General features: G+C 43.4%; 2 protein-coding genes across 2 annotated transcripts; both read right to left on the bottom strand.

The window, feature by feature from the left end:
- Positions 1-7303: 7303 nt before the first annotated feature.
- On the bottom strand, positions 7304-65676 carry LOC146031378 (uncharacterized). The gene is made up of 13 exons (XM_083158443.1): positions 65519-65676; positions 60440-60525; positions 56929-59271; positions 54992-55183; positions 50815-50982; positions 47867-47968; positions 45575-45685; positions 32824-33002; positions 26360-26517; positions 23926-23968; positions 16032-16218; positions 8957-9092; positions 7304-7679 (listed from the first exon to the last, which is right to left on the bottom strand). Exons 2-13 carry the CDS (start codon positions 60492-60494, stop codon positions 7580-7582), a joined length of 3774 nt encoding a protein of 1257 aa, XP_083014569.1. The 5' UTR covers positions 60495-60525; positions 65519-65676; the 3' UTR covers positions 7304-7579.
- Positions 65677-89018: 23342 nt separating this feature from the next.
- On the bottom strand, positions 89019-113758 carry NUDT12 (nudix hydrolase 12). Its single transcript, XM_083151706.1, has 7 exons — positions 113659-113758; positions 109198-109393; positions 105171-105760; positions 100777-100944; positions 97029-97142; positions 94977-95176; positions 89019-93143 (listed from the first exon to the last, which is right to left on the bottom strand). Exons 2-7 carry the CDS (start codon positions 109389-109391, stop codon positions 93033-93035), a joined length of 1377 nt encoding a protein of 458 aa, XP_083007832.1. The 5' UTR covers positions 109392-109393; positions 113659-113758; the 3' UTR covers positions 89019-93032.
- Positions 113759-128981: the final 15223 nt, after the last annotated feature.

The following is a 128981-nucleotide window of genomic DNA, read 5'->3' as shown; positions in this document are numbered from 1 at the left end:
CGCGCCGGCATGGATAGTGGGGGTATGAAAAGGTCATAGGACACCTTCCACCGCCGCTCGCCACGCTTTGGGGTGGTGGTGTTTTAGGAACACATTCACACATTCACTGCAATATCATACAGCTAACACAGTAATGACGACATGTGTTAACGAACAACTGTCATTTACTTAAATAATTTAATTGAAGAAGCATAAATAATTAACAACATTGATTACAATAATTAATGAGAATAATAAGAATATATGAACTTTAAAAACAACAACATTAAAAATCAAGAAATAAAATCACACTTAAAATCAAGAAATAAAATCACACTTAATCATCCTTGGGGAGGAGCTTCAGTGCTTGCAGTATACGGTGGAATGGGTCATCAGCTCCCAATGTCTTTCTCCACATGAATTCCTGTAGATATGATTGGAGCTCATGTCGCGCTGTGCCCCTTTGGCGCTTATTGCGCCATTTACATGCGCCCCACAATCTCTCCACATTCTAGGTATGAACCGCTGTGGCCGGGTTAATGAAATTGTAGCGATGATTGACTTGGAAATGTTGGTATCCTGCCAGTTCAAGCTGTTGAGTGCTGTATGCCCTCCAGCAGTCCGTATAGATAGTGGTGCCAGGCGCTATATTGTCAATTATACAGTCCATCAATGTGGTGGCATCATGCCTGGGCACTATTTTCAGGAAACAATGTCCGGTTTCCCTACATATTCCCCCAAAAATCCACTGCTGTGGTAAAATCCGGCCAATGTTACTTTTGCGCTTAACAAATAATGTCTCATCTACCTCCACAATGTGGCCAGGTCCACCGACCCCCGCTGTGGCTGCACCATAATGTCCAGGGCGCAAGACTCCCGCATCCAGCAGTTGTACAGGACCACAGTTTTCTAAGAAATGAGAAGCTGCTGACCACAGTACTCAATGGATGTCAGCTCCTGTGCCCAGGAGTAAATGAATTGCACCAAGGTCACAAACGATAAGCGGCACTCTGGAAACCAGTGGGCCGCTCTGAGGCTCACCTTCAGCCAGCATACTTTCACAAGCTAAAGATATTCATCGATGCAGCCATTTGCAAAACTTTATATAGATCAGCAAAAGTTAACCAGCAGCTCTGAGGGATACTTCCAGTACTGTCAGAAAATCACCTCAGAATGATGTCTGAGAGAATCTGACAGGGAGCGGGAACGGGAGCGGTACTGAAATCGTATCGCATGCCACTATAACGTCATGCGATGCGATTTCACTACGGTACCATATGTACTGAAATTGGGCACCCTGCTAGGAAACAAGTACCGAAAAATATAAATGGTCCCAATGAACCATATCGAAGGCCTTTTCTTTGTTTCGAGCCAGAAGGCCACGGGGAGGTATTGGTGAGGAAGGGTGGAATGTTGTACAGATGGAGCCCCTCTCATTCAGGCAGGGGCTGGCAGTAGATTCCCCCACCAGCAGCCGCAAGGGGATGCGCGTGCATGAGACACTCCACATCTACCACATAAGAGGGACTTGTGGATTAATCCATTTGGGTTTATCATTAGAGCACCCTTTATTCAAATTTTAGGTCTCCACTTGATGTCAACACCAGGCTGTGGTACAATTCTATGGGCATAACTGTACTGTTGTCAGCAGACAGGATATGTTAATGAGTGGGGCTAGTGTGCATGTGACATGTGCTAAGGCGCCGTCAGCTCTGCTAGGCTCCGGAAAAATGAGGAAACTTGGCTAACGGAAAAAAACACCAAGAAAAATGTGTGTTGCGCAATTAGCAGCAGCTGGCACGGGGCAGTCACTCCCCAGAATAAGTTCAAAAGGAAAAAAGAAGCATGTGCCAGCGCTGTCTGAAAGACTTGCAAGACAGTTAATTAAAAATTGAACATTTTAATTAATAAAAATAAGAACATTCATAAAAAATATGCCACAGTGTGCATTTCAAATTTTGTTATAGATACTAAAACATCTGAAATATGATCAACTTTGATTCAATTTAAATAGCTGTAAGTGTATGAGAACGTCACATTAATCCAACTGGATAAATATTGGAAATATTACTAATCCACGTTTTAGGTGTGTGCTGCTGGCTTTAATCCATGATGGTAAAATGATGATTAGTAGAGGAGATGGGAGATGTGAAATCTTTTAATAAATGTTTAATAAACGTTTCCCTTGTGTCCTCATAAACGTCTTGATAATTACCAGAAGATTCTGGAATCTTTGTAAAACAGAAACTCTGTATAGTGGATAATTAGGAGCAAAGCAATTGTCCCACATGCAGTGTCCAATAGGAGTTGAAAATTCTCAGCAACAGCAGTAGGTGGATGATGAAATGCCAGTTGGGGGTAATTTAGAGTAGAAGCTCAATGCGTTTACCCGGATAATACTCCAGCTTCCTCAGGAGCAAATGTACATTTTTGTAAAAAAAAAAAAACACCGTAGCATGGGTTTCTAAGTCAGGGTGCAGGTGTGATCGCACACATGTGCAGGGAAAGAGAGGAAGGCCTGGGACCCAGGGCACCCTACCACATTCCCCATTGCAGGCAGCCGGGCAGTGTAAGAGAGAGAGGACAGGCTGCCATTGCAGCTGCCTCTCTCCCCAGCTGGGTACACAGCACTAAGCAGCGTGTGCTCTGCTCGACTGGCTGTGCTGCAGTGGAGAGTGATAAAGGACCAGCCAATCAGCTCCTAAATGCCATGTGACAGGCTGTGTTTGAAAAATTACAGTTATGAGCTGATTTGTTGGTCGTTTATGTGGCTCCACTTTATCACTCTGCAAGGCTTAGTATGTGTGCCCCTTAAAAACCAGTCTGTTCCCCCTTTCATTTCATAAAAAATAAATGTATCTGTTGTTTCTCTTAATACCGTACCCTTATGTTTTATCAATGAAGTATACATGCCACTTAGCCTTAATTAATAAAATATACAGTACTGTATATGCATGTTATTTTTAGTTTTTTTTAGTACCACATCCATAGGCAAACGCAAGGGGGGTTTCTGGTTGCCCAGAAATACCCCTCCTCTTGGCAAGTGCCTTAAATTATGAAAACAATAGCACTGATATATATAATATGATCAATAGAACCACCACCACATCATGCAGTGTAAGGGACAGAGCGGAGCTGCTGCACATGCCCAGTGTACCAGCTACTTCTACAGCATTTACTGTATGTGCAGATCTGAGCCCTAAAACATCACAATGGACCAGAGAGCATCTGCCAGGAGGGAGAGACAGGAGCCTTACCATCAAGTGGGAGATTGTGAACTAAGTGCAGTACAGGTTCTATTACGTGGCACACTATTATATTCCCCCTCCACTCCCACTGGGATGGTACAGTATGAACAAGTCTGGGTACTTGTTTCCTAGCACGGCGATGCGATGTTAGCTGATGTTATACAATTTTAAATTGTATACCATCGAATTGTATGCCATTGTATGGCATATACAATGGTATACGATTTTAAATTGTATAAGCACCCTAATGGGTGTTTTCAATGTTAAATGTGCCCCCTATAAGATAAATAATTGTATAAGCACCGTAATAGGTGCTTACAATGTTAAAAGCACCCCCACGCCACCCGTACTATCAATGCCAACCCGAAGCGCGGCAAGCGCAGCGAGCCCGCGAGGGTTGGCGGTACGCGTCCTCCGACCTTTTCATACCCCCACTATCTACGTCGGCGTGGAGTTGATTTAATATAGTGTGGCGAGCCACCGAGCCCGAAGCGGTGCGACCGCAGCGAGCCCTGCGATGGGACGCGGAATACATGTGAAGTAATGCGCGTGCGCTCGCCACGCTTCGGGCTCGGTGGCTCGCTGCGCTCGCCACACTATATAAAATCAACGCCACGCTGACGTGGATAGTGGGGGTATGAATAGGTCGGAGGACGCATACCGCCGCCCCTCGCGGGCTCACTGCGCTCGCCTCGCTTCGGGTTGGTGTTGATAGTGGCGGTGGTGTGGGGGTGCATTTAACATTGTAAACGTATAGGGGGACCATTTAACATTGAAAAAACCCATTAGGGTGCTTATACAATTTAAAATCGCATCGCACTGCATTATATGCCATATACAATGGTATACAATTTTAAATTGAATACAATGCCATACGACTGAATATAATGGGCGCCGTGCTAGGAAACAAGTACCCAAGTCTGTTTTAAAAAAAAACACACACAAAAAATGAATTTTGATTTTATTTTCTACTTGTCGACATTTTAAATGTCGGTATTTTGACCGTGTGTCTGTATTTTGTATTTTGTCAGTCAAAGGTGGTCAGACTTTTGACCGTCCAGATTTTGACTTAAAGGTAAATTAACTGCATTGATAATGCAGGATATGAAAGGATTTCCTTTTTTGATTAGGTGAGTATGATTTTTTTTTTACATTTTTTAACTGTGATTAATCCATCGGACACACATAACTGATCACACTGGCCCAGTTCCTGCACAGCTTTACCTGCTTAGGGGCAGGATCTGGTTACTTAAAAAGTGTGCATTAAAGGATTTGGAGCAGATTTTAAGGACAACTGCTCTAAAAGTCCTTTAATGCTTTTAGTCTATAATAAAATAACATGTGCCCTATGTATGGTGCTGTGAACCACTTATAAGTAAAAAATAATAATAATAATAATAGCCACAGGCATAAATCTAGGAGGCAGTGGAGTCATCTGCCGCCGGGCTCCTGCTCCCAAGGAGGCACCTCTTCTCTTCTGCGAGTTTGAATCGGTTCATTGAATGCTGTCAATATCGCTTCTGTGGCTGACTCCCCCTCCTAGCAAGACCATAGATGTCACATTCTCTATATTCTAAATGTAATTTTTGTCAAGTGTCACACCCTGTATTAGAACCCATGACCGGTTCCACTAGAAGCAAATACCTTACATACACACATACACAGTGGCGGGCTGGGCCGGAGGGCAGGGAGCCACATGCCACGCGGGCCGGTGCGATTTCACAGTCCTGGGGCTGACATGTGCATCTTGCAGCTGGGAGACAGAGAAAGCTATGCAGCCGGGCTTATTGCTGTGCTTTTTGGACCCCCATGCAATGTTCCCTTTAATTTTACGAGGGCTGTGTGCGGCAAAAGATTTTGGCTGTGCGACTTTGGAAGGAAATTTAAATTTTTGTGCGTCACTTATATATAACTGGAAAATGACGTTCAGCATTTGTGTTACTTTACTTCAAAATGATATTATTTAAACATTCAAAACACAGCACACAATGTAGTTAATGGGTGAAACACACATTAATTGAGTCCACAACTGCAAAAAGGGACCACTGCTGCTTTGTGCGCTCAGTTGTAATGTCTGTGCGCACGCTCGTCGAGTTGTGTGCGCGCGCACGTGCGCACAGCTTAGAGGGAACACTGCCCCCATGGCTATAACAGGGTAGAAGGGGTGAGCCAAAGACCGAACTACCGGCAGTGCAATGAAAGGGCGCACAGTCGTGGACATTACTTGTACAAATAACTTAGTAATACTAGCAATGTCCATGGCTGTGTGCCCTTTCATTGCTGTGGGCCCCAGCGCTGTGTACCTTCTCCGTAACCAGGGCTGCCAAAACCTGTCTATGGTCTCCAGAAGTTCTTCTCCCAGAGGAGCACTGCAAGTGCAGCTGACGTCATGAGGCCGACCGGCCTGCGCTCCCTGAGTCTCACAACATGCCAACACAGAGAAGGAAGCAGGGATCCACCGGAACAGGATCCACTGGCGCGTTAAGCCCCAGCAGGCTCAAAGAAGCCCCAGCCGGCACCCACCTGACTGCCATTACTACAGAACCAGGAGGCAGGAGCTTGCAGCCTTACAGACCCACCAGGGATACCGTGACCCAGCACAGGAGACAGTGAGGGCCTTTCCTAACAGGTGAATCGTGCTTGCGGTATATTTATATATAGATTATAGATATATATAGATCTGTTTTAATCCTTGCTGCAGGTGGTGTGTGTTTGTGTGTGTGTGTGTGGGGGGGGGGGAGGGCACCAATATTTATCTTGCCTCTGGGCAACTGGGACAAACTTACACCACTGATAATAGCAAAAACAGGTACCTAGCAAGGCACCAAACAAGCACACCCTTTGGGGTTGATGGTAGATTTAGTGAACTTAAGGTCCATACACACTGGGCAACTATGCCCGGCGTGTATGGACAGCGATGATGCAAATCATCGCTGCTGGGAAAGCCGCTCAGTGCATACACACTGCCCGGCGCCGATGGAGGGGGGAGGCCGGCTTTGCATATCGCAGAGCTATGCAAAGCCATCCTGAAAGCCGCTCATCTGCTGGTATAACGGCTTTCCCGGCGATGATGTGGGAGCGCGCAGCAGCGCTCATCACTGGGCATACACACTGGGCGGCTTTGAGCTGAAAGCCAATCAAACTGGGTGTTTTGAGCGACTTTCAACTCAAAGTCGCACAGTGTGTATGGGCCTTAGGAGAAAAAAGCTTTTCTGCAGCATTGTAGCTGGCAAAGGGCTAAAGTTTAAACTCCCCATATTTAATATAATGAAAAATATGAGGAAATCCCAGCTTTCTCCACCTTTTCTTTTGTCCTTTCAGATTCCTCAGCCTGAAATATATTGTAACAATATGATCTGTGTAAGAACACTATTTAAGTAGAGATATTAGAAGGTTTTGATCTTGCTGGAAACATAGGAGGTAATTCAGGTTCATTTTCACCATTGCGAATTTGCAGTGGTGAGCGATGTTTCGTGACTGCACATGCGCATAAACATTTATGTGCATTTGCAGCTGCTTGGTGCGAGCGGCCATGGCGAATTAACTATTCGCTGTCCGCTCGCACACAGCACTAAGGGTTGGGGGGCGTTGGGGGGTGGGCATTCCCATAAAAATGCTGGGCATTCCCATGGTGATTTGCCGCTGACACGGGGGCGGGGGGGTTGGGGGTCAGTGAATGTCAGCAGCCCACCCACATCCTGCACAGGGTGCTCTTAGAGAGGTGTCTTCCATCTGCAAGAACTGTATAAATCTTTCGATGGTTGGCGACCATCGAATGATTTCCTCTATGCAAAACATCCATTCGCATGCGTGCGGGTAAACTCGGTGTGGGATGGGGGGGTTGACGGTCATGCGGACGGTGTTTGGTTGACTCGCAACCTGAATGACCTCCATAATTCGGTCACAGGTTTTGTACTGGGTAAGTTCTCACACGCACGTTATATTACACTTTATGTGAACTTTGTTTTAAAGAATTATAAAAAAAAGGAAGAAAACTTATACAAATGTCTATACAGCATTTATGGCAGGTTTCATAGCCAGTAATATTTTGTGCACATAAAAAACCTCACTATTTATTTCAGCTAAAGGTCACTTCACAAAACAAAAAGTTTATTTTTAGACTTTTACATGTTGGCTCTCTGCAGCCTATCAGACTAAACCCGTGAAGTCCTTGATTCATAGCAGCTCTGCTTCATCACGCCGTTACACGTTCTAGGCCTGCGCTGCACACAACACCTCTGCGCCAACAGAAGGTGCCCGGCCCATAGATGCAATGGGTGGCACACAAGATACATTTGATGTATCATTGCAGTATGTTGCCCATTTTAGTCAAGTCTCTCAGCTTAGTTTCATCACATTCTGGTCTCCTCCAACGGCCGGCTCATAAAATCTTGGATAGCTTGATGCAAGGGTAACCACTTGTTTATGGACATCTTCAGTGCTGTGATCCAACTGGTGAAATAAGAATGATCATTACTGATACTGTATAATGTTACTGGATGGTATTTTATGTATGTAACAAGTGTGCTGTCACTAATAGTGATGGTGACTGTAACATCCCATGCATACTGGTCAATTTGACTCCACAAAATTTGACACCCCACCCCCTGCACACTGTTAAAACTACACATTGGAAAAGGCATGGACGTGGACGCAAGGATTGTGGTCTTGTAGGAAAAGACAAATTCTGGATTCATGCCCCTTACATTTTTCCTCATTATAGTAATGTCCCTTACACATTATACACCACACTGCAGCGATCCACGTCCCCCCCTTTTTGGGATTTGGGCAGTCGGGATTTTGACTGCCGGGATTCCGACCAACGGGATTTCGTACCAATCCCGGCCGTGGCTCCCAGTGCGATAACCCAAAGGTGAGAGGCTTGGAAAACCCTCACCAGAAACCCTATGCTACTAACTCTCCCCTTATTGAACATTATGTACAACATTCACTCACACTACAACTCCATAGATGCAAATAAAAGGAGACCACACTCTGCCATTGATGACATCCCTGGCTATATGCACATCCACCTGACAACGGGCCTTATTCTAGTTCACTCTTAGAAGCAAATTCCTTCTTAGCTGGACAAAACCATGTGCACTGCAGGTGGGGCAGATGTAACATGTGCAGAGAGAATTAGATTTTTACTTCAAACCCCTATCTATATCTATATTGCAGTGTAAAAATAAAGCAGTCAGTATTTTCCCTGCACAGAAACAAAATAACTCACCCCATTCTAATTCTCTCTGCACATGTTACATCTGCCCCCCCCCCCCCCCCCTGCAGTGCACATGGTTTTGTCCATCTAAGAAGGAAATAGCCAGAAGAAGTTAACCAGAATAAGGCCCACTGTTAGGAGACGTGAAAACCTCTAATATTATACAGTATATTGTACATATTAAATGTACATTCATTTATAGGTATTAATCAGCTGCCAGCTTGAATCACAAATGGAAATGAAAAAAATAAAGTTTTTTTTTTCCCATTGCAGCACATTGGGGGGTTGATGTACCAAGCAGAAAAAGCAGTGGACAGTGAAGAAGTTGCCCAGTTTGCTTCTACGTACCATTTTATAGAATGCACTAGATAAATGCTACCTAAAAGCTGATTGGTTGCTTTCGTCAACTACTCCTCTTTCCCACTCTTTCCACAGCTTAATGCTATTTGCGTGCATTTACTTACTAAGCCTGAATATACAGTAAGTTTATAATAAATGAGAAGTATACCGTTTGTTTTCGGCCGTATTTCCTGCACTGAGATAGAATGCTTTAAATTCCTCAGATGGAGGTCTAAGTTCAATGACGCAGTGTCTAGTGTTCAGTGATTGTTCACTGACAGTGTACCCTTGCAAGTAGATTCCACCTGCAAAAAAGATAGAGAGCACTGGTAATGGAACATTAAACAAAAATATCTTTGCAATGTAACAAAGTAGCAGTGGTGTAACTAAAAATTTTGCACACACACACATGCACCCCCCCCCCCCCCAAATAATTTCTGGCACCCCCTATACATTTATAATATTCTTTTAATTAAATGCTCCTTGCCAGATGTTTCATGCTCATTGACAAGAGTAACATGCTCTTTGCCAGGGGTTACATATATGTGTGTGTGGGGGGGTTCTTATTCATTGCCAGTGGTTTTCTGCTTGTTACCAGTGGGTTATATATATTATGGCAGTAGGGATTGGTGTAATGGTTATTATTTCTGCCTCACAGCGCTGAGGTCATGGGTTTGATTCCCACCATGGCTCTAACTGTGCAGAGTTTGTATATTCTCCCCGTGCTTGCGTGGGTTTACTCAGGGTACTGCGGTTTCCTCCCACAATCCAAAAATATACTGGTAGGCTAATTGGCTCCCAATAAAATTAACCCTAGAATGTGTGTGTGTGTATACATGTGGTAGGGAATATAGATTGTAAGCTCCACTGGGGCAGGGACTGGTGTGAATGTTCAAATAAAGCGCTGCGGAATATGTGTGCGCTATACAAGAAACTGTTAATAAATAAATTATATATACAGGTTGAGTATCCCGTATCCAAAATGCTCGGGACCAGGAGAATTTTGGATAACGGATTATTCCGTATTTTGGAATATTTCATTATTTCAATGATGTATTTTGAAGTATCTTGCATGTATGCTGTATAAACACATAAAATACACACATATATATTTTATTACCACATAAAATACACACAAATATATTTTATTTGTTCAAAAAACAAGGTTTCAAAACATGAAACAAAATTTGTGTACTATCTCAGATATTGAATTTGAATGCCAAGCAATCATTTTCTTGTACATATATAGTGCCAGTTACATATCATGTCCCCAGTAATTTATTTATTTATTTATTAACAGTTTCTTATATAGCGCATACATATTCCGTAGCGCTTTACAGAGTATAGTTGAACATTCACATCAGTCCCTGCCTCAGTGGAGCTTACAATCTATATTCCCTACCACATGTACACGCACACACAGACATTATAGGGTTAATTTTGTTGGGAGCAAATTAGCCTACCAGTATATTTTTGTATTGTGGGAGGAAACCAGAGTACCCGGAGTAAACCCATGCAAGTACGGGGAGAATATACAAACTCCGCACAGTTAGGGTCATGGTGGGAATCGAACCCATGACCTCAGCGCTGTGAGGCAGTAATGCTAACCATTACTCCATCCGTACTGCCCAAATGTGAAGATACAGGGTTCTTTAATCACTCAGACACCGAGCAGATGAAACCAAAATATGGTTTATTTTTATCACAGCACACACATGTAGATAAAGACAGGAACAAGAGGCAAATGTAGCATATAAATGTTATCGGGTAGCAGTCCAATGGCAGTCCTTGTAGCAGCAGTTCCAAAGCAAGCCCACTGATGGTATGGAGACGCGTGGGAAATTAGAAGTTTTTAAAATGACTTGCACACAAGCCAGGAGGGAGATTTTGATGGACTGTCCTGGACTAAGAGGTTATGCTCTGTCTAGGTATCGTGTGGACTTATATGCTATCACTGCTGTGTGGAGGAGTGATAGTTTTGTGCTTTGGAACTGCTGCTACAAGGACTGCCATTGGACTGCTACCCGATAACATTTATATGCTACATTTGCCTCTTGATCCTGTCTTTATCTACATGTGTGTGCTGTGATAAAAAATAAACCATATTTTGGTTTCATCTGCTCGGTGTCTGAGTGATTGAAGAACCCTGTATCTTCACATTTGTGAAGTAATGCTGTTACATATATCCCCAGTGAGTTTTTAGCAAAAAATAATTTTTTTTTTCACTTTCTGGAATGTATGGTTTTCGGAATAATTCGGATAACGGATATTCGGATACGGGATACTCAACCTGTATATATATATACACACACACACATATATATAACAAGCTGGTATATCAAGCGTCACTCGAAGGGCAGTATTCAATGAGGCCAATTCGCCATGTTTCACGGCGAATTTGTGCTATTTTCGCATTGGAAGGTGATATTTTGTGTCAGAAAGACGGCGAAAAGTGCACGTTGAATAGGGTGATTCACTTTCTAAGTGAATTTTTGCCCTGTGTCACCGTGTAGCAAATCGCCATCTTTTCATGGTGAAGTGGAATGTGAGCTTTTAAAATAAAGTTTTTTTTTTTTTTTACATTTGGTGTAAAAAAATCAGGAATTTTATTCTGTGAAGGGGCATGCTATTTTTATTCATGTGCTTATAGCACATCAACATATATTCTTTACACATAACAGCCAGCAGGGGGCCGGGAGCTGCTCATTAGATATTCATATATTCACTGCTCCCGATCATTACATATGCACGATCAGGAGCAGTGAATACCCGGTCCCCTGCTGGCCCTCCCGGGGGGGCAGCTTGTGCTGCCTGGGTCCTGGGGAGCCCTCCTCCCCTCCACATACATTCTGGGGCAGGCAGGGAGACTTCCATCTCCCTACCTGCCGCCGTCCCCCGGCACCTTGCAGGATGCCGCTGGGGTTAAGATTCATCGTCAGGGGCAGCGAGCCCCTGCAACATTGAATACGGGGATAGTAGGGGGACAGCGATGCTCCAGAACACGGCAGAAAATGATCATTAATTTACCATGTTTTTCATTTATTTATTTTTTTAATATTGATTCATGATGTCATAGTCACATGTACTGACTGTCACAAATTATAGTATATTAATGTCAGTAAATGTTAACTGAGCTCATCACTTTTTGGCCTTCTAGTTAAGATCAAGTGCAGTTGTGCCTGGGGCTGATTCAGACCTATCCGATAAGCTGTGAGTACTCTCAGCCTACGGACAGGTAAGCATCATCCGCCATACCCCCCCCCCCCCCCCCACGAATCCCCTTTCTAACATGCAAGGGGATGTGTACGCAAGCAAATACCCTCGCATGCAGCCGAAAGGGAGAGAATTCAGTCAATCAAATGATTTCTCTCCCCTTCGGTAATACAAGTCATTCTGAACTGACGTTTATTACCATCGGAGATGGCTGAAAAGGGGCAGGCACTGACGTCAACTGATGTGAGCCAGTCGCCCTGAGCAGGCATTGACTTGCCTACGTCCACTTGGGAACGCTCAATGTTTTTATGAGGATGCCCATAAAATGCTGGCTGTTCCCTCTGTCCCAGTCCCCTGTCTGCCCCTACCCGCCCCCTCTGGAGCGATTGGCCTGGTGAGTGTGAAACTCGCCAAAGCCGTTCGTTACCCGGGGTTTGCACATGGGCAGACACGCGCATGCATAAACCCCAAACATCGGGAAGGGGCCAAATTCATACCCGAATGAATGGGTCTAAATAGGCCCCATGTGCGCTGCTTAGGGAAAGATCATCCACTTGATCCTTTGGCAAAGAAGCTGGAAGCCTGAAGACCAAGGTGCCTGAAAATGTTCTGCTGACAGAGGGCCTAATTCAGAGTTGCAAGCTAAGCTAAAAAAACGCACATAACTGGACAAAATCATGCTGCACTGCAGGTGGGGCCGATATAACATGTGCAAAGAGATTAATATTTCAGCGGGTTCTATTTTTTCCGTGAAGGGTAAAATACAGCTGCTTTTGTATGTAGCACACAAATGTTATACAGTTGTATTCCTGCACATATCAGCCGCACCTGCAGTGAATCATGATTTTGCCCAGTTGTGTCCTTTTTGCTTTGCCCAAAGTCAGGACCACGCTCTGCACTTTATTTTTCCTTTGTCTTGGCCTTCTAAATAGGGCAAGGATACTTTTTATTATTTCCCCCAGCAGTTTGTGTGGGGCTTATTAAATTATTCATTACAGTTTTTCCCATTTGCACTTTTTTGCAAATTCCTTCTTATTGAGTTTCTTGTGAGTGTGTCATGTTTTAATGAGGTTTTGGGGACACTCTTATGGGCCTAGTCTCCTGGGGCTCTTTCCTTTTGGGTACAGCTTCAGCCAACCCTGAGGAGAAAGGGGTGAAAGGGGCAGGAAAGCCTGGAAACTCTTGCCATCCCAGGGGGCCTTGTGGCTCTGGGGGTTGGGGATCCCAGGGGTTCCCAGGGGTTCCACAAAGCTTTGGCAAGGGGGAACCTGAAGATCCTATTTTCTAATCAGTGGGCCTTTTGGCTATGAGGGGATGGGGAGTAACGTGGCTATTCTCCTTTTGGAGAGGGTCCAACGTCCCAAGGCCCCCAACAGTTTTGCACTGCACTGGATGTTTGATGCCACATACCTCAGGCTTTAGCCAATGCTGACCTGTAAACACTTGCTCTCTGCTCTAGTGAAAATACAGATGGCAGATGGAGCATCCCTCTTCCTTGCAGGGACTGGCACCCTCCACCTGCCGGAAGGGGATGCGCGCGCACAAGACGCACGTGCGTCCCCTTACAACGGAGCTCCAGCTGGGTCCTCGCTACCTCGCTGCTGGTCCCCAACGTGGTCCCCCCCCCCTCAACCCTGCTCATCTGCCTGAAGCGGAGACGGGCAGGGTTCCTGCCCCCCGCTGACAGGAAACCGGGACACGCGTGCATGTGGGACGCTCACACGTCTCAGTCAGATGTAGCGTCCGCTCGCCAGTGGGGGTGGTCTGGCGAGCCCCAGCATTGAATAAGCAGTACTACATTTGTAGGGCACATATTCTTTGAAGGAGGGTGCAAATTTATAGTTTGCACGGGGCATAAAACATCCAAGCACTAGTTCTGACCCCTGGAGCCCAGGTGTCAGTGTACCATTGTCCTTGCTGGGACTTGTGGTTCACCAAGTCCCAGCACGTGGGGGAGGCCTGCTGGCACTTGTCGTTCACCTGTATAAAACAATGTGATGTATTATTGTTTTAACCCTATCAGGCCGGCGTCCAATGGCCAGGGATGCCAGTGACAGCCCCGGGCTTCAGCCCTTTACGGGTGAAGCCTGGGGGGGGGGACCCCTTTATTGAGGGGGTCCCCACTCCCCCAGGTACCCCGTCCAAGACTGACCAGCCACGGTGCTCATGGTACGGCCGGGGGGCCTTATGTAAAAAGTGTCCCCCGGCTGTGGCATGACACCACGGGCTGTTGGAGCCTGGTGCTGGTTTCAAAATACGGGGGACCCACAGATTTTTTTGTCCCCCCATATTTTTGGAACCAGGATCGGTCCAAGAGTCCGGGGCTGGTTTCAGAATTATGGGGGACCCCTACGCTTTTTGTCCTCTGTATTTTTGGAACCAGGTCTGGCTCAATGAGCCCGGGGCTGGTTATGCTCAGGAGGGGGGACGTCACGCAATTTTTTGTGGGTGGCAACCAGTCATTTTTCTGGGAGTGTCAGAAAAAAATTTAGGATTGCCCAGGTGTTTTAAGGGAGGATGTGTGACGTCAGCGCCGGCCTTGATCAGCCTGTATCTGTTGCACAGTTGTGGAAGGGTCAAGTCTCGGCTGCACAGGTTATATGAGTTCGGCTAAACAGAAAACATGTTCGATCTCCATTTGATGTCTATGGGATACTGATTTGATTAATGAATTTGTAGTCAAAATCAAAGCTGTAATCTCACAGTCTGTACATTTTTTGCAATTCACCCGCAGACTTGTACAGGGCAGGTTTTTTTCTGTCTGGGCGGTGACTACTCGCAGTCATCTGCAACTTTGCAGATGAGCGATCGGGTCTGAATCAGGCCCCAAGTGCATTGTCACTTTGCAATCTGTGTGATAATGAAATAAGAACGTCTCATCCACATGTTTCCCCATAAATATATGTGGTATCCTCTACATATAGCTTAGAGGCAGAAGTGGGGCATTAGATAATTTCGTGTCTGTGTATTTATCTGTCAATGTTAGGGGATTGTGTGCGTGATGGAGGGTCCCAATCTGTATCCTGTCTGTGGACCTAGGCCAGGGATTCCCTCATAGGCCTGCATAAAATCCTCAGATAAGTGCTGTTATGGTTTATTACAGCTGTATCCAGTGGTGTAACTACTATGGGTGCAAAGGGTGCGGCTGTACTAGGTCAAAATTTGATTTGAAGCATAACACTGGGGGGCAACATATAGCAATTTATGGGCACCAAACTGAGATTATATCTTGCCCCCCCCCCCCAACCTAAAAATGTTCTGGTGTCCCTGCGTATGGGATTAAGAGACGGAAGGAAGGCGAAGGTGCATGGGTAAGAAAGAGATAGAAGGATGAAGTGGGGGTGAGAGAAGGAAGGTGTATGGTGCAGGGGTAAGAGAGAGCGATAGAAGGAGGGAGTCTATATAACATGTATACGGGGCTCTACCATTGTGTTGTGTGTATAAGCAGCTCTACTGTAGCATAACATGTATATGTGGCTCTACTGTGTAGCGTAACGTGTATTAACAGCTCTCCTGTGTGATGTAATGTGTATAAATTTCTCTACTGTGTGGGATAATGTGTATAAGCATCTCTACCTGGCATAATGTGTGCAATGAGCTCTACCTAGCAAAATGTGGATAAGCGGTTCTACCTGGCATAATGTGCACAAGGGGCCACTCATTTCAAGCTGCTGTATAGACCTGTCTAAGTTGGCCAGAACTATCGACACCAAACAAAAATATGACCTTGTCCCTCAACCAAAAAATGTTCAGACACCTCTGCATACAGAAGTTGGAGAATAATTTGCCACACTTCATTTATCCTATTGGAGATGTAGTAATCCCGCCTTCTGTTATGTTTGCTTCGCCCATGTTTTTATTTGGTGCAGCCCACATGAGGCCACTTCCAGAAATTTTCCAGGGCCACTTTTAGTCCCCAATCCGCTGCTGTACACATGTCAGTGCATAACTGAAAATAAGGACACCTAAGAAGAAAATTTTGAATATTAAAATACAAATTGTTAATATTTTAGATTTAAAAAGTACAATACCTAAAGCACTAGTTGAGCGAATACTGGAGTAAAAATACAAGCAGCCATCTTTCAGGATGCAGTAATGTTGAATCCAAAAATCTTTGTTTCTGTCTAGTTGATGTAAAAGACCCAGACACTCAGGGTTCTTAATAGCCAGTGGAGGAAGGCTGATATTGTGTATGGTCACATCAACCCAAACATGGTTCTACAAAACAAACAAAGTAGGATTGTCAGAATTAAAAGAACAATAAAGCTAAAAAGTGAAAACATTTGTACGACAGTCAGGAAATATTTAATTATTATATTTTTTCTCACCCATCTTCTATCAATAGTGAAACTATTCCAAACTACAAGAGCAAAAACAAAAAAAACTCAAACTGCTCAGGACTCAGTAGTTTTGTTTATTGAACTCAAGGATAGATGTAAGAAGCAGGAATAAGAGAGGAGAGGAAAGCCAATCTGCTTTTACGTAACATGTATCTATAAAATTATATGTAGCTGCTCATTGGTTGCCTTCTCTTCTCCACTCTTATCACTGCTTCATACATCTGTCCCTCAGTTGGCTCAAGTGACATATTAGTGATAACCATTGCTCCAATCAGCAAGGAAAAAGTAAAAGCTTATAGCACAGGATATTGAAGAATCAAATCATGCAAGTGAAGTCATCTAAAAGACTATTAGCGAGATGCATCAAACCATGGGTAGAGATAAAAAAGAAAAGTGTTCCCTAGCAAACAATAAGCTTCATTTATATAGAACAGCCTGTAAAATGACAGTAAATTTGCATACACACTATGTGACATACTGGACAATATATAGTAGTCTGATGGAGATTGGAAAAATATATCGTAGACATTGCATAGTGTGTACCTGTGATGCCCATTGTCCATAAAGTTGTCCCATCTGATGGTCTACATGTTAGATAGACTGACCCCACAGACAACGTGCAGTTTAAATTGGGCTCTACCCAAAAGAGCTTTAAGAGATTAGGCCCCTCCTCTCTGGTGGGAAAAGTAGACTCTAGCATGCACAGGTCTCTGGGAACATGGCACCTGTGATGCATTCCTGAGGGACTTCTCTATTGCACATGCGCAAATCACCAGAAAATGGCCATGGCGACTATATATCAGTGTTATATGCAGCTTTGCAGCTGCTGATGGAGAGGTAAGTACAATGAAATGGGTGCAGAGTGTGCGATGTGTGTGCCCCCCAGACCCAGGTGCCCATGTGCACCACACACCTTGTACCCATTATACTGAAGGTATGCCAATGGCTGTTCATATATATTGTGTTGATATACAATATATTGTTTATTGTACACAGCAGCATGATATATCATGGGGCAAATTTACTAAGATGGGAATTCTATTGAAGGTGGGATGTTGCCCATAACAACCAATCAGATTCTACGTATTATTAATTTAGCACCTTCTAGAAGATGATAGGATCTGATTGGTTGCTATGGCCAACATCCCATCTTCAATGGGTGCAGGGAATGAGAGCTCTGAAAATATCCTGCACAAATATCCGGTCCCGGGACCCGCAGACGCTATATACAAACCTCCATTGTCCCCTGAGACGCTCCTGTACCGCCTGTTCTGCCCGAGGCTGTCCTGGATGGCTCGTGGAGTCCTGGATGACCGGCTGTGCCTGCTGTGCCTCATGCATCTCCTCTTGACACGGACACAATTTTGGACCCTCCGGCGGCTCTGACTGAATGCGGAGGTCTCTGGTGTGCAGCCCCGGTGCACGACTGTGCTGATGCCTCTTGCTGGGCGACTCGGAGGGTGGTGGCGTCTACTGGCTCTCCGGAGGATTGGCAGAAGAGAGTGGGAGCTGTCTCCTTTGAGGCACGCCGCTCGGGCCGCACGGAGAAGCTGGCGCCATATTGCCTGCCCGTCTCCTGGGCTGCGGTACCTGAATAGAACAGATCCTGCGCTGGGCTTAGCAGGTACCTCTCATATACATTTTCAGGAACCTGCACGGTGGGTGTAAACTCCGGCGCAGTGGTGACCCTTGCCACACGCTGGACTATACTTGTGACACAACTTGGAGTGAATGAGTGGGGAATACTGTCACCAAATCCTCTGCACAGATATTTCGCTTTTTATCCTTGAATCCTCTGAATACTACCCTATTGGACCCTCTTCATACCGCTCACAGTCTTTATATACCTGGCAACGTGCTAGCTGTCGCCCTTCCACTTGCGTGAGGCTATTCTACAGCTGAGGATTTATTGAATTAGAGACGATAATACTTATATATACTGAAAGTTATACAAGATTATGGAACTTTCCACTCAAAAAATAAATTTTTGTGATTCAAGCCTCTACTGTCAGGATTTTAAGCAAGTTTGAGGATGTCTGTTATGGTGGTCCGTCTCCTGTCTATACTCCTGATGGTGTGGTGGAGGCTGCAGAGGTCGCGGAGGGCATCCTGACTATATGCATTACATACAGTATATGAACTCTGCTGATCCTGTACCAGCGCCAGATACATATACTGTACCTCCATGGCCCTGTCTGCTGTAAAACTTGCCTCGGTTGCTTTGAGTCTCTGGGAAGCTATGGTCGCCTGTCCTGAACGCTGTCTGGATTACCCCCGAGATGCTGGGGACAAACATCTTACTGTTTTTTTTCCTATAATGTATGGATTTAAGGACTGGCCAGATTAATAATTTACGCTGTATTGCTTTTTGTGATGTCTCTTCCACCGCTTCTACTCATTTTTCTTTAGCAGTACTATTACTGTTTCCTCAGTAATACTGTATTATGTCTATATATACATCCTGATTTTACTTCTCTCATACTGTAGGTACTTTTACTGTATACTATGTGTTCTGCATTACACATTCTGTATGGCGAACGCTATGGCATTGACTATGCTGGTGGGGGAGTTTTCATCTTATTCCGTCTACACATAAAGGCCAAGTCAGGGCCGGCGCTACCCACTCAGCAGCTCCTGCAAAGCAGGGAGGCGCCATGCTGAAAAGGCGCTGTTTCCCTCCCTGTTCTGCTAAAGCTGCCTCAGCCCTCACTGTCACTGCTTCCTGCACGCCGCCTGCAGCGCCTGTCTGACAGCGGGTGGCAGTATGGAGAGGCTGAGCAGCTTCCTGCACCGCGCACACGCTGTCCTCCTCTTGCGACCTGCTCCCTCTTCCTCATGGACACTTGCGCTGAGGCATGTAGCACTGTCTGTGAATGCCTGGATGACATGTTATGTCCGGATCCGCCCCCCACCCATTGCTCCCTGCGCAGCTGTCAATCAAATGACGAACAGGCAGCAGCGCCGCCTCCCCTTCCTTCCCTCTTCTCAGTGTGCTGTCCCAGTGCCACAGCCAGTCCTCAACACTCCGCCCCCTCTATCTCCTCCCCTCTTCTTCCATCTACTCCTTCTCTCCCCTCCTTTCCCCCTCAGTCACGAGTGCTGCACATTCTTTTTGTACTGCTTTCGAATCGCAATGCACACACATTGCATGCATGCCGTGCGATGTGATGCGATCTAGCCCATAACGTATGCGATTCTCGCAGCGTGTATGGGCACCTTTAGTGCCTGCAACATTTTGCGGACACAGCACTGAGATGGTGTATGCATACATGTACATGCACCCGAGATCCTCCATAGGATCGCATGTTGCATTCACTCCCACAATCAGCCCGATTGTTGCAATGGCAATGTGAAAAAGCGCAAAATGTATGGTTTGCAGGAGGGCGCTGGACACCCTAGCACCGGCCCTTGGCCAAGTCCACTACCCCTGATATATCTTGTTATAATATCCTGTATATAGAGAAGGGGGGGGGGGAGAGTTAGCATAGACTAGTAGGAATTAGAATAGAGGCATTACGGTTAAGGGATCCAAGTACTCCTTAGGTGGGTTGTACAGGGTGGGGGTTATAGTGGTGGTTTGTTTTGGGCTTTGTGGGTGGGTTTAGTTAATTTTTATTTCTTCATTTCCCTGTTTGACCGGACACCTGACTTTGCAACGATTTTTCTTTCCAGTAAAATATCCTCTTTCCTTATTTGCTCTTAATGGGTATTATGCTGATAGATTATACTTCTCTATACGATGAAGCTTTGCCATATTCTAGTGTGACATACTACATTAAATGTATGTGCGATACATATCCGCTACTGTCTATGACCCATAACCCATATGGCGCCTTTGGGTAATGGTAGTCTGCATATCCTGCAATGTAAAGCCTCTACTTGGAATGTTCACACTTATTACTTTTTTGTTAACAATATTCCGAATACTTTTTTGCTATATAAGTGCCCTACATCTGTCATATGTATAGGGTCTGGTGTCTGTGTCTGTTATACTCCTTGCTTATAGCAGGTGTTTTGTTTATTGTATTCTAAAAATGTAAATAAAAAATCACTGAATTTAAAAACAAAAAATTTACCCCATAGTGTCTGGCCATCACTGGGACAAATTAATTGGTTCAGATGAGTGACTTCTCTTCAAGGTTTAATAGACCTCCCCCAATATAATAAAATGAAAAAACTTGTTGGCTACATTTAAGAGTAAAGATAGTTACTGTACATGCAAATTAATATATCAGAAGATGTTGCAACCTGCTATGGATTGTAACTATTATACCGCTTTCACACTGCCAAAACGTTAAAGAACCGGTATTTTTAAACGGTATTTAAAATGGGTCTGAGCCTTCACATTGCAGTAGATTACCGTTTTAAATACCGTTTAAGTACCATTCACATCAGTCAACCCGTTTAATCCCCTGAACACGTTTCAAGGCATAATGCAGGGGACAGCCTATCACAGGTCTGTAATCTGTTGTTTTTACTAATAATACCGTTTCAGAGCCATTCTCCATAAAAAACGGCTCTGAAACGTGAAGAACTCTGCTTTTTAAACGTGTTGAATTACCGGCAGGGCCGGCTCTACCACTAGGCAGCTTTAGGCAGCTGCCTAGGGCGCCGGCATCTTGGGGGGCGCCACCAAGTCTGCAAATCAAATAATCAAGGATGTCTATGAGGATCGTTGTTGTACTTAATGCAGGTGGCAGCTGTGGAACTTCTAAGACCTCTATACTTTCCCTTGAGTCATACTTCCTACATTGCTGCCCCCTCCTCCTTGTACTCTGTTGTGGGTGGCAAAGGGGAGGGTGCAGAGAACCTCCGGGGAAAGCAGGGGAGGGGGGGGGGGAGTAGGCTGAAATTTTGCCTAGGGTGCTGAGAAGCCTTACTCCGGCCCTGATTACCGGTTATCTTTAACCGGTAAATCAACTCTGGCACTTTCCCACTGCAGCCTTAAACGTTTAGAAATGGGAAAAAAATTGCAATATACCGTTTAACAAGTGCAGTGTGAAAGTGGTATTACTGTGTGTACCTTCAACTTAATTCAAATTGATTGTTTGTTAAATTGAGTGATAGCATTCTCCCATTGGATGTGCTGCATGTCTAATGTGACCTCCGCTTCACTCCACAAAAATTACATTTAAGTTTTCTATTTATAAACAAAAACAGAAAGTCTGAGAAAAAGAATAATTTGAAAAGCTGCACCGTGGGACGCCCCGTTGGAATCAGAACATGTTGTACAGAGAAGGTAGGTGGTATGTTCGCTCTTTGCTACAGGAAATTAGCCCTTCACTGAAATACTGTGTATGCTACTGTGTCACCTGGATAAGCCCCAATGCATTAAATCTCTGTCTGGATTGTAGGCAAGTGTTTTGTATCATAAAATAGATATGTTGATTACTATTTCTTTAGCCTTGACAAGCACATTTACATTTTGCTAAACAGAACGTTATGCCAAATGCGATGTTTGCATGCAGTAGGTGGCAAAAACAAATTGGAAATATGATCCTTTTTGTCATTCAGTAAACAGAACACTTAGCTAGACAATAAAACAACATTGTAAGTATGCAAACATAAAACATCTCTTATTACAACTCTCACATATAGTGATATACACCTTTCAGGAGTCTATCACAAAGAAAAACAAAGCACATAGCAGATCTTCTATTTGTACTGTCACTTTAGCTAGGTATACATATATAATAATGTGTACTGTACCCAGTGGTCTGGTTTGTGACTGGACCTGGAGGGATGTCAGCATTGGCAACAGCATACACACTTGCCAATGCTGGTTGTTATTAGGGGATGCAGTTGAAATCCCGGCAGTCGAAATCCCGACGCCGGAATCCCGACCACCGAAATCCCGACCACTGAAATCCCGGCACTTTGTCCCTCTGTGGGTGTTCACGACGCCCATAGAAGGAGAATAAATTAGTGTGCCGAGCGTAGCAAGCCACATCCCCCCCTTGTCGGGATTTCGGCGGTCGGGATTCCGGCATCGGGATTCTGACCGCCAGGATTTCGAACCAATCCCTTATTAGCTACGTTGGGGGAGGGATGCTGTATTCCATAGCATGGCTCTGACTAGTGATATCCTCCATCATCCTGCATGTACAGACCATGGTGGACAATGGTAATGACTCATGGGAATGTGCATCGTAAAATATAGTTCGTACACATTAAACAATATCTACGAAACATATGGAAACACAGAAGGGGATCTGGCTAGTGATATGTTGGTGATACATATTGGGGGCTGCTTAGAGAGACTGGCTGGAGAGACAGAAGGTGTGGACTGGTTGGAGAGACAGAAAGTGGGAACTGGTGGGAGACAGGAGGGACCTTTACTTTCTCAGTCTTAGTCTCCACAATTTCTGATGGAAGCCCTGTATATGGGTGGAGTTTTTTTTTGTTTTTGTTTTATTATGAGGGTTATTGACTTAATATTGGGACTCAGATTTAGGAAGCAGATTACTCTGTCCTCCAGGACATCAACAATGGGAGGAGCAGCAGATGGAAGAACTGCTTTGAAGACTAGAGCCCTCTTCTAAATGATACTGCAGTTCTTAGAACTTTGGGTGAGCTTGGGCACATCACTACCTCTATAGGCCCACACATGTGCCCAAGCTCACCAAGATGTGGCTACACCTGCTATGAAGGAGACCTGTGCCTTTGCACTTGAACCTAATATACCTGCATATTCTTCTGACCATCACGCCCCATTGTTTTTGAAAGTCTTGGATAATTCGTTGCATCCTAGTTGAGGTTCTTGGCTCTGGTAATTCACCATCTACAACTTCAGGACTTAACCTCCAGTGGCACCCAGGAGTTACAATTCCATTTGGACTCCATCACTTTGGACGACTGATTTGGTTCGTTGCAGGTTATTTACTCACCCAACGGGTTGTATACACTAATGCACATGGTCTTTATTTTTTCTAAAATGTGCTGTTTTATTATTATTTGTTATTAAATATACTTTTTTAATTGATTTACTCGTTTAGACACATTTTTCCAGCGCTGCTATTGTATTTCTGTTTTTGTACTATTATACCTGCTATGAAGGCAGTGGATTTACAGGGGAAGATAGAGGATGGCAGGAAGCCTGCCTGATGACTCTAAGTTAGTGATACAAGGAGTGGACGTAACAGACAATTCATCTGATATTTTAGACTTCTTGGATCACCGACTGAGAGATCAGAAAAGTCAATCAGCAACGTGCAGTTGTGACTCGATGCTGAGATGGTCACGACCCATTTCGAGGCCAAGACCAAGGGTTTCAGAACTGCTGGTTTATTTATAATACAAGAAACGACTGTTTAAAAAACTATGCAGAACAAAAACAGCATCAGTGTGTATGGACCTTTGTTGTTCCTCCCATTCACACTGGTCAACTCAATATAACACGCAGACTTATTTCTATTTAATGTTAGTTAACAGAATTAATTAGCAAAATCTATATTACTGAACTGACAGAGCCCTGGGAACAACCACAGATTTGAGGCGGCCTCATTAGGTGGTAATGCAGTGATATTAAGAAACAACAATATTAAGAGATTAAAGCATATTGTATAGTTCTGTTTCAGTTCATTACCTGGTTAAGTGGATGCACTGCTTTATCCATTGCCTCCAGCCACCTAGCACACAATAGAAGGGTAAGACTAATCATTGGGTATAGTCAAGTCAGCTCTTTAAAATAGATATATAATACAGTATGTTTGTCAGAACTATGGCTTGGAATAAAATTAAAACATTACCAAAAAGTCCAAAACATTTTCACCGTTTTAACACAAAAATACCACTAATGTTACCACTTAAGGCCCATACACACTGGGCGATTCTGAGCTGAAAGCCGCTCAAAACACCAAGTTTGAGCGGCTTTCAGCTCAAAGCCGCCCAGTGGGTATTGCCCGGCGGTGAGCGGTGATGTGTGCTCCCGCATTATTGCCGTGAATGCCGCTCATCTGCTTGTATTACCAACAGATGAGCGGCTTTGTGGACGGCTTTGCATAGCACTGCACTACGCAAAGCTCTCCACCCCCTGCTGACAGTGCCTGGCAGGGGGAATGCCGCTCAGTGTGTATGCACTGAGCGGCTTTCCTCCCATCGATGACATTGATCATCGTTGTCCATACACACTGGGCGATTATGCCCCTTTAGGATACTAGGCTTAGGGGTCGAGCAAAATTTTCATGTTCTATACAGACAGTGATGTAACTAGATACATCCAAGCCCTATTGTCATATGATGAACACCATCATATCCGCATACTCACCATAATGTACCCTCCATCCCTAATCAATATCCAACACAGCATTATGGAGGGTTGATGAATCAAGCAGTGGAAAAAGTAGCGTAGTGAACCAGTGGAGAAATTGACCATATCAGTTTCCACCTATCATTTTATAGAAAGTACTTGATAAATGCTATCTCAAAGCTGATTTCTTTTCTTTTCATTGCTTATTAAATCATCCTTTAATTACCTTACCAGCAGTCTGGCACATTAGTCTGAGTCATACTTGTCCATTTCTGAACCTCTTTTAAGGGAGATCACAGTTATGAGGTTATGAGGTCTTCAGCCCCATACACACATTTTTTAAAAGATATCTCTCATTTTGGCCCTTTTGAGCAATAACTTAAAAAAAATCGTTAAGTGTGTATGTTCAATATTATTAAATATGTGCATTGTTAATGACTAGTGGCGGCTCCAGAGGAGAAGCAGCAGCACAGTCCAAAATTCAAACAGGGGAACAACACCAGCTGTAAGTGAGTACATTTGGAATGGCAGTTGGTGGCAGTTGCTGTGCGTCCCCTTTTTGAATTTTGAACTGTGCTGCATGCAGCCCCATCTCTGGAACACACAACCCTGGGGTAACCAGCCTTTAAGTAACATGCCTTTAAGTAACATGACACTATGCGTCGTCTCACATGCAGGCCCCGTCCCCTGATCTCTCGCATGTGTAGGACGGATTTTTATGGGCGGACACTAAAAACCAAGAGGAATAGCAAGGCATGTGGATCAGCAGGAGACCCAGTTAAAAAACAGTAGACTCCTGTTTAGGGTGGCCAATCCCAGGATTGGGATCGGTGGGATCGGTGGGATTTGGCTCCAACAAGTCTGGGATTTCAATCCTCGGATTGGAGTATCCAATCACGGGATTAGACTGTGCATGCGCAGTCTAATGCCAGGCAGTGTCTGAGCACACGCTCAGACGCTGCCCGGCTGTTCCCTACCCCGGCGTGCGGCCTGCGCAGTGTGACAGTAAGAGGTCACACTGCGCAGGCCACACCGGCCACCGATTTTCCTGCGCCGGCCGCCCCTTCTTCAGCACCCGCCCACCAGTTCTCCTGCCCCTGCCCACCTCTTCTCCTGCTGCTGAGGAGGTGCACCTCCGAACCCTCTGATGTTTGCTCCACTCCCGGCCACCCACCCCCCAGCCAATGTAAGTAAATATGTAGGTCGGACAGTGTGGGGGTGGGTACGGGGACACGCCTGCTAACTAGGGATGCCAATCCCAGGATCCTGGGAATACCGTGATTGAGCATTTTTCAATCCCAGATCCCAGGATTGAAAAAATTCCCCGGGATTACTCCCGTTGAATGCAGGAGGGTGGCAAAGCATTGTTTAAAGAACCCTAATATGAAGTACTAGATCATAAATCAAAATTGTTTCCCTCTATTAGAAAATATTTTTTTGCAGCGGATTACTAATGCTAACATCTAGGGTGAGATTTAATGGGATGAGAGATTCAGAAAGTGAGATATTTAGTAAGAAATCTCCAGTTTTTTTAAAGCGGCAATCATTTACACTGCAATACCAGTTTGATTTTGCAGTGTAAATGATTGCTGATTTAAAAAAACTGGAGATTTCTCACCAAATCTCTTACTTTCTGCATCTCTCATCCCATTAAATCTCACCCCTAGTATCTGTGCTGATTTTTATATTTAAGGTTCTATGTCCATATTTTCATGGAGTTGTCCATATCTGAACAATCATGTCACATTAGACTCCCAATATATTAACCTACCTTTTCATCTCCTGATTAGATGTTGCACAAAAGTAGTATATGCGACTCCCAGATTGTGGGACACATTTAAAAACAAATGGTTTCCCCAGGGTGGTATCAACACCAATTTCAGAGCCTTCTAACTTTGTAACTTCAAGAGGCTGACACTTTCCTTCATCCTGTGCAGAGGAGACATGGAGAGCGGAGTTAAATCTAAGCCTTTTTGGTGGATTGTTTAGAACTAGGAACACGTAAAGCATAATTTCCACGGACAGAATGCTGTGTGAGGAACACATTCAGTTATATATACAGTAGATAAATCAAACCTTACAGATACAGTGACGTATCAATTACAGACTGTGCTATATAATTGAAATTGACTGGTATACTAATCGGCTAGTGCAGAGGTTCCCAAACGCAACCCAAAAGGCACCCCAACCGTTCAGGATTTAAGTATATCCATGGTTAAATAAAATTGAATGAGGTAATAATTAAGTCACCTGTGGCTAAGCATGGAAATACTTAATACCTGGACCGTTGGGGTGCCTTAAGGACTGCGTTTGGGAACCTCAGGGCTGGTGGGTTGCACAGGAGTATACTGCAGAGTAGGCACTAAAAGATTAAGAACACTTTACAAGACCCCCCCCCTCCCCCCTATAATTACATCCAGCCCATATAACCCCTTCTAACCGGGATACAGTCATTAGATCTACACCAACTAGGTCGACAATCATTGGGTCGACACCACTAGGTCGACAGGCAGCAAGGTCGACATGGGTCTAGGTCGACATGGGTCTAGGTCGACATGACATTGTGTCGACACAAGCATTAGGTCGACATGGGCTAGGCCGACAGTCAAAAGGTCGACATGGGGTTTTTCACAGTTTTTTTGACCCGACATGTGCCGACAGGCGGTATTTCATGCCCTACCATCCACTAGGACGTGGTGGGAGAATAAAATAGTGTGCTGAGCGTAGCGAGGCACCGTGCCCGAAGCATCGCAAGCACTTTTGTAAATAACATTTTGTGTTTTAGTTTGCTATAGATTTTTAAATGATACATGTGTGTGTGTGCGTGTGTGCGTGTGTGTGCGCGTGTGTGTTGGTACCTAAAGGAAGCAGATGAAACAAGAATGATCTGACCATTTACTTCTGCTGTTATAGATTAGGATTCCTCTCAGTAATGGTAGTTGCTTGATCATAGAGGCATGTGACATGTATACAAGCAGAGGTTTAAACATAAGCCTATTGCTGGACTAAGCTGTTTACATAAAATGCTCAGGCTTACACCCTAGAAGTTGGAGTCAGAAGCAGGACAAAGCAGTGTATATTTTGTTTTGTTCTGTCAACTTCTTTTTCTTTGCTTGTTTTACAGAAATAATTACATTTTAACTGATGATTATGCATCTCATCATAGAGATCTGATCTATAAACAAATCATCCTTTATTGTAACATTTATGGCAAATTTCTAATTTCTAGAAGCGAAAATGAAAGCCACTCATATGAAGCCTGTCTAATTGGAACTCTCTTGCTAGATGCACACGTCACTGACACACTAATGCTGCTTTCAGACCGCAAAACTGGCTTTGACCAGGTATTTTAAAACGTTTCTAAAAACGGGTCTGCCAGCTAATACCCCTTTCACACCGCGGGTGACATTCTATGGAGTGAGATTTTTTTTTTTGCGATTTTTTTCGCAAAAACGGCCAAAATCGCATGTTTTTCCATTTTCGCATATTTAATGAGCTGCGAAAATGTGAAAAAAGTGCGATTTTGGCCAACAAATTGGACATTCTGGAAATGCGATGGCTGTTTCTCGCAGCACATCGCATCCAGATGTTTTCACATTGAAAAGTATACAAATCGCATATTTAATGGTATGCGATTTGTATAAATGTGTCTAAAATTCGCCCAAAAATCAGACCAGGTTCTGATGGACGAATTAGCCAGAACCCTGCACAGATCATTGAGATCTGTGCATGGTTCTGGTGGAAAAAAAGGGTTAAACAGTTTAAAAATTAAAAAAACTGCGCGGGGTCCCCCACCAGAGCATAACCAGCCCCGGGCTCATTGAGCCGGAGCTGGTGACATAAAATCACGGTCCCCGACAAATAGGGGTCCCCTTGATTTAATGAAACCAGCACCAGGCTCAAGGTCCGGCGCTGGTTCCCAAAATACGGGGGACAAAATGACTAGGGGTCCCCCGCATTTCAAGAACCAGCACCAGACCCAACCAGCCAGCAGGGTAATGCCACAGCCGGGGGACACTTATTATATAAGGTCCCGCGGCCAAAGCATTATCCCCCTGGCTGGTCAGCATGGGCAGGGGTCCTGGGGAAGTGGAGATCCCCCCAAAGAAGGGGTCCCCCCCTCCAGGACTTACAGTACCAGCCCATGCTGAAAGTCCGGGGCTGTCCCCGATGCCCCTGGGCGGTGGGCATCGGGCTGATGAAAAGTGTAAAAAAAAAAAGAATAAAAACTATTGTCTCATACTTTAGAACTATAAGTCCCAGCAAGCCTACCCTGCATGCTGGGACTTGGAGAACCACAAGTCCCAGCATGCGGGGCATTAAAGAGCCTGCTGGCACTTGTAGTTCCACAGTACAAGAAATAGTTAAATAAAACACACACTGACACCCAGAAAAATAAACGTTTAATACATCCACAGCCCACACATACAGGGTCGGATTTCTCACTAGGCCCGTGAGGCACGGGCCTAGGGGCGGCACCTGTTGTGGGCGGCAGGGGCCATGTCTCCTCCTCCGATAACAGTTTGACATAAAGCAGGGACACTGCTGCTTAATACTACGGAGCCTGCACGCACGGGCAGTGGAACGCGGTGGAGGAGGAGTAAGGCTGCCGCTGGAGGAACACGCTGCTTGCACAAAGGGGAGGAGGACTGCTAGACTGCTGTCTATTTGATAGCTCTGCCCAGGAAAGGGTTTGCTACCTGCTGCTCACAAATCAGCACCCGGGGTTTGGCAGAGGATGGAGGACAGCAGGTAGTCTGTGTTCGGGCAGCAAGGAATGTCTGCGCTGGGCGGTGCTTTCAGAATACACAGTGCCAGGAGCCTCCTCCTCCTCAGCCTGATGCCCCGCTCTGACCCGCCATCCTTTCCCGCCCAGAGCCCGCTCCTGCCGGCACTATCATTACTGCTGCTGCTGTTGGGGTGGCAGGTGCTGAGCTGGCCCCTGGTCACCCTCCGCAGGCGTAGGAAAAAGGGCAGCCTGCCCCCAGTCTACCCCAACAACTGGTACCATGTGCTGGACTCCCGGCCGCTGCTACATGGGACCGTGCACAACATGACCATCTGCGGTGAGTACTAGGTGTGGGGGGGGGGGGGGGGGGGCGGGTGGTGGTAGAGGGGAAGCTGGGGAGACGGCTGCAGGACATGGTAGGGTGGTTGGGGAAGTAGTAGTACAGGTGCCTAGGGTCCAGTGGTAGCGGATGACAGAGCACTAACCCACTATAATTAGCTCCACTATAAGTCCCAGGAATAAAATAAAATGGGGTGGGGGACACAAAAATGTTGTGCCTAGGGGCGGCCTGACCCCTAAATCCGCCCCTGCACACATACTGATACTTACCTACCTTGAGCCCTTGGGTCGGTCCCTGGATCCGGGGTCCGGGCTCCAGGGCTGAAGAGTCCAGTTCCGGGGCCTTGGTTCTGGTTCCGGGGCTGGTCCGGGGTCCGCGGGGGACCCCGCGCAGTTGTTTTTTTTTTTTTAAATTGCGATTTCCTGCAAATGTGCGATTTTCAGACTTGAAAATCGCACATTTTCAGTACTAAAGAAATCGCATCAAATCGCACCTAGTCGCACTATTTGGGCTGTTTTTCGCATCTCATTAAATATGTGAAAAACGGCCCAATCTTGCGATTTTCAAAAGTGCGATTAGGTCAGGGTTGCCGACTTTAATTTTCCCCTCTCCGGGAGAAGCCCGGAGAGGAGAGTTCCAGCAGCCGATCAGGGGGCGGGGCTTAAGGGTACCGTCACTAAGCCCCACCCCCATGATGGGAAACTGCCGAATTCACGGATCTCCGTGGAGGGGCGGGGCTAAAATGACGCGATTGTGTCATTTTAGCACCGCCCCCTCCTCTGAGACCCAAGGATTGCGCGATCCCCCTGAATCCGGGAGGGTTGCCCACCCTTCCGGAGGGCCATTCCGGGAGAGTCGGCAACCCTGGATTAGGTGCGGTAAAAATCATGCGGTTTTTACCGCTACACATAGAATGTCACCCCGCATGTCTTTAAACGGTATTTCAGTGCAGTTTTTGTCCTTAAACGGTATTTCAATGCAGTTTTTGTTCCTTCACAACACTGAACCCGTTTTAACCCATAGAAAACAGTGGATGAAAAAAAAACGGGTATGAAACCTGCTTTATTACCGTTTAGAAATACCAGTTCAATAGAACCGGTAAATTCACTCTGCACCTTTCAGACTGCACAAATTACTGTTTTACAACGGTAAAAAAACGGCAAAATAGCGGGTAAAAAGGGGGGTCGGAAAGGGGCTACACACAGACATATATACTGTATAATAGCAATACGGATCGGCACTCCTCTGTCCAAACATCAACTGCTCTGGTGCCCTCCATCAATGTATGGCAGATAGTCGTTTACATCCATTCATGTTGGCGTGTTTTCAGTTGCCCAGGTAATGCTGCACGATCGTAGATTTGGGTTTTTATGGCAACTGGATAATGTCATCATCGGGGTCAGACTGGAAGTGAAAATAACTAGATCTGGGTATCTGCCACCCGCTCCATGCAGCAACGTGATTACTTGTATTATAAGGTAATCTTTTTGTTTCTACACCTTGACAAAAGGGTGTGTGGGCCCCAAAATGTTGGAGTAATTGGGTCTTTCTCAATACATTTTTTTGATTGATCAGACTGAGTGCTGCCTATCGTCATGACTTTTTATAAATATGAAAGCAAGCGTTACTTTATCCCTAAAGCTGAAATAGTGGTTTCTCTGTCCAGAGTGGAATGCTGGCGCCGCTCAACTTCAAAAGAGGCTTGCTCGAGCCTCAAAGGGTGAAAGGTATGCAAAAGAAACAGAAGGAGCGCACCAAATAGGTAAAAGTATCAAAATTACTAAAAACCAAGTAAGCAGCTCACATACATGTTAGTAAATGGCTTTCGGCATATCACAATATAACTCGTGTCCACATCAGCAGTTTGTGGAGGGGAAACAGCACAGATGAACGGTGTCAGCGAGCTTCTCAGCGGTACACAGACCACAGCTGCTGGATCCACGAGGATGACGGACGGAAACGTGTATGGAGATCAGCAAGTCGGGAGGCCACACCCCAACGCGTTTCGTCACGGAGGACTTCGTCAGGAGGCGTGTTTGATGGTGAGTATGGTATGGTATATATATAATAAACAGAACCCCTTTAGTTGCCCTGAAAATTGAACTTAGTGGTCACTGTTAACACTTGATCCCTTACTAGTAGGACCTCTTATCCTTACACTGCCTCAATAATGTTAAATAGCGCCCCAGTTCACGTTATTTTATGATACATTCAGTCTTTCCATATACAGATATAAACACAAATAAAAAAATATTAAAATATATAGAATACAATTTGCATTTCACAGTCATAGGAGTGGCTTTCTTGATTCTTTAAATGGAAACCGTATACCCAACGCATTTCGTCTCACTGCGAGACTTCATCAGGGGTAAAGTTTTTAAGTATCTCTTAATTTCTCTATTGATTCTCTATTAGTCAAACTGTGGTCACACCTTCAGACAACATTCAAAATATACTTCCTGTCCTCGTTGAAGGATCTCATTATTATGCTTAGTACAAATTTGTTCTCAAAATGGGCGTGCAAACCATGTGCACTGCAGGTGGGGCAGATGTAACATGTGCAGAGAGAGTTAAATTTGGGTGGGGTGTGTTGAAACTGAAATCTAAATTGCAGCCAGCATTTACCCTGCACATAAGCAAAATAACTCCCCCAAATCTAACTCTCTCTGTACATGTTACATCTGCCCCACCTGCAGTGAACATGGTTTTGCCCATTTTGAGAACACATTTGTACTGCGATCAGATCTGAATAATGGCCAATGTTCATATGTTCATTATAATCTACCCATCATAACAATATATTTAGAACATACCAGTGGCGTAAGTTTGTCCCAGTTCCCCGGAGGCAAGATGAATATTGGTGCCCCCCCCCCCACACACACACAATGTTAATCAAAATATATATAGTCTGTTATGAAATATATATTATATACTGTATATATACAGAGAGAGAGAGAGAGAGAGAGAACACATATTTCAGAAGTCAGCCACAGAAGCAATTTTGATGGCTTTCAATTAATGGTTTTAAACTGGCAGTGGTGGAGAGGTGCCCCCTTGAGAGCAGGAGCCCGCCGGCAGATGACTCCATTGCCTCCCAGAGTTCTGCCTCTGGAACATACATATCCTTACTTTCTAGTAGTATGGAATTGGGTATTTACTACTTTACCTTTTTCTGCTTGTAATAGTGTAGACTCCCATCATGTTTGAGAACAAACCACCTCTTCCTCCATCCTTTCAGAAATCCCGAATGGGTGCGCTTATGTAGGTAGCCGCGGCACGTTGGTCGGGGGGTATTGGGAAATCGGCTAATGTCTGATCCAATTACCAGAGTCAAAACATCTGGACCTAAAGTATAATTATTAGCATGCACATATGTTATATTTCATATAATAAAGCCTACATTGTGACAAACCTATAATAAATGTGCATAAATACATTCATTACAAAGAGCCTATTGCCTAGAAATTACTAAGATTACTGTAAAAGCACCTATATACAGTAACAGATATATCATGACATACGGTTTTACAGCCTTGCCTTTTATCAAGCTACACCTGTTACATTGCTTTATACCAGGCATGTCCAACGTTGGCCCTCCAGATGTTATGAAACTACACATCCCAGCATGCTTTGCCACAGTTTTGCTATTAGAGAATGCTAAAACTATTGCAAAGCATGCTGGGATGTGTAGTTTCAAAACATCTGGAGGGCCAACGTTGGACATGCCTGCTTTATACCAAATAGTTTCTTAAAAATATTACATAAAGGGCCACATTCAAATACATGCCTTGTGTTAAATTACTCAATTTTTCTGCACTTTCACCACACAATATACCTATGGTAACTAACCCATATATTCTGTGTTAAATTCCAGAATCCGTGGGTTGTCCCATGCGTTAAGCCTGAGAGGGTACATTTACTTTGCGGCATCTGAATGAATTGCTCCTCCGGTGTAGGTACACCCTCTGTGGATTAACATGTGGCATTGCAGTGTCTAATTGAATTGCTAAGGGAAGAGCAGTTAGTTGCTGGAAGACCACTTGGCTAATTAAATCTGTCCCTATATTGTATGTTCATATTTTTTCCCTTGCAATTATGACCATTTGCCCTGTGTTTTAGGCTGGCAAAATGACAAGGAAAGGCTAATAATGGTGTATCTGAAGATGTGTCCCATCTAATTTCTTTGATTTATTTTTGCAAATATCACACTGAGAATTTCATTAAACTCAAACTTTAAATAACATATTCCAAAAAGTGCAACGTCAGGGACAGGTGCATTAAACTAATAGAGTCTAGCATTTAATTTCCCTGTTCATTGTTACATCATTTATATGTACAGCATTATATATTGTTTTCATGGCAAAAATAGTGGAAGAAAATAACACACATGTTCTAGTTTGAATGTCACAAGCAAAGTGGGCGTACAGTGGGCGTACAGTAACATAGGGCAAGAATTCAGTCTATTTTTATGCTGATCTATAAAATGTTATAGAAACTAATAAAATCAGTTCCACTGCAAAAAAACCCCCCATTAAATTAGTAGTCAAGCTTATAATTCTTTATTTGTTTGTAGTAATCTTATTGTGTTTAAAAATAGTATGTAATAATAAGATTATGTAACGAAGCTGTATTTATAATTGTTTAACCCTAGTAAAAATGTATGTTTCATTTTTTTCTTAGACAATGTCGCAGAATACATGAAGTAGATCATCTTTCGGTACATTTATGCAAATTTGCTCATTTATGTGGGAACCTGTTTGTGCTTATCATTTATTATTGGCACTCAAAGGTTTATACTTAATTAATAAAACTGTAATGTGCACAATTTTGGGCACTACTCTGGCAGCTTTATTAGTACTTATCTGTTTTAGTTGTTGATAGACCTCAAGAGGCCTATTCATCATACTAATAAGGTCCGGGTGGCCCCCCCGAATAAACCGCATTTGTATCCAACCTCTGCTACCCACAGGTGTCATGCATGTGTGACTTCTGGTGGAAGGATCCATATAGAGGTGGATGGATATTCTCACACTCGCAGCCTAATTGAGAGTCAGGAGACTTTCTGGTGTGGACCACCAACGTTTCATGGGCATGCGTCCAAAAGCGGTGAGCGTGCACATAGAAACTCTGGGCGGGCCCATCAGAACGCAGGCATTCCGCTGCCTACTTGGTACGGGCGCAAGACGTCGGTGACCACTCGATTTTGCTAAAATACAAGCAGATACCTAGTGATTCCTGGGTCATGCGGTGGCTGTGAGCACCGGGCAAAGGAGGAGAAATCCTTTGATGGTAAGTAACCATCAAAGGATTCTCCTCTGTGTGGGTGCTTGTGAACGGATATTTACTCATACACATCTGTTTGCAGCCCTGCACATGGGCTCGGACGGCGGGGGCATGCATTCTACGGGGCAGCGTTAACCTGCTCACCGGGCTCCAAACACAGGCAGCCCAGCGAGCATGTCTGAATTGGGACGTGCAGTCAGGGGAGGCAGGGGAGGCAGTGCTTCCCCTGTCAATTTGTTTTAAAATAATACAAAGAATATACCTATGACACATATTCTGTGTCATAAGTATTTTCTTTATATTATTTTACTGGTTTAAATGTATTAACCTAGTTTGGGAGGCATCGATAAGCGTGCCTCCCAAACAGAACGGCAAGGGGACGAAGCGGGGGGCGGGGCTTAGGGCGTGGCTAAGCTGTTGGCTAAAAAGCCCATTAAAAATAACACTAAAAGCGGCACTTCTAGAAGTGCCTAATTGACAGGGGCTGCTGTGATTGGACAGCAGATCCAGCTGCTGGCCAATCACAGCAGCCCCTGTCATGTAAGCTTCCGAAAGTGCCACGTTTGCTCCCTTCTCCCCTGCTCCCCATGCTGTGACCTGTGCTGGCTCCCGGTTCCCTGCCTGTGTGGCTGCTGCTCCCCTCTCCCCTGCCCAGTGAGTATCATTTTGTTTTCAGGGGGGGGGGGGAGGAGAGTCAAACGGGCGGGGATGGAGGTGGCAGCAGAGGACGGCTGCGAGGTGCGCCGGTGTCAGGTGCGTGGGGGGGGGGTGTTACAGCGGGCGGGGACGGAGGTTTGCGGCAGGGGATGGATGCTGCCTGCTGCTGGAGGAGGGGGGCAGCGGGTGTCGGCGGCAGCCAGGGGGGGGGGTTTGCGGTGCGGTGGTGGCTGTGACAGTGCCTCTCCGTTCACAGCCACCACCGCACGTCACTGGAATTGAGCCTTGAGTCTTATCTGGGTCCTTCCCTGAATAAACCTGCTCACTAGTAGGGTTGGACCATTTTCACTGACAGAGATCCAGGGTCCACTTGCTATAACCCCAGATTAACTGGTTAATCTCTCTCTCAGAAAGACCAAAAAAATCTAAAGTACACTACTGTATATGGTAGAGTTTTCTGAAGAAAACTTTTTCTACCAACTCATCACAATAATTATATTAAAATAATAACAAAAAAGTTTCTAAAATGTTGCAATTTTTTTACAGTTAAAAATATAACTTAATGTCATTTAAAAAAATAAAAAATGATGGAAAGAGGTTCAGCAAGCCTGCCATCAATCACAGGATAGAAATATGATGGCTTTGGAAAGACTTGCATGGCCATGTAAGTATTATAAGACATTTTTGGGAAAGAGGTGTTACAGAGCAGTAATGTGTAGTAAGAATTATTCCTCATAAAATGTAAAGTATATGAGGAGATGTTTAGCTTTTTACCCTGTATGGTTATGCCAACTTCATGTCCTTAGAAAACTTATTAAAACATACAATTTTACAGTTATGGATCAATCCATCAACCCCAATTAGATTGACAGTAAACAGGTCAACCCCATATGGACCTGGAGAAGGTTGAACAGGTTAAAAGATTGACAGGGTCATTAGGTCGACAGATAAAGGTTAGGCACTGGAAAAGGACAACAGGTACAAAAGGACACACAAGAAAAAAAGTAAAATGCTTGACGCAAAAAAAAAAAACATTTGAAAGCTTTTTTTTATGTCATTTCTGAATGACCTAATACCATGTAGTCTTATTGCTAATGTCCCTTGGTGTGCTGGGGAAAATCTGTTATGTGGTAGACGTATTGAATTAGAATTGACCTATTATCTGTAAACACCAGCAGTGCTCTCCGTGTACACACAAGACATGTGCACGGCTAACACAGTACACTGTACATATTTTGGGGTCATTTACTACAACCAATTAACAGCCATACAGCTCCAATAACATATAATTGTACAGGAATAGTTGGGCTGTTTGAGATCCATATTATACTCTGGGGCAGATGTATTAAGCTTTAACAAGAGATAAGTCCAAGTGTGAAAAAGAGAGATAAACGTCCAGCCAATCACCTGCTAACTGCCATGTCACAGCCTGTGTTTGAAAAAAGTCAGTAAGGAGCTGATTGGCTGGATATTTATCTCTCCTTATCACCCTTGCATTTATCTCTTGTTAAGGCTTAATACATCTGCCCCACTATCCCATATTATTATAAACTGAATTTGCAGGTGGCAGTGACTGTAGATTAATAAACACACAAAAAAAAAAACCCTAGATCTTATCATCACAAAGGTTTAGCCTAAAATCTTTCTTCCAACAAATATGAACTCATTCATTTTTTTACTTTTATGAAAAATCACTAAATTTGCAGATTTTTCCTCACACTCAGGAGCTGGAAGGAAAAATCACTTAACCTGGGAGCTATGTCCAGGAGCCACAGCCACGCTGTAAATGCCGTGGATAAATGAATCTGCCTCCTGGAGAACCACAGGTTAGAGCTTTTAGACATTTATTAAAATATAAGTTTATACAGATAGTATCACCCCTGAGGCTGGTTATATTAACATTCTGACCATTAAAACAATTGAAATTGGAAGGGAGGAGGGGAAAAACCTCATGTCAATATTCTCTCAAAATCTCCCTCCTCCAAGTGTGGACACAGGAGAGACACTGGCTCACTCTCTGTTTCTTTCCTAATGTGGCTGCAAAGCTGAGGGCTAATCTTATAAGCCTAATACTCAGCTTACAGTGAATGATCATGTCTTTCATAGAAGCAGAATATTAAAAGCATTGCAATTCATTCACAATAACACAGCATATTAATTCACTACTTCACTAGGTTACATTACTGCTCGGTTACTAGATGATTCAAAGGAGCATTACCATGGATATTGGTTAAGCCTGACATTTGTGGCCTACAAAATGGCTACCTACGGTGTGAAGGCAGCAAGTGCCCTTTTATGATTTATGGAATAGTGGTGTCGGGCCTGGGTACTGTAGTGGGTATGACTTATTTGTACAAGCATTATGCCCACTATACATGTAAAAAATGAGTGTACCCCTCAGCAAGGGCAGATCTAGGTGTGTGTGTGTGTGTGTGTGTGTGTTAGGGGGGCATGACCAGTGCCATTGCTTTCACACTTCCCCCAGGCAGATGGGACTGCTGTGCACCAGTGGCAGCAGCCTCAGTGGATTCACCTCAGCCAAGCATACAACAGTCACTGCTGCCACTGACAGGAAAATGGGGAAGGCATCAGACCATGGCCCTCTCCAGGCCCATCCAACCAATTAGGGCCTAGTTAAGTTTTCTCCACCTCCTCTCTCTGCAACACTGTTGACTGCAGTCCATCAGATGAATACGCAATTTATTAAACATCACCTGAAAGCACGCCCTACTGAAGCTGATCCAAGGAATCAGATGAATGGATATGTTTAATAATTCAGCCATTTTCATGCTCTGAACCATTATTGTTTATGTCCATTTACAAAATGCTAATATGTTTCCCATTGAAACTAATGCCACAAAGCAAACGCTTTGATGTCCATACACATATCCTGCATCTGGCCAGTTGCAGCCATCTGGTAAACCACACGCTCACCGGAACTTTGGCACATTCATGTAAAGCTGATCACATAAAATGAACAAACTGCATAAACAGGGTAATTCAGACCTTATTACAGAGCCGCAAATTTCTCTGTGGCCAGCGTTCAGGTGGACACCGCCCCGCCAGAGTGAAATTCCGCCCTGCGAATTAATGGGGTATATTCAATGCAGCGGGTGAGGTTTTTTTTTGTGGCAATGATGGCTTGTTTTCGGTGAAAACAAGAGGGCGGTGAGGATTCCACTGAATGGCATGGTTTGCTGCTAATGCAGCGAGCCCACTGGATACAGCCACGAGCCTCGCCGCTTTGACAGCCACTTTTTTTGAAACCGCGAGGTGGAAATGGGAGTGCAGGGGGGGTGGTTTGAATACTGTGTACGGACTATGACGGTGAGCAATAGGCACTGCTTGCCTTCATAGCTCGTCTGTTTGGCACTGAATATTCCCCGTGGTGTTCGCTGAGTGAACAGATGTGTACGGCTTCAAATCTATTTGCAGTGGTGTGAATATGTTCAAAACCATTTGTAAGCCGCTCATCGTAGAATGATTTTTACACTGGGCGCCAGTCGTCACAGGCACAGAAGCCAGAGACTTATGCAGTGGCTGCAATGAAAACTGGCATATCACACACCAACCCTTGAAATGCTTAGGCACACCTCTGCTAGCCATGACACTCCCATAGTTTTTTCTGTCACGCCTATTGTTTATTTTGGCACTCCAATGAAACGGGTAGTTACAACCACCAGATGCACACTTCCTGTTAATCAGCTTGCATATAGCCAGCGATAAAAAGTAGTAGGCTTTCATTGCAGGATAGTCTCGCGCGTGTGTACTAGGGCCATACACATGCGCTGTCTATCAATATTCATCCTCTGTGTGATCTGAATTACCCCCAATGTCTCGTTCCTAGATGACCCCGTTACATTTGTGAAATAAATGTAACTCATAAATATATATTTATAATTATATATTTATTTTAATTAAAAGGAACAAAGGGAAGCACAGTGTATATTGCTATATGCAACTACACTAAATATCTACAGCATATACTCACTGATCACTGTGTTTTGCTGTGGTACATTAGATAAACTAAGCTACAGTGTAGATCAGGGGAATGTCACTGTATAACGCAGTGTTTTTCAACCACTGTGCTGTGGCACACCAGTGTGCCTTGAGCTGCTCTCAAGTGTGCCCCCATATCTAGAGATGCCCAAACCAGTTTACAGCCACCACCAGTCCAACTGTTATTTACTGGTCTTTTCATTCATGTAAAGGGCCAATGTATTTTTGTTACCTGTGGGGACCAGTGTGATTGCTTGTTTTTTATATGGGGACCAATAGGTTTGTTTTTCCCTGTGGGGATCTCATGGTGTGCCTTGGCAATTGTAAAAAATTTTTTAGTGTGCCGCAAGGTAAAAAAGGTTGAAAATCACTGGTATAGAGGATGCAAACTAGCTAGGCTTCAGCTGCCAACACTTGGAGGATAGGATTTTGGAAGGCAAGAATATAAACCAAGGAAATTCTCCAGTCTTACCATGATTAATGTCGAAAGTAAAGAATTGTTGTATATTTCCTATTTTTGGGCCATACATTGGGGAAACACGTTTTGTAAGCACAGCCAACACACTTCTGTAGCTGCAACCTTTCTCTGATGGAAAAAATTAATGTATTATTAACATGACTAGCCTACCGATATTAACATTCTGCGTTCTGCTGTCAAAATTAAAGGGGTATTCCACCTTCAGATTTGATTAAGCTATTTTAATCTGTGTTATTCATTTTATTAATTATTACTATTATTATTATTATTGTTTTTGTAGTATATAATATTTGTTTTATTATCAAGACTAATTATATAAGTATAGGATTGAAGGCACTAGCGAAAGTAAGCAATGTATTTAATTATTAGAGGTCACATTAGGCCGGAAATGTACAGGCCATTACATTAATGTTACATGAAGACAGACAACCCCTTTAATCCAGATATGGGTCATGGGATCGACACTATGAAGGTCGACATACATTAGGACCTAGAACTTAATGTTGACAGGGCTTAGGACGATACATATAATAGGTCTACAGGGTCGGAAGGCCGACACAAGCATTAGGTCGGCAGTCGGCAGTCGAAATGTCGATATGAGTTTTTTGCGTAAGTCGTCGTGGACACTATATCAGTGTACCGGGTGCGCTCGACATGCTTTGGGCACGGTGCCTTGCTGCGCTCGGTGCACTATTATATTCTCTCTCCACACGCTAGTGCAGGGCTGGGCAACACCGGCCCTCCAGATGTTGATGAACTACACATCCCAGCATGCCTTGCATCAGTTTCAGCATGGCCACATAGCAAAACTAATGCAAAGCATCCTGGGATGTGTAGTTCACTAACATCTGAAGGGCCGGTGTCGCCCAGCCCTGCGCTAGTGGATGGAAGGGTATGAAATACATCTGTTTTGGAAAAAAATATGAAAAACTCCGACCCTGTCATGTCGGCCTATTTTGTGTGACAACATAAGCTCTGTCGACCTTTAGTAGTTGACCTAATATATGTAAAATATACCTCATTGTGTCAACCTAGCGACCATATCCCTTTATTGCAGTTTAACAATATACTGTACTGTATTTCTGACAATGAAATATATATATACTGTACTGTACATATAAAAAATGGAACACATGGCAGTGACTAGTGTACTGTATATGTAAATCCCAAAGGAGCTGTTTAGCTCTACATATTTGGTGTGTGATCTGCCCTCCAAATGTGTTATTCTCAATAAATGCATATCAATTATCTGTCCTTAAGCTAATTAATTGGTAAGTTAATTAAGTAAGTAAATAACTCAATCAATATTGTAGATTGTCTGGCTAGGTGTACAGATATTATTCATTCAATTTTAATATTGCCATTGTAATATGCTGTCATTTTGTTCCAGTTATGCTAAATGACTGTTTGTGGTCTAACCCTATCTCATATAATAGGAATTATTTTGATGTTATACTTTGGGGGGGTATTCAATCCCGGGTTACGGGGTGCATTCAATCCTGGATCAACAGTCGTGACTCACGAGTGTTGTTCCGTCCCGACAGCCGTGACCCTGACCTGTTTTGCTCAACCACATTGAATCCCACCTGGTGATCGGCAAAAAGGGGGCGTTCCGCGTAAACGGCAACGTATTCTCAAGATTCGTCCGTGATCGCGACAATTCACGGCCGTTATCAACAAAACAGGCCTGACAGCTTTTAAAGTTGTTCTGTTGATCTGCCTCTTCGATGCTGGACAGCATTGAATAGGCACCCGCGCCGCTATTTTCTCCATTGTAAATAGCAGCAGGGATTGAATAACCCCCTTTGACTACTATTGCATTTTAATATTGATAGTAATACTTAATGATCTGTATATACGTAGATACTTTATAAAAACCTGTCTAAAATAGTTTATGCACTTTTTGCTGATTTTTGCTCACAGTATTAAGATGGTCATACAGCAGAATGACCTGCATATGACCTGATCGTATGCAGGTCTTAAGATGGATGGAACGAGCGATCGTATCTTCATACGACCACAAGCAAAGCAAGCAAGTACATGCAGCACGAGTTAATTGAGGATCGACCTCTTGACCCGCGGGACCTTGCATCGTACCGATATACCTATCGATGTGCATATAATGTGCACACCGTCACCATCGATCACACGACCTGTTGCAAATGTGCATTCAGGCCTGATATCGTTCTGATATATAGGCACCTTTAGAGGGCTTTGAGAAGAATCATGCTAATGCACCCATTGGCAGAACCAATATAAAGTCTTCCTCCGGGCACGCAAACACAATTGAATCTCACCATCTTTATCACATAACAAGGAACACTATGCAATTGTACCACATAAAAGATTTGAGGAAATCTATAAGGGCAGCTTTAATTACAGCGGAAACCTTTGGAACAGCACCATGGGTAAACTCACAGTAAGCTGATTTTGTTGACAGCCTAGTTTGTATTAGCAGAACCTGTCTCCTATAGCAGCTCCTGTGTAATAAAATCTTTGTACTGTACACTACACTTTACTATATTTACTAAAGTGCAGATTTACAGAAGTAGGCATGTTGCCCATGGCAACCATTTGGATTGTAGCTAGTATCCTCTGGAACTGGGGTAGCCAACCCTTGTCCTCGAGTGCTAACAACAGTGCATGTTTTGCAGGTCTCCTCACAGAATCACAAGTGAGCTAATTAGCTCCATCTGTGGATCTTTTAAAATGTATCAGTGATTAATGAGTGCAGCAGCTAGGTTGTCTGTAAAATGTGAACTGTTGGTAGCTCTCGAGGGCTAGGGTTGGCTACCACTGCTCTAGAAGGTTCTAGATGAATTCTAAATATAATCTGATGCTACGGGCATCAATTCGTGTAAACACTTTAGCACATATACCCCTTAGTATTTTTAATATACAATAAATATTAAAATGACATATTAGATTTGAGCAGGATTAGGCCCAGCCTAATTATTTATTAGAAACACAATGTAAGGTTCCCATTGGTTTGGGAATCAGCAGAATCATTCTGCAGACAGATTTGGATGAACCCTACGGCAGGGATTTCAGCATTGACCACATTTTTTAGTCAAACTTCAGCCACATAACAAAGGCTGCTACATATTTTTTTCCTCCATTACATGACCCAGGATTCTGCTACAAAATGGATAATTACATGATGGACCACAGAGCTTTCTCATACCTCCCAACATGACCCATTCCAGTAGGGACAAAATGCTCTGCTCCTTGACTTCCTTGCCAGTGGCAGTTGCAGAGCGACACTTGTCAGTGAGTCCTGGACTGTGGTGTTTGGGGTGGCAGTTGGTGGGGTTCCCCTATCTGAATTTTGGACAGTGCTGCAGCCCTGCAACTCTGCAACTGCCACTAGCATGGAAGTCCAGAAACAGAGCATCTTGTCCCTCCTGAAATGGGTCATGCTGGGAGGTATGATTTCTTATGGTGCCCAACAGTACAATAATTCAGAAAGCAGCCGCTTCCTTGCCATGATGGTAGTTCCGCAAGCAGTGTTGGACTGCGGTGTGAAGGACGCACCTGGGGAATGCACCCAGAAGAGGTGTGACCATCCTCCACAGGGGCTTGGCTAACCACTAAAGAGTGCATGGTATGGCCTAGAAAATACATTATACTGCACAGGGCAGTAGTGTAACATATGCATAATATATCATTCAAGTGCACAGTCTGGAACCTGATCCTTATTGGAGGCGGTAGGCCCTTGTGCAATGGGCTAGTCCACCCCTGTCTGCAAGTAGTACTGCACAAATTCTATAACACTGAATAGATGGGGGCAGCGTACAGTATAGCCAAAAATGTTTCCTCCAGTCAGTAACTGAGTTGTTCAAACAAGGAAAGATTTGCCTCCCAACATTTTAATCTTCTTGATCGGGACGCTTCAGTGGTGGAGCTGCACGCATGCCAAAAAAAGGAGGAATTGCCTCTTCAACAAGAGCTGCGGCCTCACAGGGATGCCACAGCCGCAAACCACACCTGTTATCATCACTATTGGGGCATAGCCAGCGCTGCGTAAGCTGCTGGCCATGCCCCCAGTTCCTCTGTGTCACTGTAGATGCTGCATGTCTATTTCCCATTGCTCTGCTGAGAAGAGTGGCGGCACGTAGGTGAGACTCCCAACTGCCCCTACCGTGGGACACTACCGGCCCCGGGTGGGACGCGAGCCAGTCACTAAAAACATGAAAATCGCAACAGTTGAAAGGTATGTGACAGTTAATTTAGTCAATAGCTCATATTACCTATGGGTCTTCTAAACTGACTATAATACAGTATTAACACCTTCCTGAGTTCTCTGTACCTTCCTAATCCTGGTTTATAAAAGTCACTAACTAAGAGTCCTGTTTATTTCCTAGTTTCTCTATATATAATGTAATTCCCCTTCCCTTCCACTGTTTGTGTGAACTGATTCCACCTCCATTTGCTTCCTGTGGCCCTCTCAGTGCACATGGTAATTAGCAATTAGCAGTGAAAATGTCAGTGATAGGAACTTGCTTGGCAGCTGCTTTTCAGGGGGGTGCGGATCAAAGAATCAACAGTGTCATAGGATGACCCCAGAAGGTTGACAGGCACAAGGTCAACATGAAAAAGGGTCGACATGGAAAAGGTTGACATTGACAAAAGCTCAACACAAGCCAAAGGAAAAAGGTAGACAAATAAATAGGTTTACATAAGTTTTTTGTGTGTCAATGTTGAGGTCTGTCAACATGGACCCCCAAATAGTTTAGTGCGTACCCTCACTCTTTGCGCTCAGCACACTGTACTGTTCCCAACTGTGGTCCACGTGGATCGTAAAGCATGAAAAAATGGCTCAAAAGAAAAAAATCTGGAAAATACCATGCTGACTTCTTAACGTGTCGACCATTGGCACATTGACCTTTTGCTTGCATCGACCACTTTAACCTTTTTCTTGCATTAATGTCGACGTAGTACATGCTGACATTTTGTCAATGTCGACATAGTGCATGTCGACCATATGGTGTCGACCTAGACACTGTCAAGCTAACATCCGGATACCTTCTCAGTGCAGCTGATAACTGGAACAATGCTGAACTGATAACTGGAACAATGCTGAACTGCTCCGGTACTTTTGCACCCAACACCGTATCTTGTGGGGATCCGGATACCTAATTATCAGAGACAATCAGCAGCTGATAATGATCAGACCCTTTGAAATAATGATAAAAACACGTATAGACAATAAAGCTGTAATGATTGTGTAACCTCTGTGCCTTATAAAAAAATCGTAGAAATACCAAATATCCGTATATACATTGTACTATGTGTATTTTGCTCACTTTAAATCTAAATGTACATTTTGCTGTAGGAAAAATAACAAAACAAAGAAATATATACAGTATATTGTCTTTTACTTAAATCCCAAACTAATCTTTAAGTCTGTAATATTAAGTTCACGATATGTCTATGGGATGCAATAAAAGGAGTTATTAAATGCCCCAAGGTGGCAATCGGAATAACTGTGCATGCTTACCTTGCCTTGCCAAACACGCAGCTTCAGAATGGGGAATACTAGTGACATCAGTTCCATTCACAGCCATTACTATATCTCCCACCTGAAGTCCTGCTTCTTCCGCTGCACCGTCTGTTAGATTGTACATTAATGACAAAAAAAGGGCCACGTGATATAAGAAAAACCAGAACAAAAACAACATCCCTACAACATGTAAATACAGCAATGTGTTATGTAGATGATTGCCTGTAGATCAAATGATAAGGCTTCATGACCCTGTTCTGAGGCATATTACGAAGTGCATTCATGAACAGTAGTTCTTTCTTACAGTAGTAGATGTACACCGGTACAATAAGGTTCTGCTCTAACCCTTAAACTTGTGCTAGTGCATGCCTTTTATATATCGTTTGTTGTCAGTGCGCTCTCCCCCCCCACCCAACGCCCCCCCCCAGGAGCTGTCAGTGTGCACCCATCTCCCCCCCTCCCTCAACTCACCCCCCCTCCCATAACTTACCTCTAGACTTGGTCCTCACTCAGCAGGTCCCAAAGCACGTGCATCTTCAATGCAGGACGCCGGCGGCCAATCAAAATGCAGCACCGGCTGGGGAGCAAACCAGAGCACATGTACTGGCAGCCGCTCTGATTGGCCCATGGTACACACACTCTGATTGGCTCAAAAGCCAGTGCAGCATTTTAATTGGCTGCCGGCATCCTGCATTGAAGAAGCCTGTGCTTCGGGACCAGCTGAGTGAGGACCAATTGCAGAGCAGGAAGCTTACAGCAGAGGGTTGCTGTGGCCAAAATTAGGCCACCAGGGGCCGGGGCCCGAGACAGCTGTACCCACAGCACCCCCCTGTCGCTGGCCCTGGCTGTGTGTATGGCCAACCACCTGACTGATCGCTAAGTTGGCTACAGTAGCCATTGAATATGACATCACAGGTGGGTGGGCATATTCAAATTAATCTGCTGCCATACATATTGGGCAGCATAATGGTAAGTGGGCATGCATGAGATCTTTTGCACTCTATACAGTATATCGATCAGCGCGATTGGCTGGGTAGCCAATCTTTCAGCTTAGTGTGTACCCAGCCTTAAAATTGATGAGTTTGTTTAGGATAAATACACTAACGGATCATTTTTCTACATTCTTAAATTATATTCCACATATATTTCAAAACATATATATGAACTGTATGGCTTCTAAAAAGCACTGGAAAGGAATTTTCTATGATAAAAAGTGCACAATTATTTCTAGTTGTAAGCTACCTGTGTTTTGCAGTGAAGTACCAAGTCTTGTATTATTTGTGGGGTTGGGGGCAGGTGATTACCAGTCACTATGTATAATGTTAGAGGGTGACATACTGGTAGCTGATCTGTCCCATCTCTATATTATGCAATGTAAATGATCGGTACTGGCTGTGGGGTACAGAATGAGTTGGCAGTGGAGACCAGGAGCTGAATATCGTCTCATAGATAGTGCAGCCAGGGTAAAGTATGTGTGTATAAGTGGGGGAGGATACCCTCAGTCCAAAGAATGACGCTCCAACATTCTACTCATTTATTTAAAAAATGTCCCATAGCCTCTTACTAGTGTCAGGCAGTGTTAACTTTTGTCACTATTATCAATGGCGAAAGAGGTGGTGTTAAGTTGTACACATGGTGCAATTCTGGCTCACGGCTAATTTTGACTATTCAACTCCGTGCAGTGTTGACTAACTTACTGAGAGCTTTAGACTTCAGCCGGACAGATGCGTGTCTAAGCAGCTGCCTGGGCACTGGAACATTGCATTGGTGTGGTAGATTTGGGTCAGTTGCTGTGGTGAATGAGGCTGGTGTGGGACTACATTTATTGATGAATAGGCTATGCTAGTTCTGAGTGGGACAGCAAAGTCACTGCATGCAAATGAGACAAATTGTATATATTCATAAGTATTATACAGTACGTATAGGTGCCAGTACATTAAATATAGCTGTGTCCACTCATATTTTTATAGTAGAGCATCATTTTTGCTTTTACAATTTGAGTATTATTTATGTTTAATCCCCATAGAGCTCTGCCATGTCCCTGACTTTGATTGCATTTTCTAAGATACCTAGAACCCTTCCCTAATCTGGATTTAGTTTCATCCTTTAATTCCTGAATACGGTATATTGAGTTCTTAGGAGAACTCAGCACTTGCCAGATCTCTGTTCCTGCATGCTGACAGAAGAACATTTTGAAATATAGAATCATAGTTAAATGCAAAAATGTTTCTAATTACATCAGAAACTGATCACAAAGTGGTGTATGCTGACGATACATAATGTGCTTACTTGTATCAACTTCCGTAACCAGAATAGGCTTTGAAAATTGAATCCGGAATCCCCAGGGGTAGTCTCCTGTACCTTTTGCAATTCTCACAGTACGTTCACGAACTATTCAAAAAAATAATACATATTCAGAGTTAATTTCATCTGCTGCTACAATGGAGAACAGAAGCCAACTTGAAGTGTATTTTTCTGATTTAAACAAGTCAAATGTTTCTGGATTTTAATTGTATATGAATACCACACAAATATTGTCATTCTACATTTTTTGAATTGAGAAAATTATGCAATATAAAGAATATTAGGACAAGGAAGTTACTCATTTCATTGTTAGCTTATTTGATTTTAATTAAGAGTTACAGCATTAGGATTTTTTAAATATCCTATTTGAAGAGAACCCCTGATTTTAATCATTGTAGAGTTCCCATCATTCACAGGGGGTACAGTCTCAAACATATATACTGGAAAGGCAAGGAAAAAAAGGGAGTCTGTTTATGGCATAGGTCATTTTTTATTTTAAAATATAACCCATGCAAAATAACATTTTATAGGTAATTTTTTATTTTAAAATATAACCCATGCAAAATAACATTTTATAGGTAATTTTTTATTTTAAAATATAACCCATGCAAAATAACATTTTATAGGTAATTTTTTTATTTTAAAATATAACCCATGTAAAATAACATTTTATCACATCAGTGAAATATGTTAAAAACAAAGAATGCGCATAAGAAAAAAAAGGCATATTTTAAAATAGAGGCTGTGTGTCCATGCCGCTGTGTGTCACTACAATGGCTTGGACACACAAAATACGGTAGGCATTGGCATATTCCTATTCAGTTGCATTAATATTTGGGTACGTATTCATATTTTTGTAATTTACTAATGTGAAATAACGTTAGCATTGTTTATTTTACAACAACAACCTGTCATATTAGTATCTTTACAAAAATACAAATGAATATGCCATAGAAAGAATACGCCTTGATTTTTACATTCATACAATGTCATTTTGAAATTTACTATCAAGTCGTATTTCAAAATACGAACGTATACTAGGCGTATACTAGTACAAGTTGTAAAAAAATACTCCAAAATAATACGACTCCATATGACATCAAAATCCAAATCTCAAAAATACGGCACCTTTGTAAATTATGCTTCAGAATACGAATGTGTAAATGAAATACTCCATGGATAACAGTCTTATTTAGTCGTATACAAAATACGAATACGACATAGTCATATTCTCGTAAACATTTTGCCCACAGCCTTTTATTTAAAAATACACCGTTTTCTTTCTTATGCACATTCTTTATTTTTTATACATTTCGTATATGTAATACTGTATACAATTTTCTAACAAAAGTCATGATTGGTGGGTCTGTATGCGCCTGTTGGCAATCCAGAACTACTCCATCTACTATGTTGCTTAGGTAACAGCTGAGCAATCAGTGCAGTGCGATGAAATGATTGTCATGATTGTCATACAGCTAATACCATTAGAGATGGGGTTAGCTCTGCACAAATTGTGTGACTGTCTCCCTGCTCCACACAAAGCGGTGAGAGCCCTGTCTCAGATGCTGGTGACAGCTGCAGATATACAGTACTGTGTGTTACTAAAGCATGTGTTCTTATTCTGATTAACTCCTGACACTGTAAATCTGCCTGCTGACTGCACTGACCTCTGCCTGAATATTGACCTGGCCGGTGAGCTGCTACTAGCACATATAAGGTCTTGGGATTACTAGCAATTATCAGTTAACGTTTGCACTCTATAGGAAAGTGGGCTGCTGAAGGTTATTGCAACATGTGTTCAGTTATAGATAGCTCATTCTAATTTCCCAATTTAACCATACCCAGAGGCGTAGCGAGGGCGTAGCCAGCGGAGCACAAGCTCCGGGCGCCGGAAGATAGAAGGGCGCCAGCTCACCCGCTCCCCCGCTCCTTGCTGTGTCTGGGCGACAGAGGGGGGTGCCGACCGAACGCTGCATCTGTCAGCACAGACAGGGGGTGCACGGACGCACACTGCCCCTGATGGCTCAGGCGTTGGGGGGGGGGGGGGAGGAGGTGAGCGGCTCCCCGACTGGCTGGCTGGCTAAGTAAGGTGTACTCCCTTCCTGCTGCACACTACTGCTCCTACCCTGTTATATAGTAGTATTTCATGGGCATTGCGGTGTGTTATATAGTATGTCATGGGCATTACGGTGTGTTATATAGTGTGTCATGGTCATTGCGGTGTGTTATATAGTATGTCATGGGCATTGCGGTGTGTTATATAGTATGCGATGGGCATTATGGTGTCTTATATAGTATGCGACGGGCATTATGGAACATTGAAACAAAATTTCCAATAAGATGGCACAACCCAGATTTTGGATCCAAGGGGGCCAATTACCCGCGACCACCGATCATTGAATACTGCCCGTTTTCTCTTGCAGTCTCTCCTACCACAATCCTATCAGCACCAAAAGGTGTCCAGTTTACGTAGCAAAAGGTTTTTCACTTTTTGTTTGAGCTGACGTGCCGACAGGCGGTATTTCATGCCCTACCATCCACTAGGGTGTGGTGGGAGAATAAAATAGTGTGCCCGAAGCATGGCGAGCACAGCGAGCCATGTGAGAATAGGCGGTTGTACGTTTCAGTGTCCATGTTGACTTTGTCGAAATTCGGGGAAAATAAAAAGTGAAAAACCCCATGTCAACATTTTTTCTGTCGACCTTCCCCATGTCGACCTAATGCTTGTGTCAACCTAATGACCTGTCGACCTAACCCGTGTCGATCTTCAGTGATGTCAACCTTCCTGCATGTCGACCTTCAGTCATGTCGACCTAGTGATGTCAACCTTTTTGCTGTCTAACCAATAATCCATACCCCCTAATATGGTAATACATTAAGGATTTTATGGGAATTGGTTAAATAATAGTGTATTGTACATTGCAGGTACTTACTTGCTACTGATCTAGGCCTTTTACTGAGACATCTTGGACTGTTGTCCGGGCTGCAGTCATCTCCTCTAAATATCCACGATGCGGAGTGAAAGCTCTCTGTATATAATCCTTTATCCTTATTGTCAGTACGTGATACTAAATCCACTGAACGAGTTTCTTCTGAGTTCCCTGGAAAACATGTAGCTAAACCTCAGGGATTGCATAAAATTTGAGATTAGCGTGTCAGATTTGCTCAGTCCTTATCGCCAAAATGAGCGCAACTTCAGATTTCTCCAATTATCTATCGGCTGTCAAATATTTTGGATAAATATGGATCCCAAAATTCCTGGGATTGAAAAAATGGCCGGGATTGGCTTCCCTACCCCATGCTTTAAGAGTGCCCTTAACATAGATCTCTCCTCAGAGCCTTCAGAGCTCTGAGGAGTGCCATCCTGTGCCATGTCCTGTGTCAGGTGCCATCCTGTGCCATGTTTTATTTACGTCAGGGTTCTGGAAATGCAGACTGCCTGTGGAGACCAGTCAGTATGCAGTGCACTGTGACAGGAGCATAGGGGGTTATTTTGGTTCACTCTTTCTGACAAATTCCTTCTTAGATGGACAAAACCATGTGCACTGCAGGTGGGGCAGATGTTACATGCGCAAAGAGCGTTAGATTTGGTGGGGTTTTACTTCAAAGTGAGATCTATATTGCAGTGTAGAAATAAAACCGACAGTATTTACCCTGTACAGAAACAAAATAACCCACCCAAATCTAGTTCTCTCTGCACAAGTTACATCTGCCCCCCCCCCCCCCCCTGCAGTGCACATGGCTTTGTCCATCTAGGAATTAATTTTTCAGAAAGAGTGAACCAAAATAACCCCCATAATGTTACAGTGCAGCAGCCGGTTCCTGTCACTAAGCAGTCACCACTTTGATGCCTGGGAGGGGCAAGCACCTTCCACACTCCCAAGTGACCCCACTGACCTCTTGGCGTCACTACAGGATATCCCATTTATTTTGGCACTTAAACTGGAAGCTATGGGTTGGTATATGGCCCTGCGAAATTGACTTGTATAACTGTATGGTTGAGTGCATTGAACCTGGAACTTTACCAGCCTTGTAAATACCACAGCTAATTGAATCTGCCCCAGTGTCTGCATTCTATTTACGTGTAGTAATATCAAAATTAATAGTTTAAAAAAAAAATGCAAATGCTGTTTTATTATGAAGAGTGAGTAAATATTTAGTCATGGACTAACCGTTATATGCAAATGCAGTAGCAACAGAAACAGCAGCAAGGTACAGTATATAAATGCAAAACATAAGAGGCAAATAATAAAGTAATATACTGATCTATCCATATGTACTTTATGACAAGGCTGGAATAATGAAATATGAAATATCAGTTTTCCAAACCCACCAATTTACAAAGAACCATGACCTCTAATTTAATGTTTCAATCCATTAAACTACCTAGAACAAAAACATGAATATTGCACTTGTGGCCATTCTGGAATGTGCAAATTTCCAATGACAATAATAATAACAACAACAGATTTATGCCTATGATTTGTGTAGTGTAGTTACACATTGTACATGGGGAGTAATTTACCTCAACTCCATGGATATTCAATTGTCCCCATACACGGCAGTTATCAGGGCTTTTTTTTCCACATGGCTGAGGCAGGTGAAAAAAATCCCTGATAATCAGCCCTATTAGCTCCGGATCCCAGATCTTTTGTGTTTTTGCAAGAAAATGGGTATAATTTTGTGCATAATAAGGGTATAATTATATAGCAAATCATAATACCACTAGAGATGTGTGGGCCTGGATTTACTCAGGTTCATTTCACCAAATTAGCACAAGTTCAAATTTATCCAAATTGATTTTATTGGCTATCCAAATTGGGTGAGAGTCGATAGCCAATAATAATTTAACATTTTAGCAATCCGAATAAAACCAATAAATCTGAACCGGTACATGTTTAGATAATATTTTTTGATCCAAAAAATTTCCGTTGATAATTTAATAAGCCCCTATTTGCTTTCCCACTGTGCTTACTTCCTCTGAACATAGCTCTATCTGGCTGTGAGTCATCAACAGCTTTTGGTAACTGCACAAGCCACAGATAAATAGATGGTTACATAAGCTGCAAAGTCATATGAAAAAGCTTAGACAGTAGTTATAATAAGTGTTACATATACTCCTGTGAAGCTGTAAATTAGTTTATGGCTAAATGAGAGGTTCCTGCAATTCATTGAACTGGTTCCATAAAAACATGCTTTACAGTATGGTCTTCAGTTTCCTTCCTGTTACTTTGACAAATGCCTTTGTGCTATATATAACACCACATGGCAAGGCCAGTTTCAGGAAACAAAGGCCTTTATTCAGATCTGATCGAAGTACACATTTGTTCTCAAAATGGGCAAAACCATGTGCACTGCAGGTGGGGCAGATGTAACATGAGCATAGAGAGTTCAATTTAGGTGGGGTGTGTTGAAACTGAAATCTAAATTGCAGTGTAAAAATAATGCAGCCAGTATTTACCCTGCACAGAAACAAAATAGCTCACACAAATCTAACTCTCTCTGCACATGTTACATCTGCCCCACCTGCAGTGCACATGGTTTTGCCCATTTTGAGAACCAATTTGTACTATGATCAGATCAGAATAAGGGCCAATATTGCCTGAGCATAATGTGTAATCATACCACAAGTAACAAATTATTTCCAATTATGTATACGTAGAGACTTGAGGGAATCTAATGGAGCATACACACGGGGAGACTGTGCTGAGCAATCTGAGCAATGCTAAATCACCCAGATCACTCATCAAGATCGCTCAGCACAATGCAGATCATGCGCCGATATATCTTTAGCTATATCGGGCATCAGCTGTGTTGCACAGCCGACATAATATATCTGTAAACTACGCCATTAACAGATATACAGTATCGATGGTACACACTGTCCGATGGTACATCGATATATCAGCCTTTCAATCAACTATTGTGTACGCACCTCAAGCCAGTGGTTTTCCATCCACAGTTTTATGAATATTCATGCTTGAGCACAGATGGCTAAATCATATCCTTAACCCCTTTGCAGTTCAAACTGTCTGGTTTAAATATTTAAATTAATTGTAATTTTTTTTCCATTCAAAAAATGTCTACAGTGAATGTTGAATGATGTTAATGTTCTTATTTTAAAGTGGCTCACCATTAGTTCTGCTACTAGCGCTAGGGCTGTTGAGCCTGACTAGACGTTGGACCTTAAAGGGTTAAAACCTGGACTATCAGGGGTTTATTTAATAAGATGGTAGTTCTATTGAATCTGGGATGTTGCTAAGGGCAGCCAATCAGGATCTACTTCTTATTTATTTAGCACCTTCTAGGTGATTAGAAGTCATCTATGGTTTATGGCCGATGTCAAATAGATTTGTCATCGATGGGGGGGGGGGGACCAGATGGTTTCCCACCATCGATGTCAAGCTTAAATGAATAGTTTTGTTTTTGCTTTTTCCTCAAGGTGCCGGGACACAGAGAATAGCTCCCCCCAACAACGCAAAGCCCTGCCCCCATATTCTGATTGGCCCACAGACCAATCAATCAAAGAAAATATTGATGGTCATCCATTGAATAGTACTACACTATCGATGGCCAGTTGCACTTTTGCCATTGATTTCAACCATCGACAAAGGCAATGAAGGCCATCCCTACTTCCAGGAGATAATAGATAGAATCTAATGGTTGCCCATAACGATATCCCATCTGCAATAGAACTCCCAACTTAGTAAATAAAACCCTTAGGGTGTTTTGAGGACGGAATTTTGGAACTTCTACAGTAAGGTAATGGAATAGTGCGCAAAGAGGTTGGTGTATACACAAATCTATCTCAGAGGGATTATTTGTAGCGTAATGTGAGGCAGAAGTACTGTAAATTATATTGTTCTTGAGCTTGATGTACATTAAGATATGTAGAACTCAACCTACATATATGTGCATAAATAGACTTTTATTACTGTATGTGCATCTTGCGTCCTGTTTGCATTCAGAGCACTTTTGCGTCCACCTGAGAATCTTGATTTCTGAAATGTTATAAAATTCTGTGAATGCTCTGTTCTGATTTTGCCTGCTTATATAATTGTGCATAAAAGTTGTAATGTGATTTAAATACAGATATAAAACAACTCTAACCCGACTCCTCGTTGATAGTGGCAATCGAGCTTCCTCCTGTTGAATTAAAGTTCTTGGTTTCTTTAAACTGTTTCCTTTTCTTAGCCCATTGGTCTGACCCTTCTTCCTGTAGATTTTCACAGCTTCCTGGTTCCTTTAGTACCAAATCTTTAGGCAGTTTCAGGTGTTTGGGGAATGTGTCTGATTTTGTATCTATGTTAGAAAAAAAACACAAAATCATTTCCTTACATTAAGTTACATTACAAATCTAGAATGACATTTTCTAGGCTGTGTACTGAATACAACATAACTCACAGTACTGTAGGAAGGCAAGTCGGTTTTCTGAGAAATTTCCTAGACAGATCTGTATATAGCCATAACCCTTAAATACAGATCTGTTCTCATCAGTTTCACTTTCTACCCAGCAGCAATTATCGATTTTAATCAAAATTGTTCATTTGTACTTTCTGAGATTTAGAATGTAATTTCATTGTTTTACATTTTTTATGTTGTGTCACAATGACAATAAACTATTATTATTATTATATTATTATTTAACTATCATTCTAACTGGACCATAGTTGCCTATCCCCCTGGATCCTGCAGGAGAGTCCCATTTCAAGCTCTTATGTCCTGTTGCCCTGCATTGTGAATCAAATCTCCCAATTCTTTGGATTCTTCAACCAGAGGTTATGAGCAAGTACAGTAATTTGCTGCACTCACTAGCATGATTTCTGCATACTGTACCTCAAAACATTAGAGGTCAGTTAGGCATGGCCTCATGGTATGGGGGCATGGCCTCGAGGCATTCCCTGTTTTGTCACTCTGGAGGTGTTCACAGCATTCCTGGAGATGCTAGGATGACCATCAGATACTTTCCCTCACATAGGCCCTTCTTCTGATTGAGTCGGATGGCTCCGAGTGCGGACAGCGGATGGTTGGTGTTTGTGCATGTGCAGAGGCGTATCTGCACATGTGCGAACGCCTCACATGTATGAACACGGCGTGAGGTCCATGCAGAAAATGATCGTACGGAACCATCTGAGCAGGGGGTGGAGAGGGAGAGTTTGGGCTCATTACTACATGCGTACGCCCCGCGTTTCATGGGCGTTCCCATGAAAACGCTGGGCGTATATTTGGTAATGCGGCCGTGACGCACGTGCGGGGGGCGGACAGCTGACATAGCCGGATGTCAGCTGCCCGCCCATATCCCTGCTTTCATACGGAAAAATGTCTGAGTGGTCTGGAGCACTCGGTGCTGCCTGACTACTCGGTCCATCATTCGATGGTCGGCTACCATCGGAGGATGGGGGAGGTTCCCGCAGATGGAGGAGGTGTTCACATGAAACATCCACTCGCAGTCCGTTTGGTCGGCGTCTTACTGCATTCGGACGGCGTGAGCGATCCGTACGGTAGGTGGTGCTAAGAACACTCCACTCGGTTCCTGTCCGAAATTCGCATCCGTCCGATTCAACTAGAAAAAGGGCCTTTGTGTCGATACCTACTAGCAAACACAGTTGCTCTCATAGCAGTGTGTAACCACCCCAACTGCCCCCCTCCCCAACACAGAACACTGTGGTATAAATCATGCAATCTCCCCTCCCGTATATCCAGCAATTATTTTTTCATTGGATGAGCCTTCAAATTCAGTAAACACTTGGCCCAGTGACAAGTTTCTACTAAATTGATAGGTTTCAAACTGGATCAGCTCCCTAATGGCTAACATACTCATAATATACAGTACCTGTTGTTGTAGGAAAATATATTGGGGATTCAAAAACAAATTTATTCTAATTATTGATTTTCAAGTTTGTTAAAATATTCAGTTGAGCTCACTAAATATTACTATAATTAAACTTTTTAAACAACTCAATTATACAAATACATTGACAACTCACAGTTGTGGTCTGAAATGTATTAATACTATACACTAAAAATAAATCATCAATATCATTTACCTTTGTTATTCACTGTCTCTTTTGGTATTTCTGTTTTCTCCAAATATTCATCGAGTCTTTCAGCATTTTTGGGAGAACTGTCTTGAGAATCAGACTTTGGGATGCTGGGAATCTGACAGGGTATTGATTCAAAAGAATTCTCGGGAACTGCGCTATCTGAGCTATTTCTTGGTGATGTGTTGTGGCTTTCCTCCTGCTCAGGACACTCCTGATTTATTTCTTTCAGCCCTGTATCCTCAGGCATGTTGCCGTGGTCTTCCGTTGATAAAAAAGGGTCAAACGTCTCAGATGTCTGTGAAGAGATCTCCTTGTACACATGTGGACTATGGTCTTCAAATGAACTAAGTATTTTGTTTTCTACATCTGTCTCTTCAACATCAAATACAGGTGTCAATACTGAGTCTCTGTGGGTCATTGCAGATGTAAACTCTTTTAGAGGTTCTCGGTGCAACCTAGAGGCTATTGAATCACTTTCACCTTGGATTAGTACTCTTTGGTCTAGATCTCCTGTTATAACAGTAACGACTGATCCTCTTCTCTTTTCAAAAGCATTTGGCTGATTAATTCCTTTTGCATGTGAATCCAAATGGAACGTCTGTTGGAGACATTCCAAAGAGACTCTGCTATTGCTGTTATTTCCTAGGATATCATCTTTTGAGGTTCTACGGGATGGGGGAGTTCCATGCATTGAAAAGTTTTTGCTCTGTAATTCTGAGACATCAAAAACTTCATTAAGATTATCACTGTCTAACATGTCTTCATCAAAGCCACTTTCAGTATACTCTACACGCTCTTCAACATTTTTCAGTACATCCTCTAAATCCTCATCTGCCACCATCTTTTTATTTATGTGCCATGGAGAATACAAGAATTTCCTGTCTGAATTCTCAGCTGGTGGTAGAACTCCAGAATCTATGTGAGCAATATGTTCAAATGGCACGGGGTAATAGTCTACTTTTCCTTTACCCTTTCTAATATGGCTTGTAGCAGAAGGTTGGGGCTGTCCATACATTTGATTTCCTTGAGTCATTGACTTTGGCATACATGAGTTGGACTGGTCACCCATTTCCAAGAAAGATTGCCTGACATTGCTAAAATCGACAAATGGATCATAATACATTTCAGGAAATGTCTTTCGTCTTATTACTTTGGCAACAAAGGGACAATCACTTTTTTTCAAATGACAGCATTTTGTTGAATCTAGATTTATGTCCTGATTGGAAACAAATGAAGCTTGGCTGATACTGGCTTCATTTGGCTTAGTGCATTGCTCCCAGCTTCTAAAGTACTGCAGACGGGGATTTTCCCTAAAATTAACTATATGTTCTGTTGAACAATTCCCATCCTTTAACTGCCTTGGCTCAGCTTCCAACTCAGACCAAGAAGATGATATTGGAGATGTAGAATATGGTTCTTTAAAACAATCTTCAAGAAGTAAGGCATCGTCTTCTGTATTTACAAAAGCTCCTTTTTCATCAGCAAACTCCGCAGGAGGAGGAGGCACATCTACATTCCACTCAGGGCAGCCATACTTTGCACAGAATTCTTTACCCTCATTAAGACTAAAATCAGATAAAGGGTATGAGCTCCATGATCCTCCTGTTGATCGATAATCATTGGTTTGAGAAAAACCGCTCCCAAATGCATCTTCCGTTTTCTTTTGTACTTTATCAGCCTCTATATGAACCATTAGATTCTGGCTGACTGCTTTATACCTTACTTTAATACCTTCTCCTGTAATCTCTAATTTTATTAAAGGCTTGTCACAAGTATGCTTTGTAGGTGCTGAATTGTCTGTGTCCTTCCTATAATCTCCAAGAAAATCCCATTCCTGGTCATCATTGAGTTTACTTTGTTGGTGTTGCCTATCATGGTAACTACGGCTCTTCTTAAGACTATTTCCATTCGTTATTTCAACACAAGTTGTGCAGTTTTGTGCTAGTCCCTTGTTTATTTCCAAATTTAGCTGAAGACAATTGGATGTGACTTGAGCTGCAAAATCTCCACTGTCATCTGCCTGTTCAGTATCATTGTGGAGTTCATTTTTATCCGCCTGCGACATTGCAGATGTATCATGCAAAATGACTCTTACAAAATTCTCTGCATTTTCAGATGTCGATGGACTTGATGTTATTTTACTGTCCATTAGTCTGTTTGGAACATCATGTTCTTTCTCCTTCCCATACCCTTCATAGTTCTGACATTGTTCTTGCACTTTGCTAGAGGAGGTACATGAATGAGAATTATAATTTGCTTGCTTCTTTTCACTGTCCATGAAATCCAGATCTATTTGCTGATTAAATGATTTTCGATGGCAACGGCAGATAAATGGCACATGTTCATCTTAAAAAAAGCACACAATATTTCAACTGATTATCTAATAGAAACCATGCATGTGTCTTTTGTAATGTTTGTCAATGACTAAAGCACAACAGTCTACTAAAAATAGCTAAAATGAGTTGTTTAAATATACAGTAGTACAAATGCTGCAACATTTTTTTTCAGGGCAACAATATTGAACTCTGAGGGTGGACAGGGAATATTTTTAGGAGCTGCTGGGGAGGTTGACATATCCATTGCTACTTCACAAAAGGACTTGATGTGTATTTTAACAGAAAAAGTTACCGTATTTATCGGCGTATAACACGCACTTTTTTCCCCCTGAAAACAGGGGGAAAAGATGGGTGCGTGTTATACGCCGATATGCGTGCTATACGGCGGTAAATACACCCGACGGTACCTGTATTATATAATAGGTGCGCGCCAGTGGTGTCCAGGTGTGCACCACTGGCGCAGCACCTCTACCCCATACCTCCGATTAGCTCCAGCCCAGTCCCCCAGTCCCCCCCTGTCCCTGTGCTCCGGCGATCGGAGCTTCCCCGATCCCCCCGGCCCGCCTGTCACTTTACAGTGACGTCGGCGGCAGGCTCGGGTAATGTCGGCCAGGCTCGGGGGGACTCGGAAGCGCTCAGGCACCCGAGTCCTCCCGAGCCGCGAACATCCCCCAGCCTGCCGCCGACGTCACTGCTAAATGTGACAGGCGGCTAGGAAGGGGGAGAGAGGCAGCAGGTGCTGGTGCTGGCTGAAGACCACCGGGGGGCATATGGCAGTTGGCATCCACCTATGTACTGGTGTTGGGTCTTGTTGAGTTATGTCATCCTGCGATAGTCCTAGGACAGTGCAACTCACTCTGCACAGTCATAAAGCTAAGACCAAGCCAAAAGGAATCTTCAGGCTAGACATACATTATGCTCTTACAGGTAGAGAAAGATAATTGAGCAAGCTCAGTACCATGGGAGCGGAGGCGAGGGGGGGGGCGGGCTGCTTCTAACCTTTGAGTTACCCTGAGTTACCCTTAATTTGCTTCAAAGTTTTTATTTAGAAATTTAACTTTTTTTCCTGAGATTTCCCTTTTAAAATGAAGGTGCGTGTTATACGCCTGTGCGTGTTATACGCCGATAAATACGGTACATGTATACTTTATTGAAAAATATATGGCTATATATCTTACAATCGTCACTTTCTGAGTTCCTCCTGTTCTTATTTTTCCTTCTTTTTCTGCTCATTACTTCTTTGTGGAAGTGGTTACTGTTCTATCTGCACAATATACAAAAAATAATGGCTCAAGTTAATATAGCAATAATGTATGTACAGTATATATTAAATAAGCCAGGCATTGTAAAGGTTTTCTTCCTCCTGCCTCTTATCTATCTCCCCCACTTCTCTCCCACCCACCATCTTGTGGTCTCTCATGCCTGTCCTACCCCAGCCTCGCTGTCTCTCATTTCCCCTCCCCCCCAATCTCCGTCTTTTTACTTTCTGTCCCCTTTACCCCGTCATCTTCCTGTATCTCATCTTTGTTCCACTCACCTGCCTCATTCACCCCATCATATTTCTGTATCTCATCTTTAACCCTCTAACTCCTGATCTCTCCATATCTTATATTTGTTTACCTCACCCAAATCACCCTATCTCTCATTTCTCTCCACCTTCCCCGCCATTTACTTGTCGCTAACCTCTGTCTCCCTCACCACTTGTCCTCATTAATTCTCTTTCCCTTTTCTTTCCCCCTGACTCCCTGTCTCATCTCAGTCCCTTACAGGAAGTCTACCATAAACAAAATGTATTGGGCCATGGCAGTATTCTTTCCCTCAACTACTTACAGTATGTGTATACCCAGATAATAGCTTTCTGAGAAAAGGGGTGTAGCGAGGGTGGCTTCAGTGCTGAAAACCTTAGAGGGCAACATGCTGGAACTTTTATCCAAGATGGGTGGATTTGTTTGGAAATCCAACCCATCAGAACTTAGAGAATCTGAGTCCCCCTGCTGAGCTTGGATCTGATAATAAGGCAAAGCTATGAGATCGCAGCATCAGTGTTTTGGTCTGGAAAGCTGGCTGCTGTTGGATCCAACCAGCGGCCGCTACCATGGTAACAAGCTGCAAGTTGGCTTAGAATGGCTTTCTCTAAGCCAACCAGAGACCTGTTATCATGGCAGCGGACACTGATTGGATCCAACAGGCAGTATGGCCTCACTTCACCACCCTCCATGACCTGATGGGAAGCATCAGGTCATTCTTCACTTTTGTTAAAAAACAGGGCTCTATTTATTATGATTTGTAGACAGCCATTAAAAATATTTATCTAATGAGTTGCAAAATGAATAGAACATTAGGTCAAGGCATTGGCAAGGCTGGGAATAATGATATTTTTTTTTTAAATAATAATTTTGTCCTTCAATCTTTGATTTTGTCAAATAATGCACCTTTTGCAGCAATTACAGCATTGCAGACCTTTGGCATTCTTGCTGCTAATTTGTTGAGGTAATCTGAAGAAATTGCACCCCACACTTCCTGAAGCACCTCCCACAACTTGGACTGGCTTGATGTGCACTTCTTGCATACCATATGGTCAAGCTGCTCCCACAAATGCTCAATGGGGTTCAGATCAAGTGACTGTGCTGGCCACTCCATTACAGACAGAATACCAGCTGCCTTCTTCCCTAAATAGTTCTTGCAAAATTTGGAAGTGTATTTTGGGTCATTGAAAAAAAAAAGGTAATTTGTGTAGTGTCCTGAACACTACTATTCTGGCACATAAAAATATCAAATAAGACTGACAATTAGGATCACCTGGTGCAAGTGATCAAGCGATCAAGCAAATCCTCTAATCTCAGGAGGGAAAAAAGCAAAAAAAGTTTGTGCGATCACTGCGACTGGGGATTTTTTTTTGTTAATATTGTTTATTTCCTCTAGTTTAATTATGCTGCATTTATTTAGGATTATTGCGCTTGCTTCCATACAAAAAATGTTAATGCGTGATCTTAATATAAGTACATTTTATTTTTCTCTAAAAATGGAGACACTTGAAAAATATATTCATGTACAGGTATACATCAGGAAATATAAAACAAAATATTAAACAGAAATATTAAATAATAAAAAATACGCATAGAATGAAATCCGATATTAAATAAAACAGATGAAAAATAATAATGTACTGAAATGTCCAAATGTTATTTTTGCTGCTGTTTTCTAAATAAAGAAAATAAATAAGTATATACTGTGTCCTTTTATTCATATTATACCTCCCAGTTTAATGAGGGGTATATGTGCTGGTGTCCCGGCAAGGTGGAGAGGCGGATCTGCTATATATTTTAAATTGATCGTTAATACCAATAAAGGGGGATTTAGTCAGCCCATAATATACTCACAGCACCTGGGTGTGGGGGGGTTGCAGTCCCTGAGTTTCCTTGTACTGTATATGGGAAGGTGCTCTTGGATGCCTTAAAGAATGGTGATTGATCCAATGCCGCTGGTTCACAAACAGAGCAATGATACCAGGTTTAACGGCATCTGCCAGAGGTGGTTTGCCTTGAAAGGTAGGACAAAATACGTTGAAGCTATCTCTCCTCCACCCGACCACTCACAAGCACCTTGGGCACCAGATATTGAACTTGCCGCCTGGCACACTAAGAATACCAGCAGTCCCTTCATGACAGAGATGCAGACCGTAGCATGGGGACTAAGGTCCGGTCCAGCACGCTGTCTGGTGAGATCATTACATTAAAGATCACAGACACCCCACCATTGGCACGCCAGCTTCTACGCCAGCCTACATGCTACATTGTCAGACAGACCCTCTATTTTTGAAGAACAAGATTAGACTGCCGGGTTTCACATGAACGTTCTCTTTTTTTCTGGTCATTTTGACAGTATAATCAAACCCACATATTTGATGCCCCAGATACACAACTAACTCAAAGGAATGCCATTTTTTTTAGCTTTTCTAATGAGCAAACCCATTTTCAGCTGTGCTGACATAATTGCACAGGGGTTTTCAAGGGTTTTCTAATCATCCATTAGTCTTCTAATGCCATTATCAAACACAATGTACCATTAGAACACAGGAGTGATGGTTGCTGGAAATGGGCCTCTATACACCGATGTATATATTCCTTTAAAAAAACAGATGTTTGCAGCTAGTATAGTTATTTACCACATTAACAATGCACAGTATAGAGTGTATTTCTGTGCTTTGCTTTAAAATATAAGGACATTTCTAAGTGACCCAAAGCATCTTAACAGTATTGTACACAAGTAGACACTAGAGGGGAGAAGCAGGTGACACCACCATTGAGCTCCTTCTATGAATTTATGCCTCTAGTAATTCACTATTAACACTATAGATGGACTATGGCATTAATCCGAAGCTCAGTCCTCAGGGACCACTAACAGTACATCTTTCCAGATCTCTCAGTTGGTGAACAAATGTATTCATATCTGACTGACACATTTTAAAAAACACATCGTGCAAATTATTATTCTAATTATCAAGGTTAGGCACTAAGTGGAGGGTTATATTCTGTATAATGTTCAGTAATTCTACATCACGTGACTGTCACATGGCTATCAGGACCTGGAGGAAGTTGAAGGAACCACCGGGATTAGGAAGCAACCATTAGATCACCAGGGATGATTTGTTGACTGTTCATTATGTTGATATATCATCCGGGTACACATGAATGCAAACATAAACACTGTTCACATATTCAACATGCTGACATGCTGTACATCAACAATTCAACCACATTGGCATTCTCATGTCGACATGATGACTTTTAACAACTCAAACCGCGCCATACTGTATTTCCCAGTAATTGGCAGATAAGCAGATCTGGTGGCAGTACACGATGGGCTTTACTAAATAGATTTGAAATTGCCATATCCTAAACTAATACATAATACTTGGAGGCTTTATTACATTAACCAGTTGCAAGTGTTTCACACGTACAAAGAATCTAATCTACAAAAAGCGTTGTTGACATTGTAGTGGAAAATGAGTCACTAAGCTGTTATTCTATATTACAACGCATACGTAGCATGTGCACTATAGTAAGGTGATTCACATTGCCACTTGCTAAGGCTAAAATATAGGGTTCCCAGATAGCCTTTCCAGACCAGGCAATTCTAACAATAATAATTGAAATGTATAATATAATCTAAACATTGTACATGAAATATTCAGAGACTTAGAGCAATTTTTTTAAACAATTCAGAATATTAAATATCTAATGTAAAGGAGACATTGCTTAGAAAAGACTTAAATTAATTTTTCAGTTCATATCATTTTATATATTACATCACTAATTCATTGGAAAATAAAGACTATACATTAATGAATCATTATAGTTAACATTCCAATGTATTATATTAAATGCAAAGTTTGAAAATTATATTTAGAAAATAATATATGATAAACATTCTAGAATTCAAATTGTTCTATAAATGATGACACAAAAACTGTCATATGCACTTTATGTTTATGGCAGGGTTCCCTGTGTTGATGATGGTCCAGGATCAATTCAAATGACTTATGGTCAATGTAATAGGAAAACCAGTGTGTGTGGCGGCCAGCCATAATCTATGTGGGCAAACGACACATACTGTAAATGACTGTAAGAATGACATATCAACACAATAAACTCAATAAAAATTTTGTTCCTCTGAGAAAAAAATTCTAATAATCTGGGGATCTGAGATTGAAAAAAATGTCGGTAACCGCTGGTGTATGGTAACATTTGGTAATTACAGTACATGATTATAAGAAACTAAGGGTGATATTTAATAGGATGAGAGATTCAGAAAGTGAGAGATTTGGTAAGAAATCTCCATTTTTTTTAAAGCGGCAATCATTTACACTTCAAAATCAAACTGGGTTTGCAGTGTACTGCAAACCCAGTTTGATTTTGAAGTGTAAATAATTGTCGCTTTAAAAAAAATGGAGCTTTCTTACCAGATCTCTCACTTTCTGAATCTCTCATCCTATTAAATTTCACCCAAGATAACAAACATTATCAGTATAGTATTTCAACAATTTTTACTAACTGAAAACTACAGATTCAAAGTGAGCATTTGTACAATGCGCTGTATTAATTTTTCCCATGTATAAAAATAACAATATAAAGTAGTATATACCTATTTATAAGAAGTAGTTGAATAAGAGCTGATATTGTTACTGTAGCTCCATAAAGAAAAAAAAAAATTGCATACTGTAGCATATTACGCATTATAAATCTATAGAAACTTACCTAAAATGGTTTTGCTTCGTAAAAATGTCTACTTGTAGCCTAAATTGTTCAATCAGTACAGGAAGAGCATAGTGCATGTCCAGTGCCCAGCTACGTCCAGCTTCTTTCTCCTACTATTTTTGTAACATAAGCTCAGAATCTGATTATCACCTGTAATCCAAAGTAGAATATAGTCTCCCTTCTTTAATCAGCCTAGCAACATGGTTCATTGGTGGACTGGGTTTACAAACAGGATATCCCAAACACATGTATTAATTTAATAGCTCAAATTTAGTAAATTCATATTAATTCTATGATTAGCTTCCCTGAAAGCATACCTACCTACTGTATATTGACATGGGTACATTGTTGTTATCTAATGCATGCTATAGATAAACAAAAGCATGTGTGCAGTAAATGTTTTAGTCAATACTATCAATTAAAAGAACATTAAATGCAAAGCCTTGCTTTCAGCAATGCAGATTGTAGGCACACAAATCACATGTCTAGCCCCAATTTATTTATGCAGAATATCCTGCTGTATATAGTGGCAGATTAAATCCAAATTCCATTTATGTAGGACCCGTTGTGTGCTGTGGCGGTGTGATCAGTGATGTGTGCTGTGGTGGTGTGATCAGTGATGTGTGCTGTGGTGGTGTGATCAGTGATGTGTGCGTGCGGTTGTGGCAGTGTGATCAGTGTTGTGTGTATGTGGTTGGCACAGGGAGTTTGTCCTGTGCCGTGGTGTCTACTAGATCCACAAGGGTCATACTGTAGCTAGCACCTACCTTACAAGACTTTAGTATATAGCTCAACTACAACAAAAATAGTTTTTATTTTAGTGAAACGGTGCTTACTGTATTGTCTACGGTTCCCTGAGTGTTAGGATACTTTAGGTTATTAAAAAAAAAGAAAAAAGTTAACTACTTTATCACCCATTTCTAGCCACTGTAGTAAATTAATAAAAACAATGACTTCTTATCTGAAGCTTTTTTTACTTTTTAATATTAAAGCCAGAATCACATTACTGGACCAGGACAGTAAGGGTTAACTTGCAGATGTGCATATGTGAGCTGGCTTTGAGTTTTAATTTATAATAAAAAAATACAAACACTAATGGGACTCTACATGGGTGTCCTTTGTCGCACCTGATCTATGCCTTAGTTATAGATTCCTTGCCTGCCAGCATTGGTCAGCCTTCCAATATTAAAGGGGTCCAGGTTGGTTCAGGGAACTTTAAATGATCTCTATTTGCTAATGATGTCCTGTTCACTCTATACTCTCCCTAAGTGTGCTCCCCAATTTGTTGGCTCTCCTTGCTTTCTTTTGTAGTCTGTATGGATATAAGATCATTCATACTCAAAGATTGAGAGCACCCCCTCTTTCGTATGCCCTGGTCCCCATTGGATCTTCTCAATTTTAATTATAAATTTGATTTGATTGTCAAAATTAAATATTTAGGAATCTTTGTTATTAGCACTTTAGATTGATGTTTATCATGCAAACTACCCTGGGATTCTCTCCTCCCTATGGGCAGACCTGTTCAGATGGCAATCTTATTAAATATCCTGGTTTGGAAGAATAATAGCTATTAAAAAATCTCTTACAACAGCCTCTCTATTTATTTCATACATTGGTGATTATTGTGCCAATTACCGTACTCCAGAAATGGTTTGTACAGTTTGTTTGAAAGAAGACGATCCCCAGAATTTCCAAACCTAATGAGAAAGACTTCCAATGGTAGTTGAGTATTCCCAGATGGTAAACTACAGGTATGTTACTTGGCTACTCACCTCAGGCAGGCCATGGCATGGTTTACCCCTACTACTTCTCTGAGATGGGTTGAAATTCCAGAGGCATCGGATATGTGGCAGATTTAGTGAAAGATGATACCTATATGAGTCTGAGTGACTTACAAAATAAGTTTTCTTTCCCAAATGTAAATGTTTTGACGTTTTTACAGCTGAGACACTTTGTTACATCCCTATGCTGCTCAGTACGTTTCCGCTATTGGACCTCATTGGAATACTTAGGCATAAATAGCTCACACAGGAAAGGCATGATCTCGTATTTATACAGTACACCTTGTTACTGATTTCTGCAGAACCTACTACTCCTAACTATGAGTCACAATGGGAAAAACGTGTAGACTTCAGGGCTACCTTGGAGGAGGACTTCCCTTTCCATAATTGCGGCAATGTTACTTCCGTAGGTACATGGTACCTTCCAGATTTAGTAAAATAATCATTTACATTTCCCCTTTGCTAGAAAGGATGTGGAGAAATGGGCTCTTTCATTCACATCAGGTGGTTATGTCCAAAAACGATGAACTTCTGGGATGCTGTAGCGGCCCTAGTAAGCAAGGTGACTAATATAACAATCACTAGGGATATTTTTATCCTTCTGGGCCTCCCCATAGACTCATATACTTTCAAATAAATTAGTTTCCCAGATCCCTAATGCAGTCCAATGCCTTATTGCTTCTCAATGGAAACACCTTGACCATCCAAAACTTCATATAGTTAGTAACACGAATTTACATATAGCTGATAAGGAAAAGATAACAGCTTATCCCCATAATAAATCACTCTGGTTTATTCAAAAAGGGAGCTATTGATTTTCCTTCCATAGTATCAGCCTTCCTCCGTTGGTTCTGCCCTTCGAAAAATTAGGGATCTTATTTTCTAATCATACGTAACACCATTACTTAGTGCACACCTTTGCATATATTTTACTTGTTTTATTCTTAATATTTGACATGTTTTCTATTGTCCTAGTTCTCAGAGGGTTATTTCTTTTCCATTTTTTTGTTTTATTATAACATCAATTTCCTAAATTGTATTGTATTTTTCTTTGTTATATATAAACTGGATTGAAAAGTAATGCCTCCATGGCTATCATTTTTTTTATTTGTGAATGCATTTGAACACTTTTTACTGTACATGTTGACTAAGTTTATCCTCTATGTAATGCACAATTAACTTTTCATTGTAGTCCCCATCCCTTTCCTCCCATGTGCTTCCATAGGAGTATGCAACACATTTTCATAGGGCGTGCACCATTGGAGGGGCGTGTCCATCACCGCCTACTGGGAATGTCCATCACCGCCTATTGGGCATCAATGCAAACTAAATAGATGGTGACTTAATTATGTATATGGATTTCAGAATGAATCATTCCCCCCAACACACACTTGAAACAGGGACATTGCCTGCTAAAGGCGTGCTGCAAAAATTTACACTGTAATGCCCATTACACATAATGCCACACACACATAATGCCACACACCGTAATGCCAATTACACATTATGCCAGGGCTTGACAAATCTTTGTAAAATAGGGACAACAGGGACAGTGCACACCGAAGGCACTAATAATGCTGGGCACTATCTCTGCTGAAGCTGGAGTGCTGGAGACCGCTGGAGGAGAAGGCTGGATATACAGGAATGAGCATAGAAACTTGCCTTCGCAGCCTGGCTGTACAGGCAGACCACCACCACTATTTTTCAGCAAGCAGCGGCTGCGTGTGACATCGCACAGCCGCCCTAAAAATGGTATGGACACGCCATCCTGTCACCGCCCACACTGCCAATCAACTGCGATAGATCCTTAAGGGATGTGATTGCACTTAGAGTTTCTTGCGCATGTGCAGAAGTGCGAAAATTGTGTGATAGTGTTTTTTGCACTTCTGTGCATAAATCTTGAATCAGTTCCTCGCATGAGGTAAAAACAAAATTAAACAGATCTTTCTCTAAATAAAGAAACCCACATTGGCCCCACAAAAAATACACACAAATTGGCCCTCCACAGGGACAAAAATAAACCCAGAAGATATTGTTTCTTGCAGATTAAGATCTAACACTTGGCAACCAATTCTGCCGCATTTAATATAAGCCCTCCGCATTCTAGCTGCCTGCCAGGTACAAGGTGTGTACCCAGCTACTTGGAACTTTGTTGGAGAACCCCCTTTTTTTTTTTTTTTTTTTTTTATTATTATCATTTATCGTTTGACCCATGGGTAAAACCGGTCAAAATACTGCAGCCGCGCGGCTGGAAAAATATGCGCGCACGCAGTCACAAACTCTCCCTCCTTCACGGGACACTACTCCGCACAGCACCCCGACAAAAGCTGCAAGTGCCCCTTTGCAACCAGAAGTTACCCTGGCTCAAGTATTGGAAGCCGTTAACGCTTCTGAGTCCCGTTTGTCAATACAAATAAATAAAGTTCAATCTGATATTATGCTCCTGCGGGATGACTTACAGAAAACGCGAGACCGGGTGACGGAAACTGAGTCCCGTATCTCAAGGGTTGAAGATATTCTGGCCCCGGTGCAAGTGCAAATTAAATCGATGTCGGACAAAGTGCAGGAGCTGCGTAGCAAAGTTTCTGATATGGAGGGTCGGCTGCGCCGGAATAATATACGTTTTGTTGGCCTAGAGGAACGGGTGGAGGGGAACTTCCCTGAGAAATTTGCTGAGGACTGGTTGCGTGAAAGTCTTGGGAGTGATGCCCTCTCGCCGCTTTTTTCGGTGGAGAGGGCACACCGTATTCCATTCAGAGCCCCAATTCCAGGAAGTCCCCCCGTACCTTTATTGTTAAAATCTTGCAGTCTAAGGATCGTGACAACATCTTAAGGCTCGCTAGAAGCATGGGAGATCTGAAGTTTAACGGCAAAAAGGTCTCTGCATTTCCGGATCTGCCATACGAGGTCCAGAAGGAGCGGGCGCGTTACCGTGATGTGAAAGTGAGACTGAGAGAGTTAAATTTTAAATACTCGATGGTATATCCGACAAAACTTCGAGTGGTCTTTGATAATGAAACTAAATTCTTTTTCTCACCTAATGAGGCTGCGGCCTGGTTGGACAGATCTCATCCCTGTAAAGTTCAGCTGGCAAAGGACTGAGGATCCTTTTTTCCTTTTTTTTTTTTTTTCCCTTTTTTTAGGGGAGAATGTAATATCATTTTGTTTATCGTTATGTTTCACTGCTTGCCATTATGAATATGCTTAGCGGTGGGTTTGGTGGGGGGAGGATGGGACTTATGCTCTTGTTATGTTAAAATAAGGAGGACCCGGAGAGGGGGAACATGCCTTGCGTGGACTCCTAACATTTGGTGCCCTTGGTACTAGGTTTAAGGGTATATATGTGATAGGGTTGGGGGGGCGGGCAATTTAAAGTATGCCTAAGGGGGTAGGTGATACAGGGAGGGGGAGGGTGGGGTTTGTGTTATGTGTTGTTCATTTGTGTGTACTTAGTTACAATATTTGGTTCCTAAAATCTAGGGCAGGACTTTACCTCCAAAATAGGAAGGGACTTCTTCCTTCCTTTATGGTAGGATGTTATGCCCAACGGATAAATTTTTTACATAGATTTCCATGGTGGGGTTTATGACGTGGAATGTGCGTGGAATGGGAGACAAAATCAAACGCTCCCTGGTGTTAGAGCAATGCCGGGCCGCCCCAGTGGATGTTGTCTGTCTCCAGGAGACTCATTTATCTGGCGACAAGACGGGATCCCTTCGGCGATCATGGATTGGAAACTCATTTCACTCCTATTTCTCTTCCTCGGCCAGGGGTGTGTCCGTGCTTATTAAAAAAAAAATCACTTTTGAGCTGTTGGCATCTGATATTGATGTAAGGGGCCGATATGTTTTCCTTGATGGGTTGATTGATTCTTTAAGATACTGTATCCTAGCAGTTTATATCCCACCTCCATTTACGTTAGAGGTCTTAAGACTAGCAGTTAGTTTTGCGGCTGCACGTCCCGACGCATATGTTATTTGTCTGGGGGATTTAAATGCTGTAATGGATATAGATCTAGATAGATCTAGTAGTAAACTGAGAGGTTCTAGCTCTTTAACCGCACTGGCTCAGTTTGCTGCACAATTTGACTGGTGGGATGTGTGGCGGGTAAAACACCCCAATGTTAGGTATTATTCTTTTTATTCTCCTCCACATGACTCTTTCTCGCGCATAGATAACATGTTGGTCTCTAGGAATGTGCTCGTGAAAGTGCAGTCAATAGAATATATGTCTAGAGGGGTGTCTGATCACTCCCCCATTCAGATGCAGATTGAGCCAACACAAGGTATGGGCCAAAGTCTGTGGAGATTGCATCCATCATGGATTCCTCAACTATATGAAGGTGAGGAGTTCTCACACTTGATGAATGGTTTCTTTGGAGACAATTTAGAATCAGCCAGTAGTTCTATTGTGTGGGAGACGTCTAAAGCATATATACGGGGGATGTGTCTGAAAAAAATCTCACAGGCCAAACGGCGTCTCCTTAACACTGCGGTCACTCTAGAAAGTCAGCTATCGTTTAAAGAGGGGCTATTTCTTAGAGCCAAGACTGATACAGCTAGAACAGAGTGGTTGGAGGCACAGCGGCTCTGGGTAGAGCACCTCCAAGCTATGTCGGCCCATAGGGTTTTAATAAACTCACACAAGTTCTATATGAATATAGATAAAGGGGGTAAATATTTGGCATTTTTGTCTAGGCTCGATCGCCCATCAACTACAGTTGTTAAAATAAGATCTAAAAATGGTACTATAACCACCTCAACGCCAGAGATTGCCGCAGTTTTTAAGGAACACTTCTCTGACGTGTATACTTCTAAGCTTATATATGATAATGGGGACATCGAGAGGTACTTAGCCGGAATTTCCCTTCCAGTTCTTTCTGAGGAAGATAGATATCTCTTGGATGCCCCGGTTTCCCTGGATGAAGTGGTGAGGGCAATAAGGTCTCTCCCCTCGGGGAAGGCGCCCGGAGTAGATGGTATCCCCGGTGAATTTTACAAAAAATATGAGGACTCTCTAGCCTCTAGACTATGGCAGTTTTTTGGTGATATGGAAGAGGAGGGGAAACTATCGAGTTCGATGACGGAGGCCATAGTCACTATTATCCCTAAAGGTGGTAAAGATCTAGAGCAGGTGGACTCCTATCGCCCTATCTCCCTGATCACGACTGATGCAAAAATTTTTGCTAAAATTCTGGTTAGTCGACTGGAAGTCGTGATCGGGAAGATAGTCCATCCGGACCAGGTCGGTTTTATGAGGGGGAAGTCTACAGCTATAAACCTGCGGAGGCTTTATATGTTTATGCAAACTATGGTCCCCCATGTCCCCGGTGCTGCAATAGCGTCCTTTGATGCCAACAAGGCATTTGATTCGGTAGAGTGGCCGTATCTCAAACAGGTGCTTTTGGCATTTGGATTCGGCCCTAAGTTTATTAATAGGGTGTTTTTGCTGTATCAATCCCCTGTAGCTAGGGTGTTGGTTAATGGCTTCTTGTCTGAACCCTTCCCGCTACTTAGGGGGACCCGGCAGGGCTGTCCCCTCTCCCCACTACTGTTCGCAATAGCTATGGAGCCATTGGCCAGTAGGTTGCGGGGGGTGGTGGGGACGGGGGACAGGAACCGGGTGCTGCCCAGGAGTCTAATTTCACTTTATGCTGATGACCTACTTGTGGGGGTTACTGATTGTAATAAACAGCTACCTGGGGTGATGTCCTCTCTTCATGAATTTGGGGGATTTTCAGGGTTAACTATAAACTGTAATAAATCTCATCTTATGTTTATTAATTCTGCTGCCACCAATGTTATTGATAGGACTGTTTGTCTTCCGACGGCTGAGAAGTTTAGATACTTGGGTATAATTATTTCTAGCAACCCATTAGATTTTGTTAAGCTCAATCTAGACCCTATAATTGATGAATTTAAAATTCGCCTGAAAAGCTGGTTGAAGCTTCCGCTCACCATTATTGGCCGTGTCAACTTAGTTAAAATGGTGGTGTTGCCCAAAATTCTTTATATCTTTATGCACTCGCCTATGTCTGTCCCAGAAAGTTTTTTTCGTAAGCTCAATCAGGTTACCCTGTCCTTTGTATGGAGGAATAAAACCCCCCGCATAAAATTCCCCATTATGTGTGCACAGCGTAACCAAGGTGGTTTTTCCCTGCCTAATTATAAAATGTACTATTTTGCGGCCCAAATGGTTCATATCTCTACCTGGTTTAATGAAAATGAATATACAGAGGAATTGGTTAAATACGTAAGCCATCTTTTTCCGGGTCACTCTCCAACGCAGACTATTCTGCGTTCAGGCAGGATTAACAAGACCCCTCCCTTTGTTAAGCAACTACGTTGGGTTTGGAGAAGGGTTTGTAGTAAGCTGAACTTGGAGGGTATTGACCCGGAAACCAATATTTTTTCTATTCCGGGGTTGGAAGGGCTAAATCTGAGTCAGGGGGGTAGGAGCTGGGGCCAATATGGGGTAAATAACATCGGGCAATTTTATAATGGCAGGGAACTGAAACAATTCACTCAATTGCAGACTGACTATGTTATCCCTAGAAATATGTTTTACAGATATTTGCAATTGAGGAGTGCTATTGCGCAGCAGGCGCGCCAGTGCAGTCTTGTTATTGTTGAATCCCCCTTAAAGAAGTTTATTAAAACTCTGTCGGAGGGTAAATGTCTCTCCAAATGTTATAAATTTCTCATGTCAAGTTTGATAAATAATGAGGTGGAGGGGCAGATGTATAAATGGCTTAAGAATATACCAGACCTTACGATGGAAAAGTGGAGAGAGGCTGTGAGCATTCCTTGTAAGGCAACAAACTCTTTGAGAACCCAACAGATACAACTGAACATTCTATACCAGACCTACTTAACACCAGATAAAATTAGCAAGTTTTCAAATGATAATAACAGTAGGTGTCCAAAGTGTCTGGTCCACAAGTGTGACTTTTGGCATCTAATATGGGAGTGTGAACATTTGCAGAGGTTCTGGACAGATGTTCAATCGGTACTTGTCGAGATTGGGTTGGCTGTCCGTAGCCTTTCTCCATCGGTGGTTATATTGGGGATCTGTTCTGGTGTAGGGGATCCGGGGATAAAACAACTTTTGATAAACCTCTGTGCAATCGCCAAGGTCATCATAGCGAGAGGTTGGATGGCTAAGAGCCCTCCCCGCGTTGAAGAATGGATTGCCTTGGTTAATGTAAATATGAATCATGAGAGGTATGTGCACTATTCCAGGAGGTCTATTGCTAAGTTTTTCTCCATATGGGAGAGATGGTATTACTCAAAATATAACCGTGCCCATCGGGCAGGGTGATGATACTATATGCATAACATCTTTCCTTTTTTTTTTTTTTTTTTTTTTTTTTTTCCTTCTCCTCTTCTGCACTTTTGCACTTTGATACAGTGCATGGAGGAATTAGTTGTTGTTATTGGATAACTATGTTAGGTAGAAGCTGTGGTATTCTTCAGGTCAGTAGGCTGTACTAAAGTAATACGTGTTTTTGAGTATAAATTAATGTTTAGTATCCCGGGTATCCTTTTTTTTTTTTTTTTTTTTTTGGGATCTGTTTAGGTATACACTGCACTTTGAGTGGATATAATACTCTGAGTAAATGAATTGAGCAGTACTAATATCCTTTTCTTCAGCACCTTTGGAGCTAACTGTTGTTATGTGGTCAATTATGTTAGGTAGAAGTTGTGGTATCCTTTAGGTTAGTAGGTTGTACTAAGTAATAATGTAGTTTGAGTATAAATTGATGACTATTACCCTAGGTATTTTTTTTTTTTTTTTTTTTTGCACGATCGCACTTTAGAGAGGTATAGTGTTGAACCTCTTTTGAAACCATTTAGGTATTCACTGCACTTCGAGTGGATGTAATACTTCGAGTAAATGAATTGACTAGTACAAATTAATGTTTATCACTTCAGGTATATCCAGTTAATAAAATTAATATTGCACTTTTGCACTTTAGGGAGGTGTAGGGTAGAACGTAAAGAGGCCATATTTATTTATACTTCTTTTCATATATACTGTCTTTTTTTTTTTTTTTTTTTTGATCTGTTTAGGTATACACTGCACTTTGAGTGGATGTAATGCTCTGAGTAAATGAATTGAGCAGTATTACTATCCCTTTCTTCAGCACCTTTGAAGCTAACTGTTGTTATGTGGTCAATTATGTTAGGTAGAAGCTGTGGTATCCTTTAGGTTAGTTGGTTGTACCAATGTAATAATGTAGTTTGAGTATAAATTGATGACTATTACCTTAGGTATTTTTTTTTTTTTTTTTTTTTTTTTTTTTGCATGATCGCACTTTAGAAAGGTATAGTGTTGAACCTCTTTTGAAACCATTTAGGTATTCACTGCACTTCGAGTGGATGTAATACTTCGAGTAAATGAATTGACTAGTACAAATTAATGTTTGTCACTTCAGGTATATCTAGTTAATAAAATTAATATTGCACTTTTGCACTTTAGGGAGGTGTAGGGTAGAACTTAAAGAGGCCATATTTATTTATATATTTTTTTTTTTTTATATATACTGTCTTTTTTTTTTTTTTTTCCTCTTTCTCCTTCTTCTTCTTCCTGTAATTGATCATAAGGGTCAACCCCTGGAATAGTGCACCGTACTATAAAACAACCGACCATGGGATTTTATCCCCTTCTCTGTATTACCATTGCCCTGTATTAGTAGACTAAACCGATTGGAATGGCAGTGATATCTGTAACTATGTACCAGACCCTAGATTGTCTCGTATAATAATGTATCAGTACACACATTGTATGTATATTGTCTATGTATGTTATGTTGTGATGTCGAATGTTCTTCTTGTTTTTTACTTTGTGTTTGTAATGTATATATAATGGAAAAATTTGAATAAAGATTATAAAGAAAAAAAAAAAAAAACAGATCTTTCTCTAAATAAAGAAACCCACATTGGCCCCACAAAAAATACACACAAATTGGCCCTCCACAGGGACAAAAATAAACCCAGAAGATATTGTTTCTTGCAGAAATAAAATAGAAAACATTCCCCCCCCCAAATAAAATAAAACAAAATACATTGCCCCACCCCCCTAAAAAACACATTATTTCCCACTGGAAATAAATATATACCACAGCCCCGCACATAATACTTACCATTCCCTCAGCTGCAACTCTGTAGGGTGTCACCCTCATTCTGCGGCTCTGTTGGAATCTCCCTGGAGTCAGTCCTGAGTATATGGCAGAGAGCAGGTTGCGACAGGTTTTCACAGATTGGGAGGGGTCAGAGGGCAGGCTGCAATAGGTGGGGTGGGTTCAGAGGGCAGGCTGTGACAGGTAGGGAGGGCAGGCTGCTAAAGGTAAGAAGGGTCAGAGGGCAGGCTGTGATAGGTAGAATGGGTTCAGAGGACAGGCTGCGACCGGTAGGGAGAGTTCCGAGGACAGGCTGTGATATCCAGGGACGGGTCAGAGGACAGGCTGTGTCAGGTAGGGAGGGGTCAGAGGGCAGATTGTGATAGGTAGCAAGAATCAGAGGGCAGGCTGTGACAGGTAAGAAGGGTTAGAGGGTAGGTTGCGACAGGTAGGAAGGGGTCAGAGGGCGGACTATGACAGGTAGGGAGGGCTCAGAGGGCAGGCTGTGGTAGGTAGGGATGGGTCAGAGCACAACCTGCAACAGCAATGGAGGGGTCAAAGGGCAGACTGTGCTAAAGTAGGGACGGGTCAGAAGGCAGGCTGTAATAGGTAGGGAGGGGTCAGAGGGCAGGTTGCAAAAGTTAGGGAGTGGTCAAGCTATAATATAAAGTGTAGTGCTCCAAATCTACTAATGCCCGCCCCAGGTGACAGCACAGCAGGCTCTATGCCAGAGGGTGGGGGTCAATGTGGGGTTTTGCGTAGGGGGGAGGAGCACAAAGGGGTCTGCAGTGGAGGTTAGCATTTTGGTTCTAAGGCCAGGGTGGGAGAAACAAGGACAAGGGTTGAAGAGCTGAAGGGAAAGAAGAGGAACATGTTAGGAAAGGATGGGGCAGGGCTAGGAGATGACAGCCCACATCTGATTCCTGCAGTGCAGTCAGTGTAGTGGCAGCCTGGCACTGTCAGACAGAGGAGTGTGTGTGTATACGGGGAAGTAAGGAGGACCAGCTGGCAAACAGAAAAGGTACTTACCAGCGCTTCTCACAAATGTCAGTACTGCCCCGCCCCCCGGTTCTAGTTTTTCACTAACTCCCCATGCCGCCGCTGCCTGTTGAGGAGAAGTAGGTAGCAATGTCTGCACTGAGTTTAATCCTCTCACCATCCGCCCTGCAGGCTGCAGCTCACAACCTGCTGCCCTGAACCGCTCTGACATTTTTTAAAAAGTCAGCGGTGCAGCACGTTGTTGCCACTCCTCTACTCCGCTAAATCTGTGCCTCTCTCCTATTTGGGGCTGTCAAGCTGCCCCCTTGCCCCCCGAATTCTGATGCCCCTGATTGGAGGTGCTACAACCTGTGCACACGCCTATGTATGCACCAACGCTTGATGAGTTGGGCAAACCTGTCTGTGAAGAAAGCTGGTGGTTGTTGTCGACACCAGGACTGAATATCAGCTTTCACCTTGTCATTAGAGTTGAAGTGTTGACCCTTTAGGTGCTCTTTCATCTTTGGGAAGAGGGTTGCAGTGCATGCAGTTCAAGGAGGTTCTACCACATCCATCGTACAGCTCCGACCTTGCGCCCTAAAAAACTTATAGCCATGGAGGCATTACTTTTTCTATCCAGCCTCGTATATATCATCGATACATACAGATGGAGCGGGTCTTGTCTTTGCAGGAGATGGCGGAAGATTCGCCATCCGCCATCCCCCGCCGTAAGGGGACGCGTGCGCACGAGATGCCACGAGATGCGCGCATGTCGCCTTACAACGGTGCTCCCCCCGGGTCCCCGCCGCCTTGCCGAGGGTCGCCCCGGGTCCCTGCCGCCTCGCCGCACCCCCCCTAACCCTCTCCGTCTCCCTGAAGCGGAGACGGACAGGGTTCCCGCCCCCCCGCCGACGGGAAACTGAGATGCGTGTGCGTGTGAAAGGCGTGGGGTCCCCCATCCAGAGCATAACCAGCCCCGGGCTCAAAGAGCTGTTCTGATTTTATAAAAAATGATGGGCCAAAACAAATAGGGGTCCCCTTGATTTTATAAAACCAGCACCAGGCTCAAGGGCCGATCCTGGTTCCCAAAGTACCGTGGGAAAAATTAGTAGGGGTCCTCCATATTTCAAGAACCAGCACCGGGCCCAACCAGCCAGCAGGGTAATGCCATAGCCGGGGGGAAACTTTTTATACAAGCCCCCCCCCCCCCCCCCCCCCCGGCCATGCATTCAACCCCTGACTGGTAAGCATGGGCAGGGATCCTGGGGAAGTGGGGACCCCCCAATGAAGGGGTCCCCTACTGCAATCCGGCTCTTTTATGTAAGTGGTCACACCTCAAGCATTGCAAGTGCCACTGCAGTGACTTAGAAAGCTGGGAGGTATATTGATGGAATAGCTTTTATTTAAGTATTGTCAGTAAGAGGACTGGGGTCAGGGCATAACTAGTCCCATAACAAAATTCTCACATTGTTCACCTCCTGAGCCCTGTAGTTGCAGGCAAATGTGCTGTCCTAGTGGGCTCCATCTTTCTCATCACTGATACTGAGAGTATCATAGCAGTTGCACCCAGTGTTGGACTGGGGCATGAAGGGCCCACTTGGTCATTGCTGTGGTCGGGACCCATGCTTAGGGGTGTGGCCAGCCACCATAGAGGTTTGGTCTGAGCCCATAGTACATACTGCCAGTGCATGCATGTATTAGAATCATAAAAGCAATACACTGAATAGAATACAGTCCTGTGCAGTATAAGCCTCCAACATACCCTCCAACATCTGGAGGGAAGAAATCGGTGCACATTCGGAAAGGGGGCGTGATCAAATGGGCGTGTTCAGTGGGAAAAGGAGGTGTGGCCAAATCCCCTTTCCGAAGGTGTATTGGTGTCATTTAAGATCATATACCTGGGGCCCCAGGTATCATGTTAGTAGCACTCACCCTGCTTTCTGTGCCCCCGGGGTCTCCTCGTCCTCAACCGCCCGTCCATTAGCACAAATACTGCATCGGGAGCGCCCCTGTGCTCTGTGGGCCCGGGGTGCACTGGCTTTGCACTCCCCTGGGAACGTAGAGGAGGTGCAGGGGTTCCAGGGAGAAATCCCTAAGCAAGGGGAGGACTGGGGTCCCGCTGAGTCCCCCTGCAGTGCAACCTGGGAATTGTAGTCTAGGCCACTCATACTACACAATGAGCAGTGGGCAGATGAAGACTACAATTCCCAGAGTTGCAGGAGCCACCTAAGAAATCGGTACATTCGGTACAGTTAGATTTAACCGGTACAGACCATTAAGAAATGGTACTGTACCGGCTAAATCGGTACAGTTGGAGGGTATGCATATGTATAATGTAATTCAAGTCCACAAACTGGAACGTGATCCCTAGAGGAGGAGGTGGGCCCCCAGGCAGTGAGGTCCACTGGTAATTTCCCATGTGGACCAGTCTGAAGCCAGTCGCACTCTCTGCACCTTCTATAATTGTGCCTATATATGTTTTTTTTTTTACAATTATACAGTACATAGTTTTTTTTTTAAGCAGCAGCTTTGAGGGCTGGTTTTAAAGCTGAAAAAGTAATACACAGTAAATCAGGTTTACCATTACCCTTTTATATTCCACCCTCAAAGCAACTGAGAATTGCTGCTATAATCCTTAATAAAAATAACCACTTTCCTTGACTGCCACCATAAACTCCTTGTTGACAACCATATTTTATAGTCAAGTTAACCAAATGGTGAGAAAACATAGCCCAGAAGTAGCATGCTAGTCAGAAACTATATAAGGTCGACACAAGCATTATTATCGACAACAGCAAGGTCGACATGGGTTTCTCACTTTTTTTGAGCCAAGATGTGCCGACAGGCGGTATTTCCTCCCTCACAGCGAGGCACCGTGCACGAAGCATGGTGAGCGTAGCGAGCTATGCAAAATAAATGTGCGTGAAATGTGCACCGACATTTGGGACAAAAAAAGTGAAAAACCCATGTCAACCTTTTAACTGTTGACCTACCCATTGTCGACCTAATGCTTGTGTCGACATTCCATCAATGTCGACCTTAAACATGTCGACCTTTTTCATGTGATGACCTAATTCATGTCACCCTTCAGTGGTCGACCCAATGCATGTCGACCTTTGATTGGTCGACCCAATGACCGATACCCAAAAAAGGCTGGTATCCTCGATTATTTATGCTAAGTGCTATCCAATTTCAACCCATTGTCCTCACATGGTCAAAAGTCCTGATAAAGCCTGAGTTCTAATTGTCCTACATTTAGCAAAATTACAACTCTCCTCAGCAGGCTCCAGGTCCCTTCCCAATTTTGCGGGTGCATCACTATTGTGCATGCACTTTGCTACACAGAGGGGGGTATTCAATCACCTGTGACTGCGACCATCCCCCATCTTCCTCGACAGCATTGAACAGGGGAGCCCGATTCTCCGGCTTCTGTTCGTGACTTGCGGCAGTGGCTGGAGCGGGTGGCAAATGTCCTCCTTGCTGTCCTGATGTCCCTCTAATGGCTCCAACGCGTTTCACATCTGTAAAGATGCTTGAAAAAGCATGTTTACAGATGCGAAACGCGTTGGAGCCATTAGAGGGACATCAGGACAGCAAGGAGGACATTTGCCACCCGCTCCAGCCACTGCCGCAAGTCACGAACAGAAGCCGGAGAATCGGGTGACGTCACCTCCCGCCCGCAGCACACGGAAGACGCCGCACAGCAGAACGCTGCCGTCTTCTCCTGTATAACAGGTTAGATTGCTAGGGCAAGTTAGAACTACATAAAAAACTGGACTGTCGCTCCCTCAAACTCTACAAAAGAGTGTAAACAATTTATGCACGTTTTATTAATTTTATTTTAATTTCATTTTTTTATTTGTATTTTTATTTTATTTTTATTATTGTTTATTTTTATTATTTTAATTTTAATTTTATTTTTATTCTAATTTTCATTTTATTTTATTTCATTCATTATTTGCTTTATTCCTCTTATTCTTATTTCCATTATACCTGCTCTTCTACTATCCCTATCCCCCCAACCCCCATCCCCCATCCCTTCCAACAAGCGCCTAAATATCCCTTTTGCTTTTAGCAAAAAATACCCCACATATTATAGATAAATCTTCTTTGGGCTGCTCCAACACCAAGCGCAATATCGTTTGGGGAATCCCCAAAATTTGAACAGGGGAGCCCGGCAGAATGAGCCCGACTTCACAAGCAGTCGGGACAGGGTCACGGCTGTCAAACAAGCTCGACAGCCGTGACCCCAGATTGAATACCCCCCCCCTGAGAAGCACTTGCACACTATTGTCTTACTGATTTATCCCCAAAATGCATCTAACACACGCTATCCGATAGGTTCCTGGATTAGTACCTGGAGTAATGGTTTACATGTTTACGGCATCCATGATAACAGCAATTATCTTGTATATCTGTTCATGCCTTTCTCAGGCTTGAACAGAAATCTGCGGTAATTGTAGCCTGCGAGCTTATTGCGGGCTGTTAAGGAATACCCCTGGCCACTGCCTTGGTTTGCTGTTAATTACTACGGAGTCCCGTCCTAGACTAAATTTTAATGATTGTCACAATAGTAAAATGGAGCACACTCCACACTGCAATAACTAAACCATATTGTGACCGTTTTGCCATTTGCAGAGTGGGTGACTGAGTTCATCTTCTGGAACATATTACTCTTTCCTCGCAGAGAAAAGTTACAGATATATGTCAGTATAAGATGCTTTGCTCAGGGAACCCAATAATAACACTGGTAACCAAGATGATATTTGACCCTTAGAACAGATAGTCTGGCGTTACTAATCAGGATTTGCATGTATGAGGGCCATGCTGTACAACGAATGACTGCAAAAGTAAATTGATATCTCATGTTAAATTGACATTTAAATATGTGAGCATGTGCACTAAAAGAGGATTAAAAAGATTAAATGTATGTAGTGTTTATAAGAGGCGGCAGAAGTGGAGTTACACATTTCTGCTACTGGTAGAGATGTATTACAGAAATACCAGTGCTCTAGTATTCTTCCAAGTCATTATGGATACAGTAGTGATAGAACAATGGGTCTTTCTGTTTCTATACAGTATGTACTGTACATTATTCACAATTTATACAATCCACATAAATGCTGCAACTTCTATATTACTATAACATCTATCTTTCAAACTTTCCGTTAGACCGTGTTGGTGAGATAATGGGTATGGGTCATAGGGTCAACATGCATTGTGTCGACTACTGAAGGTCGTCATTAACCAAGGTCGACACACAGGAAGGTCAACATGGGCTTAGGCCGACACAAGCATTAGGTCTACATGGGCTAGGTCAACATTCAAAAGTTTGACACGTGGTTCTTCACTTTTTAGCCCAAATGTCGACATGGACACTAAAAAAGTGCACCGCCTGTGCTCGCCGTGCTTCGGGCACGGTGCCTCGATGCACTCAGCACACTCTTTTATTCTCCCACCACGTAATGCATGTCAACCTTTTGTGTGTCGACCCAGCCCATGTCGATCTAATGCTTGTGTCGACCCAATGATATGTCAACCTAAGCCCATGTTGACCCAATGCATGTCAACATAATGACGTATACTGTGATAATGTGTCCCAGTGCTGGGACAGCATGTCTGCTCACAGCACTAGGAATAAACATGGAGCCGGACCAGAATCCAATAGAAAGCGCCAGCCACAATGTTTTCAATTGGGTGCCATCTGCGAGCCAATCATGACTCAAGGAACAGCAGTGAGCGAATAGGAGCTCGCCACTGGGTGGAACATCAGGGAGTTTGACAGCAGTGGAGGAAAGGTGCATACACACAGGGGGAGATATATTGCTCAGCCCTATATTGCTTGCAATATAGGGCTGAGCAATATATTGCTCAGTGTCTCCTTTTCATCAGCGACCAGAGATGGTCGCTGATGAAAAGGAACCTGCGACCAGCGATTACAATGGGGGAGAAAACGGGAGCGCGCACCCGGCGATTTATCGCTGGGGCACACTTCCATCACTGGCAATATGGTCGCCTGCGACCATATTCCCAGCGATTATAGCCCATATCGCCCCCGTGTGTACACAGCAGAAGAGTGGATCTTTGGCTCAATGTTTTCTGATGCTGTGGTGTCCACAATCCCTCATCAGCCAAATTGAAACAACTCTTAACATTTGAAATGTATACATAGTAGCATTGTAAACCTGTATATGCACATAAAATACATATATTTTTATGAAGGGCATAGGCTACGGATCCTATTACATAACCTTCTGTTTTACTTTGAAATGAAATGTCAACTGTCACATTTAATTCTTTCAGTGCATGAGTGGTGTACTATTTCGGTAGATTGCACAGAATAAAATGCTATGCTAAGGTAAAGCTGCACAATATTAAAAATAACTGGGAAAACACAGTAAAATCTATTGTGATTCATACAGAAACATCACTGACGGACAGGATGATCCTGTTCCTGTCTATTCACCAAATCAGTAATTGCTTTAGCAGCTCCAATAAGTGCCAGCATCAGGTAATTAGTGAACGTGAAGGCAGCATTACAGTAATTAGATGCTTTTGAGTTATATAGCCAGCCGAATTCATTCTATCCCCGGGCCCACAGCTCAAGTTATTAAGACAAGGTTTCTATTTAACTAAAATAAATTTACATCATTAGTGTATATACAGTTATGCCATATATTGGCGTGTCAGGTCGTATTATAATATACATTATTCACTAATTGGGCATATCAATTAATTGCACTCGGAAAGAGTCTTACATATGAACGACGCAGTGTTGGAGAAAGAGAAGTACTTTGATGAATGCAGTACATTCTTATTTAGAATTGGTAATATAAATTATTATGTCCAATTTCAACAAAAAAAATAAATGTATTTTTAACGACTGAACTATAATAGTTGAGATTTCCCTTTTGCTCTTATTAAGAACTTTCACATCCCCTGACATGCTTTTAACAAAAGGTTAGTGGCCAATTTATTAATTAACTGTATTGCACTAAAGCATTATAATAACGTTAGCTATCAACAGTAAAAGTAAGCAATGCACATGTGAGAATATACAGTATGTGTGCCATATATAAGAGACCTGTGCCATCTAATGGCGGCAGCCTGTCATTACAGCCTTTACTACAGCTGCAGTATTCCATCCAATGTGTGCGCTAGTACTAAGCTAGATGTGGATTCAAACTTTAATGAAGATGTTCAGTAATAACAGAATGTAGGATAGTTGACACCACTTTATCACTCTCTTAGTACTCTATAGAGCACAGGTTCTCAAACTTGGTCATCAGGATCCCACACAGCTCCACACAGACTCACAAGTGAAATAATTAGCCCCACCTGTGGATCTTTTAATATGGGTCATCGAGTAATAAATGCACCTGCCGGGTGACCTAGAAAACATGAATTGTATGGGGTCCTGAGGAACGAGTTTGAGAACCCCTGCTATAGAGTAAATCAATTCATTTAATAAATGAATAAGAAATTATTATGACTGGAGATAAAAAAAATAAAACATTTTGCCCTATTTTTTTTAATTGATTTTCTAATCGGAGACCTCGACTGTCTCCCTAGTATGTTTTCGCCATCATTCAGGTTTAATCAGGAGAATTTGACCCCGTTCAGATGTTCGGGAGTCTGCGCATGCGCATATTTGGATGGGGGTGGCGAAGTCACTGGGCCATGGGAACGCCCAGCGTTTTATGGGCGTCCCCATGAAAATGCAGGGCTTTCCCATTAGTACGCGGACAGACGGTTGATGTCTCAGCCCATTCCGTCTTCGTCAAGGCGCATGCAATAATTTATATTTACAAAGGCGGTAATAATCATTCGATGATTGGTGACCATCAAATGATTTCCCTGCTAGCAGAGGCATGCGAGGGGATGTGTTCTTGTACAAATCCCCTCACATGGTACCGAGGGGATTCGGCGGCAGGGGTCAGTGGTGGAGCTAGGTGCCACGGTGCCTGGAGCAAGGCCATGTTTCAAGGCCATTTTGTTGGGAACCAATTAACCTACCAGTATATTTTTGGATTGTTGGAGGAAACCGGAGTACCCGGAGTAAACCCACGCAAGCACAGGGAGAATATACAAACTCTGCACAGTTATAGCCATGGTGGGAATCTAACCCATGACCTCAAAGCTGTGAGGCAGTGATGCTAACCATTACACCGTCCGTACTGCCCATTCTCTATTGCCATATCTACTCTGCCAATGAAAGACGCTTAAATTGCCACAATACCTATATCCAATTTCTGCTTTCAAGTCTGCTCTTATGCTTCTGTATGATATACATTTCTAAGAATATTAGTCTCTCATCTAATTCCATCCTTGATGATCTAGCCTCCCTTTACCCAAATTCTTACTCTGCAGACGCCTCTATCCATCTCTGGCTTTCCCTCCAAATGATATTGTCAGCTCTTATGACCAAAGTCCTCTCTCCTCCAGTCTGATTTTCTGCTGCCACCAGGCCCATGTTCATCCTTATCGCTTACCTCAGTCATGTTCTGTACAATTATAGTATGCCTTTTATTGCTTATGAACAGTAATATGCTAAATGTCCTCTTCTCATAATGTTACTGTAAGTATACAGTTTTATACTTAATAAATACATTTTCTTTTTTTTTTTTATTCTGCCTGCTGGTTTTCTTTAATGGGCTGAAGAATAACCTGTATCACCATTGCATCCTTTTTCCCCCCAATATCTCACACAATATTTGATTACATCTAATTAGATGTGGACACCTCTTCTAGATACTGTAGAGCTCCTTTGTACATTGACACATGTCTGGGTTAAACCATGAAATGGTTACCTTGCAACATGCTACAAGGCATGCTGTGATGGTGGCAATACAGCCAGTATTACTTAGGGTAATGCAGTACTATGAACAACATCAATTGTGGTTTACTTTTCAATCAAAGAAACTCGATTGGTAAATGATGTTCAGTTGCAGAAAGTGAAGTGCAGCAGCCAATAAGAATCTGTCTGATTCTTATTAGCTTGCTTCATTTCGCTGCATCTATTCCTATTGGTTCTCATAAATGACAGCAATAGCCATTAAGAATCAGGCTCAGTCTTATTGGCAGAGGCTGTTACAAATAATGGCATTCCCCACAATCCATTCATTACTCCACTTCATGCTTCACCACACCTACAGATGTGTCCACATACTTATCCTCCATGGCTGAGAGGCGTTTACATTAGAGCAAGACTTGTGAGAGAAGCCTCAGAGACAAAGAGCAGAGTTCAGTGGCTAAAACTAGAGCAAAGGTACAGGTTGCGTAACCCTTATCCAAATATCCGTTATCCAAATTATTCCGAAAACCATAGTCTCCAAAATGTACTTTAATTTTTGTTAAAAAACTACTGGCTACATCTGTAACTGGCACTACTGGGGACTGGGGAAATAACATGTAACTGGCACTAAATATGTGCAAGGACATGATTGCTCGGCATTAAAATTCAGTGTCTGAGATTGTACCCAATTATTTTTTATGTTTTAAAACCTTTTTTCATGCACAAATAAAATATATTTGTGTGTGCTTCATGTGTTTGATGTGCTTAAACAACATAAATGCAAGATTCCTCAAGATACTTCATTCAGAAATAAAAATATTCCAAAATACGTAATAATCAGTTATCCAAAATCCTTCTGGTCCCGAGCATTTTGGATAAGGGATACTCAACCTGTACACGATTCAACTATATCAAAAGCTCCGCATACAACTGGCTGTATGGAAATGTGGCTAAAAAAGAAGCCATTACTGAAGAATACAACAGAGTGAACCAATTAAAACGTAAAAATGTTTAAGTCTCTTGTATGTCCCTAGTCCTCGATTACTACTCTGAGCGCTCAACAGTTACAAAAAGGGAGGTCATTTAAAGGCAGGACCCTTTTTTCCATGTAATTTATGCTTTTAACAGAAAATAACTCTGACGGTTGCATCCTTCCAACAGCACCAACTGATTTCCTATTATCACCCCTATATAATTATCCTTCAAATATTTTTTACTATTTAAAAAAAAAAATCTTATATATCCAATCACCCATATATATGAGTGGTTCAATAAGTAAGGTAACAAGACCTCTTACGTGTGTAATATTCTTTATTTCATTCTAATTTCCTACCAGGCCAGGGCAGGTAGACCACTGCTTCCCCTCCACCATTACACTGTGCTCCTTATCAGTCCTACTATCCCACCATCAGTTATGCAATAAGACATTGCGTCAACTTATTTACTGAATTACCTATAAATATATATGTATATAGTTTAGTTTATAGATTTGAACATTATACAAAATTATATCTATTCACTTATTTGTATTTATACTGTCTTACACATACAGGTTGAGTATCCCTTATCCCTGGGGGCCTGTAGCATTTTGGATAACAGATTTTTCTGTATTTTGGAATATTTTTATATTTCAATTTAGTATTTTATGTATTTATGCAGACAGGGAAAGACGTATCAGGGTTTGTGTATAAAGGCCTCTGCTGTGATCCCCACCGGAGGCTGCACCAGAGGTGCGGAAGGTAAGCTGCCTTTCTTCCCACTTCCTTTGTATGCCCCAATCTCTTAGTCCCCAGCCGTGGCTTGTAAGCAGGGATTTGGCTCAAGCATGCATTTATCCGGCTTTTAGTGAGGTCCGTGTGCACTTTTTCTGCTGCTACGAAAACATGAGCAACCCCAAAATACCTTGTGTCAACAAAAGGCAGGTCGACCTTTGAATTTTATTTATTATTATTATTTATTAACAGTTTCTAATACAGCACAGCATCTTCCGTTGCGCTTTACAGAAGGAGACAGTGATACAACAAACAGGGTATTTACAGTCAAAAGGTAGGAGGGCCCTGCTCGCAAGCTTACAATATATAGGGAAATAGGCATTGATACATAAGGATAGATACTGTATTCTTTATTGCATCGATTCCACCAGAAAGCAAGGTTCTGTGACTGGTTCTGGAATTTGATAAGCTTGCCTGAAGAGATGAGTTTTCAGGGAACGCTTATAGGTTTGGAGTCTGGAGGAGAGTCTTATTGTGCTTGGGAGGGCATTCCACAGAGTGGGAGCGAGTAATGAGTGTGGATGAGAGACTCAGATTTTGGGAGGAGTGTAGAGGTCGGGTTGGAAGATATTTTGAGATAAGAGAAGATATGTATGTTGGTGTAGTTTGGTTTATGTCTTTGTGTGTAAGTAAAAGAATGTTGTATTGAATACAGTAGAATACAGGTAACCAATGAAGTGACTGACAGAGTAGCTTTGCAGATGATGAACGTCTGGCTAGGAAGATTAGCCTTGCAGCTGCATTGATCATGGACTGTAGTGGTGAGAGTCTGTATTGGGGAAGGCCAATAAGGAGACTATTGCAATAATCAATGCGTGAGATGATGAGAGCATGGATTAGAGTTTTTGCAGTGTCTTGTGTAAGGTAGGGGCAAATTTTGAATATGGTTTTTAGGTGCATGTGGCATGATTTTGAGACAGATTTGTACCTGTCAACATAATACATGTCAACCATATGGTGTTAATAAATTGAGTGCCAATCGATCATCCGGAAGCGGAGGCCATGCCAGTTTCAAACTACAATACTAAAATAAACCAAACAGTACACAGCCAGATTAATTATAATATATTTATTATAATGTGATATGAATACATTATCCAAAAGTAATGTACAACTACAGTTCTATTGAATGTAAGCTTAAAACAAGACAGATTAAATAACCAGTTTACATATCTGACTAGTAAAGAAAACTCAACTGAACTTCATAAAATTCTTCTTAAAATGATGCTATAAAACCTGGCGCAGCCCCATTTAGCCAACGTGTGCAGGAATATAAACCTGGAGGGCTCAGAGCCTTGTGTTTCAGTGTAAACTTTCACAGCTGTAGGTTGTCGAGGTAGGACAAGAGCATGGCTAATTCACTCAAATAATTCTGCCTTTATTAACATGACTGATAGTTATTGTAAAATCCCACCAACATAATATATTCTAAAAACAAATCATTTCAGGGTGCCTGACCCTTTCCAAATTATTAAAGATTTAAAAACAAATATATGTACATGCTTACATCAATAAATACAAACCCTGTATCTAAGCTAGAGGTGTAGTGAGCATGTCAACACTTTAATGATAACATAGGAAGAATGTTGACATATAAAATCAGGGTTCGGCTGCAATAAGAGTAAGGCTAAAATATGAGTGTCAACATAGACCAGTGGTTAGGGAACAGGGGTAAATTACCCCAAATGGGGTAAAAATTTAATTCCTGGGGGTAATGGAGGGTCGCGCTGCCAAGACACAGCCGGGCATGCATATGAATCTATATGCATGCATGGCTGCGTCTCGGCAGCGCGACAGTCCATTACCCCCAGGAATTTCATATCATTGCATATAGAATCTATATATAGATTCTATATGCATGCCCGGCTGTGTTGCAGTACTGTAGTGTACAAGGACCTGACGCAGTGCTCTACCACACACAGCCTGGCAGCCATTGATGATGATTACCATGTATGGCTGTGTGTGTGGTTCACATTTTGTGCAATACATGGTAATCATCATCACCATCAATGGCTGCCAGGCTGTGTACCGTACTAGCAGGATATATCATCAATTTCTGGGGGTACAGTGTGTATTACAATTATTCTAATCCAAATCAAGGCGGTAACGTCGGTTTATCTAAATATATTTTGTGGTAAAAGGTAAAAAAGTTCCCTGACCCCTGACATAGACATACAGATGGAGCAGCACCCGTTGTAGCTGATCCTGGAGAAATAATCGCCATCAGCCACCAGAAGGGAACATGCGCACAAGACGCTCACGCAGCCCGTTCCGTCAGAGCACTCCGCCACCTCCCCCCTCCCTGTCCGGAAGGGAAAGTGCTCCCGGCCTCTGTACTGCACCGTGCTGACAATGACGCGTGTGCGTGTGTGACGCTCACACGTCAGATGGAGAGCTCACCGCCAGCCTGCACCAGCTAAGGGAATCTGGCGATTCCCTGCGCTGGCTGAAAGGCGGTCCATCTGTATCGATCAGGTTGACGTTTTGTCAGTGCTGACATGCAGAACTCGTCAACATTACATACAAAACCCCTAAGCCATTAAAACTTTACTGCAGAGCTGTCTGAATGGCAAGCTTATTTTTGACCAGTGTACTTTGTAATCTGACACATTAGCATTTTATGTGTGTATTAAACAATAACATTTTTATTTGTTATAGCATCAGTAAACGATATGTTTGTATTTCATTCTTTACAGTATTTTTCTTCTTCTTAGAGAATATTTTTTTTTTCTTCACATTCAAAGATTGGCGTGTTTATTTATGTAGGAAATGCAAAATAGCGATACAAACAAAAACCGGTAATGAAACCAATATAACAGGATATAAATGTGTAACCTTCGGCATCAGTCTATCTATGACTCTATCTAAGAATGTATCATGATGAAAAAATATTCATAACACAGTACATGTGCAATGTCCATACATAGAAGAGAGGTGAAGAAGGAAAATGTCAGGATGATTTAACAGAAGATTTTACTTGCAAGGGGGGCTTAGCTAGTATTCATGCAGTTCTTCTGATCTGTATGAAAACTGGATCTCTACTAATCACAGGCTACAGCTAAGGAGAAAACAAAAAGTACAGGTAATACTTCCAGACTATTTTTCCCCTCCATCATTGTATTTGCTGATTATTTTTATTGCAGATGTTACTGTGCCTCTATCCATACCTATCCACCCTGCTTAGTGCCGGCTACCCTATGGTACAGCATAGGGAGCACAGGACTTCTGCAGCTCCCCAGCCTAAAGTCCCATACACACTAGAGGATATAGTAAAAGATGTCACCCAGAAAGGCCTTTCTGAGCAATATCTTTTATTATATCCCCTTATGTATACACTAGATATCATTAACAATGCGCGCTTCTGCGTATGGTTAATGACCCCTCCTGTCTGCTGAACATGCATGTCAATTTGGCTATAGACCTAAACGACCCACATGTTCAACTAGTCCCGGCGACGCCGCTGAATGAGATTATTTACGAATATTGTACACTTAATATCGGCAACCCGTGGCTAATATTGTTAACTATCTGCAGCCAGCACTATTTGTGTGAGAAGGAGCCTGTTGATGACGTCAACAGCCCTCCCTCCCAATGGCTGGGGAACGGCTGCGTTTTCTGGGGCACTCAGAGAAAAAACAAAGTTACCGCGCACAAACGCCCACAGGGTGTCAAACACCCTGCAAGCAGCCAGCGGGGGCTGCCCTTCACTGGCTGCCTTCATACAAATGGCTCGCGCATATGCACAGCGATAGTCAATCGTGCTCCAAATTCGGAGCACAGCAAATAAGTCTGAATCGGGCCCTTAATCTGTAGCATGACATGATTTTAGGAAAAAAGGGCAGCCAGACATGTACCCACTTCCTTCTGCAGTGTAGCCAGCACTGAACAGGGTACATAGGGGGAGTGGGTACGCACAATTCAATAATAATACTACTACTTATAATGATAGCTGCATGCCAGAAAGTGACACAAAATAGTTGTTTTAATTTTAACTGAATTTACTACAGGAGGAGTCGAAAAAACCTCTCAGATTTAAAGGTTAATAAAGTAGTCATGGTAAATGCTATCCAAAACATTACTACATAACCTAGAAGTGCATGGAATAGATTATTTTCAATTGGTTTTGAATATGAAATTGTCCAGATGGGGCCTTCATTCTGGATACACATTCGTAGTAGTTTTCTGGAGTTTTGCATCGGTCGTCAGGTGATTTCCAGTGTTAACGCTTGAGATTCCTTACAGAGCTCACTTTCATTGGTCTGGTTACCCTAAAGCCGTGTACACATGGCAGCGATATGGGCTATAATCACTTGAAAAATGGTCGGTGGCAACCATATTGCCAGTAATGGAAGTGTGCCCCGGCGATAAATCGCCGGGTGCGTGCTCCTGTTTTCAGCCCCTGGCAGAGGTTCCTTTTCATCAGCGACCATCTCTGGTCGCTGATGAAAAGGAGACACTGAGCAATATATTGCTCAGCAATGTATTGCTAGCAATACTGTATATTGCTGAGCAATATATCCCCCCCCCCCCCGTGTGTACGCACCTTAACAAGCAGTATTCTCATTACTAGGCAGTAAACAATGCTCATTAGGGCCTCTACACAGCAACTGGGCCATCTGACCTCAGAGGATTGCTAACAGTGATGAACTTAAGGCTGCTCTCCACCAAGACATGAGGATAGCCTATTCAAAACCAATAGAAAAATACACTGCATTCCATGCACTGTTAGATTACAGTCCTGTTGAACATTTTGAATAGCAATTGTAATGTTTTATTTTTATTTTTTTTGTTAACCTTTATAATCTGGGGCTTTGATTTCTTCCCCCTGTACTTATACTGAGCTCTCTTTTTAATAATCTACATTTCAATCATTTTTAAGCATTGGGCCAGATAAGATCCTGTGCGATTTGGGGAGCCCCATATAGGTAGATGATAAAACACACACCATGACAGTTGTTGATGTTGATGTTGTGGGTCATTGCTTTTGTCAATTTTGCATATTATTATTTGCATGCCTGATAATCAAAAGGTAATTATTCAATTATATTCTGAAAGAACGATGATGCTACTATAAATTAGAATTCATTCCAATCCAATGCTTTATTAACTGGTGAGCGATAGCATGCCTGGGGGGCACAACCAGAAATTGCTGATTTCCTTTGATCAAAGATTCTATGACCTAAAAGAAAGAAAACTAAGTTATAAAGGTTTGAAATGTAACTTTTGTATACCTAATAATGTGTTGTTGAAGGAGAACCAGAGGCTCCATGGACTTATACTAAAACCCCTTCTTCAGTCAGTAAGCAGAATGTTACCGTAGCAGCACCAGCAAGCAGTGACATTCCCGCATCACTTCTCCTACCGGCAGATCCAATTACTGTGATAAATTCTGAACATGAGCTACACAGTTTAATGTTATCAATAGCAGCTGATTGGAAATATAGGCTACTGCTCTGTAATTAGATTAATACTATAGGCGGATCCTTACATCCTGCTTCTCCATAGGATCTTCTAAATGTACTGGGGTGCACAGTCCTGTAGTAACACTGAAATTCTAGTGATAAACCTGACATGATCACAAATAGATTGCTATATATCCCATCCCTATTTGCATGACTCCAGCATTTTTTAACACACAAATTTACATTAGAAACAAAAAAAAAAAAAAAAATATATATATATATATATATATATATATATATATATATATTAAAATTACACACTGCAAACTAGGATGATGCCTATTAAACATTGTGATACTCTGCTATGTCCATTACATATTCTGTCATAATGACAACTACACATTATGGCACACACTGTAATGCCTCTTAAACATTATACCACACACCGTAATACCCATTACACATGATGGCACACACTGAAGGTTCTCAGTGACATGTCAGCATGGTGGGGGGCAGGTAAGGGCGCACACTGTGCCACACACAAAAGGGCAGGGTGCATTTTGAGGTTTTAAAAATGGGCAGGGTGAAGCACCCTGCAAAAGAAGCTTAGAGGGAACACTACTTTCCATATACAGTAACAGTGCTAATGGTCAGTTATCAGCTATGCAAATGTCTTGCTTCAGTCTCTGGCTTGAATAGCAGTTGCATTTGAGCAATTATAAACAACTAATGTTAATTCAGAGCCATATGCACCTTATCCAGGTCACTTAAACCTCAGGAAACCTCATAGGCTGAACTTGTTGGATTAAAGGTCATTATTCAACCTCACCAACTATGTTACCTCAGTAACCATATGCACTGCAGGTGGGGCAGATGTAACATGTGCAGAGAGTTAGATTTGGGTGGGGGGTGTACTTCAAATTGATATCTATATTGCAGTGTAAAAATAAAGTAGCCAGTATTTACCCTGCACAGAAACAATCTAACACCCAAATCTAACTCTCTCTGCACATGTTACATCAGCCCCACCTGCAGTGCACATGGTTTTGTCCGTTAGAGAGTGAATCTGCCTTCGCGGGTGAACCAGAATAACCTCCAATGACAGTGACAAGCGGCAACAATTGTAACTGTCCGAGTAATCTCCAGAGGGAATAGCTGCAGCTCCACCATGTTTGAACATAAGTGCAATACATAAATTCATACACCGGAGCCCACCCTTCGTGGCCTCCCTCCAGCAATATCTAAGAACAAGCATTGATCACACACCATTTTGATGATAGTAGTCATCATATGAACAAAACATTGCCCGCAGCTTCGCTTTCATGAAACTAACACAGCATAGGTCCTGCTGTAATACTTCCGTTTACACATACATAGAACAGTTTTACACACGCCATCTAATCTCAAGAGCTTGCTTAGGAATAGATATGATTCTGATAAAACCAATCTCCTCTTAGAAGCATACATTTTCTGATTATAATCATTTCAATGTATTTCAGCTATGGAACCTAAACATGGTCCCATGAGGAATAGCAATGCTGCAGTATTTCTGCACAACCAGAGTAATCAAGAAAGAATCAATACGAGAAGGAAATTAAACTGAACTTTACCTGTTCCCTAGTGAACCACCGTGCCTCCTCTATTTCAATCTTGTCGACTGTAATTTCTGTAGATATTGCAACGCCTAAGCAGCCAACCATTAGGGAAGAGGGCATGGGCCAAGGCTGGCATGAAACATACTGAACATGGCCAACTTTAACGCCGCTCTCTTCTTTCACTTCTCTCCGAACAGCATCTTCTATTGTTTCCCCTTGGGAGAAGAGAAAATGTCCACGGTATCAGTGCTATCTATTACATTTAGCAGTCAAAGTATTATGTTCAATATAATGTATTAAAGACAACCTACAGTATAGCTGTAAACCAAGCAGGATGAGGAGATTGCAGGTATGCACTAAATATAAAAGCTAAACCTATTAATATCATTGCTATATTGCACTTCTGAGGTTCTTAGCATAATGATGGCCAATATTATGGGCTTGTCCACCGCACCCAGGTGACCTTTATCAGACAAGTCCCTAACACTACTCTGAGACAAGTCCAGCCCAGCAGAACCACCCCATGGCATCACATTGTTGTAAAATTAAAGTGCAGGGATATTAGGGAAATTATATGTGATGAGACTTACATAAGTAAGAGGTAATAATAAAGTGTAAAGGGTGCTACATATATACTAAACAAACTAAAGGGGTGATGGGATATGTACGATGTGATGCCATGGTACAGCCCAGCCACAGCATATATATATATATATATATATATATATATATATATATATATATATATATATACACACTGAGTGTTAGTCTGTGGGACTGTGTTTGGGGCACGGGGCTCTTTGGGCTGCTGCGGCTGGGCTTAGTGTGCACCTGCAATCTCCTCCTCCTGCTTGCTACACCACAAGTCTCAGCAGGTAGCACCTCACATGTCCAGGGTGTGCAGTCTAGGGCCTCTCCCCCTAAATAGCTGTAAAGCAGACTGTAACTAGTTAAATAAAAACATTGGAGACACAAAAAATCCCACTCTGCAGAAATTTTTTGATTTGAAAAAGTGCAATTTGTTCTCCACTATTACATGAAATGTGGATTAATGGGAACACACACAGTGACAGCTCTCAGAGGAGCTACGGACAAGGGAATTAAGCTGTAGGGGAAGTAAAACCAAGTGCAGCGACCATGCTATTAGGTTGGCCCTGTGTAATATAACCAAGCCTTGGGTACTTCTTATGTGTATCACTGCCACCATGAACAAGTGCTCTAGTTTAATCACATTTATTGCATAATTCACTAAAGCGCTCCCCATTTTTGGGTAGATAAATACAATTGGATGATACAACAGATCAAGGTGGGAATATGATAGGAAACCCTGCAACCGTACTGAATTCAGCAGGACAGTCCCGGTTTTTGGCCACCTGCAGTGGTGGTGGTTGGGTTCTAGACCACTGTGCGCACAGTGCAGAAAGAGGCTGGGTAAGCCCCCGGCATGGTGCAAAACTAGGGCATGACATGGGGTCACTTCCCACAAAATCATGCACCAGGGGGCGGGGCCCCACTGACCCAAAGCATACAAAGGGGTTTTTTGTGGTTCATTCGTATTTCTGCGCATGTGCAGACTCAGGGTGTGTGCCGGACGCATGCATCCAACACTGTGGGCAGGGAGTGTGGGTAGGTAGTTGCTATGAAAATGTTGGCCGTTCCCATCGTAATTGGCTTGTGACGTGGGTGCGGAGGATGTGCAGCTGACATCCCCGGATGCCAGTTGCCCACCCACTTCCTTTCGAGTGGACACCCAAATCTGAGAGACCTGAGAATCACTTTTGAGATGAGTGCACTCACTACATCATTCGATGGTCGGCGACCATCGAATGATGTGGGAGTTTCCCCCTGGCAGGAGAATGGATGTTTATGTTAAACATCCATTTGCAGGCCGTGCAAAAGTACGCTCCATGCAAGGAGGGAGAGGGGCGGGCGGGTGTACTGGCACTCGGCTGGCAGTGTCTGGTGGACTTGCAAGGCTGTAAATTTGCAGCCTTGCGAGTTAACCAGAATAAGGTCCACATGAAAACAAAATACATACCATACGATCACTGCAAATGACATATTTACCTGGTTCTATAAATCCAGCCAAACAGGAGAACATGCCAGCAGGAAATCTCTTCTGTCTCCCCAACAGGCAGTGGTTTCCGTCAGGATGAACTATGAGCATAATCACTACAGGATCTGAATATGGAAATAGGAACAATATTTTATACATCATTAACCTAATATATACACAGATATACCAGATCAGGGCACAGTGTGCTTGGGGTGCCACAGCACACAGTTTGGGAAGCACCGGGCTAAGTAGTTGCATAGGAGCTACAGTATGCAGTAAATGACAGGAAACAAATAGTTTTGTGTGTAATGTACATGATGCATGTAGTGAGCTTTGGAATTATCGGGAGCGTAGTAGTGTACAAAGTAGACAGTGTTCATTTCTTTGTGCACTGTTCCTGATTTTATATGACCTGTTTTGTACTTTTTAATGTTGCCCAATCAGAATACTTTTCACAACTTGTACAATGACAAATGTGCACATAAATGTGACTTTAGCGCTCCATCTGTGCATATGCTTTTGCAGGAGCGGTGACTGCAATGATGGCTTTCACAAGCCAATGGATAGGGGCGGCCTGGCTACATACATATGTGCGACTTTGCATACAGTCAACGGTTGATGATTTCTGCATGACTATCTCATAAAGCTGTATGCTGGCATGTCCTTTCCTTTACAAACGTCTACACCTAACCGTATTTGTGGGGATTCTAGGAATTTATTTTTCCTGTTCCATACCTGGTGCACCTCAGCATTATGAATGATATAAATGATGTAAGGCATATTCAGCATATATCCTATTAAATGACTAGGACACTGACTAGGAGGTGCATTGCACGTGTTGGCCCATACACACTGGGCGACTTTGAGCTGAAAGCTGCTCAAAGCAGCAAGTTTGCTCAAAGCAGCCCAGTGTGCATGGCCCAGCGATGAGCGCTGCTACGCGCTCCTGCATCATCGCCGGGAAAGCCACTCATCTGCTGGTATAACCGCTGCACTATGCAAAGCCGTCCCTGACCTGGCAGGGGGAAAGCCGCTCAGTGCACACACACTGAGCGGCTTTCCCCCCCAGCGATGATAGCGATCATCGCTGTCTATACACGCTGAGCATTATCACCCAGTGCGTATGGACCGTACCCAGACACCTCCCAAGCCACGCTATGTCAGTCATGGCACAAACCGAATGCTGGTCAGTGCATCTCAGTCTATAATTTGTGTGTGGCAGTCACAGCTCAGCCAATTGCAGGACTTTCTGGAGCCATCCCAATAACTGTCAGCAAGATTAATGGAATACTGAAAGTGATAAGGAAAACTGCAGCAGACAGAGACAGAGGAGCAATACCATAAGCACAAACACAAAATATATAGTAATTGGGACTCTACCCCTGAAATATTGGAGTCTATAACAATGCAGTAGTGTAAATGTATATGAACAAAGAAAATGTGAAATATTTAGCATATAAGACCGATAAATTATAAACCATAACAGATATTAAGATTTATATCACATGCTGTACTCTGGCAGATCAAGACAGAATAAGTTATATAGAGCTCTCTGATGTGAAAAGAGTGCATTCTCTCCCTTCTATAAATATCCCCACCAGCAAGGTAACACCAGCATGAATCACGTCAATACCTTAATGCAATGTGACAAGCAGTCAAAATAATACAATTGATGAATTTTTTGGAACAATGCTTTCATTTTCCTTATTTAACGCTTCAGCTGTTGGAAGTTAAGAGCTCATATTACTATTTTACATCTTTTTAATGCACATTATATAGAGCTAAATTTGTGAGGTACTGGATGTGAAGGATAAACAAGAGCACAGCCACAGCTGATTTCTATGCATTGGGTATTAAATATGGTGCCCGCTGACATTTAACTACTCACATATGGATATTGGAATGAAAATGGACTGTATCTGATATAATGGTGAGGCAGCGATGTGCGGTGGCCAGCGCCTGATCGCAGGACCACAATGCAGTTTGGTCAAATTGGAACAATCCTTCTTTATGTGCAGAGAGACTGCTTGGGCAATTGCCCAAATCACAAGGGCTAATAATGATCATTTGGCGACCACATTTGCCGGGATGTTAATATACAGTAGTACATAATATATCAGTCAGGTAACTTGAGGGCCTAATGCCTGTCCTGGGAGTAAATATGGTTTTACCGTCTTTGGCTAGCTAGTGTGGAGGGCTTGTAGGGCACGTATAATAATATAATAATTCCTAACCTGATTGCTTTAAATTTCAAAACCAAAACCCGGATATAATAGATCTTCTTGGAGTTGCCTATTCCACCCTGGGCAACCTACAGATGCATGCTTCCTCATCTAGGAAGTACGGATGGTGTAATGGTTAGCATTACTGCCTTACATCGCTGAGGTCATGGGTTCGATTCCCACCATGGCTCTAACTGTGCGTTCAGTATATTCTCTGTACTTGCGTGGGTTTCCTCCGGGTACTCCGGTTTCCTCCCACAATCCAAAAACATACTGGTAGGATAATTGGCTCCCAACAAATTAACCCTAGAATGTCTGTGTGTGTGTGTGTACATGTGGTAGGGAACATAGATTGTAAGCTGCACTGGGGGCAGGGACTGATGTGAATGTTCAAATATTCTCTGTAAAGCGCTGCAGAATATGTATGCGCTATATAAGAAACTGTTAATAAATAAATAAATCTAGCCGTAACGAGTTACAGCACACAGGGTGTATGACAGCTGGCAGCTCCCAAGCAACCTAGTCAGCGATGTGCTTCTCTCTTTCCCTCTTATTTGCACTGCTATCTGAATCTGAATAGGACACATAGGCAATGGGGACAGCGGCTGCAGGGAAGCTCCGGCGCAGAGGTGAGGGGGGCTTCCAACTTCCTGTGGTGGGTTTTGCTGGGGCAGGACAAACCTGCCCAGGTAGGTTTGTCCTGCCCCAGCAAAACCCACCACTCAAGGGGTTAATATGCGTGGAAGGGATATAAATATAAAGAAAGACTGTGACCTCTTTATTTCTTTTCATGGAAACAGGACTGTGTGGGACATTTCTTGCAAATGAAACTAATTTACAGTAATACTGTCTAATCCATTGGACAAATGTAAGGGTTGTCAACAATTATACCATGGAGATAGTTGTTTAGGGACATCAGAGCATAGAGGCAAACCGTAGAACAGTGTATCTAGCCGTTTTAGCAGCAAAGCCTATTCATATTGTTATCATTTATTTATAAGAGCCTCATAGCATCTGCAGCGCCGTACAAAGGGCATACAGCAATACAGTACACGGAGCTTCACTACATATTAGCCTAGAGGATATAAATCTCTTTCCAAACCACCCATACTGTTTTTGATTATTCTCTACGTTTCAACAAGAGATCACCACATTTCATGTTCAGTCTTTTATACAACATACAAAATCAACCACCTCACAAACAGTGATTCTGTCTGATAATACTAAGAGGGCTCTTTTGGCTGCACAACTAAAGCCCAGCGCGTTCCCTGGTATTACATAGCAAGCTGTGCAAGCAGAACGCAGCCCAGTCAACTGCTTGCAGCGCTTCTCACATCTGTTTCTATTGCAATCATGTCTGTCATTGCCGGATAAGCTCCGACTTGTACATGCACAAAAGACAACTTTAACTGTGCTTACTGTTCTATCCGAACTGGATTTCAATGAATCCAACAAATATGTTCTCTTTCTATTTTCAAGTCAGGCAACAATAATTCATTATGCAGTTTTAAATCTTATTACTTTACTATGCACTTACCTACTCTTGGATAGGATGTGTTATGGATACCTTTTAAACTGGGACAACCTTCTTTTAAACAGGTCCGCTTGTACCCACCTTCTTCAATTCGTGTCTCACCTCCACAGGTGGGGCAAAACTTGTATCTGTTATGCCAGGCAAGTACAGAACGTGCCTGTGCTAAAACGCCTGGAAATAGAGAGAGAACACCTTTTATTATTATCATCATCCTTTATTTATATGGTGGCGTTGTGGCTCCACCAGGAAGCCTGTTGCACGCCTGCACACCAAGTAATTTGTAATATCTCTTGAAGAAAGAACCCCAATTTTCTTATATAGACTGGAGGGGGTGCTGTTCCCAGCAGTCAGGCATATAGCATTTTTGGAACAGGGAAAGAAAAGGGACTGCTTTGGGGGAACGCACTAAGAAAATAGAATCATAAAATATGGCATAGTCAGTTAGAGTGAGACAAGTTTCATATATATTAGAGACAGTAAGAAGCCACCCCAAGGGGTACAGATATAATTTTCTGATTCGATACCACATCGTTTGGCTATTACCCAGCAAACATCTTTTCAGACAGGATGCAAGTGTAATTTTAATAACACTTTATTTCTTGTCTTTTTGAGCACATTGTGTGTATGTTAGTATGTCTTAATTTTAACCTCTTCATTTTTCACTGCATCCCCATATAAGTCAGTTGTGGGATTATTAATAATAAAGAATTAAAAGTTATATTTTATGATTCTTTATTTATATGGTGCCACAATGTGTCCACAATGCCAGAGTGTTTGCTTTCCAGCGTTACAAAAAAAAAAAAAATCTGAGATTTTATTGCAGGATGGAATTGCACTTGCATACGGCGAGCTGTACCCATGCGCAGTCCATCGATATTCGCATGGCGCATGTGATCAGGTCTGAATAACCCCCACTACTCGGTACACTGCTCACAGGGCAGGATACTCAAAGGCTGTCAGTGTTGGGATCCCTTCAGATTTCCCTTGAACTTTCCCGGTTCTGTGATCCAACTCTGGGCTAAATTTTCACTTCCGATACATCTGGTCAGACCTATGATAGACCCCTGACAGATTCAAGTCAGATGCATCTTTGTTGCATCACCAAAGATATTTTTTGTCACATGGATCTGAGACTCAGCCGCACATTTGCTACGACGAAGCTCAGATTTGGCCGTTTTTCTTCAGATCGGTCTGTTTGATCGGATTCAGTATTGAATCCCGGCGTTCAGAATCCCGACAGCCAAAATGCCGACAAGGGGGGACGTGGATCGCTCCCCCCTCTTGCGGGCTTGCTGCGCTCACCACGCAGCGGGCCCGGTGCCTCGCTACGCTCGGCACACTAATTTATTCTCCCTCCAGGGGTGTCGCGGACACCCACGGAGGGAGAAAGTGTCGGCATTTCGGCGGTCGGGATTCTGAACGCTGGGATGGTAACTGCATCCCTGTTTGATCCATCTGAATCTGATGAAAATAGGCCAAATCTGATTAGTCAATGGGGGACAAAAAGGCAGCATTGTAGCCTGCTGCAGTATAGCCACATCACCTCACTATGTAGCAGATGGAGAGAGATAAAGTATCAGCCAATCAGATCTTAATTGCAATATTACAGGCTGTGTTTGAAAATGACAGTATGGGCGGGATGTACATCGCCGCCCTTCGCCGCAATGTACTAACATATGCGGCTGGCATTGCAGTGCGATGAAGGAGGCCCCCTGCGATACCTGTACTGTGGTGTGCGGGGGGTCTCCGTCACCTCCCAGCTGCCTACTGATCCCTTCACTCCAGGACAGCTCAGCATGGCTGTCCCCGGCGCCTCCTCCCCCCCCTGCAGCCGGAAGGACGTCCAGCTGCGTTGCTAGGGGGAGGAGGGGTTTACCTTCTGGGGCTTACCTTCTTGCAGGAGGACCTGCAAGAAGGTAAGCCCAAGGGAGGGGGAGGCTGGTGAGGTGGCGGTGGAGGCGGCGAAAGGAAGCCCATAGGCTTCTAAAGGTGGCGATACCCTGCCAGGCGGTATCGGTGCGGCCGGGTTTTAGTACATAGGAAAATGCGGTAAAACAGGGGTTTTATTGCATTTTCAGCTTAATACATCCAGCCCTATGTTTGTTGGTTTCCACTTTCCTATATTTGAGCTTACTACATCTGGCCTATGTGATGTCAGTATGCACTATGGGGGTTATTTAGAGCTGATTGCTGCTGTGCGAAATTGCAGAGACCTGCGAGTGAAATCCCACCCGTACAAAGCTGCAAATGGCTTGCCACAATATCCCGCTCGTCACACCCTTGCAAATCCATTTGCAACTCACTCACCATCGAATGATTTTTACATTGTCTGTGCGGAAACCAGAACCTAGTCTTCCTGTGTGATAGAATCAGGATGATTGAGGCCGGAGCTGATGTCACACTTCCTCCCTGAAAATGCACTGTTACCACCCACAAGCGGTGACTTACTGTCAGTCAAACTGCGGCCAGGTTGTGATTTTTTTTAAAAAGATGCAGATTTTTGTCGCCGAGAGCCATTGCGCAAATGCGCTGCGGCCCAGGCGCATTCGTAATTTAGCTATAATATCTGTCTGTAGCCCTGCTGTGTAATGTAGGTGTGATGTCAGCGTATAACCCTGCCATGTAATGTAGCTGTGATGTCAGTGTGAAGTCCTGTCAGTGTGTAGCCCAGTATGTAATACAGGTGTGATATTGGTGTGTGTAGACCAGCCGTGCAATAATATAAGTAAATGTAATTTTCTGGTTGGCCATGCTGAATGGCCAATCAGAAGATATCACGTCTGCCCCAGTGCACTGTAATGAAGGATGGAGTCATACCATCGTTCATTGCATCATGTCATGTGTAACAGCAATCTGATATTGTCTGGGGTGTAGGAAAATCAGTAAGAAAAAATGATCCAAAGGAGGATAAGAAGACATCTCCCCGGGCGGGGCACTAGCCTTCTATATCTTAAGATATATCCGTTAAGACTTAACAGTTAACGGTATAGAAGGCTAGTGCCCCGCCCGGGGAGATGTCTTCTTATCCTCCTTTGGATACTTTTTTCTTACTGACTTACCCTACTCCCAGGGAGCACCTCCACAATATCATAGATATTGCCACTCTTATTTGTTGATTGGAGAACGCCTTCTCACCCAGTACTGTAGTTCCAGTCTTTCCCCCCCCATCTACCCAACATTTATACGTGTAGGAAAATCACCCTGACCATTGGCACGAATTCCGGTCAAGCAGGTGTGTACCCAGAAGAGAAAGCGTCATGGTCTGGGGATTTTTTTCTGGAATCCTGAGGCAGCCACTTGGACAGAGATTGGCAACACGCAGTACCCTTTGGTCTATATCTAGGTTATAAAGAGTTCATACTAATGCAATCAAATATATTTGCATTGATAAAGCACACAGATTGGATGAGAGTATAACATTCTGTAGACAGTCTATATTCTTTGGTGTATAGCTCAATTTCCCCATGACTCGGTTCATTCACCATCTATTATTATTCTGCTGCTAACTGAGTATACAGACTAAGGTTATTACATAGAATGATGCACAGTGCATATGTCAGGACTCAGGTCTTCTCACCACCAGGAGGAAATCTGCTTTATAAATATTGAGACTGCACTGCTTTTAGGAAGCTTATAATCATGCTCTGTGTTCAAGCGTTTCTGAGAGGAGCATGAACTTGCGTAATCCAGATTTACTGTTTTATGTTAATGCAAGTTTCTGTATTGCTAATGTGAGGGTTAATGAAGTGAACAGCATGTAGGTGTACGCTAGTGCTGGAGGCACCACTTGCGCTCACTTACATACTGTATTTATGGTATGCCCGGCAGCGCAGCTGAGCCCGGAAATTTTCCGGGCATACCACCGAAGTGGTTAAGGCTTAAATTAAGATCAGAAGACTGGGTAATTTGTTATTTTGTAACGTGATAGCCCTGGGGTATATTCAATGACGTGGGTGAGCGGGGTTTGTATGGTGAGGATGGCTTTTTTTTTGTCAAGGAAAAGCCATCCTTGCCATCCAGTCCCCTCGCCAGCCACTCCCCATATTCAATGTTCCCGGGGAAATCCTCACCGTCAGAGAACCGCCAGGATTCCCCTAAACAGTGAGGTTCACAGCAAATGCAGGGAGCCCGCTGCATTTTGTGTTGAACCTTGCCGTTTTAATGGGCACACTCACCAAAGAAATGTTGAGTTGGAAACGGCAAGTGAAGGGGGGCAGTTGAATGCTGATGGCAAGCTATCGACACTGCTCACCGTCATAGCTCACCGCTGAGGCATTGAATATACCCCTCTGAGTTAATAAACCAAACTGCAGATTTATCTAAAATGGACCACACAGGCTGGCAAGGCACAATGGACTTGCATATAGATAGATACATAAAATAAAATCCGACAATACCTGCTTCTGTGCTGATCAGCTGCAAAAAGGCCGGCATTGGCGGTTGGAGGAAATAGCAGCCTTCGTGTTTCCCTTCAAACTGATCTGTAGATAAATTTTCCACATTGAGGGCAAACCAGGCAACCAGTGCATCATCCTGTTCTGCCACAGGCGTCTGTGCTCCTGCAGTGCATGGATTATTTAATTGTGTTTCCACTCCTAGAAAAATTAATGAGACCTCATTGGGCTTTGACAAGTGTTCCTTCACATCATCGTGCTGAAGCCTGCAGAGCTTGATTTCTGTATCTTGTGCATTATCTTTTGTTCCAATTAAAGATACCAATGGGCACAGGTTGGAGAAAATGATATATACCGAATTTGAGTGTGACTGTTTGGATTTCAGCCAGTTAGAGTCTGTCCGTTTGTCACTCCTTCTGTCTAGAAACGTACTGCCGAAATAATTTTCATGCTCTTCTTCTGCGTTTACTAAAAAACTTGGCTTTGGTCCGCCTTTGGATTGGGTGAGCAAATTAACAATGTGTTTGTGACCCCAAAATTTGGCAATGTCTAAAGCAGTCTGCCTTGACTTGTTCACTAATGACTTGTCACCCCTAAAAAAAAAAAAAAAATTTAATAAGATTTTATTTCGATTTGAATTTTCTGTAGAAACCGTACAATGTACAGTACAATGCTTAATCAGTATATAACAACTAAATAGGAACAATATGCGGTTAAAAGCATTATTAGAAGGTTTACATCGAAGCAAAGGTTAATGAGAAGTTATTATTAACTATGCTCACACCGGGAAGGGACTGTGATGTGACTATTCACTTATTATCCACAGGTAATTGGCTACAGCACCCAACAGATACTCTTGCCTTGTATTTCTATAGCACAGCTTTGAAACGTATAGGAAATGACTACAATAGCCAGAAGATACTTTCTATAGCCCAGCTTGAAATTTATAGGTCATGGACACCATTGTAATTATAGTAGATTTAAATTCTGACTTAACACAGGAAGTTATTGCGAATCAATATTGGACATATCGGATGAACATTGATTATACATCTGTATCCAATACTGATATTTTGATCCACCTCTCAAAGTTACTAGATAAAGCTATTGAAATATGACAAGTAGTTTTTTATGCAGTACTGAATTTATTTGCATTTAATCGATATATTCATTTATACATATTTTTATTGATCATTTGTACGTTTCGATTTGTATTGTGTTATAAGAGAGTACCAGTGTTATACAAAACGTACTTGTGTTTTACAGGCTTTTTTTTAAGAACATACATATTTGAGAATAAATTGACAGGATTATACATATAAAATCAAAGTGCTGTTTCTTCATATCCAAGTCACCTGTTTGCATTAACATTTATTAACGCTGTGTTGATCAAAAAAATAATAATACGTGACCTGATGTACCTGATATCTATTACCAGTAATGGGAGTGTGTGAGTGTGGCCTGTCATCTATGAAGAGTGGTAGCAGACACTGGACTTCAGGCTCCATTCCTGGCTGCACTCCCCCCCCCCCCCCAATCCATCTCATGACACCTGTCGGACCATCAACCGGCCTAACTTCATCATCCTGGCCTTCACTATCCCTTTCATAATCAGTCATCATCTTCCGGCATCGTCGTTAACTCTGTATGTTTAATATGAACCCTTTCCCCCGAGACACCATATTTTTGACGTGGAAGAGAACATCACTTCTATTCTGAGTACAGTACGCCATTGGAACCGCTGAGCACAGATAAGTTCCTTCTTGAGTAAATTTAATTTGGTGTTCCTGGGTATCAATTACCGTATTTTTCGCTCCATAAGACGCACCTAGTTTTTAGAGGAGGAAAACAGAAAAATAATATTCTGAACCATGATGTGCCCCCTGCAGCCAGCATTCATAGTACCTCAGACAAGCCCAGCCATTGAATGGAGAGCAATGCACATGCGCACTGCTGTCCCCGCTGTCTACTAGGAAACGCCGCCTACCTCAAACTCTTCTCCAATCAGCGCGGCGATAACACAGCCAGCAACAGCACTCACTCTTCGCTTGTAGCCTTCCCTCCTCCTCTGTACGATCTCCTCCTTCTTGACCGAGATCCGCTTCTCCACTCTGCCACCATTGAATTGGAAGTCTCCTGCCTGGACCCACTCTCCTTCCATGCAGTCCCTGCTTTCTGATCTGGCTGCAGGCTTCCCCACAGCATCATTAAGGTCCCCAACGTGCACTCTTATTTGCAGTATTTGCTCCATAAGACGCACATACTTTCCCCTAAACTTTTTTGCGTCTCATGGAGCGAAAAATAAGGTACATGCTGGTGTCTGACATCCTCTCTATGGAGTAGATGTATGAAGTGATAAGGGAGAAGTGATAAAGTGCCTGGAACTTTATCACCGGCCAATCAGCTCTTAACTGTCCCTCTTTAAACCCAGCATGTGATTTAACAGTCGACAGCTGATTGGCTGGTGATAAAGTACCAGGCACTTTACCACTTCTCCATACATCTACCCCTATGTCAGTGATGGCTAACCTTGACACTCCAGATGTTGTGTAACTACACATCCCGGCATACCCTGCTACAGGTTTGCTATCTGGCCATGCTAAAACTGATGCAGGGCATGCTGGGATGTGTAGTTCAACAACAGCTGGAGTGTCAAGGCTAGCCATCACTTGCCTATGTTCTCATCACTGTGCTTTATGCTTCTAGGATCACTGAGCCTTTCCCTCCAAATGCAGAATAATGCAGTAGTGTATAGAGAAGGATAGGTACTTGTTTCCTAGCACGGTGCCCAGATTTCCTACATACAGCACCGTAGGGAAATCACATCGCATGGGCCGTCATAGCAGCATGCAATGCATGTCTTTGTTTCTATGGGCATTGTACCCCACTATATCGCATGGCATCGCATGTCCCGCAAAATCGCATGCGATTTTATCGGGTGTGCGACGCCATGACATTAGGTATACAATAATATGATTGTATGTTCCAAAAATAGGTTTAACGCACCCCCCTACTATCCACGCCACCCCGAAGTGTGGCGAGGGGCAGCGGAACGCGTCCTCTGACTTTTTCATTACCCCACTATCCACGTCGGCGCGGAGTTGATTTTACATAGTGTGGCGAGTGGACGCTTATTACTTTACATGTATTCCGCTGCGCTCGCCACACTATATAAAATTAACTCCACGCTGATGTGGATAGTGGGGTAATGAAAAAGTCGGAGGACGAGTTCCACCACCGCTTGCCACACTTCGGGGTGGCGTGGATAGTGGGGGGGGGGGGGGTGCGTTAAACCTATTTTTGGGACATACAATCATATTATTGTATACCTAATGTCATGGCATAGCACCCCAGAAAATCGCATGCGATCGCATGTGATTTTGCGTGAGGTGCGATGCAATGCGATGAAATGGCCCTGGGGACATAACAGCAGTAGTGAATAAATTAACTGAAGAATCGCATTGCATCTCATGCGATGTGATTTTTTAACGCAGAATAGCCCTCTACGCAATTAACGTAGTGGGCGCTGTGCTAGGAAACAAGTACCAAAGGATAAAATATATGTCCTCATATTCAAAGAACACGGCTCCGCAGGAGGTAGCACCATGGCCCACTTTTTAGCTTTAGTTGTCCTGCCAACCTGGCACCTGTGGTGTGCTATGATGTACAGTACCTTACAGATGTGACATGTGGGTTTGCAGTTATTCTTTACCAATTACAATTCTATCTGTCAGGAGCTGGCAGGTCACAGTGGGAGTACAGTTGCTCAGCAATATCTAGTTTATCTAAATCTGCATAAAATCTCCAGTTAACCATGGATTGGCCATTTCCCTACTGGAACTCCTGTGCTGCTATAATTCAAATATATGTCATCCTTCACAACCTGAAGCACAGATGCCGGGGCCCTCTAAACTATTCGGTGTAACTCTGCAAAGCTGCAAGCGGAGTAGGAGAAGAGGCTAAATTCTTACAGCATTTCATTAAATAAACCTGCATGAAACAATTGTACAATAAAGTAACGTGTAATTACCCTTTCTCCAGCAGCATCTTCACTACATCAAAGTGGCCATTCCTAGCAGCGTACATGAGAGCACTCCATCCATTTGCAGCGGTTTCATTAATGATCGAGGATGAATGATTCAGAAGAACAAACAGTTTAGTTGTATCGCCCAGAGCACACAAGTTGTGTAGCTGAGCGACCATTTCATTCCTGGGATTCTGCATTTCTAAAACACAGTAATACACAGACATTAATACTAACAACAACTTAAGGTATAGGATTACAAGGTTACTCAGAACAACATAATGACTTATAAATGTAGTGCTGAAACTGTGTAAGGTAGCAACCCCAAGAGTGATGGGGTAATGTCATATGGGGATACATACGGATTACCGACGGTGGGGATGCCTGTGGTTAGAATACTGGTGAAGGCTTCTCGAAGGAGGGAATCCCAGCAGGGGTCAGGTAAGTATACTTAACCTCCCTACCCTTCTAACCCTTCCTCTTAGCAGCTATCCCCCCCCCCCTATCACTTGATTCTACCCCCCCACCCCACCCAGCAGCGTAACTCTAAGCTCCCGCCAAGTACCTAAACATAAACCCCCCTTCCTCGGCTTACTTCTAACCTTCCCAGGTATACTTGTGTTCGCTATCCCGGCAGGCAGGATTCCCGGACCAGCATCCTAGTTGATGTTGGAATTCCGGCATCGGTGTTGGTATAGTGAACACCGGCATCCAGACCAACTGGATGCTGCGTCCATTCGGTCATATGATTATGTAAGGGCAATGTCATGTGAGGATGGTCCAGCAGGAGCAATGTCACCTGAGGATGGTCCAAAAGGGGCAATATCGTGTGAGGATGATTCAGAAAAAGTCAATGTTATGGCAGGATGATCCAGCATGGACAAGGTCATGTGAAAATGGTCTAGGAGGGGCAAATTTATGTGAAGTTGGTCCAGCAAAGGCACTGTCATTTGAGGATGGTTCAGCAGGGGCACTGTCATTTGAGGATGTGAAGATGGTCAAGCAGGGTAAATGTTATGTAAGTATGGACCTGCAGGGTAAATGCATTATCCATGTAAAAGGAAAATGCATAGGTGGCAGATATTAAAAAGCTCCTTATTGCACAACTCTAAGGGTTCAATTTATTAGGAGCAACCATGTTGCACCTGCGAGTAACATAGAGCTGTATACAAAAATCCACAAGTCTGGGGCAAGATTAGGGGGCTAGTTCTATGTCCTTGCAAAATAAACTCACCCCCTTGCATGTAATTAAATTGACCCCTTATTCGGATGTGGTCAGAGTGAACAACAGCACATGTACTGTTGCCTTGAAGTGTGGAAGTAGTACTTCAGGAGTGTGCTCTGGAGCTGCATTTTGTCAAATATCACACTAATATTCTACATCAAACCACCCATCAGTGCGATAGGTTTGATGCACAGTAATCAGAAATAAAGGTCTGATTTAGAGAACCTTATTTTTCGCAATTGACAGATTCATTATTGGCTGACTGTGCATGTGTCTATCGTACTGCATGTGTCGCGATGGTCTTGTGATGGTGTGCGCAGAGGGGATTTATTTGCTAAGTAATTGACTACTTAGAATTATGATAACTGATTGATTTGAGGCCAAAGCTGTGCCTTTGTGCGCAGCCACTGGAAATTGCTAAGCTGCTGATGGGTGTCTCACCACAAACACTGACGGCTGTGGCATTTGCATATTTTCGCACAGTCTGTGTATACACATTAGCTGCTGTGAATGAATTTGCCTCCTCATTTTTTTGTGTTATATGGTAGCTGCAAATGTGGGATAAATAGGATGCAATGTGCTGATTACTTTGAAATGCGACATTTGTATATCTGTGTGCAGATATAGGAGGACTAGATGAGACTGTGAGACTGGATATGAGGACACATTTGTATTTCTATAAATTAGGCCCCAAATCATCAATTATTGCTAAAAGGACATAGGGCCTTATTTAGTGCATGTCTCCATCTAAGAGATTGCTTGCAGTGCCACACACCGTTTGGGACAGACTGTGGGACAGACTGTTTTGAAGACAAAAGTCTACATCTTCCAAAACCATTGGTTGCAATAGTGATCTGTTTAGCGATGCTGACAGGAGGGATGTTTTTTCCTTCGGATGCTTCCTATGGCATTATCATATTTCTGTATTAGTTCTGCATCCAGACACAGCTAAATGCCAATAGCATCCGCCTTGATATCAGGTCCATAGTTTTCATATCCAGGGACAGTTGCATATATCTTCCTTAGGTTGTGGCTCACCATGGCTATCCTATTGTTCTCAGCAGCAATACAATACATAGAACAATACAGTAGGGGATTATCATAGTAATCCAATTACTCACTTAATCCTATTAAAGGGCTAGATGAAGAGGGCTCCATCTGTATAACAGATGTGTTCCTTTAAATGTCTCTATTTTCCCGTTGAGCCGAAAAATGTCCTAGAAATTATTTAACCACTTGCCTGGTGTGGTCACATTAGATATGACCATGCCAGGCTGGGCTTTCCTTGACGTGGTCACATCTCATGCAACCAATCAGAAACTCCACTGTGCAGCGGTGACTCTGCCTTCTCGTTGTCGTCCCCCACTTCCCATCCCGTGGCTGCAGAGAAAAAAAAGCCCCCAGCCTAATGTAAATTAAACACCTCTCACCTTTCCTCTGTGTACACCCAGGGACTAAAGAGAAGAAAAGCCACTGAAGACGCTGTAGCCCTTGAACCGGTGTCCAAGTCAGAGGTCGGATGTACAAGACGTACAAGCAGGCCCGATCTCTGACTCCGATGCGCACGGTTCAGCAGATTGGATCCGATGTCAAACACCTATGATTTGTCCACTTTTCACCCAATTTCTCAGCAAGGTCCACTGTATCCGGTGAAAGTGGCCAAATTGGGCAAGATGGGCAACATCATCTATTTTCGGTACTTGTTTCCCAGCACGGTGCCCAGATTTGCACTAATTCACTAATGAATGTTCTTAAATTATTTATGCTACATTAATCAAATTTGTTAAGTAAATTAGTTATTAGTTAACACATGTCGTCATTACTGTGTCAGCTGTATGAATGTGCAGGTGTGAATGTGTTCCTAAAACACCAGCACTCTCCACGCCACCCCGAAGCGTGGCGGAACGCGTCCTCTGACCTTTTTTTACCCCCACTATACATGTCGGCGTGGAGCTGATTTTATATAGTGCCGAGCCCGAAGCGTGGCGAGCCCCGCGAGGGGACAAGGATTACTTTACATGTATTCCGCGTCCGCTCGCCACACTTCGAGCTCGGTGGCTCGCCACACTATATAAAATCAACTCCACACCGACGTGGATAGTGGGGGTATGAAAAGGTCGGAGGACGCGTTCCGCTGCGGCTCGCCATGCTTCGGGGTGGCGTGGATACAGGGGGTGACGCAAAACAATGCCAGAGGTGCTTACAATTGTAAGCACCTATCACATGTAATCACATCACATGTCATAGTAAGCACCCATCACATCTCATGGCATGGGTGCTTGTACAATGAAATATCGCATCGGATTGCATCGCATCTGGTGCCATGCCATCCTATGCGATATTCATTGTATAAGCACTGTGCACTTAATATGGACATCGCATTGCACAGCACTATACACGGTATGTGATGCGATGCGTTTTTCCTACGCAGAATAGACCACTAAGCTATTTGCTTAGTGGGTGCCGCGCTAGGAAACAAGCACCCTATTTTAATTTTAAGATGCTTTAATAAATATACCTCTTAAGGTGCCAATACAACAGTGGGTGCAATCTCACAATCCCCCGACCTGCCGGCACCACATTTCTACCGACCAGACTGATCAGCAGCCAGGGATGATCGGCGATCCGTTGGGAGATTTGGTAAATTAAGCATGTTAAAAAGTCCCAAATACCTTGTTCCCAGCCAGGATTTCCCCAATCCCTAGAAGCAACCGTTAGGGCAGTGGTGTCAAACTCATAGCCCTTCAGCTGTTCTAGAACTACATGTCCCAGCCTGCCCTGTCACAGTTTTAGCAATCCGCCATATAAAATCTGTGGCAGAGCATGCTGGGATGTGTAGTTCCACAACAGCTGGAGGGCCATGAGTTTGACACCATTGCGTTAGGGTATAGGGGAATTACCGAAATACAATGCTGGTGTATGGGTACCTTTAAATACAGTATTTGGGAAACATGAAGTAGGAAAACTGGTTTACAATAAAAATAGCAGCACTGAAACTAAGCACACAAGTTTAACTATTAACCATAGCACAAAGGTAACACACCAATTCACACAACTACTATAGGACTAAGCCCGCTCACATTACATAAACAACTATGAGAGCCTCTGAAGGTTACTGTGCTACGATGCAGCTATTTCCGTCATTCAGTGTATTTGTGCTGATTGGAAATAATGGCTATTTGTACAGTATAATATAATAAGCCGATACTGTCTTGTTCTAGGCTGACTCGTCTCCATAATACCTGAGGATTGATCACGCGCTGGGAGTGAAGGGCAGCTGGTGAGATAGAACACCAGGAACAACAGTCACTGACACTTCCTACTACCACGCAGTGTCTAATAGCTGCACCTACTTCCCTTAATGTCAGTCACCGTGTGGTAATACAGCGTCTCCTTATCGCAGTGTTAAAGCTGGGAGATTTTCTTCTTGTATTGTTTTGTTTCTTCAGGGTTGAATTATTAAATCATTTGGAATTAATAAGTGAGCCAGGTTAAATATTTGTGACCACACTTTAGTTTTGCAGCTTGTTTAATACACAAAAAAGACATTTTTGTTCCTGCAAATGTACCTAGTTTTTTGGCTAGCATATTTCGGTACTGCTTTCCTAGCACGGCGCCCGTCTCATTGATTGTATGGACCCGATTTTTTAATCTCATGGATCTTATGCATTCATAAGATGCATGAGATCCATGAGATAAAAAATCGTGAGCCCCCAATAACCATTGTTAACGCCACCAGCACTATCAACTCCAACCCGAAGCGTGGCGGGCGCAGCGAGCCCGCGAGGGGCGGCGATACGCGTCCTCCGACCTTTTCATACCCCCACTATCCACGTCGGCGTGGAGTTGATTATATATAGTGTGGCGAGCGCAGCGAGCCACCGCGCCCGTCTACTTTACATGTATTCCGCGTCCGCTCGCCACGCTTTGGGCTCGATGGCTCGCTGCGCTCGCCACACTATATAAAATCAACTCCATGCCGACGTGGATAGTGGGGGTATGAAAAGGTCAGAGGACGCGTACCGCCGCCCCTCGCGGGCTCGCTGCGCTCGCCACGCTTCGGGTTGGCGTCAATAGTGGGGTGCCGTTAACAATGGGGGGGGGCATTTCACCCATGGGGGGGGGGGGGGGTTTAGCAATTAAAATTGGGGTTTTGGGGGCCTTTTTACATTGATTACAATTTTAAAATCTCGTTGATTGCGTCGATTGCATCATCTCATGCATCTTATGCCGAACAAACACATAAGATGCATGAGATGCTTGAGATATCAGCCCCACACATACAATCTAGATCGTGGGCGCCGTGCTAGGAAAGCAGTACCCATATTTCAAAGTGCAAATCTACATATACCCCTTTTGCGCAGACCTTTCAAAATGACCCCTTCTGACAGGAACAAAATGTTCTGCTAATGGAATGCCCACTTAAAGGGGCAGACACACGTAGAGCTGTGTACTAAGCAATTTTGCTAAGCTATTTAGGATAGGCAATTTCCTGGTGACCAGATCTCCAATGGGGAGCACATACACATGCAGAGGGTATGGGTAAAAACTGGACCAGGACAAGACCCCCAGACCGCCGGACTGGACACCAAAATCTGCAGTCCGGAGCTTGTAGTATCCTGTCCGGGGGGGCTGCCTGTGACACCTGTCACCAGGGGGTGGAGGAGGGGGAGAAAAAAGCCTCCCTGTATTGTCCGGGCATGTAGCAAAAACCGGACAGTCCGGATCACACGGGAAGGCTGCAATCTCCACTTCCCCATGTCCCTGATGATAGCTATCACAGGGACCCCCCGGACAAGACACCCCCCGGCGGTCCGGTTTTTACATAGTCCCACATGCAGAGATTTGTGTTAAGCGATTTTGCTAAGCAATTTTGCTTAAGCAAAAAAAAAGCCAGGTAGTGGTTCAGAATAGGAGTTGCAATCAGTATCTCTCATTCTGTACACACAGAGAGATTTGCAGTCACTTGCTAAGAAATTTGACTAGATTTTGACTGCATGCACTGACTTAGCACAAGATAATTAATCTCTCGGGCATACACATGCAGAGTCAGATTGCTTAGAAAATAGCAAAAATTTGCTCCTTGTATATGCCCCTAAAACATAAAGTGCATCTGGAAAGTATTTGCAGCACATTACTTTTTACACATTTTGTCATAGCTGCCTACCCTCCTGCATTCTGCAGGAGACTCCCTGAAATAGCAGCAATCTCCCTCTCTCCCTCATTAGTGCAGCAAACTTCCTCATTTTACCTATCCCACATTACACTGTTAAATTTTTACAGAAAAAAGGAAGGAGAGACAGATACATTTACATTGAATCATCAGCGCCATTTCCCAGCACTTTTCCAAGTACTGTATAGTAGCTCTTACTAACTGCTTTGGGGCTCATCTACATTTCGTTATCAGTCATTTTAAAAGATTCCTCTCATATGTAGCAGTACACACCCACGCTTCAAAAGTAGGCCAATATGAATTTTGTTATGTTACAGTCTTATTTCAGAATGGAATAAATTAATTTTTCCCCTCAAACTTCTATACACATTGGGCCTTATTCTGGTTGGAGCGGCCGGGCCGTACGCGTAAGTCCCGGGATTTTTTATGATCTGCGCATGCGTACATTCGCTAATGCGCAGGCGCGAACACTCCACAACTCTTACGGACGGGTCTCTACGTGCGAAAAAACCTATACGCGAGTGTACGGGCATTGGGGGCGGCATAGGGGCGTGAAGAGGGGAGCGGCCGAAATAATGAGGGAAAATGGGCGTAAATATGGGCGTACACGGGGGTGTGCACCAAAAATGAGCGGTGCTACTACCGCACGATCGACTAAGGCACCGTTCATTTCGGACACAAAACAGGCGGCCGCCAACCGCCATCTCAAACCACCCCTACAGATACCGCATGCCAGCGTGCGCCTGGGTTTGCTAATTTACGCTGATTACTACTCAAACACATACACTTGAATGTAATAAGCAATGCTGCAGTCTATTAAGTCCAAACCATGATTTCACTACCTGCAAGCCACACACAGCACTCAAACACATTGGAAGCTTATCTTTCTATACTTCTCGACATTTAAAGGTTTGTTTAATTTAAGGTAAGAATCTTTTTAAGACCTGCTTATATATGCTAAGGTAGCTATTTGCTAAACAGTTAGACACATTCACTACGTGCTTTCATAGACTTTACACAGTAGCACACTCAATCTACACATGTCGACATGTGTCAACGTGTTCACTCTAATACAAACATAGGTTTTGTATTTATGATACAATAACATAAACCACATCTAACACCTACAAAGGATGTTTCAGCAATGTTTGAAGCCCATGCCCACTATTTTGCACACAATCTTTGTATAGTACCCAAAATACAGAACTGTACCACTATCTGATCTGCTATGAATTAGATTTGACTACACTCTGGATGTAAGATGCCACCAATCACATTATTGCACTCACATCTCTCTAACAAAGGATTCCTACATCTGCTTATGACACTGTAAAATCATATATATTTAAAAACTTATACATGTTTCTTCACAAGCAATTTTATCATGTTTGGCCGATTCACACATCATTTTTTAGGGAGGACACATATGCATTCCTACACAAATGTACCTTTTGACCCTTGTTTGTCTGCCTCACCCACTCCATGAGGAAAGCATTGTTCTGGACCTGCTTTTACCTACTACTGTAGGAGCTACCTCACCTGCACACAAACTGCTTTCTCACCTATTAAGTTGCTCTGCACATGTGCTGACACAAACTAATTAGCAGGGAAAAGTTGGATAGGAACATGGGAATGACCATGGAGAGGGTTACACATGGGAAACTTCGACCACACTTCAACAAATGTTCAAAAATACCCTGGTCAGTAAGTACACATAAATCTAGTATTTGTTTCACACAAGAAATTACACATACAACAATTTTGTTTTAATTGGTAAAATAAATTGATTTGCTGTTCAGCATCACAGCTTAGTAGACACTTTCATGTCATAAATCAAATAAACAAATAAAATAGACACAAAAATAAAAAAAACAGCCAGAACAAGAGGTTGCATATCTCCAAACATGTGTTACCCTGCAAATGCAATGGTGAAAGAAATGGGGACACCAGAATACGTACTGCAACAACCAGGGTGAATACTAAGCAAGATACACACCACCAAAAATTTATCCTGCATTTGTAGAGGTCAAAATAAGAACTTTAATGCCCATGGCACGAAAATGGATAGATGGCCAACTCAGGAAGTGGATGTCCAGTGCAATTTAAACATTTGGGGTCCAACCACAGAGGAAGTGAACCAGGTCTCATTATTTGGGCCCTTTTCTCCCCCTTTTAGATGGGGCCTTGGGGACAGGGGCCTTTGGGTCAGATGGCTTGCGGCGTCTTCCCCTAGTGGACACAGGAGGGTCAGCAGAGGTGGAAGGTTGGGGAGCAGCTTGGGGTGGGCCAGCAGATGGGGGATTGTCCCTTAGGGACCTGGCGGTGGGCAGCAGCTCCGCAAGAATGTCATTCAGGCGGCTGAGGTGTTGGCCAATGCTTTGCATGCCAGCCGCCAGAGTGTCATTCATGCGGTTGAAGGCCTCACACTGCTGCCTGTTTGTGGCCTTCCAATCCTCCAAAAATTCCCCAATCTGCTGCTGACGGAGGGCAGCATCCACCCCTTGCTGCTCGATCCTCTCCAGCATCACCATCATGCTCTCATCCCATGTCTCCTGTGGCTGGGGCTGGGGGTGTCTTCTTGGTGGAGGCTGGACCACTTGCTCCACCTGTGGCTCTGCAGAGGAAGATGCTGCCGGTACATCCTGGGTTTCTGCTTCTGCTAGGATAATAATTGAAAACAATGTCACCATCACATACGCACTAAAAAATCTCTTTCAAAATACAATGCATTACTGTGACTTACCATCAAAAGCAGCATCAAAGACCTCCGCCGGGAGCTCACTGTCCATATTGGAGATCCCCCTGACCTCGGCCACATCAATGACGTCCAAGGCGTCCTGCTCCAGGGGGGTATACTCCAAAGTATCGGGCATAGGACCTCTCCCGGTGGACATGCTGTGGTTGTACCGGTCAGTCATCTTCCTCTTCAGTGTACTTTTGAAGTCGGTCCACCTACAAGTTTAAAAGTACAAATATCACCATGAGATATGTGCACCACTGTGCTAGTGAACATCATGACTACGTGACATTTCCTAGTGTGGGTGATCTTATGTTTTAAAGCCATATGTGTCCCACACACACATTAATGTCTCCATTAGGAGGCATTTCAGTGTCTCATCTCATTCATTAGGCCACTAAATGCACATACATAGATCACTATGCAGAAATGACATCATCCATGGCCAAATTAGGCACCTCCACCTGTTGTCAAACTACACATTCCACCATAGCTTGACAGTGTGGTTATTATGGAGTCATTTAACTATGGGATGGCATACTGGGATGTGTAGTTTCTCACCAACTACATGTGCACAGTTTGCTCATTCTTGTTTCAGTTGCATCATATGGAACATGTAAAGGTGGCCATACACGTTACAATTATTATATACAATATTGCATCTCATAGCATATCGGTTTTGCGATGAGATCAGATTAGATGAGATCTAGTACAAAAAGTATGTGCAGCACATACTTTTTGTACTCATCGCTAAACCGATATGCTATGAGATGCGATATTGTATACAATATTGTATACAATAATTGTAACGTGTATGGGCACCTTTACAACAACTCTTTCCAAAACACACTTTCTCTTGTCCCATCACATACTTCACATACTTCACATGAGCAGAACTGTGCCCATAACCTCACATCACACCAATGGTGCATGTTTCATATATCAATGTGGGTTATTAGACATGGTTGTGTTCACATGTGACATTGAAGTGTAGCACTATCTACAAACACACCTTTCTATTATTCTCCAAACATACATGTAACATATGTACACACATATGACATTATCAGGGGGACAAACACACTTACCTTTTCTTCACCGATAGCCAATCTCTGACCACTGGTGACACCTGGTTCACTTCCTCTGTTATCTTGTCCCAAAGGTTTCTCCTTGCACTGGCACCCGGCTTCCTGATTGGCAATTCTATCCATTCACGTGCTCTGGGCACTAAAATTCTTAATTCTGCTTCTACAAATGCAGGGTTTCTCTTTTTGGAGGTGGTATCCTGCTCAGTCCTCACCCTAGATGTTGCAGCTCGTTTTCTGGTGGCCCCAGTTCTCTCAACATGCACCTGCTGGGTCACACCTGTTTGGAGAGATGCAACCTCTTGTTCTGGCTGGTTGCTTGGCCCTTGTGGAGCTGGTGGAGGTTGAACAGGGCCTGTTAGTGAGGGGCCCGCTTGGTCTTGCAGGCTACCTCTCTCTTGAGCCCTCCTTCTCCGCTCCTGTTCCCTCTTCTGTAATGCTTCAAGCAGGGATTCTGCTTGTGCTCTCTGCAGAGCGTCCTCAGCTGCGGAATCGTCTGAGTTAGACATGTTTGCAGCAATTCTGGTCTGCATCTGACTGAATATTTATATGTTAATCTCCCGCCATGAACAAGGGGGCGTATATTTTTCCCCGCAATGTACTTGCTAATTTACGCCGATATTTCCCGCCGATAATTGCCGCTTAAATTACGCAGGTCTCCACGCACCTGATCAATCACCTGTATATGCACATACACAGGTTGTGGAGCATTGTGTGCTACATCGTGAAATGTGTGCACCTGACATTCCAATGATGAGTGTTGTCAGCTGGTATCTGTTGGAGTTCGTGTATGCTTTGTGAGTCACATTTCAAAACATCACGTTATAATGCTTTCCTTACATATGTAATGAGTCAGAAATGGTCATACACCAACATGTTGCATTGGGCCCCTTTTAGCAGCATATTTATTAGTAGACGCTTGCGTGTATTCTTTTCCGCACACTGTATATACAGTACGTCTCTCCATGGAAATGGGTGTATTGTGCCCCTTTTAGCAGCGTATTTATTAGTAGACGCTTGCGTGTATTCTTTTACGCACACTGTATATACAGTTCCTCTCTATACATTGAATGCATGCTGTTGGTTATGGTGTGTGTATATCGGAACGGTCCGCGTAAGTTTCTATTCGCATCCAGTTTGTTCATGTAAGAAGGATTAATAAAGTTAATACTAAACAAACAATTTTTTACACCAATCAGCAAGCGCCATTGCCACTATGACTTCAACCAGGGCTAGGGCGTTTTCTACCTAGGAGCTATTGGCCTTGGTTGAGGTCATGGACCGGCGCCTGGGGCCCAGGGGCCCTTATGTCTCGAATAATGACAAGCGGCGGGCATATAATGCTGCCCGCCGGCTAATCTTCGCCCGGACCGGCGTTCACAGGAGCCTGGGCCAAGTTGAGCGGCGCTGGTCTGACCTGCGCCGGCGGCAGCCAGTGTTGCTATCATCACTTCGCCGCCATATTGCCCGATGTAAGTTTTTATTTACTAGTATGACTGCGTTTTTTTGCAATGTTTTCTGTACTTTTTATAAATATGTTCCTGAGTATGGGGGTGTATATGGGGTGTATATGGGGTGTATATGGGTGTATAGGGGGTGTATAGGGGGTGTATAGGGGGTGTATATGGGGTGTATAGGGGGTGTATAGGGGGTGTATATGGGTGTATAGGGGGTGTATAGGGGGTGTATATGGGGTGTATATGGGGTGTATAGGGGTGTATATGGGTGTATAGGGGGTGTATAGGGGGTGTATAGGGGGTGTATATGGGTGTATAGGGGGTGTATAGGGGGTGTATAGGGGGTGTATAGGGGGTGTATAGGGGGTGTATAGGGGGGGGGGTTTAAGTAGTTGCTCAGTTTTTGGGTGTAGCATATCAATTAGTTTGCATGATAAATGTCTGAAATATAACAGCAATGATAATTTGAAAGGTTATGAGCATGACTAATGTGAATTTTTCTTTCCCCCTTTTTTATGAAACCCAATCTTCGATTTCTATGCCATCAACATGAACATTTCAGCACGGGCAAGAGCCCGCATAGAAGCCCGGGAGCAGGCAGCCCGGGACCAGGCAGCCCAGGAGCAGCCGGAAGAGGAGGAGGAAGAGGAGGAGGAAGAGGAGGAGGAGGAAGAGGAGGAGGAAGAGGAGGAGGAAGAGGAGGAGGAGGAAGAGGAGGAGGAGGAAGAGGAGACAATGGGTCAAGCTGGGGCCCACCAAATTTCCCCATTGAGTTAATAGAAAACAATAATTGAATAACAAATAGAATAATTAATTAATTGTCAGAATTCTAGTTGAAAGGCAAGATTTGCAGGTCCATATATGTGAAGGGTATGCCAGCGTACACGGACGTACGCTCACTCTCACGAGCGGTGACATAAGCTGAGTTTTCCATTGAAAACAATAGCGACCCGTCCGTGCAAGCTGGCGTACGCTCAGATTTCCGCAAGAAGTCGGCGGGAAGACGGACGAGAGACGTCCGTAAACGGTGGCGTACGCTCAGTTGTACGCCAGTTGTCGGGGTGTAAGGGCTGGCCCGTCCGTGTACGTTGGCGTACGCTCAATTGTACGCCACTCCCCTTTGACGTTGTTTCTGGCCGTATGTATGCGGCTGAGTTGTGGGTGGACTTAACCCCAACGGCCGCGTACGGATAGCGTACGTTGTTTTGGAACGTACGCACGTTTGGCCGCTACGATCAGAATAACCTCCATTATCCCTTATTCTGGTTTAATCCTTCTGGCAAATTCCATCTTAGATGGACAAAACCATGTGCACTGCAGGTGGGGTAGATGTTATTTGTGCAGAAAGTGAAGGTGCGTACACACAGGGGCGATTTTGTGCAAAATCGCGGGAAATATGGTCGCTGAGCGACCATATTGCCCGCAATGGGAGTGTGCACTGGTGATATATCGCCGGGTGCGCGCTCCCGTTTTTGCCCCTGTGGTGATCGCTGGTCGCAGGAACATGCTCCTGCGACCAGCTGATTACCACTGCCGGGCTCCCCCCGGCAGTTTCTTTTTCATCAGCGACCATCTCTGGTCGCTGATGTAAAGTAGAAACTGAGCAATATATTGCTCAGCCATATATTGCTCAGCCATATATGGCTGAGCAATATATCTCCCCCGTGTGTACACAGCATTAGATTTGGGTGGGGTTTTACTTCAAAGTGAGATTTATATTGCAGTCAGTATTTTCCCTGCACAGAAACAAAATATCTCACCTGAATCTAAAGCCATGTACACACGGCAGCGATAGGGGCTGATATCGCTGGGAATATGGTCGCTGGCGACCATATTGCCAGTGATGGGAGTGTGCCCCGGCGATCGCCGGGTGCACGCTCCTGTTTTCAGCACTGTTCTAATCCTCCTGCGACCAGCTGATTACCTCTGTGGCACCGCGGGCAGAGGTTCCCTTTCATCAGCGACCATCTGTGGTCGCTGATGAAAAGGAGACACTGAGCAATATATTGCTGAGCAATATATTGCTCAGCAATATATCTCCCCCGTGTGTACGCACCTTAACTCTCTCTGCACATTTTACATCTGCCCCCGTGCAGTGCACAAGGTTTTGTGCATCTAAAGGTGCGTACACACGAGGGAGATATATTGCTGAGCAATATATTGCTGGCAATATATTGCTCAGCAATATACTGCTCAGTGTCTCCTTTTCATCAGCGACCAGAGATGGTCGCTGATGAAAAGAAACCTCAGCCGGGGAGAGCGCAGAGGGAATCAGCTGGTCGCAGGATCAAGGTCCTGCGACCAGCGATTATAATGGGGCTGAAAACGGGAGAGCACACCCGGCAATTTATCGCTGGCATTTATCGCTGGCATGGAATATGGTCACCAGCGACCATATTCCCAGCGATATCAGCCCCTATCGCTGCCGTGTGTACACGGCTTAAGAAGGAATTTGCCAGAAGAAGTAAACCAGAATAAGGCCCAATACCCCATATTGACAACGTGAAAAAGTTTTTGGGGCGAATTTTGTATTAAAATGTATTAAAAATGTATTAAAAAAAAAAAAAAAAAAGAAGTCAGGTGTACATAAGTATTCAAAGCCTTTGCCATGGAGCTAAAAATGTAACTCCTGTTTCCACTGATCATTTTTGAGATGTTCCTACAGCGTAAGCTCTGTACACACGCTTAGATTTGCTTTAGATTTGATGTTAGATTTGATTTTCTATTAGATCTGGCATTAGATCATCCCATTCGATTTGGCATTAGATCTGTACTTTTGCATTCAATTCGATTTCGATTTCACAATGTAGGCACAATGTACTCATTCGATTTACTGGATCGAATTCGAGATTTCCTTGGCTGCACAGTAGATTTTTCTATTTGATTTTGAGAAAACAGGAGCGCGCATCGAATCGAATGCAGATCGAAAGTGTCCTAAAAACCATTCGATGTGGATTCGATTTTGCTTCTATAAGCAAAATTGAATCGAAAACAGGGAAAAATCTAAGCGTGTGTACACAGCTTTAATTGGAGTCCACCTGTGGTAAATTCAGGTAATTGGACATGATTTGGAAAGGCACACACCTGTCTATATAAAGGTCCCACACTTGACAGTGCATGTCAGAGCACAAACCAAGCATAAAGTCAAAGGGATTGTTAGATAGTTACAGTACTTAGTTATATAGTAGTTAAGGCTGAATAAAGACTTGCTTCCATCAAGTTCAACCTTAGTTAGCGAATATGATCTATTAGCCTCATCCCTTATTATACGTAGTGTATTCTGATATATTTAAAGACAGATTATGATTATTGTTTGTACCCCTGGATGTTTTTACCCAATAGATGTTTGCAGAGGCGTAGCGAGCCCGGAGCCGGCGGAGCACACGCTCCAGGCGCAGGAACATAGCATGGCGCCGGAGCTGTGCCGCCAGCTCGATCGCTCGCCTGCTCCCCTGCCCGCGGCGCTGTGTGCGGGAGAGATGTCCGTGCTGCTATGTAAAATTCATATATAGCTCCCGCTGGACCGCTAGCCAATAGGCGGTCCAGTTGATTGGCTGCTGGACCGCAAGCGCCCATTGGCTAGCGGTCCAGCGGGAGATATGAATGAATTTACATAGCAGCAGCACGTCTCTCTCCCGGGGGGAGCGGGGGCACAGGAGGCATTACAGCAGCACAGGCAGGGGGGGGGGGGACTCAGGATGCACGCAGCACAGGCAGGGGGAGGTGGATCAGGACGCAGCACAGGCAGGGGGGTGAGTAAGGTCAGGTGTACTCCCACCCTGCTGCACCCCACCCTCGCACCCACCCTGCTGCACACTAGTGCAAATCCACCCTGCTGCACATTACTGCAACCCACCCTGCTACACCCACCCTGCTGCAAACTACTGCACCCACCCTGCCTGCTACACACTACTGCACTTACCCTCCCACACCCACCCTACTGCACCCACCCACCCTGCTGCACACTACTGCACCCACCCACCCTGCTGCACACTACTGCACCCACCCACCCTGCTGCACACCACAGCTCCCACCCTCCCTCCCTGCTGCACACCACTGCTCCCACCCTCCCTCCCTGCTGCACACCACTGCTCCCACCCTCCCTCCCTGCTGCACACCACTGCTCCCACCCTCCCTCCCTGCTGCACACCACTGCTCCCACCCTCCCTCCCTGCTGCACACCACCAGCGGTGCATTGAATTGAAAATAGCATCCGGGAGCAGGCCGCTGCACAGTTCTGTCCCCCTTGGCAACGAACAAATTCAGTCCCCCTTGGCATTGAGCATGAAGCCCCTTGGCATTGAGCATGAAGCCCCTTGGCATCGAGCACGAAGCCCTTTGGCATCGAGCATGAAGCCCCTGGCATTGAGCATGTAGGTAAGTGGCACTTATGTGTCAAATGTGTAATGGGCATTATGGTGTGTTATATAGTATGTCATGGGCATTGCGGAGTGTTATATAGTATGTCGTGGGCATTGCGGAGTGTTATATAGTATGTCGTGGGCATTGCGGAGTGTTATATAGTATGTGTGGGCATTGCGGAGTATTATATAGTGTGTCGTGGGCATTGCGGAGTGTTATATAGTGTGTCGTGGGCATTGCGGAGTGTTATATAGTGTGTCGTGGGCATTGCGGAGTGTTATATAGTATGTCGTGGGCATTGCAGAGTGTTATATAGTATGTCGTGGGCATTGCGGAGTGTTATATAGTATGCCGTGGGCATCATGTGTGGGTTTATGTGTAATTGGAATTACAAAGTTCACTAATGTGCAATGGGCATTACGGTGTGTGGTATAATGTTGGTCCGTGCCCACTTTTCACTGCGCAGGAGCCTCACCTACTACAAATTGGGGGGGGGGGTGCGAAACATGCCCTTGCTCCGGGCGCCATGGCACCTAGCTACACCACTGGATGTTTGTCCAACCTTATTTTAAACGTATTTGCTGTGTCTGATGACCAGAGCCGGCCCTAGGCATAGACAAACTAGGCAATTGCCTAGGGCATCTGCCATGCCTAGGGGCATTCAAGCCTTCCATGGGCCGGCTCTGGGACAGCGCGCACTGACAGAGGTATATAGCAGGCTAGAAGACACCCCCCTAAGCTCTGCCAGCAGTGCATCCTCCCCTGCCTGCTAGCGGTACCTGCACTTCTATCTTCAGCACAAGAGGGTTTTCAAAAGGGGCGTGGTCATGGGAATCCGTGATTAGGACACTCCCCTGACTGGGCCTGAGAGGACAAGTGCTGCAGCAGCCCTGTCTACTCTGATGACTCTTGAAGGTAATGGATATAGGGATTGGGGACCCGCGAGTGTGAGTGTGTTTGTGTGTATGTGTGTGTTATATATTGTAAATTAATCTGCTGTGTGTGTGAGAGGGGAACAGCCAGGATGTGTGTGTCAACTTTTACTATTATATACATATAGTATATATATGGACAAAAGGGGACCCCTCCCTCAACTTATATAAATATTTCCAGAAAAGCCAGGACTCTGCTGAAGCAATGCAACAATGTGGGTGCCTTTGCTATATGTGTAGTAAAAATCCTTGTAGTAAAACTTTAAAATTCCTCAAAAAGTATTTAATGCTTCTTACCTAAATAAACCACTCAAAAAGTATTGCAGAACCTCAGCACTCTGTGTCCTGAAGACACACTGTGAATAAAGCACAGCACAGTTTTTTTTCCACTTACAAAAGTACCGGAGTAACGCTTCTTCCGGAGCTGTATATATATATATATATATATATATATATATATATATATATATATATATATATATATATATATATATATGTATATGTAATCCTGGCACTCAGGCTGAGGGCCAGATTCTCTAAGCTTCAAAAGTGATAAAATGGAGAGTGATAAACAGCCAGCCAATCAGCTCCTACCTGCCATGTCACAGGCTGTGTTTAAAAAATGTCAGACAGGAGCTGATTGGCTGGCTGTTTATCACTCTGCATTTTATCACTTTTGAAGCTTAGAGAATCTGGCCCTGAGTGAGCAAAGACTTGGGTGTCCCTCTATCCTTGGTAGGAAATGTAGTAGAACAACAGCAGAGGGCACTCACAAGATTTGTAAAGCTGCACGGCGGCAAGCTAACAATAAATATAACAATTGACACAAGAGGTTGTGAGTCAACGTTTTGGGCTGGTTGCCCTTTATCAAGACATAAATATAAATGTGCACAGCATTATTGGAATAAATCCGCATTTTTCTCATACCTGAACCGTTGGAGTGCCGCCTGACTTATTGATGCTGTGTTCTATATTACTATTTGAGGAAGGCACCACGGGCATTTATTTATTTCAGCAAGGAGAGCCGGATTACAAATACCTGTATATATATGTTGAAAAACAAGAAGAGGTGCGCCTCATACGTCACTAGCCATGCCCTCAAGGCTAGTCCCGTCCTCAGGGCGGGGCTAGTGATGATAGCTCTACCTGTACCTGGCTTCTCCTGCTACATCCACGCTCGCCCACATGCCGTCACGCTGCTTCTCCTGGTGGCTAGCCGGCAGTGCATCTGAGATCTGTGGTGTCCTGGAAGGCGGTAGGAGTTTTTGCCTGGGTGTTTAACATTGAACCTTGTGGTAACCAGCCCACAGCGGTTACCTGCTCGGTACGGGTCTTGATTGAATTTATGTACCTGCACAGCTCTGTGTTTTACAAATAAAAACGGTTTTACACTATGAGGCACACCTCTTCTTGTTTTTGAACAGATTGCCTTTACTTTTGGAGTCCGGAGTCTTTTGGAGGTTGCTGCAGTCTCTCTACAGACTTAAGCCCCCCATACACGGTCCGTTAATCGGATACGTTGTGTGCTTAAACAGCACACATCGGATCGGATCGCATCCCTAGTGCATGCAGTGTGCATGCACTGCGTTCCGATCCAATGTATAGCTAGTACAAAAAGTATGTGTAGCACATACTTTTTGTACCATACTATGTGATGCGCTGGAGCGCGCATCGCAAGTACAGAACGGAGCCGGTCCACAACGAACCGTGTATGGGCTCCTTTAGTGTTTCTGCAATCAGTGGACTATCTGATTTGCTACAGCTGGTGGTTGGCTACATAATAGCCCGGAACCAGTTTATTTAACAACATAATTATAGATTAATGCTTGTTGTGTAATGTAATTATGGGTCACTACGTAATGTGACTATGGGTCACTATGGGCTGTGTAATGTGACTGGGTCACTACGTGCTTTGTAATGTGACTGGGTCACTATGTGCTTTGTAATGTGACTATGGGTCACTATGGGCTGTGTAATGTGACTATGGGTCACTATGGGCTGTGTAATGTGACTGGGTCACTACGTGCTTTGTAATGTGACTGGGTCACTATGTGCTTTGTAATGTGACTATGGGTCACTATGGGCTGTGTAATGTGACTGGGTCACTACGTGCTTTGTAATGTGACTGGGTCACTATGTGCTGTGTAATGTGACTGGGTCACTACGTGCTTTGTAATGTGACTGGGTCACTATGTGCTTTGTAATGTGACTATGGGTCACTATGGGCTGTGTAATGTGACTGGGTCACTACGTGCTTTGTAATGTGACTGGGTCACTATGTGCTGTGTAATGTGACTATGGGTCACTATGGGCTGTGTAATGTGACTATGGGTCACTATGGGCTGTGTAATGTGACTGGGTCACTACGTGCTTTGTAATGTGACTGGGTCACTATGGGCTGTGTAATGTGACTATGGGTCACTATGGGCTGTGTAATGTGACTGGGTCACTACGTGCTTTGTAATGTGACTGGGTCACTATGTGCTGTGTAATGTGACTATGGGTCACTATGGGCTGTGTAATGTGACTGGGTCACTACGTGCTTTGTAATGTGACTGGGTCACTATGGGCTGTGTAATGTGACTATGGGTCACTATGGGCTGTGTAATGTGACTGGGTCACTACGTGCTTTGTAATGTGACTGGGTCACTATGTGCTTTGTAATGTGACTATGGGTCACTATGGGCTGTGTAATGTGACTGGGTCACTACGTGCTTTGTAATGTGACTGGGTCACTATGTGCTGTGTAATGTGACTGGGTCACTACGTGCTTTGTAATGTGACTGGGTCACTATGTGCTTTGTAATGTGACTATGGGT

Source organism: Crinia signifera, chromosome 1 (genome assembly GCF_055691185.1).
Source record: "Crinia signifera chromosome 1, ASM5569118v1, whole genome shotgun sequence".
Lineage (NCBI taxonomy): Eukaryota > Metazoa > Chordata > Amphibia > Anura > Myobatrachidae > Crinia > Crinia signifera.
The sequence above is the reverse complement of the archived record's forward strand: the minus strand, read 5'-3'. Positions and strand labels throughout refer to the sequence as shown.

Excerpts from the sequence above, each read along its gene's own strand:
- NUDT12 (XM_083151706.1), bottom strand. The coding sequence starts at position 109,391 with ATGCAGAATCCCAGGAATGAAATGGTCGCTCAGCTACACAACTTGTGT. Across the intron at positions 97,143-100,776 it reads CACATCCTATCCAAGAGTAG|ATCCTGTAGTGATTATGCTC; the intron begins GTAAGTGCATAG and ends TTCCATATTCAG. Across the intron at positions 95,177-97,028 it reads GGCTGGATTTATAGAACCAG|GGGAAACAATAGAAGATGCT; the intron begins GTAAATATGTCA and ends TCTTCTCCCAAG.
- LOC146031378 (XM_083158443.1), bottom strand. The coding sequence starts at position 60,494 with ATGAGCAGAAAAAGAAGGAAAAATAAGAACAGGAGGAACTCAGAAAGT. Across the intron at positions 26,518-32,823 it reads ACTATTACAAGCAGAAAAAG|GATGAAGGAAAGTGTCAGCC; the intron begins GTAAAGTAGTAA and ends TCCTCTGCACAG. Across the intron at positions 16,219-23,925 it reads CAGTGCATCCACTTAACCAG|AACCATGTTTGGGTTGATGT; the intron begins GTAATGAACTGA and ends TTTGTTTTGTAG.